The 111,281-nt window shown below is 55.6% G+C and overlaps 6 protein-coding genes across 8 annotated transcripts in view; 3 read left to right on the top strand and 3 right to left on the bottom strand.

The window, feature by feature from the left end:
* Positions 1 to 987: 987 nt before the first annotated feature.
* On the bottom strand, positions 988 to 5,477 carry PGLS (6-phosphogluconolactonase). The gene is made up of 5 exons (XM_069881512.1): positions 5,206 to 5,477; positions 3,595 to 3,702; positions 2,768 to 2,869; positions 1,522 to 1,662; positions 988 to 1,389 (listed from the first exon to the last, which is right to left on the bottom strand). Exons 1-5 carry the CDS (start codon positions 5,467 to 5,469, stop codon positions 1,252 to 1,254), a joined length of 753 nt encoding a protein of 250 aa, XP_069737613.1. The 5' UTR covers positions 5,470 to 5,477; the 3' UTR covers positions 988 to 1,251.
* Positions 5,478 to 7,496: 2,019 nt separating this feature from the next.
* Positions 7,497 to 25,881, top strand: LOC138733971 (sodium/glucose cotransporter 2-like). Of its 2 annotated transcripts, none has more exons than XM_069881494.1 (15): positions 7,497 to 7,605; positions 10,074 to 10,145; positions 11,614 to 11,718; positions 12,834 to 12,893; positions 13,369 to 13,473; positions 14,716 to 14,821; positions 16,148 to 16,228; positions 17,090 to 17,289; positions 18,309 to 18,444; positions 18,915 to 19,022; positions 20,144 to 20,294; positions 22,315 to 22,483; positions 23,467 to 23,682; positions 24,652 to 24,742; positions 25,673 to 25,881. In XM_069881494.1, the coding sequence occupies exons 1-15, from the start codon at positions 7,522 to 7,524 to the stop codon at positions 25,837 to 25,839; spliced, it is 1,851 nt and encodes a 616-aa protein (XP_069737595.1). In that variant the 5' UTR covers positions 7,497 to 7,521; the 3' UTR covers positions 25,840 to 25,881. The 2 variants fall into 2 exon arrangements, with proteins under 2 accessions (XP_069737595.1, XP_069737596.1); XM_069881495.1 differs by having other exon boundaries at positions 24,652 to 24,747; positions 25,696 to 25,881.
* A 1,145-nt stretch (positions 25,882 to 27,026) lies between these two features.
* LOC138734004 (maltase-glucoamylase-like) lies at positions 27,027 to 70,689 on the top strand. The gene is made up of 48 exons (XM_069881537.1): positions 27,027 to 27,041; positions 27,898 to 28,021; positions 28,529 to 28,608; positions 30,118 to 30,238; positions 31,815 to 31,924; positions 33,108 to 33,259; positions 34,174 to 34,345; positions 34,871 to 34,970; positions 35,340 to 35,452; positions 36,915 to 37,040; positions 37,262 to 37,393; positions 38,552 to 38,671; positions 39,094 to 39,207; positions 40,537 to 40,621; positions 41,845 to 41,962; positions 43,172 to 43,343; positions 43,697 to 43,813; positions 44,464 to 44,618; positions 45,788 to 45,872; positions 46,441 to 46,497; positions 47,026 to 47,150; positions 47,853 to 47,941; positions 48,682 to 48,731; positions 49,044 to 49,214; positions 49,459 to 49,608; positions 50,641 to 50,853; positions 51,607 to 51,761; positions 52,961 to 53,129; positions 54,143 to 54,239; positions 54,346 to 54,458; positions 55,124 to 55,249; positions 56,807 to 56,935; positions 57,041 to 57,148; positions 57,755 to 57,817; positions 58,770 to 58,904; positions 60,188 to 60,272; positions 61,608 to 61,746; positions 62,848 to 62,981; positions 63,394 to 63,428; positions 63,767 to 63,883; positions 64,929 to 65,077; positions 65,574 to 65,658; positions 65,796 to 65,852; positions 66,768 to 66,892; positions 67,598 to 67,686; positions 68,862 to 68,911; positions 69,365 to 69,535; positions 70,612 to 70,689. Exons 1-48 carry the CDS (start codon positions 27,027 to 27,029, stop codon positions 70,672 to 70,674), a joined length of 5,460 nt encoding a protein of 1,819 aa, XP_069737638.1. The 3' UTR covers positions 70,675 to 70,689.
* Positions 70,690 to 72,552: 1,863 nt separating this feature from the next.
* NXNL1 (nucleoredoxin like 1) lies at positions 72,553 to 74,155 on the bottom strand. The gene is made up of 2 exons (XM_069881514.1): positions 73,833 to 74,155; positions 72,553 to 72,876 (listed from the first exon to the last, which is right to left on the bottom strand). Exons 1-2 carry the CDS (start codon positions 74,153 to 74,155, stop codon positions 72,579 to 72,581), a joined length of 621 nt encoding a protein of 206 aa, XP_069737615.1. The 3' UTR covers positions 72,553 to 72,578.
* Positions 74,156 to 76,653: 2,498 nt separating this feature from the next.
* On the top strand, positions 76,654 to 89,131 carry SLC27A1 (solute carrier family 27 member 1). Of its 2 annotated transcripts, none has more exons than XM_069881491.1 (12): positions 76,654 to 76,874; positions 81,640 to 82,034; positions 82,134 to 82,295; positions 83,183 to 83,252; positions 83,336 to 83,427; positions 84,247 to 84,356; positions 86,310 to 86,519; positions 86,818 to 86,881; positions 87,311 to 87,448; positions 87,765 to 87,929; positions 88,016 to 88,162; positions 88,546 to 89,131. In XM_069881491.1, exons 1-12 carry the CDS (start codon positions 76,708 to 76,710, stop codon positions 88,701 to 88,703), a joined length of 1,878 nt encoding a protein of 625 aa, XP_069737592.1. In that variant the 5' UTR covers positions 76,654 to 76,707; the 3' UTR covers positions 88,704 to 89,131. The 2 variants fall into 2 exon arrangements, with proteins under 2 accessions (XP_069737592.1, XP_069737591.1); XM_069881490.1 differs by having other exon boundaries at positions 86,755 to 86,881.
* A 1,472-nt stretch (positions 89,132 to 90,603) lies between these two features.
* The window catches only part of DNMT1 (DNA methyltransferase 1), a 24,763-nt gene continuing 4,085 nt past the window's right edge, over positions 90,604 to 111,281 (bottom strand). Inside the window, exons 3-35 of the mRNA XM_069881536.1 lie at positions 110,814 to 110,856; positions 109,878 to 109,985; positions 109,506 to 109,776; positions 108,486 to 108,558; positions 108,204 to 108,294; positions 108,069 to 108,109; positions 107,920 to 107,971; positions 107,378 to 107,461; positions 107,180 to 107,289; positions 106,572 to 106,690; positions 106,305 to 106,397; positions 105,436 to 105,587; positions 105,164 to 105,351; positions 103,645 to 103,834; positions 103,394 to 103,491; positions 103,151 to 103,298; positions 102,937 to 103,052; positions 101,867 to 102,068; positions 101,648 to 101,781; positions 101,338 to 101,511; positions 99,822 to 100,043; positions 98,587 to 98,779; positions 97,433 to 97,523; positions 96,624 to 96,758; positions 96,168 to 96,450; positions 95,931 to 96,072; positions 94,531 to 94,697; positions 94,278 to 94,455; positions 93,851 to 94,046; positions 92,825 to 92,988; positions 91,454 to 91,570; positions 91,188 to 91,278; positions 90,604 to 91,102 (exon numbers count right to left, since the gene is read on the bottom strand). Of these exons, the coding sequence (XP_069737637.1) occupies positions 91,020 to 91,102; positions 91,188 to 91,278; positions 91,454 to 91,570; positions 92,825 to 92,988; positions 93,851 to 94,046; positions 94,278 to 94,455; positions 94,531 to 94,697; positions 95,931 to 96,072; positions 96,168 to 96,450; positions 96,624 to 96,758; positions 97,433 to 97,523; positions 98,587 to 98,779; positions 99,822 to 100,043; positions 101,338 to 101,511; positions 101,648 to 101,781; positions 101,867 to 102,068; positions 102,937 to 103,052; positions 103,151 to 103,298; positions 103,394 to 103,491; positions 103,645 to 103,834; positions 105,164 to 105,351; positions 105,436 to 105,587; positions 106,305 to 106,397; positions 106,572 to 106,690; positions 107,180 to 107,289; positions 107,378 to 107,461; positions 107,920 to 107,971; positions 108,069 to 108,109; positions 108,204 to 108,294; positions 108,486 to 108,558; positions 109,506 to 109,776; positions 109,878 to 109,985; positions 110,814 to 110,856 (4,549 nt within the window). The 3' untranslated portion in view covers positions 90,604 to 91,019. The remainder of the gene's footprint in view (positions 91,103 to 91,187; positions 91,279 to 91,453; positions 91,571 to 92,824; positions 92,989 to 93,850; positions 94,047 to 94,277; positions 94,456 to 94,530; positions 94,698 to 95,930; positions 96,073 to 96,167; positions 96,451 to 96,623; positions 96,759 to 97,432; positions 97,524 to 98,586; positions 98,780 to 99,821; positions 100,044 to 101,337; positions 101,512 to 101,647; positions 101,782 to 101,866; positions 102,069 to 102,936; positions 103,053 to 103,150; positions 103,299 to 103,393; positions 103,492 to 103,644; positions 103,835 to 105,163; positions 105,352 to 105,435; positions 105,588 to 106,304; positions 106,398 to 106,571; positions 106,691 to 107,179; positions 107,290 to 107,377; positions 107,462 to 107,919; positions 107,972 to 108,068; positions 108,110 to 108,203; positions 108,295 to 108,485; positions 108,559 to 109,505; positions 109,777 to 109,877; positions 109,986 to 110,813; positions 110,857 to 111,281) is intronic.

Genomic DNA, 111,281 nt, shown 5'->3' with positions numbered 1-111,281 from the left:
ACTATGGGCACAAGCTGCTGGAGGCCACGCCCACAAAGAGGCCACGCCCTCTCATTGGCTGCTATGGGCACAGGCCGCTTGAGGCCACGCCCACAAAGAGGCCACGCCCCCTCAAAGGCCGCTATGGGCACAGCAGGGACTGAGGCCACGCCCCCTCATAGGCCGCTATGGGCACAGGCCCCTTGAGGCCACGCCCCCTCGTAGGCCGCTATGGGCACAGCAGGGACTGAGGCCACGCCCCCTCGTAGGCCACGCCCCCTCATAGGCCGCTATGGGCACAGGTCACGTGAGGCCACGCCCCCAAAGAGGCCACGCCCCCTCATAGGCCCCTATGGGCACAGCAGGGACTGAGGCCACGCCCCTTCCAAGCATTTTTACCTCTCAATTCCACTTCCAAGCACCTTTTTATCCAAAATTCCACACTTCCAAGCCTTTTTACCTCCAAATTCCACACTTCCCAGCATTTTTACCTCCAAATTCCACACTTCCCAGCATTTTTACCTCCAAATTCCACACTTCCCAGCATTTTTACCTCCACATTCCACACTTCCCAGCATTTTTTTATCCAAAATTCCACACTCTCCAGATTTTTTACTTCAAAATTCCATTTCCAACCATTTTTATATCCAAATTTCCACACTCCCAAGCTCAGAACATCGTGTTCTCGGCCCAGAACATCGGATTGGTGGAGCTCTTGGTCTGCAATGCCGGCTTCATGGTGTCCTCGGCTCAGAACATCGTGTTCTCGGCCTAGAACATCGGATTGGGGGAGCTCTTGGTCTGGAATGGCGGCTTCATGGTGTCCTCGGCTGAGAACATCGTGTTCTGGGCCCAGAACATCGGAGTGGAGGAGCTCTTGGTCTGCAATGCCGGCTTCCTGGTGTCCTCGGCTGAGAACATCATGTTCTCGGCCCAGAACATCGGAGTGGTGGAGTTCTTGGTCTGGAATGCCGGCTTCATGGTGTCCTCGGCTGAGAACATCGTGTTCTTGGCCTAGAACATCAGAGTGGTGGCGTTCTCGGCCTGGAACATCAGCTTCATGATGTTCTCGGCCCAGAACGTTGGGTCGGTGATGGTGGTTTTGGTCTGGAATGCCGGCTTCGTGGTGTCCTCGGCTCAGAACATCGTGTTCTCAGCCCAGAACATCGGATTGGTGGAGTTCTTGGTCTGGAATGCCGGCTTCGTGGTGCCCTTGGTCCAGAACGTTGAGCCGGCGGTTGTTCCTCACAGCGTTCTCCTCCAGGAACGTCTCTACAAACCGGAATGTCTCTCCACCGGGATGGTCAACTCCTTGGCTGCCGCCTCGTCCAGGAACCAGAGGAGCTCGCCGGCGGCTGGACGGACGCGGGCGGCCGGAAGGGGGTTCTCCTCGTTCCCTTCCAAAATTCGCTGTTGGGAGAGAAGGAGAACGGAGTCCAGCGAGGACAAGGACCCGGAATCGGCACCCAGGGGCCCTTCGGCAACTGGGAAACCCGGACGCCACAGCTTTTCCCGCCCAGAGATGAAGGATTCAAGTCCGACCTTGACAACGGGAGCTTTCTCCTCGCCCGTGACGGCGAAAACCACGGTTCGTGCCGCGTTCAGCACCGGCAGCGTCAGCGTGACCCGCTCCGGAGGCGGCTTCGGGGAGTCGGTGAGGGCGGCGACGATCTCCTCCGTTTCCTAAGGGAAAGGGGGAGAAGGAAATGGGAAAAGTGGGAAAATAGAGGTCTACAGAGGGATTGGAGAGGTTGGATCCATGGTTGAAGGGTCTACAGAGGGATTGGAGAGGTTGGATCCATGGTTGAAGGGTCTACAGAGGGATTGGAGAGGTCGGATCCATGGTTGAAGGGTCTACAGAGGGATTGGAGAGGTCGGATCCATGGTTGAAGGGTCTACAGAGGGATTGGAGAGGTCGGATCCATGGTTGAAGGGTCTACAGAGGGATTGGAGAGGTTGGATCCATGGTTGAAGGGTCTACAGAGGGATTGGAGAGGTTGGATCCATGGTTGAAGGGTCTACAGAGGGATTGGAGAGGTCGGATCCATGGTTGAAGGGTCTACAGAGGGATTGGAGAGGTTGGATCCATGGTTGAAGGGTCTACAGAGGGATTGGAGAGGTTGGATCCATGGTTGAAAGGTCTACAGAGGGATTGGAGAGGTTGGATCCATGGTTGAAAGGTCTACAGAGGGATTGGAGAGGTCGGATCCATGGTTGAAGGGTCTACAGAGGGATTGGAGAGGTTGGATCCATGGTTGAAGGGTCTACAGAGGGATTGGAGAGGTTGGATCCATGGTTGAAGGGTCTACAGAGGGATTGGAGAGGTTGGATCCATGGTTGAAAGGTCTACAGAGGGATTGGAGAGGTTGGATCCATGGGTTGGAGGGCAGGAAGGATCTAAAGAGGGATCGGGAGAGGCTGGATCCATGGTTGGAAGGGTCTGCGGAAGGGTTGGAACAGGTTGGATCCATGGATTGGAGAGCAGGAAGGGTCTAGAGAGGGATTGGACAGGTTGGATCCATGCGCCAAGGTCAACGGGATGAGGTTCAACCAGGTCAAGTGCCGCATCCTGCACCACGGTCCCTCCAACCCCATGAAACTCCAGGCTTAGGGAGGAGGAGCTGGAAATCTGCCCCGTGGAGAACCTGCCACCTGGAATCCTGGGCTCAGGGTTAGGCCCCTCGCTCCGAGAGGGACATGGAGGGGCTGGAGAACATCTGGAGAAGGAGGGGAACGGGGCTGGGAAGGGGCTGGAGGGCCAGGTGGGGCCAGGTGGCCTGTGTCTCACCTGCAGCAGGGGGTGTCCGGGGAAGAGCGAGGCCGTGTGTCCGTCCGGGCCGAGTCCCAGCACCAGGAGGTCGAATTCCGGAACGGCCGCGCCCGGGAAGGCCTGTGGGAAGCCGGGGGGAAGGTGGACTGGGACCAGTAATGGCACTGGGACCAGTACCGGCACTGGGAACGGCAGCAGGGGGGCACTGGGACCAGTAATGGCACTGGGAACAGCAGTGGGAATGGGACCAGTAACAGGGACTGGGGACCAGTAACAGGGATGGGACCAGTAATGGGGATGGGACTGGGGACCAGTAACGGGGACTGGGACCAGTAAAGGTGACTGGAAATGGGACCAGTAACGGGCACTGGGGACCAGTAACAGGGACTGCAGACCAGTTACGGGGATGGGACTGGGACCAGTAATGGGCACCGGAGACCAGTAACAGGGACTGGGGACCAGTAACGGGGATGGGAGTGGGACCAGTAATGGGGACGGGACTGGGGACCAGTAAAGGTGACTGGAAATGGGACCAGTAACGGGCACTGGGGACCAGTAACGGGGATGGGAGTGAGACCAGTAATGAGGATGGGACTGGGACCAGTAAAGGTGACTGGAAATGGGACCAGTAACAGGGACTGGGGACCAGTAACGGGGACTGGGGACCAGTAACGGGGATGGGACTGGGACCAGTAAAGGTGACTGGAAATGGGACCAGTAACAGGGACTGGGGACCAGTAACGGGGATGGGACCAGTAAAGGTGACTGGAGATGGGACCAGTAATGGGGATGGGAGTGGGGCCCAGTAACAGGCACTGGTCCCAGTTGGGGGGGGGCACTGGTACCTGCCGCAGCCGCTGCCCGTAGTCCCGCGCGGCGTCCTCGGGGCCCAGCTCGGCCTTCGGCACCAGCAGCGTCGGCGCCGGCTCCGGCAGCCGCGGCAGCAGCCGCTCCTGCCCCAGTGCCAACCAGTAAGAACCAGTAGGGACCAGTTTGGGCCAGTATGGCCCCAGTGTAACCCAGTATGGGCCAGTATGACCCTGTGTGGGCCCAGTATGCCCCAGTATAACCCTGTATGACCCAGTATGGGCCCAGTATAACCCAGTATGGGCCAGTATGACCCTGTGTGGGCCCAGTATGCCCCAGTATAACCCTGTATGACCCAGTATGGGCCCAGTATTGTGCCAGTATGGCCCAGTATGCCTCAGTTTGAGCCAGTATGGCCCCAGTGTAACCCAGTATGGCCCACTATAACCTAGTATGGGCCCAGTATTGCCCCAGTGTAACCCAGTTTGCCCCAGTTTGGGCCAGTATGACCCTGTGTGGGCCCAGTATGCCCCAGTTTGGGCCAGTCTGGCCCCAGTGTAACCCAGTATGGGCCAGTATAACCCCATATGACCCAGTACGGGCCCAGTATTGCGCCAGTACGACCCAGTATGGGCCCAGTATAACCTATTATGCCCCAGTTTGGGCCAGTATGGCCCCAGTGTAACCCAGTATGGGCCAGTATGCCCCTGTGTGGGCCCAGTGTGCCCCAGTATAACCCTGTGTGGGCCCAGTATGCCCCAGTATGACCCTGTGTGGGCCCAGTATGCCCCAGTATAACCCTGTGTGGGCCCAGTGTGCCCCAGTATAACCCTGTGTGGGCCCAGTATGCCCCAGTATGACCCTGTGTGGGCCCAGTATGCCCCAGTATGACCCTGTGTGGGCCCAGTATGCCCCAGTATAACCCTGTGTGGGCCCAGTATGCCCCAGTATAACCCTGTGTGGGCCCAGTATGCCCCAGTATGACCCTGTGTGGGCCCAGTATGCCCCAGTATGACCCTGTGTGGGCCCAGTATGCCCCAGTATAACCCTGTGCAGGCCCAGTATGCCCCCGTGTGGGCCCAGTATGCCCCAGTATAACCCTGTGCGGGCCCAGTATGCCCCTGTGTGGGCCCAGTATGCCCCAGTATGACCCTGTTTGGGCCCAGTATGCCCCAGTATAACCCTGTGTGGGCCCAGTATGCCCCAGTATGACCCTGTGTGGGCCCAGTATGCCCCAGTATGACCCTGTGTGGGCCCAGTATGCCCCAGTATAACCCTGTGTGGGCCCAGTATGCCCCAGTATGACCCTGTGTGGGCCCAGTATGCCCCAGTATAACCCTGTGTGGGCCCAGTATGCCCCAGTATGACCCTGTGTGGGCCCAGTATGCCCCAGTATGACCCTGTGTGGGCCCAGTATGCCCCAGTATGACCCTGTGTGGGCCCAGTATGCCCCAGTATGACCCTGTTTGGGACCAGTATGCCCCAGTATGACCCTGTGCGGGACCAGTATGCCCCAGTATAACCCTGTGTGGGCCCAGTATGCCCCAGTATAACCCTGTGTGGGCCCAGTATGCCCCAGTATAACCCTGTGCGGGCCCAGTATGCCCCCGTGTGGGCCCAGTATGCCCCAGTATAACCCAGTGCGGCACCTGGTAGGCTCTGGCGGTGCTGTGCGGGTTGTCCCCGGGCGCCACCCTCTCGTCGCAGAGCGCCAGCAGCCAGGGCTCCCCCGCGGGGCCCCCGGGGCGGCGCAGCGCGGGCGGCAGGTGCCTCGCCAGCAGCTCCACGAGGCTCCCCCCGGACAGCGCCAGCGAGAAGCGGCCCTCGCCGGCCCTCGCCGCCCCTCGAGCCGCCACCAGCGCCGCCAGCGCCGCCCCCAGCTCCGCCGGCGACGGGAACACCGACACCGCCATGGCCGCGCCGGAAGTGGCCGCGGGGGGCGCGCCGGAAGTGACGTAGAAGGGAAGGGCGGGAAGAGAGGAGAGACGGGCGCGCCCCAAGCCACGCCCCCAGCGGTGACCACGCCCCCTGATTGAGGCCACGCCCACTCGGGTCTCAGGCCACGCCCCCGGTTGCCAGGCGACGCCCCCGCTGCTGGTTCATACTGGGCCCAGTATAACCCAGTATGACCCCAGTATGAGCCAGTATGGCCCAGTATGGCCCAGTATGGCCCCAGTATGGCCCAGTATGGCCCAGTATGAACCAGTATGGCCCAGTATGGCCCAGTATGACCCAGTATAACCCAGTATGACCCCAGTATGGCCCCAGTATGGCCCAGTATGGCCCAGTATGGCCCAGTATGGCCCAGTATGACCCCAGTATGAACCAGTATGGCCCAGTATGGCCCAGTATGGCCCAGTATAACCCAGTATGACCCCAGTATGGCCCCAGTATGGCCCAGTATGGCCCAGTATGACCCCAGTATGAACCAGTATGGCCCAGTATGGCCCAGTATGACCCCAGTATGACCCCAGTATGAACCAGTATGGCCCAGTATGGCCCAGTATGACCCCAGTATGAACCAGTATGGCCCCAGTATGGCCCAGTATGACCCAGTATGGCCCAGTATGGCCCAGTATGACCCCAGTATGAACCAGTATGAACCAGTATGGCCCAGTATGACCCCAGTATGAACCAGTATGGCCCCAGTATGACCCAGTATGTCCCCAGTATAACCCAGCTTGGCCCCACTCTAACCCAGTATGCCCCAGTATGGCCCCAGTATAACCCAGTATGACCCCAGTATGAGCCAGTGTGACCCAGTGTGGCCCCAGTATGACCCAGTTGGGCCCCAGTATGACCCAGTATGGCCCAGTAGAACCCAGTATGACCCCAGTATGACCCAGTATGGCCCAGTATGGCCCAGTATGACCCCAGTATGAACCAGTATGAGCCAGTATGGCCCCAGTATGACCCAGTATGGCCCAGTATGGCCCAGTATGACCCCAGTATGAACCAGTATGACCCAGTATGGCCCCAGTATGGCCCAGTATGACCCAGTGTGGCCCCAGTATGACCCAGTATGGCCCAGTAGAACCCAGTATGACCCCAGTATGAACCAGTATGAGCCAGTATGGCCCCAGTATGGCCCAGTATGACCCAGTATGGCCCCAGTATGGCCCAGTATGGCCCAGTATGGCCCCAGTATGAACCAGTATGACCCAGTATGGCCCCAGTATGGCCCAGTATGACCCAGTATGGCCCAGTATGCCCCAGTATGACCCCAGTCTAACCCAGTATGCCCCAGTATGCCCCAGTATGCCCCAGTATGGCCCAGTATGCCCCAGTATGACCCCAGTCTAACCCAGTATGGCCCAGTATGGCCCCAGTATGACCCCAGTCTAACCCAGTATGCCCCAGTATGGCCCAGTATGCCCCAGTATGGCCCAGTATGCCCCAGTATGCCCCCTGTCTAACCCAGTAGGCCCCAGTATGACCCCAGTATGCCCCAGTATGGCCCAAGTATGCCCCCAGTATGGCCCAGTATGGCCCCAGTCTAACCCAGTATGGCCCCAGTATGCCCCAGTATGGCCCAGTATGCCCCAGTATGGCCCCAGTATGGCCCCAGTATGGCCCAGTATGCCCCAGTATGGCCCCAGTATGCCCCAGTATGGCCCAGTATGCCCCAGTATGGCCCCAGTATGGCCCCAGTATGGCCCAGTATGCCCCAGTATGGCCCCAGTATGCCCCAGTATGCCCCCAGTATGCCCCCAGTCTAACCCAGTATGCCCCAGTATGAGCCAGTATGCCCCAGTATGCCCCAGTATGCCCCCAGTCTAACCCAGTATGGCCCAGTATGCCCCAGTATGCCCCCAGTCTAACCCAGTATGCCCCCAGTATGCCCCCAGTATGCCCCAGTAGGCCCCAGTGTGCTCGGGGGGGGCTGGCGGGGGGCAGCCGAGCGTGCTGGGGGCGGGGCCTCCCCTGGCCCCGGGGGGCACTTGTGGGGCGGCCGTGGGGCAGCGATGGAGCCGGCGCCGGGAGCCTCCGCCTGGGACTTGGGGGTCACGGCCGCCTACTTCGGCCTCGTCATCGCCGTGGGGCTCTGGGTAAGACCCATACGTGACCCCCCCTGCCCCACAAGTGACTCCGCAGCCCCATAAGTGACTCCTCTGCCCCATAAGTAACTCACCAGCCCCATAAGTAACTCCCCAGCCCTATAAGTGACGCCTCCTGCCCCATAAGTGACTCTTCCAGCCCCATAAGTAACTCCTCCTGCCCCATAAGTGACCTTCCCTGCCCCATAAGTGACCCCTCCTGCCCCATAAGTGAGTCCCCAGCCCCGTAAGTAACTCCTCCTGCCCCATAAGTGACTCTTCCAGACCCATAAGTGAGTCCCCAGCCCCATAAGTAACTCCTCCTGCCCCATAAGTGACCCTCCCTGCCCCATAAGTGACTCCTCAGCCCCATAAGTGACTCCTCCTGCCCCATAAGTGGCTCCCCAGCCCCATAAGTGGCTCCTCCTGCCCCATAAGTGACACTTCCAGCCCCATAAGTGCCCCCTCTGCCCCATAAGTAACTCACCAGCCCCATAAGTGACTCCTCCTGCCCCATAAGTGACTCCCCTGCCCCATAAGTGACTCCCCAGCCCCATAAGTTCTCCATCACTGCCCCATAAGTAACTCCTCCTGCCCCATAAGTGACTCCCCAGCCCCATAAGTGACTCCCCAGCCCCATAAGTGACTCCTCCTGCCCCATAAGTGACTCCCCAGCCCTATAAGTGACTCCTCTGCCCCATAAGTGAGTCCCCAGCCCCACAAGTGCCCCCTCCCTGCCCCATAAGTGCCCCCCCTTGTTTCCTGACCCCCCCGCCCCCCATTTTACCCACAATGCCCCGGGGGGGGGTGTCAATGGGGCCCAAAGGGGTCGGGGTCGTCATGGCCGCTGCCCGCAGGGTTAATGAGTGACTGGGAGCACTGGGAGCACTGGGGGACCCCGGCTGGGGGCACTGGGGTCCAGACTGGGAGCTCTGGGGCCCATACTGGGAGCACTGGGGCCATACTGGGAGCTCTGGGGCCATACTGGGAGCTCTGGGGCCCATACTGGGAGCTCTGGGGCCATACTGGGAGCTCTGGGGCCATACTGGGAGCTCTGGGGCCCATACTGGGAGCACTGGGGCCATACTGGGAGCTCTGGGGCCATACTGGGAGCTCTGGGGCCATACTGGGAGCACTGGGAGCACTGGGGGACCCCGGCTGGGGGCACTGGGGTCCAGACTGGGAGCACTGGGCCCATACTGGGAGCTCTGGGGCCATACTGGGAGCACTGGAGGCCATACTGGGAACACTGGGAGCACTGGGGGACCCTGCCTGGGGGAACTGGGACCCATACTGGGAGCACTGGGGCCATACTGGGAGCACTGGGCCCATACTGGGAGCTCTGGGGCCATACTGGGAGCACTGGGGCCATACTGGGAGCACTGGGGCCCATACTGGGAGCTCTGGGGCCATACTGGGAGCTCTGGGGCCATACTGGGAGCACTGGGGCCCATACTGGGAGCTCTGGGGCCCATACTGGGAGCTCTGGGGTCCAGACTGGGAGCACTGGGGCCCATACTGGGAGCACTGGGGCCATACTGGGAGCTCTGGGGCCCATACTGGGAGCTCTGGGGCCCATACTGGGAGCTCTGGGGTCCAGACTGGGAGCACTGGGGCCCATACTGGGAGCACTGGGGCCATACTGGGAGCACTGAGGCCATACTGGGAGCACTGGGGCCATACTGGGAGCTCTGGGGCCATACTGGGAGCACTGGGGCCATACTGGGAGCTCTGGGGCCCATACTGGGAGCTCTGGGGCCCATACTGGGAGCACTGGGGCCATACTGGGAGCACTGGGGCCATACTGGGAGCTCTGGGGTCCAGACTGGGAGCTCTGGGGCCCATACTGGGAGCACTGGGGCCATACTGGGAGCTCTGGGGCCATACTGGGAGAACTGGGGCCCAGACTGGGAGCACTGGGGCCCAGACTGGGAGCACTGGGGCCATACTGGGAGCACTGGGAGCACTGGGGGACCCCGGCTGGGGGAACTGGGGTCCATACTGGGATTACTGGGGCCATACTGGGAGCACTGAGGCCATACTGGGAGCGCTGGGGGCCAGACTGGGAGCTCTGGGGTCCACACTGCTGGTCTTTGTCCCCATACTGGTACCAAACTGGTTCAAACTGGTCCTTACTGGTCCCATACTGGTACGCACTGGTCTGTACTGCACTGGTCTGTTCCATATACTGGTTTGTACTGGTTTGTCCTGGCCTATTCTGTTCCATACTGGTCTATACTGATCCATACGGGTCTATACTGATCCATACTGGTTTATACTGGTCCATACTGGTTTATAGTGCTCTGGTTTATACTGCTCCCACACTGGTCTTTACTGGTCTGTACTGGTCTCTAATGGCCTATTCTGTTCCATACTGGCCTGGTACTGGTTGGTCCTGGCCTGTACTGGTCCGTACTGGTCCGTACTGGCCTGTACTGGTCTGTACTGGTCCGTACTGGTCCGTACTGGTCTCCCTGCAGTCCCTGCGCCGCGGCACCCGCCGTACGATCAGCGGGTACTTCTTGGCCGGGCAGAGCATGGGGTGGGGCCCGGTGAGTGGGGCGCTATGGGGCACTATGGGTCTCTATGGGTCTCTATGGGTCACTATGGGCTCTATAGGGTCTCTGTGGGGTCTCTATGGGCTCTATGGGGTCTCTATGGGGTCCCTATGGGGTCTATGGGGTCCCTATGGGGTGTCTATGGGGTCTCTATGGGGTCTCTATGGGGTCTATGGGGTCTCTATGGGGTCTCTATGGGGTCTCTATTGGCTCTATGGGGTCTCTATGGGGTCTCTATGGGGTCTCTATGGGGTCTATGGGGTCTCTATGGGGTCTCTATGGGGTCTATGGGGTCTCTATGGGGTCTCTATGGGGTCTCTATGGGGTCTATGGGGTCTCTATGGGGTCTCTATGGGGTCTCTATGGGGTCTATGGGGTCTCTATGGGGTCTCTATGGGTCTCTATGGGGTCTATGGTTCTCTATGTGTCTCTATGGGGTCTATGGGGTCTCTAGGTCTCTATGGGGTCTCTATGGGGTCTATGGGTCTCTATGTGTCTCTGTGGGTCTCTATGGGGTCTCTAGGTCTCTATGGGTCTCTATGGGGCTCTATGGGGTCTCTATGGGTCCCTGTGGGTCTCTGTGGGGTCTGTGGGGTCTCTATGTGTCTCTATGGGTCCCTATGGGGTCTATATGGGGTCTCTGGGGTCTCTATCGGTCTCTGTGGGGTCTCTATGGGGTCTATATGGGGTCTCTATGGGCTCTATAGGGTCTCTATGGGGTCTCTATGTGTCTCTATGGGGTCTATGGGTCTCTATGGGTCTCTATGGGATCTTGATGGGTCTCTATGGGGTCTCTATAGGGTCTATGGGTCTCTACGGATCTCTACGGATCTCTATGGGGTCTCTATGGGTCTCTATGGGATCTTGATGGGTCTCTATGGGTCTCTATGGGGTCTGTATAGGGTCTCCATGGGTCCCTATGGGTCTCTATGGGGTCTCCATGGTCCCTATAGGTCCCTATGGGTCTCTATGGGCTCTATGGGGTCTCTATGGGGTCTATGGGGTCTCTATGGGGTCTATGGGTCCCTATGGGTCTCCGTGGGTCACTATGACCTCTGTGGCGTCTCTATGGGGTCTATGGGTCTCTATGGGGTCTCTATGGGGTCTCTATGGGGCTTTATGGGGTCTATGGGGTCTCTATGGGCTCTATGGGTCCCTATGGGTCTCCGTGGGTCACTATGACCTCTGTGGGGTCTCTGTGGGTCTCTGTGGGGTCTCTATGGGGTCTATGGGTCTCTATGGGTCTCTATGGGGTCTCCATGGTCCCTATGGGTCTCTATGGGGTCGCCATGGTCTCTATGGGTCTCTATGGGCTCTATGGGGTCTCTGGGGGGTCTCTATGGGTCCCTATGGGGTCCCCGTGGGGTCTCTGGGGTCTCTGTGGGGTCTCTATGGGGTCTGTGGGGTGTGTGTGTGTCCCCGCGGGGGGCGGCGGCTGACGCCGTGGGTCGCCGTGGGGCAGGTGGGGGCTTCGCTCTTCGCCAGCAACATCGGGTCGGGGCACTTTGTGGGGCTGGCGGGGACGGGGGCGGCCGGCGGGCTCGCCGTGGGGGGCTTCGAGTGGAGCGTGAGTGACCCACGGCCCGACCCACACATCCCACCCCGCGGCCTGACCCACGGCGCCTGACCCCGAGACCCTGACCCCATAGATCCTGCCCCATGGATCCTGCCCCCTAGATCCAGCCCCCTAGATCCTGCCCCCTAGATCCTGCCCCATAGATCCTGCCCCATGGATCCTGCCCCATGGATCCTGCCCCCTAGATCCTGCCCCCTAGATCCTGCCCCATAGATCCTGCCCCATAGATCCTGCCCCATGGATCCTGCCCCCTGCCCCACAGATCCAGCCCCCTTGATCCATGGATCCTGCCCCATAGATCCTGCCCCCTACCCCATAGATCCAGCCCCATGGATCCTGACCCACGGATCTTGCCCCTCTGCCCCACAGATCCAGCCCCTCAGCCCCATGGATCCTGCTCCACAGATCCTGCCCCACGGATCCTGCCCCCCTGCCCCATGGATCCAGCCCCCCTGTCCCACAGATCCTGCCCCCTGCCCCATGGATCCTGCCCCCCTGCCCCATAGATCCAGCCCCATGGATCCTGCCCCACGGATCCAGCCCCCCTGTCCCACAGATCCAGCCCCCTGCCCCATGGATCCTGCCCCACACATCCTGCCCCACACATCCTGCCCCATAGATCCTGCCCCCCAGCCCCATGGATCCAGCCCCATGGATCCTGCCCCACGGATCCTGCCCCACGGATCCTGCCCCACGGATCCTGCCCCCCTGCCCCACAGATCCAGCCCCCCTGCCCCACGGATCCAGCCCCCCTGTCCCACAGATCCTGCCCCCTGCCCCATGGATCCTGCCCCCCTGCCCCACAGATCCAGCCCCTCAGCCCCATGGATCCTGCCCCATGGATCCTGCCACCCAGTCCCATAGATCCAGCCCCATAGATCCTGCCCCATGGATCCAGCCCCCCTGCCCCATAGATCCAGCCCCCTTGCCCCATGGATCCTGCCCCCCTGCCCCATAGATCCAGCCCCACAGATCCAGCCCCACACATTCTGCCCCATGGATCCTGCCCCATGGATCCTGCCCCATGGATCCTGCCCCCCTGCCCCACGGATCCTGCCCCCTGCCCCACAGCTCCAGCCCCCCAGCCCTGTCCCCCCCTCCCCCAGGCCATGTTCATCGTCCTGCTGCTCGGTTGGGTTTTTGTCCCCATTTATCGGCTCGCGGGGGTGAGTGGGAACCAACCCCCCCCTTCACCCTCCCAGTGCCCCCAGCCCCCCTCCCAGTCCCCCCCAGTGCCCCCAACCCCCATCCCAGTCCCTCCCAGTCCCTCCCAGTCCTTCCCAGTGCCCCCAGCCACTATCCCAGTGCCTCCCACTCTCTCCCAGTGCCCTCAAACCCCCTCCCAGTCCCTCTCCATGCCCCCAACCCACATCCCAGTCCCCCCCAGTACCCCCCAACCCCAATCCCAGTCTCTCCCAGTCCCCACCAACCTCCATCCCAGTCCCTCCCAGTCCCCTCTAACCCCCATCCCAGTCCCTCCCAGCTCCCAGTCCCACAACCCCCATCCCAGTCCTCCCCAGTCCCCCCCAACCCCCCTCCCAGTTCCTCCCAGAGCCCCCAGCTCCCATCCCAGTTCCCTCAGCCCCCTCCCAGTCCCTCCCAGTCCCTCCCAGTCCCTCCCAGTCCAGCCCAGTCCCGCAGGTGTCCACGATGCCCCAGTACCTGTCCCTGCGGTTCGGGCGGACGCGGATCCGGCTCTGCCTGGCGGGACTCTCGCTCGTCCTCTACATCAGCACCAAGATCTCCGTATGGATCTATAGGGATCGATAGGGGATCGATAGGGGATCCAGGGGGGGATCGATACAGGATCGATAGGGAATCGATAGGGGATCAATAAGGAATCAATAGAGGATACCTGGGGGATTGATGTGGGATCAATAGGAGATCGATAGAGGACCGAGAAGAGATCAATAGGGCATCCATAGGGTGTTGATAGGGAATCCGTAGGGGATCCATAGGGGATCAATAAGCGATCGATAAGGGATCGATAAGGAATCAATAGAGGATACGTGCGGGATTGACAGGGGATCAATAGGAGATCGATAGAGGACCGAGAAGAGATCAATAGGGCATCCATAGGGTGTTGATAGGGAATCCATAGGGGATCCATAGGGGATCAATAAGCGATCGATAAGGGATCAATAGGAGACCAATAGGGTGCCCATAGGGGATCCTCAGGGGAGCGATAGGGGATCCATAGCAGAACAATACGGGGTTGATAGGAGATCGATAAGGGGTCCATAGGGGATCCATGGCTGATTGATAGAGGATCGAAAGGGGATCCATAGCGGATCAAAAGCAGATCGATAGGAGATCGATAGGGGATTGATAGGAGATCGATAGGGCATCCATAGGGGATCGACAAGAGATCAATAGGGCATCCATAGGGGATTGATGGGGGATCATAGTGGATCAATAGGGGATCCATAGAGGATTGATAAGGGATCCAGAGGGGATTTGTAGGGGATCCAGAGGGGATCAATAGGGGATCAATGGGGTTTGGGGGTTCTCTATGGGTGCTGGGGGCCCCTATGGAGTTGGGGGGTTCCTATAGGGTCCCTATGGAGTTGTGGGGGTCCCTATGGGGTCCCTATGGGGTTTGGAGGTCCCTATGGAGTTGGGGGGTTCCTATGGGGTCCCTATGGGGTTGGGGGGTCCCCATGGGTTTGGGGGTTTCCTATGGGGTTGGGAGGTTCCTATGGGGTCCCTATGGGGTTTGGGGGTCCCTAAGGAGTTGGGGGGTTCCTAAGAGGTCCCTATGGGGTTGGTGGGTCCCTATGGGGTTTGGGGGTCCCTATGGGGTTGGTGGGTCCCTATGGGGTTTGGGGGTCCCTATGGGGTTGGTGGGTCCCTATGGGGTTGGGGGGTCCCTATGGAGTTTGGGGGTTCCTATGGGGTCCCTATGGGGTGTGGGGGTCCCTATGGGGTGTGGGGGTGCCCCTGGGGTGGCCGTGGGGTGCCCACGGGGCGTGCGTGGCCGTGGGGCAGGTGGACATGTACTCGGGCGCCATCTTCATCCGCGAGGCGCTGGGCTGGGACCTGTACGCGTCCGTGGGGGCCCTGCTGGGCGTCACCGCTGTCTACACCGTCACTGGTGAGACTGGGAGCACTGGGAGCCGCGGGGCTGGGGGCGCCGGGAGGGGCTGGGAGGGCGCTGGGATGGGGGTTCGGGGGGACTGGGAGGGACTGGGAGGGATTGGGATGGGGTTTGGGGGCGCTGGGAGGGACTGGGGGGGCACTGGGATGGGGTTTGGGGACACTGGGAGGGACTGGGAGGGACTGGAAGGAACTGGGATGGACAGGGAGGGCACTGGGATGGGGTTTGGGGACACTGGGAGGGGACTGGGAGGCACTGGGAGGGGACTGGGAGGCACTGGGAGGGCACTGGGAGGGGGCGTGGCCAAGGGGCTGCACCGGAAGGGGGCGTGGCTAGAGAGGGGGCGTGGTCAGTCGATGGGGGCGTGGCCTAAGGGGGTGTGGCCTAATGAGGGGGTGTGGCTTAACGAATGGACATGGCCTAATGAGGGACATGGCCTAATGAGGGGGTGTGGCCTAATGAGGGGGTGTGGCCTAATGAGGGGGTGTGGCCTAATGAGGGGCGTAGCCTAATGAGGGTTCGTTGCCTAATGAGGGAGTGTGGCCTAATGAGGGAGTGTGGCCTAATGAGGTGTGGCCTAATGGAGGGGCGTGGCCTAATGAGGGGTCATCACCTAATGAGGGGTCGTAGCCTAATGAGGGGGTGTGGCCTAATGAGGGGTCATGGCCTAATGAGGGGTTGTGGCCTAATGAGGGGTCGTGGCCTAATGAGGGTGCATGGCCTAACGAGCGGGTGTGGCCTAATGAGGGGGCATGGCCTAATGAGGGGTTGTGGCCTAATGAGGGGTCGTGGCCTAATGAGGGGTCGTGGCCTAACGAGGGAGTGTGGCCTATTCAGAGGCGGGGCCTAACGAGGGTGCATGGTCTAACGAGGGTGCATGGCCTAACGAGGGGGTGTGAGCTAATGAGGGGCGTGGTCTACTGAGGGGGCGTGGCTCTGTGGGTCTTGTCAAATGGATTGGGGTGGCCACCGGGGGCGTGGCCTAATGAGAGGGGTGTAGCCTAATTAAGGGGGCGTGGCTCTGTAGGTCTCGTTATATTGATGGGTGTCAAGGGGGGCGTGGCTTCTGGAAGGGGGCGTGGCTTCTGGAAGGGGGCGTGGCTTCTGGAAGGGGGCGTGGCTTCTGAAGGGGGCGTGGCTTCTGGAAGGGGCGTGGCTTCTGGAAGGGGGCGTGGCTTCTGGAAGGGGGCGTGGCTATATGTGTCTCATCCACTGGATTGGAGGGTGTTTGGAGGGGGGCGTGTCCATTAGGAAGGGGGCGTGTCCTGGGGAGGGGGCGTGTCCAGGGGAGGGGGCGTGTCCATGTCTGAGGCCCCTGTGCAGGGGGGCTGGCGGCGCTGATGTACGCGGACCTGGTGCAGAGTCTGATCATCATCGCCGGGGCCTCCGTGCTGGCCGGATACGGTGAGACTGGGAGCACTGGGAGCACTGGGAGCACTGGGAGGGGGCTGGGGGGCGGGGGGAGGGGAGGGGGCGGGGCTGGGAGGGGAGTGGGAGGGACTGGAGTAGGCTGGGAGGGACTGGGAGACGAGTGGGAGGGATTAGGAGGTGAATGGGAAGGACTGGGAGGGACTGGAATATACTGGGAGGGACTGGGAGAGGAGTGGAAGGGACTGGGAGATGAATGGGAGGGACCAGGGGGTACTGGAATATACTGGGAGGGACTGGGAGAGGAGTGGAAGGGATTGGGAGGTCAATGGGAGGTACTGGGAGGGATGGGGATGTGAATGGGAGGGACTGGAATTTACTGGAAAGTGAGTGGGAGAGACTGGGAGGGATTTGGGTTACTGGAAGGGACTGGGAGGGGATTCAAAGGGGGCTTGAGGGCACTGGGATGGACTGGAATGAACTGGGAAGGCAGTGGGGGGGGACACTGGGAGGAGACTGGGAGTACAGTGGAAGGTGCTGGAATGCCATACTGGTTTATACTGGTCCTTACTGGTCCTTATCCATTCTGGACCTTGGGAGGGAGAACTAGGGGGAGGCACTGGGCTATACTGGGAGCACTGGGAGGAGGCAATGGGGGCCTTGGGAAGGCACATGGGGCCTCCTCAATGCCCAGTAGTGGTCTGTACTGGTCTGTACTGGTCTGTACTGGTACTGGACCTCGAAGGGGAGCTCTGAGGGAGGCACGTGGCCCTACTGGGCTATACTGGGAGCACTGGGAGGAGGCAATAGGAGCCCTGGGAAGGCACTCTGAGCCTCCGCAAGGCCCGCTGCCGGCCCGTACTGGTCCGTACTGGTCCTTACTGGTGTGTGGCGCAGCGCTGGGGGCGGTGGGGGGCTACGAGGGGCTGGTGCAGCGCTACCCCCTGGCGCTGCCCCCCAACACCACGGGGCCCTGCGGCCGCCCCCGCCCCGACGCCTTCCACCTCCTGCGAGACCCCAGCGCCGGCGACCTGCCCTGGCCCGGGCTCATACTGGGACTGGGAATCATCTCCGCCTGGTACTGGTGCACGGACCAGGTCAGACTGGGGGCACTGGGAGAGAGCTTGAGGGCACTGGGAGCAACTGGGAGTGGGTTCGGGGGCACTGGGAGCAACTGAGAGGGTGTTAGGGGGCACTGGGAGGGGGCTCGGGGCCACTGGGAGCAACTGGGAGGGTGTTAGGGGGCACTGGGAGGGGGCTCAGGGGCACTGGGAGCAACTGGGAGGGAGTTAGCGGGCACTGGGAGCGACTGGGAGGGGATTTGGGGGCACTGGGAGCACTGGACCCTGACCTGGGCTCATACTGGGACTGGGCATCATCTCCGCGTGGTACTGGTGCACGGACCAGGTCAGACTGGGGGAACTGGGATGGGATTGGGGGTCACTGGTGTAACTGGTGAGGTTGGGAGGGCGGCCGTGATGGGGGAGGGGGGTCACTGGTGGGTCCCTGGTGCTTACTGGTGGTCACTGGTGGATCCCTGGTGGTCACTGGTGGGTCACCAATATTAACTGGTGGATCCTTGGTGCTTACTGGTGATCACTGGGGGGTCCCTGGTGATCCCAGGCAGGTCCCTAGTGCTTACTGGTGGTTACTGGTGGGTCCCTGGTGGTTACTGATGGTCCCTGGTGCTTACTGGTGATCACTGGTGGGTCCCTGATGGGTCACGGGTGGGTCCCTAGTGTTTACTGGTGTTTACTGGGGTCGCTGGTGGTTACTGATGGTCCCTGGTGCTTACTGGTGATCACTGGTGGGTCTCTGATGGGTCACTGGTGGGTCCCTGGTGCTTACTGGTTGTAACTGGTGGGTTCCTTGTGGTTATTGATGGTCCCTGGTGCTTTCTGGTGATCCCTGGTGGGTCCCTGGGGATCACAGGTGGGTCCTTGGTGCTTACTGGTGGGGCCCTAGTGGTTACTGAGGGTCCCTGGTGATCACTGGTGGGTCTCTGATGGGTCACTGGTGGGTCCCTGGTGCCTACTGGTGAGCACGGGTGGGTCCCTGGTGAGCACGGGTGGGTCCCTGGTGGGTCGCTGGTTCTTACTGGTGTGACTGGTGCCAGGTGATCGTGCAGCGCTGCCTGGCCGGCCGCTCTCTAACCCAGGTGCGCGCGGGCTGCGTGCTCTGCGGGTACCTCAAGGTGCTGCCCATGTTCCTCATGGTGCTGCCCGGCATGGCCGCCCGCGTCCTCTTCCCCGGTCAGTGCCCTCCCAGTGCTCCCAGTACCCCCCCCAGTACACCCGCACTGCCTTGACCTCACCAACATGGCCGCCGAACTAGGCCTCCTAATATGGCCACCACCCCCCCCCCCCGACCTCACCATCATGGCCGCCACACACCAATAGAGCCACTAGTGCCCCCCCACCCCCACCCTGACCTCACCAACATGGCTGCCACCACCCACCCAATATGGCCACCACTGACCCACCCAGCATGGCCTCCCCCTTAGCCCCGCCCCATCCCTTAACCACGCCCCTTTAACACGAGGCCACGCCCATTTCACTAATATATCCTGAGGCCACGCCCCCTTTCCTTGGCCACGCCCCCTCCCCCCTTCCCACTGTCCTAGCCCCTCTCCCTGCTGCCTACCCCTCCCTTTGAGGCCCCGCCCCCTTTCCCCTGGCCACGCCCCCTTTCCCTGAGGCCCCGCCCCCTTCTCCCCCCCCAGGCGTGGTGGGCTGTGCGGACGCCCAGCGCTGCAGCCGGGCCTGCGGCAGCCCCGCCGGCTGCTCCAACGTCGCCTACCCCCGCCTCGTGCTCGCCCTGCTGCCCACCGGTACGGGACGGGTGCAGATTAGGGATTAGCGGGGGGTTGGGGCGGGATTAGGGCCGGTTGGGGCGGGATTAGGGCCGGTTGGGGCGGGATTAGGGCCGGTTGGGGCGGGATTAGGGCCGGTTGGGGCGGGATTAGGGCCTCTTGGGGCGGGATTAGGGCCTCTTGGGGCGGGATTAGGGCCTCTTGGGGCGGGATTAGGGCCTCTTGGGGCGGGATTAGCCATGATTGGGGCTGATTGAGGTGAGATTAAGGTAGATTGGAGCGAGATTAGTGATGATTGAGGCTGGTTGGGGTGGGATTAGGACTGATTGGATTGAGATTAAGGCCGGTTGGGGTGGGATTAGGACTGATTAGATTGAGATTAAGGCCAGTTCGGTTGGGATTAGTGATGATTAGGGCTGATTGAGGCGAGATTAAGGCTGGTTGGGGTGGGATTAGGACTGACTGGAGCGAGATTAAGGCCGGTTGGGTCCGGATTAGTGATGATTGGGGCGAGGTTAGGTCTGACTAGTGGTGACTAATGGGGATTAGGGGCTGTTAGGGTGGGATTAGGGCTATTAATCCTATTAGTGGACTATTAGGGCACTGATAAATGTTATTAGGGGGCTATTAATGCTATTAGTGGGCTATTAGGCACTAATAAAGGTTATTAGGGCACTGATAAAGGTTATTGGGGGCTATTAATGCTATTAGTGGGCTATTAGGGCACTAATAAAGGCTATTAGGGCACTAATAAAGGCTATTAGTGGGCTATTAGTTCTATTAGTGGGCTATTAGGGCACTAATAAAGGCTATTAGTGGGCTATTAGTTCTATTAGTGGGCTATTAGGGCACTAATAAAGGCTATTAGGGCACTGATAAAGGTTATTAGGGGGCTATTAATGCTATTAGTGGGCTATTAGGGCACTAATAAAGGCTATTAGTGGGCTATTAGTTCTATTAGTGGGCTATTAGGGCACTAATAAAGGCTATTGGGGGCTATTAGTTCCATTAGTGGGCTATTAGGGCACTAATAAAGGCTATTAATGGGCTATTAGGTCATTACTAAAGGCTACTAGTGGGGTACCCGAGGGCTGCTGGGTGCCGGGGGGTCCCCGTCCCGACACGCCGTGTCCCCCCAGGGCTGCGGGGGCTGATGCTGGCGGTGGTCCTGGCCGCCCTCATGTCCTCCTTGGCCTCCATCTTCGCCAGCGCCAGCGCCATCTTCACCCTCGACATCTACCAGCGCCTGCGGCCCCACGCCGGGCCCCGGCACCTCCTGCTGGCCGGAAGGTTTGGGGGGGACCCTGGATTTGGGGGGGACCCCGGGACCGGGGATGGGGTCATGCTGGTCTGGGGGGAACCCTGGTGTTTGGGAGCTCAGGTCAACCCAGGCCATAGGGGATTCAGGGTCTGGAGGGAGTGGGACGACACATCCAGGGGTCAAGGTCGAGGGGGACTCAGGATTTTTGGGGGGGACCCAGGAATCTGGGGTTACCCAGGGGTTTGGGGGGGGACTCGGGCGTTCCGGAGCTCAGGTCAACCCAGTCAATGGGGTATCCAGGGTCTTGGGGGGGGACCCAGGGGTCAAAGTCAGAGGGGACCCAGGAATTGGGGGGGAATCCAGGAATTTGGGGGGGACCCAGGCGTTCGGGAGCTCAGGTCAACCCAGCCAGGGTCTGGGGGGGGGACACCCAGGGGTCAAAGTCAAAGGGGACCCAGGAATTGGGGGGGAATCCAGGAATTTGGGGGGGGGACCCAGGCGTTCCGGAGCTCAGGTCTACCCAGGCAATAGGGGTTCCAGGGTCTGAGGGGGACACCCAGGGGTCATAGTCAAAGGGGACCCAGGAATGTGGGGGGAATCCAGGAATGTGGGGGGGACCCAGGTGTTCTGGAGCTCAGGTCTACCCAGGCAATAGGGGTTCCAGGGTCTGGGGGGGACACCCAGGGGTCAAAGTCAAAGGGGACCCAGGAATTGGGGGGGAATCCAGGAATTCTGGGGGGGGGGAATCCAGGAATTTTGGGGGGGGGGACCCAGATGTTCCGGAGCTCAGGTCAACCCAGCCAGGGTCTTGGGGAGACACCCAGGGGTCAAAGTCAAAGGGGACCCAGGAATGTGGGGGGGACCCAGGCGTTCCGGAGCTCAGGTCAACCCAGTCAAGGGGGTATCCAGGGTCTGGGGGGGGACCCAGGGGTCAAAGTCAAAGGGGACCTAGGAATTGGGGGGGAATCCAGGAATGTGGGGGCGACCCAGGCGTTCAGGAGCTCAGGTCAACCCAGCCAGGGTCTGGGTGGGGGACACCCAGGGGTCAAAGTCAAAGGGAATCCAGGAATGTGGGGGGAATCCAGGAATGTGGGGGGGACCCAGACATTCCGGAGCTCAGGTCAACCCAGCTAGGGTCTGGGGGGGGGACACCCAGGGGTCAAAGTCAAAGGGGACCCAGGAATGTGGGGGGGACCCAGGTGTTCCGGAGCTCAGGTCAATCCAGTCAAGGGGGTATCCAGGGTCTAGGGGGGGGACCCAGGGGTCAAAGTCAAAGGGAATCCAGGAACTGGGGGGGAATCCAGGAATGTGGGGGGGACCCAGGCATTCAGGAGCTCAGGTCAACCCGGCCAGGGTCTGCTGGGGGGGACACCCAGGGGTCAAAGTCAAAGGGGACCCAGGAATGTGGGGGGGACCCAGGCGTTCTGGAGCTCAGGTCTACCCAGGCAATAGGGGTTCCAGGGTCTGGGGGGGGACACCCAGGAGTCAAAGTCAAAGGGGACCCAGGAATTGGGGGGGAATCCAGGAATGTGGGGGGGACCCAGGCGTTCAGGAGCTCAGGTCAACCCAGCCAGTGTCTGGGTGGGGGACACCCAGGGGTCAAAGTCAAAGGGAATCCAGGAATGTGGGGGGGACCCAGGCGTTCGGGAGCTCAGGTCAACCCAGCCAGTGTCTGGGTGGGGGACACCCAGGGGTCAAAGTCAAAGGGGACCCAGGAATGTGGGGGGGACCCAGGTGTTCCGGAGCTCAGGTCAATCCAGTCAAGGGGGTATCCAGGGTCTAGGGGGGGGACCCAGGGGTCAAAGTCAAAGGGAATCCAGGAACTGGGGGGGAATCCAGGAATGTGGGGGGGACCCAGGCGTTTTGGAGCTCAGGTCAACCCAGGCATTAGGGGTTCCAGGGTCTGGGGGGGACACCCAGGGGTCAAAGTCAAAGGGAATCCAGGAATTGGGGGGGACCCAGGCGTTCCGGAGCTCAGGTCAACCCAGCCAGTGGGGCAACCGGGGATCTGGGCAAAAGGGGGGGACCCAGAGCCCGTGTTCGGCGCAGGCTGTGGATCCTGCTGATGGTGGGGCTGAGCCTGGCCTGGCTGCCGGTGGTGGAGGCGGCGCAGGGGGGGCAGCTCTTCGACTACATGCAGGCCATCGCCAGCTACCTGGCCCCCCCCGTGGCCGCCGTCTTCTTCCTCGCCATCTTCGTCCCCCGCGTCAACGAGCCCGTGAGTTTGGAAGGGGGTTGGGGGGCCAAGTAACCCCACATCAGCCCCAAACCAGACAAAAATCCCTCAAAATGAGCCCCAAGCGCCCTAAAATCCCTGCAAACCAACCTCAAATGAGGCTAAAATGGAGCCAAATGAGGCTAAAATGGAGCCAAATGACGCTAAAATGGAGCTAAATGACACTAAAACGGCCCCAAATGAGTTCAAACCCCACAAAATGAGTCTGGAATGTCCCCAAATGGTGTCAAGTATCGGTGGATAACTCCAAATTGGCCCCAAATAACATCAAATCCTAAAATAACCCCCAAACCAGCCCCAAATAAGGCATAACTGACCCCAAATGAGTCTAAAATGCCCCCGAATGGTCCCTCAGTTCCCCAAATCACCTCAAAAATGCCCCAAAATTACTCTGAAACCCCTCAAGCGACATCAAAAAGACGACGAATGACCCCAAACTGGCCTAAAAACAGATAAAACACCCCCAAATTCCCTAAAATAACCCCAAATCAACCCAAAATAAGGCACAACTGACCCAAAATGAGGCCTGGGTGCCCCCTCCAGGTGCATTTTAGGGGGGGTCCCAGAGGTTTTGGGGGTTCCTGGTGCCCCCAAGGCCTTCAGGGTGCATTTTAGGGGGGGTCCTAGAGGTTTTGGGGGTTCCTGGTGCCCCCAAGGCCTTCAGGGTGCATTTTAGGGGGGGTCCTAGAGGTTTTGGGGGTTCCTGGTGCCCCCAAGGCCTTCAGGGTGCATTTTAGGGGGGGGTCCCAGAGGTTTTGTGGGTTCCTGGTGACCCCAAGGCCTTCAGGGTGCATTTTAGGGGGGGTCCCAGAGGTTTTGGGGGTTCCTGGTGCCCCCAAGGCCTTCAGGGTGCATTTTAGGGGGGGTCCTAGAGGTTTTGGGGGGTCCTGGGGACCCCAAGGCCTGGGTCCCCAGGCCTTGGGGTCCCCAGGACCCCCCAAAACCTCTGTGTGTGTCCCCCCCAGGGTGCTTTTTGGGGTCTCCTGGGGGGGCTGGCGCTGGGTCTGGCTCGTCTGGTCCCCGAGGTGGCTCTGGGGACGGGGTCGTGTGGGGTTCCGGGGCGCTGTCCCCCCTTGGTTTGCGGCCTCCACTACCTGCACTTCGCCGCCCTCCTCTTCCTCGCCACCGTCCTCATCGTCATCGCCGTCTCCCTCTGCCACCCCCCCATCCCCCGGCAGCACGTCAGTTTTGGGGGGGCCCCAGGAGTTTGGGGGGACCCAGTGGGTTTGGGGAGGACTGGGGGGACCCAGGGGTTTGGGGGTACCCAGGGGATTTGAGGGGACATATGGGACCCAGAGGTTTGGGGGGGCAAAGGGGACTTGGGGGGACCCAGGGGTTTGGGGGGGACCCATTGGGTTTGGGGAGGATTGGGGGGACCCAGGGGTTTGGGGGAGACAAAGGAGTTTGGGGGGAACCCAGTGGGTTTGAGGGGGACCCAGAGGTTTGGGGGGACCTAATGGGTTTGGGGAGGATTGAGGGGACCCAGGGGTTTGGGGGGACCCAGGGGGTTTGGGGAGGATTGGGGGGACCCAGGAGTTTGGGGGAGACAAAGGAGTTTGGGGGCAACCCAGGGGTTTGGGGAGGATTGGGGGGACCCAGGAGTTTGGGGGGACCCAGGGGGTTTGGGGAGGATTGGGGGACCCAGGGGTTTGGGGGAGACCCAGTGGGTTTGGGGAGGATTGAGGGGACCCAGGGGTTTGGAGGGGCAAAGGGGACTTGGGGGGACCCAGGGATTTGGGGAGGTTTGAGGGGGACCCAGTGGGTTTGAGGGGGACCCAGGGGTTTGGGGGGACCCAGGGGGTTTGGAGAGGATTGGGGGGACCCAGGGGGTTTGAGGGGACACATGGGACCCAGAGGTTTGGGGGGGCAAAGGGGACTTGGGGGGACCCAGGGGTTTGGGGGGCACATGGGTTTGGGGAGGATTGAGGGGACCCATTGGTTTTGGGGGGGACCCAGGGGTTTGGGGGGGACCCAGTGGGTTTGGGGAGGACTGGGGGGACCCAGGGGATTGGGGGGACACATGAGACCCAGAGGTTTGGGGGGGCAGAGATGCTTAGGAGGGGACAGGGATTTGGGGTGGCCCAGGGTTTTGGGGGGCGCAGGGTTTTGGGGGGGCCCGGCCGTGGGGTCCCAGCTCTCCCCCCCTGCAGCTGCACCGGCTCGTGTTCAGCCTCCGGCACAGCCAGGAACCCCGAATCGACCTGGACCAGAGCCCCCCCCAACCCGGCGTCCCCCTCCAGGGTGGGGTTCGGGGGTTTGGGGGGACCTGGGGGGATCTAGAAGTTTGGGGGGACCTGGGGGCTTGGGGGGATCCAGGGGGGATCTAGAGGTTTGGGGGGACCTGGGGGCTTGGGGAGACAAAGGGGTTTGGGGGGATCCAGGGGGGGGATCTAGAGGTTTGGGGGGACAAAGGGTTTTGAGGGGACCTGGGGGGGGATCTATAGGTTTGGGGGGACAAAGGGGTTTGGGGGGACCTGGGGGCTTGGGGGGATCCAGGGGGATCTAGAGGTTTGGGGGGACCTGGGGGCTTGGGGGGATCCAAGTGGGATCTAGAGGTTTGGGGGGACAAAGGGGTCTGGGGGGACCTGGGGGGATCTAGATGTTTGGGGGGACAAAGGGGTTTGGGGGGACCTGGGGGCTTGGGGGGATCGAGGGGGGATCTAGAGGTTTGGGGGGACCTGGGGGCTTGGGGGGATCGAGGGGGGATCTAGAGGTTTGGGGAGACAAAGGGGTTTGGGGGGGACCTGGGGGCTTGGGGGGATCTGGGATCTAGGGGGGAGCTAGAGGTTTGGGGGGTACAACAGGGTTTGGGGGGGACCTGGGGGCTTGGGGGGATTTGGGGGGGTGGAATCTAGAGTTTTGGGGGGTGCATGAGGGTTTGCGGGGGGCACACAGCTTTGAGGGGGACCTGGGAGTTTGGGGGACCCAGGGATTTTGGGGGGCTGTGAGATCCAGGGGGGGGCTCTAGGGGTTTGGGGGGGACATAGGGATTTTGGGGGGTCACAGAGGATTGAGGGGGACTCAGGGGTTTGGGGGGGACTCAGGGGTTTGGGGGGGACATAGGGATTTTGGGGTCACAGAGGATTGAGGGGGCGGAACCCAGGGATTTTGGGGGTGCAGAGGTTGGGGGGCGGGATCCTTCATCTCCCCCCCCCCCCCCCTTTCATCCAGATGTGCAGACGGAGCCCCAGCAGCAGGGGGGGGGCCCCCCCGAAGTGGGGGTGGTGTCCAAGCCCCCCTCCCTGCCCCCCGAAGACCCCGTGTGGAGCCGCGTGGTGGACGTCAACGCCCTCATCCTCATGGCCGTCGCCGTCTTCCTCTGGGGGTACTTCGCCTGAACCCCCAAAAGGGGAGGAAACACCCCAAAATCCACCTCAAACCCCCCCCAGAAGCCAAAATGCGATGAAAATGGCTCAAAATCTGCCTTGTGCACCACGAAAAAAACCAAATAAACATCAAAGAACCCAAAACGTGATGGAAATGGCCCCAAATCTGCTTCGTGCACCACAAATAAACACAAAATAAAGATAAAATAACCCAAAAATACGAGGAAAATGGCCCCACGCCTGCCTCGTGCACCCCAAAACCACTCAATAAACACTAAGGAACCCAAAACATGATGAAAATGTCCCCCAAATGTGCTTCGTGCCCCCCAGAGAAACCAAAATAAACACCAAAGACGCCAAACGACAACAAAAACGGCCCCAAATCTGCTTCATGCACCCCCAAAAACCCAAATAAACGCAGAAGAAACGTAAAACGCAATGGAAATGGCCCCAAATCTGCTTCAGGCACCCCAAAAACCTCCAAATGAGAGGAAAATAGCCCCAAATCTGCCACATGCACCCCAAAAAAACCAGAAATAAACACCGAAGAAGCCAGAACGTGATGAAGATGGCCCCAAATCTGCCTCATAGACCCTAAATAAACATAAAATAAACACAAAATAACCCGTAACGAGAGGAAAATGGCCCCAAGTCAGTGTCATGAACACCCAAGACCCCCAAATGAACACAAAAAAACCAAAATAAGAGGAAAATAGCTCCAAGTCTGCCTCGTGGACCCCAAAGGAACCAAAATAAACACCAAAACCTCCTCAAATACGAGGAAAATGGCCCCAAATCTGCTCCGTCCCTGGAGAGGTTGAAGGCCACGTTGGACGGGGCCTGGAGCAACCACATCTAGAGGGAGGTGGGATGGGTTGGGTTGGAAGGGACCTCAAAGTCCATCCAGTTCCAACCTCTTCCATGAGCAGGGGGGCACCTCCCACGGGATCAAGGGCTCCAAGCTCCATCCAACGTGGCCTTGGACACCTCCAGGGCTGGAGGAGACACCGTGTCTCCGGGCAAGCTGGCCAGGGGAAGGTGGAACGAAGCTGTAAAACGAAGCGATAAACCCGTCAAGCCAACGGGGTGGAGACGCGCTTGCGCCGTTGGACTTCGATAGCGGCCTCCGCCCCCGGCTGATAACGAGAGGGAATAAATCATGGATTCCTAGGCGAGAGCAACCACCGAGAAGAAGGAAGATGAAGGGCCCCAAGGTACGTGGCTTCATTTACCGGGTCTGGAGATGGTTGAGTCCGTGCCCAGCAGTCAAAGGGACATTTATGAACCCAGGGAGAAAGGGAATGGCTGGAAATTGGAAGGGGGAAGAGCTAGGCTAGACATTAGGAAGAAATTCTTCATGCTGAGAGTGAAGAGGCCCTGGAACAGGTTGCCCAGAGCAGTGGTGGCTGCTCCATCCATCCCTGGAGGTGTCCAAGGCCACGTTGGATGGGGCTTGGAGCCACCTCATCTAGTGGGAAGTATTAGTATCAATAGTAATAGTTATTTTTCTTCTCCTTCTCCTTCTCCTTCTCCTTCTCCTTCTCCTTCTCCTTCTCCTTCTCTCCTTCTCCTTCTCCCTTTCTCCTTCTCTTTCTCTCCTTCTCCTTCTCCTTCTCCTTCTCCTTCTCCTTCTCCTTTTCTCCTTCTCCTTCTCCTTTTCTCCTTCTCCTTCTCCTTCTCCTTTTCTCCTTCTCCTCCTCCTCCTTCTCCTTCTCCTTCTCCTTCTCCTTCTCCTTCTCCTTCTCCTTTTCTCCTTCTCCTTTTCTCCTTCTCCTTCCTCTTCTCCCTTCCCTCCTCCTTCTCCTTCTCCTTCTCCTTCTCCTTCTCCTTCTCCTTCTCCTTCTCCTTCTCCTTCTCCTTCTCCTTCTCCTCATCATCATGGAATAGGTTGGGTTGGAGGGGACCTCCAAGCCCATCCAGTTCCATCCCACTGGATGTGGTTGCTCCAAGCCCCATCCAACCCAGCCTTGGCCACCTCCAGGGCTGCGTTTCCATGATTTTATGATTTCCGACTGAAAGAATCCTTATTTTTTCCCCCGAAATGGCTCTTTTTGGGTTCCGTTGGCGCAGAGGGCCAAGAAATCCTTCAGCACGTTGGAGCTGGTCTTCATCGGCCTCTTCTGCCTGGTGGTGGTCGTGGCCTGTGTCTTCATCGGGCTTTTAGCAACAAGGGATCCAGGGTCTGGAAGCACCTGTGAGTCGAGTTGTGCTGCTGAAACCCAACCCTGCCTGGAGCTATTCGAGTCGATTTGATCAAATAACGTTTTATATGTGTATAAAAATGCAATAAATTTAATTTTATTTACATTTAATATTGAAACATACGATAAATTACATAGAACGCGCCTTAAACGGGTAATTTAGAATTAATTTATATACAAATAGAGCTTAATTTATATGAAAATTCGAAATGACATGTGAATTTATATAAGATATAAATAAATTAGGGAGAAATAATGGATAATATGGAATAATAATTAATTAACTAATCAGTTTCGAGATAAATATCTCAAATTTTACATGGATTGGATTGGACTTGAAGTTCTTAAAGGTCTTTTCCATCTCACACCAATCTGTGATTCTGTCACAGTTGGAGGTTCCGAGAGGATGAGGAAACACCTTGGGGAAGTCGTTAGAGGGTCATTTAATAAGAATAACAGCAATAATTACTGAAATTATTAAGAACAATCCATTTCTCTAGCTCCAGCGTTTTCCCCGAGCTGCCCGAGCGTGGAGGTAGCCGAGAGGATCGACTGCATCCCGGACCAAGTCGCCACCAAGGTCAGAAAAAGAAGCAAAAATTAAGATTTTAGAGCCTAAAACCTTGAAATAATTTTTTGGGGAGCGCTGGGATCAGGGACAAAATCCACCTCGGGGATGGAAATTGAACTTGAGAACTAAATTAGCTCAAACCCCACGTCATCCCCCACCTTGTATTGAAACCGTGGATTGTCCTGAGGTGTAGGACCTTGCGCTTGGTCTTGTTGAACCTCATGAGGTTCCACCAGGGTTTCAGGCTGATTGCGATTAATTAAAACGACCTCTAAGCTCGTTTAGTTGCTAGAAAGCCTCGTTTTCCTCTCAGAAAGCCAGCAAAGGAGCGTCGGTTATCGAAGTTGCTTGTTTATTACCCCAAATAATTATTTATTACCCCAAATAATTATTTATTACCCCAAATACTTATTTATTACCCCAAACACTTATTTATTAACCACCTGTTGCGTGGAGGAGAGCTGGTGTTCATTAACCACTCATCGCAAACGAGAGCAAAGTCTAACGAGGCAAGAAAACACCTTGAGAAATGACCCCTCACGTGGAGATTTTCCATCCGATTGGTTGAGTTTTATGGGTTTGGGTCAAAAAATGAGGGTTGCGTCCATGGTTGCACCCCAGGGCAGAGTTCAGGAGTGGTGAAACCACTTCCTTATCTTGGAATGAGCTTGGATTTGGTCTCCTGGGCTCTCGTGGTTGCTCTTTGGGAGGGTTCATGGCTAGGATGGCGAGGCGAGCGTTCGTATTTATTTACACAGAGCGATAGCGCTAATAACGTCTCAAGGAGGACTTTGCTTCGTTCTTGGGGCTGGGAAGGACAGATGTCGACTATAAAAAATATCTGCGTGATAAAAAGGGGGTTATAAATTTATATTAAAAGTATTAATGGGCTCTACAGCGAGAGCGGGACAGGTTGGATCCATGGTTGGAGGGTAGGGAGGGTCTACAGAGAGATTGGGACTAGGTGGATCCATGGTTGGAGGGTAGGAAGAGTCTACAGAGGGATTGGAGAGGTTGGATCCATGGGTTGGAGGGTAGGAAGAGTCTACAGAGGGATTGGACAGGTTGGATCCATGGGTTGGAGGGTAGGAAGAATCTACAGAGGGATTGGACAGGTTGGATCCATGGGTTGGAGGGTCTACAGAGGGATTGGACAGGTGGGATCCATAGTTGGAGGGTGGGAAGGATCTAGAGAGGGATTGGACAGGTGGGATCCATAGTTGGAGGGTAGGAAGGGTCTACAGAGGGATTGGAGAGGTTGGATCCATGGTTGGAGGGTAGGAAGGGTCTCCAGAGGGATTGGACAGGTGGGATCCATGGTTGGAATGGTCTACAGAGGGGTCAGGACAGGCTGGATCCATGGGTTGGAGGACAGGAAGGATCTAAAGAAGGATTGGACAGGCTGGATCCATGACTTGGATGAACCACGTCCACTCTGAGGTGGAACTGGATGGGCTTTGAGGTCCCAGCCAGCGCTCTCCATGCTCTCCGTGTCCTGTCCCCGTTGTCGTCCCTCAGAGCCTCTGCGGCCGCCGCGGCTGCTGCTGGAGCCCCCAGAACGACAGGGCCGTCCCCTGGTGCTTCTTCTCCTCCAACCACGGCTACAAGGTGGACGGAGACCTGCGCACGACGCCCGAGGGTGAGGAGGCCCCCGAGCTCCCCCCACTCCCCTTCGCTCGTCTCCTCTCCTTGATTTCACCTCATTTCATCTCCTTTTGTTTCATTTAATTTAATTTTGTTTCATTTCATTTCATTTTGTCTCATTTAATTTCGTTTAGTTTCATTTGATTTCATTTCATCTCGTTTCATTTAACTTAATTTCATTCCATTTCAATTCTTTTTGTTCGGTTTTGTTTTGTTTCATTTCATTTTGTTTCATTTAATTTCATTTCGTTTCATTTCATTTCATTTTGTTTCATTTCATTTTATTTCATTTTGTTTCATTTTATTTCATTTCATTTCATTTCATTTTATTTCATTTCGTTTCATTTTATTTCATTTCGTTTCATTTCGTTTCATTTCGTTTCATTTTATTTCATTTCATTTTATTTCATTTCATTTCATTTCATTTCATTTCGTTTCATTTCATTTCGTTTCGTTTCATTTTATTTCATTTCATTTCATTTCATTTCGTTTCATTTCATTTCGTTTCATTTCGTTTCATTTCGTTTCATTTTATTTCATTTCATTTTATTTCATTTCATTTCATTTCGTTTCATTTCATTTCGTTTAATTTCATTTCGTTTCATTTCATTTCATTTCATTTCATTTCATTTCAGTGCATTTCTTCATTAACTTTCATATAATTTAATTTAATTTAATTTAATCTCATTTTCCTCGATTTTATTTCTTTTAATTCCATTTTGTTTAAATTCATTTTATTTCATTTATTTTCATCTAATTCCATTTGGATTCACTTTGTTGTTATTTCATTTCGTTTCCCTTTTCTTTTATTATTTAATTTCTTTTAGATTAGTTTTGTTTAATAGAAATTCATTTGGCTTCATCGAATTCAATCGAATTTTCCTTTATTTTGTTGAAACAAACTTCATTAAGTTTTGCATAATTTAATTTTATTTTATTTAATCCCATCCCATCTCCATCCCATCCCATCTCCATCCCATCCCATCTCCATCCCATCCTCGTTCTTCCATCCCATCCCATCCATCCCATCCCATCCCATCCCATCCCATCCCATCCCATCCCATCCCATCCCATCCCATCCCATCCCATCCCATCCCATCCTCGTTCTTCCATCCCATCCCATCCCATCCCATCCCATCCCATCCCATCCCATCCCATCCCATCCCATCCTCGTTCTTCCATCCCATCCCATCCCATCCCATCCCATCCCATCCTCGTTCTTCCATCCCATCCCATCTCATCCCATCCCATCCCATCTCCATCCCATCCCATCTCATCCCATCCCATCCCATCCCATCTCCATCCCATCCCATCCCATCCCATCCCATCCCATCCCATCCCATCCCATCCCATCCCATCCTCGTTCTTCCATCCCATCCCATCCATCCCACCCCATCTCCATCCCATCCCACCCCATCCCATCCCATCCATCCCATCCCACCCCATCCCCATCCCCATCCCCATCCCCATCCCCATCCCCATCCCCATCCCATCCCATCCCATCTCCATCCCATCCCATCCCATCCCATCCCCATCCCCATCCCCATCCCTTCCACCCCATCCCACCCCAGGTTTCCAGGCCACGCTGACCCGGCTCCCGTCCCCCTCGCTTTTCGGGGCCGATGTCCACACGGTTCTCCTCACGGCGCAGCACCAGACACCGAATCGTTTCCGCTTCAAGGTGAGCTTCTCCTCATGGTCTCGGTGATATTTTGGACCTCCCAAGGCATGAGGAGACCCCAAGGAGCCAGAAAGCCCACAATCCTGGAATCATTGAGGCTGGAAAAGACCTTTAAGTCATCAAATCCAACTGTAAACCCCACACGGCCAAGGCCACCGCTCAGCGATGTCCTTTGGTGCCATGTCTCCATGTGTTCTGAACCTCTCAAGCGATGGAGACTCCACCACTGCCCTGGGAAGCGTCTTCCAGCGCTTGACGAGCCTTTTCATAGAATCACGGAATCATAGAATCACCAGGTTGGAAGAGACCCACTGGATCATCGAGTCCCACCATTCCCATCAATCACTTCCTTTTGGTGAAGGAACATTCCCTGATGTCCAACCTAAACCTCCCCTGGTGCCACTTGAGGTCGTTTCCTCTCATCCCATCGCTTGGTCCTTGGTTGAAGAGATCAACTTCACCCCAACCTCCTTCCCTGGAGCTGCTCGGAGCCATGAGGTCTCCCCTCAACCTCCACCTCTCCAGACCGAAGGGGCTTTAATTCCCTTTCTCCCCCTGTGATTCCCACCAAAACGCGTCCTTGCTCTTCCAAGGATGTTGAGGAGAGAAAAGGGAAGAAAGGGAAAGAATCTGGGGGGTCTGGTTGATGTCACGTTGACCTTGAGCCAACAGGGTGGTGGCCAAGAGGACAACCACGTCCTCTGGTGTCCAGCCAGGTGAGGGAGGGTATTGACCTGCTCTTAGGTGGTTCCATCTTGAGCACTGGATGCAGTTTTAGGTGCTTCTGGAGGGCGTCCAGAGGAGGACATGGAGTTGGTGAAGGGTTTAGATGGGAAATCATGTGAAGAGCAGCTGAAGTCCCTTGGTCTCTTCAGCCTGGAGAAGAAGAGGCTGAGGGGAGACCTCATCGCGCTCTGCAGCTTCCTCACATGGGGAGGAGGAGGAGGCGCCGAGATCTTCTCTCTGGTGACCAACGATAGGACCTGAGGGAATGATGGAAGATGCCAAGGGAGGGTTAGGTTGGGGCTGGATGGGCTTTGAGGTCCCTTCCAACTCAAATTATTCCACGATTCCATGATTCTTGGGTTTTTTTGCCAAGTCCAACGCCGACGATCGTGCTGGAAAACGTTCAAACGAGGCGTTAATTTCTCTATCACTTACTCGGACTTTGACATGTTCCTAGATCACCGACCCCAACACACAAAGATTTGAAGTCCCCCATGAGCACGTGGGACCCTTCAGCGGGCCAGCGGCCTCCAACGTCAACTATGGCGTTGAGGTCCAGCAAAATCCCTTTGGCCTCAAGGTGACCAGAGCGAGGAACGGCAAAGTTCTGTGAGTACATTTGGGGCTTCTTTTCCATCAAACGGTGATTCCACCTGCTTCCTCTGAAGGTTGATGTTGGTTTGGTTGCCCTCCTGGGTGTTCAAAACCCTTCTTCTCGTCTATAGATGGAGAAGGAGCGTGGAAAGGCTCTTTCCACATAAAACTTGGGAGAGGGGGAGGTCTGTCCCACAGGATTTAGGTTTGCTACGTTGGCTTTGTGGCTTCTTCTCCCCTTAAGCCTGAGCAGAAGAGATGAATCCACCATCCATTCAGCATCCATGAGTCCTTCCCAACATCACCTTCTACCACACCTTTCCCGTCTTACTTTTGATGGACCTGCTGAAGGTCCCGGCCTCCAGAATCGATTGGAGCTTCAGGCGTGTGCACCCCTCGTAATCTGTGGGTGACACGGAGCTGGGAGGAAGGGAGGGAGGCTCTGCAGAGGGACCTGGATCCATGGGCTGAGCCCAAGGGGATGAGGATTGACCAGGACCTTGGGGCACAACGACCCTGGGCAGCTCCAGCCTAGGAGGAGTCTGGCTGGAAAGGGCCTGGAGGAGAAGGACCTGGGGGGGTTGGTGGGACACGAGGATGTGGAGGCTCTGGAGCGAGTGCAGAGAAGAGCAACGAAGCCGGGGAGGGGGCTGGAGAAGAAGAGGAGCTGAGGGACACGGGTCAGTGATTGATGGGGATGGTTGGACTCCATGATCCGTTGGGTCTCTTCCAACCTGGTGATTCCACGATTCTATGACTTCTCCTGTAGACCCTTCACCAACTTCACGAGATGCACAAAGCAGTGGGACTCGAAGCTCAACCTTCCTTAAATTATACATGGTTTTTTTTTTAGGGGGTGGGTTTAGCCATCCTGAAGGATCCAACCTTCAGCCCTCAAACGCTGAGGCCGCATCTCCTTGTCTCGCCAGGTTCGACACCACCATCGGGCCGCTGGTCTTCTCCCAGCAGTTTTTGCAGCTCTCCATCAAACTCCCCAGCAGCAACATCTACGGGGTGGGCGAGCACGTCCACAAGCAATATCGCCACGACGTCAACTGGAAAACCTGGCCCATGTTCAGCAGGGACACGGCCCCATCCGGAGTAAGGACTTCTTATTCACATCTTCCTTCTGGTTACGTTCTGGATCCCCTCCATGGTTCACAGAGTCAGAGATAGAACCCTTCCAGCTCTCTCAGCCGCTCCTCTTCTTCTCCAGCCCCCTCCCCAGCTTCGTTGCTCTTCTCTGCACTCACTCCAGAGCCTCCACATCCTTCTGGTGGGGAAGGGCCACAGGAACCACCCAGGGAAGTGGTGGAGCCACCACCCCTGGAGGTGTTTAAAAGCTGGGAAGATGAGGTGCTCGGGGATGGTTTAGTGGTGGACAAGTAGAGTTGGACTCGATGATCTCAAAGGTCTTTCCCAGCCGGTTCTATGATGATTCGATGGTTTCCTCAAACTTGTGCTTCCAACAGGTTTGAAGCAACTGAAAGTCATTTCCCTTGGGACTTTATTTTCACTTTTGGTTTCTTCTGACGAGTTGAACCCAACGCGTGATCGGTTTTTGAGCCCCCGCAGGGTGTGCAGGGTCGCCAGCTCTTAAAATCGGCTTTTCTGTTTTCCTTCAAGAACATGGAGAACTTATATGGCGTCCAGACTTTCTTCTTGTGCTTGGAAGACAATTCTGGAGCCTCTTTTGGTGTTTTCTTGATGAACAGCAACGCCATGGGTAAGGACCTTCTTCTCCTTCTCTTCTTCTTCTCTCCTTCTCCTTCTCCTTCTCCTTCTCCTTCTCCTTCTCCTTCTCCTTTTCTCCTCCTCCCCTTCTCCTTTTCCTTCTCCTTCTCCTCCTCCTCCTCCTCCTCCTTCTCCTTCTCTTCTCTCCTTCTCCTTCTCCTTCTCCTTCTCCTTTTCTCCTTCTCCTTCTCCTTCTCTTCCAAAGTTCCACCTGCTTTGCAAACTCCAGCAACAGCTTTGGGGTCTCCTTGAACATCTTTGATACTTTCTCCTTAACGATTCTTCTCTTTCATCTTGGCACCACAGTCCTTTGAGATTTTGGTAACCCCTCAAGCTGATTTTGTGCCTTTCTTGCTCGCAGAGTTCTCGGTGCAGCCGGCGCCGGCTGTCACCTACAGGACAATTGGGGGGATTCTTGATTTCTACATCTTCTTGGGAGACACCCCGGAGCAAGTGGTGCAGGAATACGTGCAGGTACGTCGCTCAACCCCAACCCAAGGTGGTGGATCCTCCATCCTTGAACGCACCCACGTGTCCGTCCGTGCAGACACTCAAACCCAGACCTGGGAAACCGCTCTTGCTCATTCTGCTCTGACCAAGAGGGATCTACGAGTAAATAATCTCCAACCTCCATCGACTTGTGGTTTACCACGAGTTGTTATGCTCCAAACAGGTTTCTTCTCTCCTCCTCGATTGGTATTTCTCTTCACTCTTTTATTCATCCAAAATTACAACTCAGGGCTGACGGGGCGAGGCTAACGGCACGGGGTTCAACACAACCAGGTGCCGAGTCCTTCACTTGGGTCACAACAACCTCATTCAACGCTCCCGGGCTGGGGAAGAGCATCTGGGAAGGTGTCTGGTGGAGGAGGACCTGGAGGTGCTGGTTGACAGCAGCTGAACATGAGCCAGTGGTGGCCCAGGTGGCCAAGAAGGCCAAGAGCATCGTGGCTTGGATCAGCCATGGGGTGGCCAGCAGAGCAAGGAAGGGCTTGTTCTGCTGGACTTGGCGCTGGTGAGGTCACACCTTGAATTCTGGGTTCAGTTTTGGGCCCCTCACTCCATGAAGGACATCAAGGCGTGTCCAGAGGAGGAGAACAGAACCAGGGAAGGGTTTGGAGGCCTGGATTCCCAGGTCCTCCTCTGCAAGGCTGTGGAGGATCTCCATAGGTCTTGCTTCCACATTTTCTACCAACACCAGATGGGCTCCTCTGAGCACCAACAGGGCATTTGGGTTCTCTTCATCAGCCAAGCTTGAAAAGTTTCCATCGTGAGTTTCTTCGGTTTCACAAGAACCTGGATGTGAACTCGCTGTTCACTCTTGCACAGAGACATTTTCCAGGTGACTTCAGCTGCTCCTCACACTTCTAAACCCTTCACCAACTCCATTCCCTCCTCTGGACGCTCTCCAGTAGCTTTAGGTCCTTTTTATCCTGTGGTGCTGGAAGTGCACCCAGGTGGGGCCACACTAGAGTGGGACAATCCCCTCCCTCGATCATCTGAGAAGATGAACAGGAGAAGATGGGCAGGAGAAGATGGACAGGAGCCAGCAAAGTGTGATGCACCCCAGGACACGATTGCCTCTTGGCCACCACGTCACTCGCTCCTGATCAACTCGTTGTCAACCAGAACCCCCAGATCCCTTTCTGCAGGGTTGGTCTCACCCCCCAGTCCTTACGGACATCGACGGTGGCCGCGTCCCGGCTGCAAAATCCATCAAACGTGGTTAACCTTCACGTGGTTGGTTCCTGAGCTGTAGGGTTGGCCTCGTTTTTGGGGTTGGAGCTGGTTTAGCAGCTTTGGGCGACCACCTAAAACGCGCGTTATTGTGCTCAAGTCGACCCTCGGATCTGAGAGACAATCAGAGAACTCAGGGCATCCGACCTACAGAGAGAAAATAAACGACCCCGGTGGTTTTTTTGGTTCTAATTTGCAGTTCATCGGGTTGCCGGCGCTGCCGTCCTACTGGACTCTCGGATTCCACCTCAGCCGCTACGACTACGGCTCCCTGGACGAGGTGAAGGCTGTTGTGGAGCGGAACAGAGCCATCGGACTCCCCTACGTGAGTGAAAATGGGATTGGTCTTGGTTGATGAGCAGATACGGTTGGACTTGATGATCTCAAAGGTCTTTTCCAACCAAACGATTCCATGATTCTATAAAAAAATCTACTTTGGATGCCCCCATCCAGCTGCTTTCTTGATGTTTTTCATCAAATTATGTTGCGTTCAGCGTGTTCCCCGCTGCTCCGACCCTTCCCACCTGATGCCTCTTTCTCTTCCAGGACGTCCAGCACACGGATATCGACTACATGGAAGCCAGGAAAGATTTTACTTACGACAAAGTGAACTTCAAAGACCTCCCCAGTTTCCAGAGCTACATGCACGAGCAGGGGCAGAAGTACATCATCATCCTGGTGAGTGCTGGAAGGTTCCGTTTTCCGTGTTTAATAGCATCGTTATCAGGAGACGCGTGAGTTTTAGAAATAGGTATTTAATGTCTATGTTGATAGACAGGAGGGATTTGCAGGTAGTTGCTGGTTTCCATCATTGATGGAGAGAATCAATAATTGGCGGAGAGAACCAATAATTGATGGAGAGGAGCAATTATCATTGGAGAGAACCAATAATTGGTGGAGAGGAGTAATAATTGATGAAGAGAACCAATAACTGGTGGAGAGAACCAATAATTGATGGAGAGGAGCAATTATCATTGGAGAGAACCAATAATTAGTGGAGAGAACCAATAATTGATGGAGAGGAGTAATAATTGATGAAGAGGAACAATAATTGGTGAAGAGAACCAATAATTAGTGGAGAGAACCAATGATTGATAGAGAGGAGCAATAATCATTGGAGAGAACCAATAATTAGTGGAGAGAACCAATGATTGATGGAGAGGAGCAATTATCATTGGAGAGAACCAATAATTAGTGGAGAGAACCAATAATTGATGGAGAGAACCAATAATTGATGGAGAGGAGCAATAATCATTGGAGAGAACCAATAATTAGTGGAGAGAACCAATAATTGATGGAGAGGAGTAATAATTGATGAAGAGAACCAATAATTGGTGGAGAGAACCAATAATTGGTGGAGAGAAGTAGTAATTGATGGAGAGGAGCAATTATCATTGGAGAGAACCAATAATTAGTGGAGAGAACCAATAATTGATGGAGAGGAGCAATTATCATTGGAGAGAACCAATAATTAGTGGAGAGAACCAATAATTGATGGAGAGGAGCAATTATCATTGGAGAGAACCAATAATTGATGGAGAGAAGTAATAATTGATGGAGAGGAGCAATAATTGGTGGAGAGGAGCAATAATCATTGGAGAGAACCAATAATTGGTGGAGAGAACCAATAATTGGTGGAGAGGAATAATAATCATTGGAGAGAACCAATAATTGGTGGAGAGACACAACAATTGATTTAGAGAAGTAACAATTGATGGAGAGAAGGTATTGGTGGAGAGATCAAGTCATCAGGTGAGAGAACCAATAACTGGTGAGGAGAACCATTAATTGGTGGAGAGAGCAGCTGTATGAAATGCCTGTTCTCCACGTTCTTAGGATGCTGCTATCAGCATGGAGCTTCTCACTGATGGGTCCCCCTATCAAGCCTACGAGAGGGGGCAAAGCAAGGGTATCTGGGTTAACGAGAGCGATGGGAGGACACCAATAACTGGAGAGGTAAGAAAGTTGAGTCACCTTTGGGACCCCAAGAATGGGTCCCAATCCCCTGTGTCACCCTGGGGCTCTTCATCAGGGAGTCCAGGAGTAGGACAAGGGGAATGGGTTTGAGCTGCAAGATTGAGATGAGATTTTAGGGAGAAATGTTCTCCTAGGAGGGCGGGGAGGCCCAGGCCCAGGTTGCCTCAAGAATTGGTGGCTGCTCCATCCCTGGAGGTGTTGGAGCCCAGGTTGGATGGATCTCAGAGCCCCTGATCCAGTGGGAAGTGTCCCCACGGCAGGTGTTGGAACTGGATGAGCTTTGAGCTCCCTTCCAACCCCAACCATCCCATGATTCTATGAATTTCCCATCCCTCTGAGGTTTTTCACCTTTCTGCAAGGTCACCAAAACTTTCTTTTCTTTTCCCCGTGGTTTATCGCAGGTGTGGCCGGGAAGAACCGTCTTCCCCGACTTCACCAACCCCACTTGCACCAGCTGGTGGGTGGAGGAATGCAGAACCTTTTATGGCCAAGTGCCCTACGACGGGATCTGGATTGTGAGTAATTCTGAAACGAGCCCCTTTCGGTCAAATCGAAGCGGGTGGCCCATCAAGTTCTGGTCTGTCTGGAGGCTTCCACTGGGTCTCCGCTCAATAAAGTCATTTCTTTTGAGCCAGAACCAATTACCTCATCGCTTTCTACAATAAGTGAAAGGAGGTCGTGGTGAGGTGCATGTTGGTCTCTTCTCCCAAGGAACAAGTGATGGGATGAGAGGAAACGGCCTCAAGTTGAGGTTTAGATTGGATATTGGGAAAGATTCCTTCACCAAAAGGGGTTGCAGGTACTGGAAGAGGCTTCCCATGGACGTGGTGGAGGCACCATCCTTGGAGGGGTTCAAAGAAGGTGTAGATATGGAATCCATGGCATGGTGGGGCTGGGCTGATGGTTGGACTGGAAGAGCTTCGAGGCCTTTTCTCATCTCAGCGATTCGTTGATTCTATGATGAGAGGAAAGAGCCTCCAGTTGCACTGGGGGAGGTTTAGGTTGGATACTGGGAAGAACTTCTTTATGGAGCCGTGAAGCCTTGGAACCGGCCACCCAGGGCAGTGGTGGAGTCACCATCCTTGGGGGGGTTCAAAACACGTGTAGACGTGGCTCTTTGGGACATGGTTCAGTTGAACTGGATGAGCTTAGAGGTCTTCTCCAACCTTCGTGATCCTGTGATTCTACCTTCCCTCCTAACTCAGGATTTGGAAAGAATTAAACTCAGTTTCTCCAGCTTGGGTGCAGTTGCCACCAGTGCCTCTAAAAATACTTTTATATGCAGAAAGTTATGATCTTTTTCTTAGATCCTTTAATTATTTTCAAAATTAACGTGCTGGTGGCTACGCGAGGCGTTCAGCAGCTTGTGAACGTTATTCCTCATAGGTTTCTTCTTCTCAGGAGACCTCAGAGCAGCTTCCAGCAGGGAAAGAGGCTCCAGGAGAGCTGGGGAGGGGGCTCTTGATTAGGGAGTCCAGGAATAGGACAAAGGGACCGGTTTTGAGCTGGAAGAGGGGAGATTGAGATGGGATCTTAGAGAGAAACGTTCTCCTGGGAGGGTGAGGAGGCCCAGGTTGCCCTGAGAAGTGGTGGCTGCTCCATCCCTGGAGGGGTTCAAGGCCAGGTTGGATGGGGCTTGGAGCCCCTGATCCAGTGGGAGGTGTCTCTGGTTGGAACTGGATGGACTTTGAGGTTCCCTTCCAACCCAAACCCTTCCATGATTCTATGACTCTTGTGCCCTCAAGTCAGGAGGCTTTGAGACGATGCATTTGGCGGAAAGCCCGAGAAATATCGTTGTTATGGAAAATAACCACCTTTTCTGATCAAAATTCACTATTTTTCAGGATATGAATGAAGTCGCCAGCTTCGTTCCAGGCTCAAGTCGCGGCTGTGAGACGAATGACCTCAACTACCCTCCTTTCACGCCCCGTAAGTCTGTGGAGCAAACCGAAATGTTTGAGAATTATGGACCTATCAGCTAAAATGTTGAAACTCTTTATCAAGGAATTTGATTGTTGCCAGGACATGGTCAGAACTAACTCGATTTATTCCGAAAGTTGGGGTTTAGTATTTATGTGAGTCCGGGGAGACCCTAGAGGAGCCTTCCAGTTCCTCATGAGGCTCAACAAGGTGAGAGAGTTGGGGTTGTTCAGCCTGGAGAAGAGAAGGCTCCAAGGAGACCTTAGAGCAGCTCCCAGGATGGAAAGAGGCTCCAGGAAAGCTGGGAAGGGGCTTCTTCCAAAGACCTGGAGTGAAAGGACGAGGGGGAACGGCTTTAAATTGCAAGGGGGAAGATCTAGATGAGCTCTTAGGAAGAAATTCTTCATGATGAGAGTGGGGAGGCCCTGATCCAGGTGGGCTTTGAGGTCCCTTCCAACCCAACCCGTTCCACGGGTCCATCCTTGCAGGTGAAATCCATCTCGATGACGACGAGACACAGTCCAGGTTGATTTGAGCTTCCTAGCTTGAAAAATTGAAGCAAAATCTGGCCTCAAAACCTCACCCGGTCACTCAAGCTGCATTCGTGTCCGTTTGCGCAGCGGCTGGGGGATCATTTTGTGTTTTGCACATCAATTAATGTGAATTTTGGGAATTTTGCTGACAGAAAAGTTCTTTGTTGAAGCAAAGACGAGAAGAACCGGACGCCAGTCATGATGTTGTGTGGCCTGGTGACCCCGAGCTGCTTCAGCTCGGGGTTTGTGGTGTTGACGCAAACACCAAACTGAGCCGAGGGCCAATATTTCATGGATGTACATGAAGAATAAGAATAGAAATACTGCTTATCCCGTTAATTAAATGGATTGCATTGAATTAGAATCATAGAATAACCAGGTTGGAAGAGACCCACTGGATCACAGAGTCCAACCATCCCCATTGATCACCAACCCGTGTCCCTCAGCTCCTCTTCTTCTCCAGCCCCCTCCCCAGCTTCGTTGCTCTTCTCTGCACTCGCTCCAGAGCCTCCACATCCTCGTGTCCCACCAACCCCCTCAGGTCCTTCTCCTCCAGGCCCTTTCCAGCCAGACTCCTCCTAGGCTGGAGCTGCCCAGGGTTGTTGTGCCCCAAGGGCAGGACCTGTTCAGATCCCTAATTATTCGCAACATAATTAACTTACTTTAATTTAAATGCCCTTCTGAACGTCTTCCCTGCAGGTGTGGTGGACAGGCTCTTGTTTTCCAAGACGGTCTGTTTGGACGCGCTGCAGAACTGGGGGCGACAATACGATGTTCACAACCTCTACGGATACTCCATGATCCTCTCGACCCAACGGTGAGGAGACCATCTCAATATCTTCACAGCGACCTCATGAACGAGGTCCAAGATATGGGTCAGGGCAATCCGAAGCGCAAACCCAGGCTGGGTGGAGAATGGATTGGAGAGAAGGACTTGGGGGGCTGGAGGAGAAGCTCGACTTGAGCCGACAATGTGAGCTCAAAACCCAGAAACCAACCATGTCCTGGGCTGCATCCAACACCGTGGGACCAGCAGGGAGGGAGAGGATCCTGTCCCTCTGGTCCATTCTGTGAAGACCAAACGTGGAGACCTGGGTCCAGTTCTGGATCCTCAGCCCAGGAAGGACATGGAGCTGGTGGAGCGAGGCCAGAGGAGGCCACGGAGATGATGCAAGGGCTGGAGAACCTCTCGTATGAGGACAGGCTGAGCGAGTTGGGGTTTTTTAGCCTGGAGAAGGCTCTGAGGAGACCTTAGAGCAGCTCCCAGGATGGAAAGGAGCTCCAGGAAAGCTGAGGAGGGGCTTTCTCCAAGGGTCTGGAGTGATAGGACGAGGAGGAATGGCTTAAAATTGGAAGGGGGAAGATTTAGATCACAGAATCACAGAATAACCAGGTTGGAAGAGACCCACCGGATCATCGAGTCCAACCGTTCCCATCAAACACTAGATGGGATATTAGGAAGAAATTCTTCACGCTGTGGTGGCTGCCTCATCCCTGGAGGGGTTCAAGGCCAGGTTGGATGGAGCTTGGAGCCCCTGATCCCGTGGGAGGTGTCTCTGGTTGGAACTGGGTGGGCTTTGAGGTCCCTCCCAACCCAACCCATCCCATGGTTCTATGATCTTTGCAAACAAAAGGGCAGAGATATCGTCTTTCCTTCTAGAAACTGTGATTTCGTGGCCCAGAGAACCTTCTCCGTGGGTTGGAATCAGCCTTCCCAGAATGGGCTGGAGCTGGACATGGAAAAATTGCATTATTTAAGAATTGGGGTAGAATTCTGACTCAAAAACAGAGAGAAGGAGTCTTTAAAGTGCAAAAAGCCCTTCATTTATGACCGATTTGGATAAGAGACATTGGGTTAAACCTCATGGAATTTGTGTCGATAGCCGATTTATCACTGTGAATTAATAAATGATTGGGAACCAAAACTTGAGTTATGCAGAATTACTGATTCCTGCTGATTCCCACCACTTTTTTTTTTTTTTTTCCATTTCTTTGGCCTAATTCCACTCTTCGTTGTGACTTTCAGAGCCATTGAAAGTTTGTTCCCCGGCAAGCGAAGCTTCCTCCTCTCGCGGTCGACGTTCGCGGGCTCGGGGAAGTACGCCGGGCACTGGCTGGGGGATAACACGGCGTCGTGGGATCATATCAAATGGGCCATTCCCGGGATGCTGGAATTTGGACTCTTCGGGATCCCTTACGTAGGAAAAGAGTCGCTTATTGTACCCTTGCCAGTCGCGTATCCATGAAACCGGATCAACTTTGATCTCTAGGAGCCCGTCTGGACTAAACCTGATCGGGTTGATCTCTACGAGCCCATCTGAATTAAATCTAATTAGCTTTGATCTATAGAAGCCCATCTGAATTAATCTTGATCAGGTTTATCTCTATGAGCGCATCTTAATTAAACCAGATCTAAACGCATCTGAATTAAACCAGATCAAGGCTGATCTATACGAGCCCATCAGAATTAAACCTGATCAACTCTAATCGCTACGAGCCCATCTGAATTAAACCAGATCATGGAACGGTGACCTAAACTTTTTATTTTAAGATCGGAGCGGATATTTGTGGCTTCTTCGAAAACGTCACGGAAGAACTTTGCACACGATGGATGCAAGTGGGAGCCTTCTACCCGTTTTCCAGGAATCACAACACTGAAAAGTGCATCGTAAGTGGCGCCTCTTGCTTCGGGAACTTGGTTTGTGGCACAAATTTCTGTTCCAACCATTGAAGCCTTATAATTAGATTTATATCCCTGATCATTAAACAGCCAATTGGTTCAAAGGTGGTAGAACCTCACGCTTTGGGACATCCTCCCTCCAGATGATTGAGCTTCATAGGGGTTAATTGTGAGCACCGGCAAATGCAATGAACGTCATTTCTGGAATCATCTGACATCAAATTTGGTCCTCATTGGTGGTTTCTGCTGCTGTCTGAGGTCCCACCCTGAGTTTTGATGGCACGTCTTGGTCGTATCCATGTTCAACAGCAATAACCACAGAATCCATGGAGTGTTTAGCTTGGAAGGGACCTCCAAGCCCATCCAGTTCCACCCCTACCATGGGGGACACCTCAAACTGGATGTGGTTGCTCCAAGCTCCATCCAACCTGTCCTTCAACACCTCCAGGGATGGAGCAGCCACCACTTCTCCAGGCAACCCATCCCAGGGCCTCCAACATTTCTCGTCAAGATCTCATCTCAATCTCTCCTCTTTCAGCTCAAAACTGTTCCCCTTGTCCTCTCCCTGCCCAAGAGCATCTCCCCACCTTTCCTGGAGGCCCCACGTGCATCTCATGGTTGTTTTTTTTTATTTTCAGCCCCAGGATCCGGCTGTCTTCGGAGCAGATTCGGTTTTGGTTGGGTCCTCGAAGCACTATTTGAACATCCGCTATACGCTGCTGCCCTACCTCTACACGCTCTTCTACAAAGCTCATACCCAAGGGAGCACCGTGGTCCGGCCGCTTCTCCACGAGTAAGTTGACCTTCACCATCCTAGAAGGAGAGAATTCGGGGAGACTCATCTCATCTCTAGTTTCTTTGAACGCTCGAGTAGAACTAGATGAATGTTTTAATTATCTCTAGTTTCTTGAAACAGGTGAGTAGAACTAGATTAATATTTTAATTATCTCACCTCTAGCTTCTTGAAAGACGAGTAGAACTAGATGAACCTTTTAATTATCTCTAGTTTCTTGAAACACGTGAGTAGAACAAGATCAACATGTTAATTGTCTCTAGTTTCTTGAAACACTTGAATAGAACTAGATTAACATTTTAATTATCCTCTAGTTTCTTGAAACACGTGAGTAGAACTAGATGAACATTTTAATTGTCTCTAGTTTCTTGAAACACTGGAGTAGAACTAGATTAACATTTTAATTGTCTCTTTCCTGAAATACTTGAGTAGAACTAGATTAACATTTTAATTCTCATCTCTAGTTTCTTGAAACACGTAAATAGAACTAGATTAACATTTTAATTGTCTCACCTCTAGTTTCTTTTGAGTAGAACTAGATTAAGCCCAGATGCGATTAGAATCACGGCATCACCCAATCTTTAAGGCTGGAGAAGACCTCTAAGATCAAGCCCAACACCACTTTGCCTTCTAAACCGTGTCCCAAAGTCCCATGTCTACGTGTGTTTTGAACCCCTCCAGGCATGGAGGCTCCACCACAAGCCTGGGCAGCATCTTCCAATGCTTCACCACTCCCTCTGTAAAGACCTTTTTCCCCAGTATCCAACCTAAACCTCCCCTGGTGCAGCTTGAGGCCATTTCTTCTTGTCCCATCGCTTCTTCCTTGGGAGAACCCAACACCCACCTCATCACAACCTCCTTTCATGGAGCTGCAGAGAGCGATGAGATCTCCCCTCAGCCTCCTCTTCTCCAAACGTAACAGCCCCTGGTTGCTCAGCCGCTCTTTTGTGCTTATGCCTACCCATAATTAATGCATAAACAATTAATAAGCCGTTAATTAACTTCACCTCCAACTGCTTCCATCAAAAATAGCCTTGAGGCGGCACCATAGGACACTTCACAAGAGTAACTAGACAACTAAGACCGTAAAATATTAGGATTCCTCACATTAATGAGTATGTTATCAATTAACCAGTGCAATTAATACCTCTGCTTTCCCATTTGTTTAGGTTTTATTCCGATGAAGCAACGTGGGGCGTGGATAAGCAGTTCCTGTGGGGTCCTGGGCTCCTCATCACTCCTGTGCTTGACCCCGTAGGTCTCACCTTCTTGCTCCCTTGGGATGAATTCATGAGGGCACCTCAAGCCCTCAGCACCACATTTTTTTTCCCCCAAGGAATTGCAGAAACTCCCCCAAAAAGTTAAACTTCTCGACCTTCTGTTCCCCTCAGTCTTGGCTGGGAATCACCCTTGGATTTTCCGTTTTATTCCGGCTCAGGATGTTGTTACTCACTCAGCGTCCTGGGTTGGAAGAGACCCACAAGGACCATCCAAGTCCAACTCCTTTCCCTGCTACGTTACCTCCGTTTTCTCGGGAATTCGATGATTGTCTTTGGTTTTGGGCATCGTTGTAGAAAACCACGGAAGGAGACAAAGCACCAGAGGGAAATAGGGATAATTTTCATAATTTTCTCATTATGCTTTATAACCATTTTGGAAGTTTGGGCTTATTTTGGTTGTATTTCCTCTCCCCTCTCCAGTCGAGGAGGAGGAGCAAGAGAGGGGTTGGATGGGCACCTGCCCACCAGGCGAGGGCAACCCACCGCGTCGGACTAACGCGGCTTTGAATGGGAAAGTGATTTGTTTTGTTTTCCTCTTCCAGGGGGTGAACGTCACCCAAGCGTATATTCCTGACGCCGTCTGGTACGATTACGATTCGGTAAGTGGGATCGTTGGGTGAAGGTTTCTAAGCGAGGTCGCATCGGGGGAGGTTGAAATCAGGAGTTGTAGAAGCGTGGAATGGTTCAGGTTGGAAGGGACCTCAAAGATCATCCAGTTCCAACCCCTTGTCATGGGCAGAGACACCTCCCACGGGATCAGGGGCTCCAAGCTCCATCCAACCTGGCCTGGAACCCCTCCAGGGATGGGGCCAGGGCCTCCCCACCCTCATCATGAAGAATTTCTTCCTAATGTCTCCAATCTCAACCTCTCCTGATGTGGCCTGAGACCATTCCCTCTCGTCCCATCACCTGTTGCTTGGGAGAAGAGACCAACACCCACCTCTCCACAACCTCCTCTGAGGTAGTTGTAGAGAGGAAGAAGGTCTCCCCTCAGCCTCCTCCTCTCCAGGCGAAGGAGGATTATGGAAACTAAGGAGATGAAAGAATTAAGGAGAAAGGGATAATTAGGAAGAACCGAGGCAGCAGCAATTAATGCAATCTGCTCCTTTTTCATCCTCGTTCGTTAGGGTGCGAGGCTCTGGTTGAGGAAACAATGGACGGACATGTACCTTCCCGCAGACAAAATGGGGCTTCACTTGAGAGGAGGCAACGTCTTCCCCTTCCAAAAACCAGCAACCACGACGGTGGCGAGGTAGATGTCCACAACGAAGGGTTTTCTTCATGAAATTGGGTTGAAATGTGATTTCAAGGACGGGCTCGGGGTCACCAGGTTGCAGAAAGTGGCGTTTAGTATTTGAATCCTCCATCCTCCATCCTCCATCCTCCATCCTCCATCCTCCATCCTCCATCCTCCATCCTCCATCCTCCATCCTCCATCCTCCATCCTCCATCCTCATCCTCCATCCTCATCCTCCATCCTCCATCCTCCATCCTCCATCCTCCATCCTCCATCCTCATCCCTATTTAATTACGATTGTTACATTATTAAATCACAATATTACGTAATTACTGGTTGTAGCTTCAGAGGCGCCTGTGGGAGCTTCAGAGGTGCCTCTAGGAGCTTTATTATTTATTGAATCATAAAATTGATTCGTGTTTATTGAATCAGAAGAGCTTTATTGCTTATCAGAACTCCGAGGTCTTTTCCAACCAAGTGATTCTGTGATAAAATCCTGGAATGGGTTGGGTTGGAAGGGACCTCAAAGCCCACCCAGTTCCAACTTCTGCGAAGAGCAGGGACGCCTCCCACTGGATCAGGGGCTTTGAGCTCCATCCAACACGACCCCCTTGGAGGTCTGAGGACTAGTAGACTCTCTTCTCAAAGGTTTCAAACCTGTTGAACGCTGGGCTCTGAAGTTGACTATTAAAGCCTGTTGTCTTCTTGGTTCCTCAGCCGCAAGAATCCCATGGGACTCATCATCGCTCTGGATGACAACGGAGAAGCAGTAGGGGACTTATTCTGGGATGACGGAGAATCAACAGGTGAGGTTCTATCAGCTGGTGGAGTGAAGGAAGGAGGACAATCCAAGCAGGGCTGCTCATCGACTGGAATCTTTGAACCGGTTGCATCGGAGGAGGAGGAAGAATAACCACCGATCGTTAAAAATGTGCTAATAAATACGTGTATGGAACTGCTGGGACAGATCCAGAGGAGGCCACGGAGATGATGCGAGGGCTGGAGAACCTCTACTATGAGGACAAGCTGGGAGAGTCGGGGTTGTTCAGCCTGGAGAAGGCTCCGAGGAGACCTTAGAGCAGCTTCCAGGATGGAAAGGGGCTTCAGGAAAGCTGGGGAGCGGCTTTCTCCAAGGGTCTGGAGTGATAGGATGAGGAGGAATGGCTTGAAGTTGGAAGGGGGAAGATTTAGATGAGACATTAGGAAGAAATTCTTCATGCTGTGGTGGCTGCCCCGTCCCTGGAGGGGTTCAAGGCCAGGTAGGATGGAGCTTGGAGCCCCTGATCCAGTGGGAGGTGTCCCTGCCCATGGGGTTGGAACTGGATGATCTTTGAGGTCCCTTCCAACCCAACCCATTCCGACACTTCAGACACTAATTGGGATTCGAAACGATGATGCAGGTTCTCCCACGGTTTCTCTATGGGGAAGCTTTTGAGGGCAATTATAGTGATAATATTAATTAGTGATTGTTTCGATCTTCCGACTTGCCTTTTCCAATGCTGCCTCACTCCTCACCACAGCTGCAATTTCTCTCTCCGCCTTTTAGGGACGGTTGACAGCAAATCCTACATTTTCTACGACTTCAAAGTTTCCAACGTAAGTAGATGTATTTTTTTTTAAAGGAGCTAAGTTTTCATGGTTTCGGGACAGGATGGGGGATGATGTGATCGCAAGAGGCTCTTCAGAGGAGGACTTGGGGTGCTGGTGGATGAGAAGCTCCACGTGAGCTGTTGATGCATGATCACAGCCCACAAGTCCAACCAAGGGTTGGCTTTGGGGTCTCTTCATACCCAAACCACCCCATGATTCTACGATTCTACAACATAAAAAATAAAAAAAAAAGTCACTTTTCAATTTAAATCAGGAGAAATTTAGGAAAGTCAATGAAATTCTTCCTTTATTCCTCAGAATGTTCTAGAAATGAATGTCGCAAACAACAACTACGCCGACCCGAACCAACTGAAGTTCGAAGAAGTCAAAATATTGGGGTTGCTCCAGGAGGTGGTGTCGGTCACGGTGCTGCAGAACAACAACGTACAAAATTCATCTCATACTGTCACCTATAACCCCGTGGAAAAGGTAAATAACGAGAGGAAAACCGGAATGAGAAACCTCTGAGGGTTTTCCGCTTCTATTTTAAGGGTTGAAAAGGAACCGGAGCCAGTGGGAGGCGTCCCTCCTCATGGCAGGGGTGGAACTGGATGGGCTTGGAGGTCCCTTCCAACCCACCCTGTTCCGTGATTCGATGATTCTTGGTTTTAAGGATCTGAGAAAAACGTTGGGAGGTGGAATTTCATCACGCTTGGTTCTTCGATGTTTATAGGTGGCTCTCGTACAAGGACTCCAGCTGGATCTTGGGAAATCGTACTCCTTAAGATGGACCTTTGGAACCACCGTCAACGAAAAATACGATTGTTATCCTGGTCTGGACGCTTCCAAGGAGAAATGTGAACAGCTCGGTTGCGTCTGGAGCGTAAGCAAATTTTTTTGGAAACCAACTTGGCAAGAAGCATGTCGAGAACCATCTCATTAATCTTAAAAACATTCGATTTTAAAAAAAAATAGGCGGTTTATTGAAATCAGGGTCGTTCTCAAGCCCTTCCAGTCCTCTTCCAGCTGGTCACCCCATGGCTGATCCAAGCCAAGATGCTCTCAGCCACCTGGGAACTCGCGTGCTGCTCAACCAGCGCCTCCAGGTCCTCTTCCCTTTCCTTTTTTTTCATCTTTTGGTGCTGAAAAAAAATATTCCCTGGGCGTAAAGTGGAGCTGAGCAGGTTGGTTTTATTTTTACAAATAGGCAGGAGGTCTTATCGTAATTCAGAGATGGGAAGAGGCTGCGTAAACCATCACCACAACATCCAACTTGAGAAGAATTTAAGCGTTTTTGTTCAATTACAGAAGAAAAAGAAGGTTCCTTTGACCTCAGGTCCCTGATAGATAAACCGCAATTCCCAGTGGGTCTTTTAAAGACAAGTTATACGAGTAAAGAAAAGTAGAAGGTGATGGAGAGATCTCATCTGACACCGTGAATCGATTTTGCGGGTGGTCAAAGTGGACTCCAAGGTCCTTTGTGTTGGGCTTGAGGTGAAGGTCACAGACAGAGGGAACCTGAAATCCTCATCGTCACTTGATAATGATACAGACTGGACCAAAGAAACCTTGAAGTAATTAATTGTGGCTAAAATAGTATTGAGGTCGTTGGGTTCAACACGGCTTCTTTATTGGTCCAGAGTCCAGTAGGTGGTTCAAACGAGGGAATTCTTGCTGCTGAATCCAAAATGAACTCGGCACCCAAATAATGGGTTGGGTTGGGTTGGAAGGGTCATCAAAGCCCACCCGGTTCCACACCCCCTCGTGGGCAGGGACACCTTCCATCGGATGAGGTTGCTCCAGGCCCCGTCCAACCTGGCCTTGAACCCTTCCAGGGATGGGTTTTCCGTGACTTCTCCGAGCCGCTTGTGCCAGTGCCTCGATTTCCTCACCAGCCCCGTGTCTCCACCCGCAGGAAAATCCCTCTGGGCCAGATATTCCATCCTGCTACTACAAGAGCCCTGAGAACGCGTATTCTGCCGCCGCCGTCGAGTACACGGCGTCGGGCATGGCGGCCAATCTCACCTTCAGCGGCAGCAACCTCAGAGCCTACGAGAAAGCCACGTTGCCCATCGGCACCCTTCGCCTGGAGGTGAAATATCACACCAACCACATGCTGCAGTTCAAGGTCAGCCAGAACTTCTCTGAATCTCCGTTAGTTGAAATATCAGTGGTCAATATTTCTGGGAAGAAGGTTTCTACTCAGTTTTGTGTTTTATTTGTCAGCCAAAGTAGTTTTTCCTCTTAACCAAACGGCTTTTGCCGCTCTTAGTCTTGATTCGGCTCACGCCAAGGAGTCGATACAGAAAACCTGATGAGAAAGCTCTTAAAACCAGCTAAAAAATTCATAGAATGGTTTGGGTTGGACCTCAAAGCCCATCCAGTTCAAACCCCCACCAGATAAGGAGCTCCAAGCCCCATCCAACGTGGCCTTGGACACCTCCAGGGATGGGGCAGCCACGACTCCCCTGGGCAACCTGGGCCGACGTCCCCATCGAAATCCATCCAGAAAAAGGAAAGCCATCCAAAAAGAGGAAATCCATCAAAATCCACTTGGATTAATAGAGTGAAATAATGAAACGAGCCATTGCTGGCCCAAAAGAAGACCTTGAGGTCGTTATTCCTCAACCCAATTATTTTGAATGAGTTTGAGAAAGGAGAAAATGCTTATTTCAGCAGATCTACTCAACCATTCCAAGTAATTCATCTTTCTTAGTGTTTTTACTAACAAACAATTGAACGTTTCCCCGTGTCCAACTTGGAGTCTTCCCGTTGGTCAAGAGGAGGGCAAGAAATTTCTTTCATTGTTTTTTTTGTCCTGAATTCCTGGACTTGTCGCTTGTTGATTGTCCCTGAAAATGAATTAATTTTCCGCTCCTAGATTTACGATTATGCAAACAAACGCTACGAGGTGCCGGTGCCCCTGGACCTCCCCGAGTCCCCGCAGAGCACGGCGGAGAATCGACTCTATGACGTAACGGTTCAGACCAAACCTTTTGGGATCCAGGTTCGACGCAGGAGCACAGGGACGGTGATGTAAGCCGTGCCGATTTAATTTAATCCAATTTCATTGGATTTAATCGCAAGTCGAGTTCCTTCCTGCCAAGCAGGGGAAATTATTTGTTCAGTTTTGGGCCCCTCCACTCCAAGAAGGACATTGAGGGGCTGGAGTGAGTCTGGAGAAGGGAACGGAGCTGGGAAAGGGCTGGAGAACAAGGGTTAGGAGAAGCAGCTGAGGGTTGTTTAGCCTGGAGAAGAAGAGGCTGAGTCTACAACTCTCTGAGAAGAGGTTCTGGTGAGGTGGGTGTTGGTCTCTTCTCCCAAGGAGCAAGAGCTGGGACGAGGGAATGGCCTCAGGTTGCATCAGGGCAGGTTCAGACTGGACATCGGGAAAGATTCCTCCAAGGAAAATGTTCTCAGACCCAGGAACTGCCCAGGGAGGTGGTGGTGTCACCATCCCTGGTGGGACTTGAAAGCTGGGTAGATGAGGTGCTCAAGAATCTCATTAAGGAACAGGGACAGTTGGACCTAATGATCTCAAAGATGTTTTCCAACCGAGCGATTCTATGATTCAACCTCCTCCATCTACGCTATCACGTCATGACTAAGTTTCTAACAGAGAAAAGCTCCTTTACGCCTGATGGTTCAAACCAACCTGCACTAGAACGTCCCAGAAAACTCTAAAACACAAAGAAAAGACCATTAAACTCTATAATAAAATTATTTGAGTTGGAAAACACCTCAAAGATCCCCAGTGGGCAGGGACGCCTTGCAATGGGTCAGGTTGCTCCAAGCTCCATCCAACCTGGCCTTGAAAACCTCTAGAACACGTTTTATCTTAACGTGATGGTGTAAATGATCTTCACGGCGTAGAAACGCGATCGTTGGTCAAGTAGACAACCTTCGCTTTGCTGCTGGAGTCACGTTTTAAGGCAAATGGATGCGGTTTGACCAAACAAATCATGGTTTGGGAGACACGGTGAAGTTGCGTGTCACCAATTAAAGTTAAATGCGATGGATTCACGGAATCCCAGGAATGGGTTGGGTCGGAAGGGACCTCAAACCCATCCAGTCCCACCCCTTGCCATGGGGACGCCTCCCACTGGATGAGGTTGCTCCAAGCCCCGTCCAAAGTGGCCTTGGACACCTCCAGGGATGGGTCGGCCGTGACTTCTTGGGGCAACCAGGGCCGGCACCTGCCTTTGCTGGGATCTCGTTCTCTTTTCCCGTTTCAGCTGGGATTCTCAGCTCCCGACGTTCACCTTCAGCGACATGTTCATTCAGATTTCCACCCGGTTGCCATCCCAATACGTCTACGGCTTCGGCGAGACTGAACACGCCACGTTCCAACATAACATGAGCTGGGTCACCTGGGGGATGTTCGCCAGGGACCAACCTCCTGGGGTGAGTGTGGAGGGGAAAAAATAAAAGCCCCATCCTGCTTCTCCTCCTGGAGCTTCTGCTTGTGCTCCTGCCCCTGGAGTTTCCACTTTATTTTTGCTTCGTAGCAACTGGGGTTGATTGGCCGCCTCTGGGTGGGGAAATGCCTGGTGTCAATAGAAATTGGGGAATGAAGGGGCTGAAAGCAGCTCTGCAGAGAAGAACTTGGGGGTGCTGGTGGATGAGAAGCTCCACGTGAGCTGGCAAGGTGCGTTCCCAGCCCAGAACGCCAACCGTGTCCTGGGCTGCGTCCGAAGCTGTGGGAGCATCAGGGAGGGTGAGGATTCTACTCCTCTGCTCCACTCTGGGGAGACCAAAGCTGGGGTCCTGGATCCAGTTCTGGAGCCCTCAGCTTGGGAGGGACATGGAACAGTTGGAGTGAGTTCAGAGGAGGCCACGGAGATGATGCGAGGGCTGGAGAACCTCCCATCCGAGGACAGGCTGAGAGAGTTGGGGTTGTTCAGCCTGGAGAAGGCTCCGAGGAGAACTTAGCGCAGCTTCCAGGATGGAAAGGATCCCCAGAAAACCTGAGGAGAGACTTTCTCCAGGGGTCTGGAGTGATAGGACGAGGAGGAATGGCTTGAAGTTGGAAGGGGGAAGATTTAGATGAGACATTAGGAAGAAATTCTTCACGCTGTGGTGGCTGCCTCATCCCTGGAGGGGTTCAAGACCAGGTTGGATGGGGCTTGGAGCCCCCAATCCAGCAGGAGGTGTCCCTGCTCATGGACGGGGGTGGAACTAGATGGGGTTTGGTGTCTCTTCCAACCCAACCCATTCCCTGATTTTCTGAAACCTGTGGCTGAAGGCGATTGCTCCTGCTCAACGTCTCCTGTTGAGTGTTCAACCTACAACGTTCCGTGTTGCGTAGCCGACCCTTAATTAACCGTGTTACTTATAATGGATAATTGATGAGCAGATGCAGAGAACCCAATGCCTCCCGTGTCTTCCCAATAAACTTCACCCCATTTCTTCTGCAGAACCTGCTGAATTCATACGGTTTCCAGCCGTTCTACATGGGTCTTGAAGAAGACGGCAGCGCCCACGGGGTCTTCTTGCTGAACAGCAATGCGATGGGTGAGAACCAACGTTCTCTTGATTTTCTCAGCGTGTTTTCCTTCCGTGGTTGGCGTTCGCCTCACCCAGGCGCTCGTTGCCTTCTTGTGTTGCCTCCTTCTTCCAGACGTCACCTTCCAGCCCACGCCTGCCCTCACCTATCGCACCACGGGGGGGATTCTAGACTTCTACGTGGTCTTGGGGCCGACACCGGAGCTTGTCGTTCAGCAATACACGGCGGTACGAGGCTCCTGTTGCAAATGCAAAACATTCGGGGGATTTTGTTGATTCAATTTCCTGTTTTTTTCCCTGAAAAAACACCCCAAAAGGTTCCATTTCCATTTTTTTTCCCCTGAAAAAACACCCCCAAAAGATGTTTTTTGTTGTTGTTGATTCACATCATGACCTGAGTTGGAAGAGACCCACAAAGACCGTCAAGTCCAACTCATGGCCCTGCACTGGACACCCCAACGTTCACACTGCATCTCTGAGGGCTTTGATCAAATGTTTCTTGAGTATCAAGCTTCCCTGGGGGCTGTTCCAGAGCTCCACCACCCTCTGGAGGAAGCACCTTCTCCTGATCATGGAATAGGTTGGGTTGGAAGGGACCTCAAAGCCCATCTAGGCCCAACCTAACCCTCCCCTGGCGCATCTTCCTGCCATTCCCTCAGATCATCATTGGTCACCGGAGAAGAGCTCAGCGTCTCCTCCTCTTCCCCTTGTGAGGAAGCTTCAGATCATGCTGAGGTCTCCCCTCCTTCTCCTCAAGGGTGAAGAAACCAAATGATTTCAGTGGCTCCACGTCCCACTCCCCCTCTGAACCCTTCACTAACTCCATGGTGGCCTCGAGATGCTCTCCAGTAGCTTGATAGTCACCATAATTATTGTTTCTTTTTCATTTTCAGCTGATTGGGCGACCAGTCCTGCCTCCCTACTGGGCCCTGGGCTTCCAGTTGTGCCGCTACGGGTATAAAAACGACTCTGAAGTCGCCAGCTTGGTGGAAGACATGAAGAGAGCCAAGATACCCTACGTACGTTGAAAGCCCTTAGAGCTTGGATTGGAGGAGATCTCCAAGCTCCTCCAGTCCAACACCACCGTGCTGACTAAACCACGTCCCCAAGTGCCACCTCTACAAGATTTTTGAAGGCTTCTAGGGGTGGAGATTCCACCTCCTCCCTTGGACGCCCTCTCCCAGTGCTTGGTGGAAGCCAAATTTCAGACTGGATAGGTTGTGGAGATGTGACAACCTGAGCTTTAAGCTGCAGCAGGTTCCACTTTTACGTCTAAAGTCAGTAGTTTGCTTGATTTTGGATGATGAATGTGTCATAGAATCCCAGAATGCAGGTTGGAAGGGACCTCAGGGATGATCTGGTCCAACATTTTAGGTGATCTATAGCTTAAATGAGACAACCCAACACCCTCTCAAGCCTTTAGAATGTCCAGGGTAGAAGAATCTACCCCTTCCCTGGGAGATCGTTCCAGAGTTTCACTGTTCTCGTGGTGAAAAATATTCTGGAATCCAAGTGGAACCTCCCCAGGAGCAACTTGTACCCGTTACCCCTTGTCTTTTCCATGTGACCTCTCATAAAAAGGGCGTCTCCATCCTCTTGTAGACACCCTTATGTATTGGTACATGGTAATTAGGTCTTCCTTAAGTCTTCTCCTCTCAAGGCAGGAGAACCCGGTTCTCTCAGCTTTGTTTTGGATAGAAGGTTTCCCAGTGCTCAAATTGTTGATGGGGGGTGATCCCATTGCCGATGGGTGATGATCCCATTATCGATGGGGCAATGATCCCATTATCGATGGGTGATGATCCCATTATCGATGGGGCGATGATCCCATTATCGATGGGGCAATGATCCCATTATCGATGGGTGATGATCCCATTATTGATGGGGTGATGATCTCGTTGCTGATGGGCAATGATCCCATTATTGATGGGTCATGATCTTATTGTCGATGGGTGATGATCTCGTTGCCAATGGGTCATGATCCCATTATCAATGGGGTGATGATCCCATTATCGATGGGTGATGATCCCATTATCGATGGGGTCATGATCCCATTATCAATGGGTGATGATCCCATTATCGATGGGTGATGATCCCATTATCGATGGGTCATGATCTTATTGTCGATGGGTGATGATCTCGTTGCCGATGGGTCATGATCCCATTATCAATAGGGTGACGATCCCGTTGCCGATGGGTGATGATCCCATTATCAATGGGGGGTGATCCCATTATCAATGGGGAGTGATTCCATTATCAATGGGGGGTTGATCCCATTATTGATGGGTGATGATCCCATTATCGATGGGTGACGATCCCATTATCGATGGGTCATGATCTTATTGTCGATGGGTGATGATCTCGTTGCCAATGGGTGATGATCCCATTGTCAATGGGGGGGTGATCCCATTATCGATGGGTGATGATCCCATTATCGATGGGTGACGATCCCATTATCGATGGGTCATGATCCCATTCTCGATGGGCGACGATCCCATTGCCGATGGGCGATGTAGATGACGTCACTCAAGAACTGACCAAACAACCCTTTAATTCATTTTCGGCGCGCGCGGCAGGACGTCCAGTACACAGATATTGACTACATGGTGCGACAAATGGACTTCACCCTCAGCCCCAGCTTCTCCGGCTTGCCCGCTCTAATTAATAAAATACAAGAAGAAGGCATGAGGTTCATCCTAATCCTGGTGAGTGTTGAGTTTGGGGTTTACGTTACCACGGAAGGCGTTGAAAACCGTTTCGGCGTTTGTCTTTTGGGCTTAGAAGTAAAATTCTCTCAACTTTGATTTTAGGATGCGGCTATTTCTGCCAACGAGACGGATTACCTGGCCTTCCAAAGAGGCGTGGAGAAGGACGTCTTCATCAAATGGCCCAACACCAACGATATCATATACGCAAAGGTGCTGTCGTTAAAAAGCAGGTTATTTCATCCTATTAAGCCTCACGCCAGGTTAGATATTAGGGAGAAGACGTCTCATATCATGGACATTCCCATATTTAGATGATACTTTGCACGCTACAAAAGGAAAATAGCTTCAAGTTGTGTCGCTGTTGGAACACGTGAAGTGAAGCTTCATCGGTTTGGTCAGCCTGGAGAAGAGAAGGCTGCGGGGAGACCTCAGAGCAGCTTCCAGTGTGGAAAGATGCTCCAGGAAAGCCGAGGAGAGACTCTTAATCATGGGGAGAGGATGAGGGGGAATGGTTTGAGTTGAAAGAGGGGAGATTGAGATGAGATCTTAGGAAGAAATGTTCTCCTGGGAAGGTGAAGAGGCGCTGGCCCGGGTTTCCCAGGGAAGCGGTGGCTGCTCCATCCCTGGAGGGGTTCAAGGCCAGGTCGGATGGGGCTTGGAGCCCCTGATCCAGCGGGAGGTGCCCTTGCTCATAGCAGGAGTTGGAACTGGATGGACTTTGAGGTGGCTTCCAACCCAAACCACTGCACGATTCCATGATGCTCATTTTTAAAATCCAATTAAATCAGTTATTTAACGTTTCCTTTCTCCTACCAGGTGTGGCCGGATCTTCCCAACGTAGAAGTTAACAGCTCGCTGACCTGGGAAGAACAAGTGGAGGTAAAGATTGGTATTTTTTTAGTGTCTGACACAGAGAGGGAGCAGCGTTTTCTTTATAGTTGATACTCCCAGCAGTGACCTGGCTGAGCAAATCGAATCCAAGACTCTGGATGCAAAAAAGTGATGAATTTTTCTACCAGAACATCAGAAACCCCTAAATAACGTCAGAGCGAGTTGTAGAAACTATCCAAAGTGTGAATTTTTAATAAAATTAAACTACTGATGACACCAAGCCAAGGATGGGGTGTCATCCAGAGGGACCCAGACGAGCTGGAGACCTGTGGGAATCTCATGAGGTTCAACAAGGCCAATTACAAGGTCCTACACTTGGGTTGGGACGATCTATGGTTTCAATACAGGATGGGGATGATGTGATTGAGAACAGGAGAAGGACTTGGGGGTGCTGGGAGATGAGAAGCTCAACATGAGCTGGCAACGTGCGCTCACAGCCCAGAAACCAACCGCGTCCTGGGCTGCATCAAAAGAACCGCGGCCAGAAGGTTGAGTGAGGTTGTTCCGTCCCTCTATTCCTCTTGTGTGCGATCTGACCTGGAGTCCTGCGTCCAGTTCTGGAATCCTCAACAGAAGAAGGAGATGGAGCTGTTAGAACGGGTTCAGAGGAGGCTACAAAGATGATCCGAGGGCTGGAGCATCTCCCGTAGGAGAGATTTGGGGTTGTTCAGCCTGGAGAAGAGAAGGCTCTGAGGAGACCTCATAGTGACCTTCCAGTACCTCGAGGAGGCTACAGCGGGGAGGGCCTTTTCTTAAAGACTTGGAGTGATAGGATGAGGGGGAATGACTTTAAGTTGGGGAGGGGGTTGGAATTAGATGATCTTTAAGGTCCCTTCCAACTCAACCCATTCCACGATTCCATCATTCTAAATTCTTTAGGAAGGGGGTGTTTTCAGCCCTGTGTCTGTGCCTCATTCCTTTCTTTCTCCTCCTTTTGCAGCTCTACCGAGCCTACGCTGCCGTCCCTGACTTCTTCCGCAATTCCACAATTGAGTGGTGGGCGAGAGAAATCACCGAAGTCTACAGCAACCCCCGCAACGCGTCCCTCAGCTTGAAGTTTGACGGCCTGTGGATCGTAAGTGCAAAAATTTCTTCTCTTTCTGAGATCTTTTTATGCATCTGCAGATCGGTTCTCAACCCCTTGACCAGGGACCGGTTTAAGAACGCTGGGTTCGAGCTCGGTTTGACCCCTGATCTCCTTGTACGATCTCCTTTATCTGCTTAGCGGATGAGGGAACGGCTGTGGACGTTCTACCTGGACTTTAATGAGGCCTTTGACAGTGTCTCCCACACGAATTCTCCTAGAGAAGGAGGTGGCTCATGGTTTGGATGGGTTTACGCTTCACCAGGTGAAGCACTGGATGGTTGGGCTGAAAGGGTTGTGGTCAACGGAGATAAATCCAGCTGGTGGCCGGTCACAAGTGGTGTCCCCAGAGCCCAGTTCTCTTCAATATCTTTACCAAGGACTTGGAGAAGGGAATCGAGCTCCTCCTCGGTCACTTTGCCAATGAAATTGAGTTGGGTGGGAGCGTTGATCGGCCTGAGGGCCGGGAGGCTCCACAGAGGGACCTGGACAGGCTGGATCCACGGGCCGAGACCGATTATACGAGGGTTTAGAGCACAAATTTACGAGGGAGCTGGGGTTGTTCAGTCTGGAGGAGACTGAAGGGAGACCTCATCGCTCTCTCCACCTCCCTAAAAGGAGGTCGTAGCAAGGTGGGTCTTGGTCTCTTCTCCCTGGTGACAGGACGAGGAGAAATAGCCTCAAGTTGCACCAGGAGAGATTTAGGTTGGATATCAGGAGGAATTTCTTTACAGGAAGGGTTGTCAAGCATCGGAATAGTCAACCCAGCGAGGTGGTGGAGTCCCCATCCCTGGAGGTGTTTAAAAGATGAGTAGATGAGGTGCTTAGGATATGATTTAGTAGTGGGCAGGTATGGTTGGAGTTGATGATCTCCAAGGTCTTTTCCAACCTAGGGATTCTATGATTCTATGAAAATAGCCCCCTACCCTTTCTTTGTGGGCATCCGGCCTCCTTTGAAGTTTCCATTGTAGCTTCAAAATCAGGGTTTTCTTGACCTCCATCATTTTTGGCTCCTGAAGTACTGGCCAGATGTCAGTTTTTGGTCATCTTCAAGTTCTTCTGCCTTTGTTCTGCTACGACTTTGTTTTTATGGCCTGGTTAGTCTTATTCTTCAGCTACCACAGAAGGAGAGGACGTAACCGTTCTCCACTTCCAAAAATTAGACCAGCCCCAACAGCAGCTCCTGTTGGTTTGCTCAGGGGGGGTGACAGAAGGAAGAAAGTGCCCCAATTTCTGAGAAACTTGTTCATCCCGCGTTTTCTTTCTGTTCTCAGGACATGAACGAACCCGCGAGCTTCGTTAACGGCGCCGTGGGTGGCTGTAGAAACCAAGAGCTCAACTTTCCACCATACATGCCGCGTAAGTCGGATCACTCCTGTAATTAATTTATGTCTTTTAGGTCCCTCTGGTTCCTATAGAATTTCTTATATATAAATTGTGGCATAAATGGTTAAAATTAGGTAGCCGAATCCGTAACTGAACCCGTAAGAGAAAGTCAACTGGATTTTGGAGCTGATCAAAGCTCTTAACGTTGGTCTTAGCTGCTGAGAACAGCGATCACGGGGTGCTTTTGAAATTAAGAAGGTTTTTGGTTTTTTTTCTAGATTTTTCTAGATGTTTCTACCTAGGATTTTGCTAGATACGTGGCCGAGGTTATGGATTTCAGGGTTTAGTGTAGTTTTCCCAGATGAAAAATGCAATTCATGACTAAAACTTCGAAAAACACCCTTGGGCCTCCTCTGATTCATCCCGATACGTAAAACTACGACACCGAATTTGAGGAACGGTGTTGAAATAGCATCGAAATAATGTGAGTTGGAAGGGACCTTAAAGCCCATCCAGTTCCAAGCCCATGGGCGGGGACATCCCACTCGTTGAGGCTACCCAAGGCCCATCCAGCCTGACCTTGAGCACCTCCAGGGATGGGGCAACCACCACTTCCCTAGACAACCTGATCCTGCTCGGTGGAAAAGAACCTGGGGGTGTTGGTTGAGGCTGAACATGAGCCAGGAGGCCAAGTTGGCCACCAGCATCCTGGCTTGGATCAGCCATGGGGTGGCCAGCAGGAGCAGGGAAGGGATCGTCCCCCTGGAACGTGTCGATGTGACACTTCAGGACGTGGTTTGGTAGGCAGGGTGGGGTTGGGCTGAGGGTTGGACTGGATGAGCTTCGAGGTCTTCTCCAACCTGCCTCTATCATTTCTTGGGGTGTTCTGAAGCAGATTTGCTCCCCAGGTAGTTTGGGTACCTGGCTGATCTCTTTACTCTTTGATCCTCTTCATCTATAAGCAAGTGACTATTTCTCTCGTAGACCCAGATACTTACTCATCAACTTTAGGAACATCAGAACTTCCCCAGTTTGTGAATTTCAGCATTTCTTAAATATCTGAATTTGAATTTCAGCATTTTCTAAATATCTCAATTTGAATTTTCAGCATTTCTTAAATATCTGAATTTGAATTTCAGCATTTCTTAAATATCTCAATTAGAATTTTCAGCATTTCTTACATTTCTGAAATCCAAGCTCAGAAAACCAAAAGTATCTGCTTTAAAATAAAAAAAAATGACCACGTAAATACAGAAGAAGAACCGAACACCAATCAAGACGACGCGAATTAAAGAAAAAGGGGCTTGTTAAGATTCTTACGGGATGTAAAGTGCGAAAACACGAATCCGTCTGTTCCCTTTCCAACAGGATTGGGATGGAGAACAGAGGGATTGAGCTACAAAACGCTCTGCATGGAAGGGGAGCAGATCCTCCCCGACGGCTCCCCCGTCAGCCACTACGACGTCCACAACCTCTACGGATGGTCACAAACCAAACCCACCTTGGAGTAAGTTGTGTTTTGGTTCGTCCTTTCCAAAACTCGTTGCAAATTCAGCCTGATGAACAATAGCAGCAGCTCATCGAGCAGAAAGAAAGATCCTCATCGTTTTTCCTTCCACCTGAATATCTTCAGCTCTTTGATTCCAAGCGAATAATTGCACCCCAAAACCCTTACAAGACCAAACGCAGAACAATTCTATCCTCTTGAATTAATCTAAAGCACTTAATAATCCCAAAGCAATTAGCCATTCCAAAGCAATTAACCAATGATAGCCTTGAATGAAAGCTTCGAGTCATTCAAGTCCACCAAGATCTTTGCTTCCACCCGTGTCTCTGATGAGACGGTTTATTCAAGGTGTTGATCTCTTGGCCTCGCACCGAGCCTGATAATATTCTAGAAGCATTTGGCCAACGCCCTCAGGCACACAGTGTGAACGTTGGGGTGTCCTGTGCAGGTCTCCACTTCTATTTTCCCTTAAAATGATTAGTTCTGAGTGGAAATCCTCAATTTAGGTTCTCCTTGCTTTTCCAGTTTATAGAATCAGAGAATCACCAGGTTGGAAAGGACCCACCGGATCATGGAGTCCAACCATCCCCATTGATCACCAACCCATGTCCCTCAGCACCTCTTCTCCTCCAGCCCCCTCCCCAGCTTCGTTGCTCTTCTCTGCACTCCCTCCAGAGCCTCCACGTCCTCGTGTCCCACCAACCCCCCCAGGTCCTTCTCCTCCAGGCCCTTTCCAGCCAGACTCCTCCTAGGCTGGAGCTGCCCAGGGTCGTTGTGCCCCAAGGTCCTGCTCCAACCTCATCCCCTTGGTCTCAGCCCATGGGTCCAACCAGCTCAGATCCCTTTGCATAGCCTGGTTTCTAATGATGGGTTGGTGGTCTCTTCATTCTTCGTTTTTGCCCATGAGGGGGTCCTAGTGAATTCCACCCACCCCCCACATCTCGGCTGGGTTTGTGGTGGCTCCTCCTGCCAAGGAGAGCACAGCAGAGCTTTCCTACAGAAAACTGAGACGCCACTTCTGTTTGTGGAGTCGTGCCCAAGACCTTCAGCAGTTCTCTTGGTTCTCACCCGCCTGGTTTCTTCTCCCACGTGCAACCCCAGCGTCTTGCAGAACCTCACGAAGGAGCGAGGAATCGTCGTCACCCGTTCCAACTACCCCGGCAGTGGAAGGTGGTCGGGACACTGGCTGGGAGACAACACCGCGGCCTGGGATCAGCTCGAGAAATCCATCATCGGTACGGAGACACCTTATAACCAATTTATTCCACGTTTCTTCTTGGTTTCCTTCCTAATAATCACATTTTTTTGAGCCAAAACGGGCCACTCAGTTGAGAAATCGGGATTTTTGGCCAACGTCGTCTTCACTTATTTTTTAATTCTTATCACATGATAAATAATTCTCCCTGTTTTCTATAGGAATTGGGTTTAATCACGTTTGAGAACCACATTGTCCTCAAATTCACCCCAATCCCCTTCCCATCTTCCTCTCCCTGTTGCCCCCAAATCTGCTGCTTCGCTTCTTAAACAAAAATCATCTTTCCTGAGGGGATTTCTGAAATTCTTTGCTTTTTCTCATCCCGAGTTGTCTGATCTACACAACCCTCACACCAAACCCAGGTCTTATGGGACCAACTCTCTTCCTTGCAGGTATGATGGAGTTCAGTCTCTTTGGAGTTTCTTACGTAAGCTCCCGGTTTTTTGCTTTATATTATTTGTGAGCAGCAAGAGGGGAGATTGAGATGAGATCTTGAGGAGAAACGTTCTCCTGGGAGGGTGGAGGGGCCCAAGTTGCCTGGAGAAGTGGTGGCTCCTCCATCCCTGGAGGTGTTGAAGGCCACGTTGGATGGAGCTTGGAGCAACCTGCTCCAGCGGGAGGTGTCCCCATGGCACGAGGTTGGAACTGGATGGACCTTGTAGTCTCTTCCAACCCAACCCACTTCAGGATTCCATGATTCTGAGTTATTTTTATTAAACAAAATGGATCGTATTGCTATTGATGGTTTCTTCCCTTCATTTTCAGACGGGAGCCGACATCTGCGGCTTCTTTAGGGACTCGGATTATGAGCTGTGCGCTCGATGGATGGAGCTGGGAGCCTTCTACCCTTACTCCAGGAACCACAACGGCAACGAGGGCAGGGTGGGCACCTTCTGTGCTTTTCTTTGACTGGGGCTTCTTATTTCCCGTGTTTTCCCCATTTCCTGCGTTTTGGTACTCCCCGTACGTGTCTTTTTTAGGTGAACGCCCCCCATGTGCTGAACCAACATCATTCTTCTTAACATGTTCCAGTTCTAATCAAACATCGCCCCTCGACAAGACCAAAACAGCTACTCTTTTTTTTTTCATGTAGACCATTTTCATTTCATTTCAATTTAATTCAAGTCAATTAATTCATTTCTTTCACTTAATTTTCCTTCCTTTCCCCTCGTTTCCTTCCTTTCCTTCCCCCTCGTTTCCTTCCTTTCCTTCCCCCTCGTTTCCTTCCTTTCCTTCCCCCTCGTTTCCTTCCTTTCCTTCCCCCTCTTCTCCTTCCTTTCCTTCCCCCTCTTCTCCTTCCTTTCCTTCCCCCTCGTTTCCTTCCTTTCCTTCCCCCTCGTTTCCTTCCTTTCCTTCCCCCTCGTTTCCTTCCTTTCCTTCCCCCTCTTCTCCTTCCTTTCCTTCCCCCTCGTTTCCTTCCTTTCCTTCCCCCTCGTTTCCTTCCTTTCCTTCCCCCTCTTCTCCTTCCTTTCCTTCCCCCTCGTTTCCTTCCTTTCCTTCCCCCTCTTCTCCTTCCTTTCCTTCCCCCTCGTTTCCTTCCTTTCCTTCCCCCTCATTTCCTTCCTTTCCTTCCCCCTCGTTTCCTTCCTTTCCTTCCCCCTCGTTTCCTTCCTTTCCTTCCCCCTCGTTTCCTTCCTTTCCTTCCCCCTCGTTTCCTTCCTTTCCTTCCCCCTCTTCTCCTTCCTTTCCTCCCCCCTCTTCTCCTTCTTTTCCTCCCCCCCTTCTCCTTCCTTTCCTCCCCCCTCTTCTCCTCCTTTTCCTCCCCCCTCTTTCCTGTCATGTTTGACATTTATGGCTTTTAAATTCTATTAATTTATGGTCAATAAAGATGAAAAAACGATGCTAACCCTGAGAGTTTTTCCCCCTCCATCCCTTCTGCGGGAAATAATCCTCTTCGAGCGCTGAGAGGTTCTTTTCTCTTGTTTAGAGGCAAGATCCCGCTGCCTGGAATTCCACCTTCGAAGACATTTCCCGGAACGTGCTAAACATCCGATACAGCCTCTTACCCTACTTGTACACGTTGATGTACGAAGCCACCGCCCGCGGCAGCACCGTCGTCCGCCCTCTGCTCCACGAGTGAGTCGGCTCCTTCCTTCTCCAGGAATCAAGAATTCCCGCTGATGTCCTCGGGTTTCGGTGGTCGTTAAAGGGTTTTTCCCTCATTTAAAGCCATTTCGCTTTTAAAACTGGGAAGGAATTGAGAATATTCACACTCAGTATCACCTCAAGGTCTCCATTCCCCTCCGTGCCAATGATTTTTATCTCAAAACCCTAGACCTCCAAGCTCATCCGGTCCATCCATTAGCCCAACGCCACCACGCCTGGTCAACCACGTCCCCAGGTGCTGCTGGCTCGTGTTCAACCACCACTCCCAGGTCCTTCTCCTCCAGGCAGCTGGATTGAGCTCCGTTCCCCCATCCAGCGCGATCAACCAGCTCCAACCCCCCTACCACGGCGGGGACACCTTCACGTGTTTAGTGGAGGAAAGGTTAATTCTACTGAGAAGAAGGGCTTCCCCGAGCTTGGAGAAGGTGGACGCTGAGGCCGTGACGTCTCATTTCTTACTCTACAGGTTTGTGGAAGACAAAACGACGTGGGGAATCCACAAACAATTCCTGTGGGGACCAGCCCTGCTCATCAGCCCCGTCCTGCAACAGGTGAAACACCAGAAATAGAAAAGCACCAAAAACTGAGCCAAAAGATGAGGAAATCTTAGAGATTGATGAAAATCTTAGAAGATTTTCAGCTCAACGTTGCCTTTTCTGCCTTTAATAGACTTAAATTTGAATTCCAGGGTGCCGTGGTGGTAAACGCCTACCTCCCAAACGCCCGTTGGTACGACTACCACACCGTGAGTCATTTTAAGCTCTATAGTATCTTCATTTTTAATAGTGGGTTCAATTTTGGGCCCCTTGCTGCGAGAAGGACGTGGAGGGGCTGGAGTTCGTCTGTAGAAGGAGAACGGAGCTGGTTCCATCCATGATCAGAAGTGCTTCCACGTTTGGTTTGTTTAACCCATCGACTATGCGCATAATTTCTTCTCGAAGAATGATGGAATGGAGGAAGACAAAAGTTTTAAACGATTTTATTTGGGTCCATCCCTGTTCAATGTCTTTGTCAACGACCTGGATGGAGGCATCGAGGGCTCCCTGAGAGAGTTTGGGGGTGACACTGAGCTGGGGGGATCTGCTGGAGGGTTTGAGGTTCTCCAGAGGGATCTGAGCTGGTTGGATCCATGGGCTGAGACCAAGGGGAGGAGGTTGGAGCAGGACCTTGGGGCACAACGACCCTGGGCAGCTCCAGCCTAGGAGGAGTCTGGCTGGAAAGGGCCTGGAGGAGAAGGACCTGGGGGGGTTGGTGGGACACGAGGATGTGGAGGCTCTGGAGCGAGTGCAGAGAAGAGCAACGAAGCTGGGGAGGGGGCTGGAGAAGAAGAGGAGCGGCTGAGAGAGCTGGGGGGGTTCAGCCTGGAGAAGAGGAGCCTGAGGGGAGACCTCCTTGCTCTTTCCCTGCAAGGAGCTTGTGGAGAGGAGGGAGCTGGGCTCTTCTCCCCAGGGCCAGGGGCCAGGCCGAGAGGGAACGGCCTCAAGCTCCACCAGGGGAGGCTCCGCATGGACAGCAGGATGGAATCTTTCCTGGAAAGGGGCCCTGGGCCCGGGAACAGGGAGGGGGTTGAGTCCCTCCACCCTTCCTTCCAAAATAAGAAGTTTGAAATCAGTAATTCAACGAGAAGATGATCTTTTATGCTCTTTTCAATCACAAACAGGACGAGTACATTGGCTTCAGGGGGCAATTCAGCAATTTGGCAGCCCCTTTGGAACACATCAACCTCCACGTCCGTGGTGGCTACGTCCTCGCCCAGCAGAGCCCGGCCAACACGACGTTTTACAGGTAGGAGAAGAATTCACTTCGCCGGCTAATTTGCTTTTTAGGGAGCAGCTTTAAATTGGAAGAGGGAAGATTTAGATTGGACGTTAGGAAGGAATTCTTCACGATGAGGGTGGGGATGCCCTGTTGTTCAGGGAAGTCATGGCTCTCCCATCCCTGGAGGTGTCCAAGACCAGGCTGGATGGGGCTTGGAGCCCCTGATCCAGTGGGAGGTGTCCCCATGGCAGGGGTGGAACTGGATGGGCTTCAATGTCCCTTCCAACCCAACCCATTCCATGATTCTACAATTCTATACAGTGAGAGTATTTTTCTGGACTCCTTTTCGGCTTGGGACAAGCAAAATGTGATGATTTAAAGTCCACCATGCTTGGAAGCGTCTCCCATTTTGAATAAACATTAATCAATCCTGAAAAAATCAATGTGTATTGGAGCATTTTTAATTTAAGGCATTTTTTTTTCCTTTATTTTTGGTTTCCTCCCCACGGTCTCCTCGAAATTTAACGCTATGGATTGGGGGAGACCCATAACAGAGAGAATTTGAGCCGTGCGCAATGTCAATAATACAAATTAAAATCATAGAATCATAGAATCACCAGGTTGGAAGAGACCCACGGGATCATCGAGTCCAACCATTCCTATTTATACCTAAATGATACCCCTCGAGAAAGAAACCACCACGATTTTCCAAGACAAATACTCTTTTTCTAGCCGAAAAAACCCGTTGGCGCTGACGGTCGCTTTGGATGACAATCAACTGGCTGAGGGGCGGCTTTATTGGGACGACGGGGTGCGCATCGGTAAGTTCAAGATTTCTCGTTTGCATGATCGATGAGCTAATTTGGAGTCTACGAGGCACGACTATTCCTGTCTGACGTCCCTTCCCACCCAAACCATTTTATGAGTCCATGAATCTGTCCCGTTTCACTTTAACCGCTCACACACGAGGTCACCGGCTTTCTCAAATCATTAATTTTTTAGCTAAATTATAGCTGATCGCCCTAAAATGCGACGCCGGCAGCAAAGCAAAGAGTGACCACTTGACCAACGGCAGCTGTGAAGATAATTTAAGCAGCTTCGTTAAGATAAATCACGTGTTGGAGATGTTCAAGGTCTGGTTGGATGGGGACGTGAAGCAACCAGATCCAGCGGGAGGTGTCCCTGCCCGTGGGGTTGGATCTCGATGGGTTTTGAGGTCCCTTCCAACCCAACTCATCCCATGATTCTCGGATTTATTCCTTTCTTATGCTGCAAAATTGCTATTGGGACAAATTTGTTTAATAATCTGTGATTCTGAGCAGGAGCAGGAGCACAAACTGGGAAAACCAGCAGTGAAATGGTTAAACGCAGCCAATTAGGGTAAAATTACGCTAAAATGGAAAATAATAAAAAGGGTAAAATGTAAAAAAGAGTGAAAAGATGGCACCATAAATAAAAAATGCTGGTACACAGAGACAATATATTTTGATTAAGTGAACTTGTGACCTGGAGAACACATCAAACAGGGGTTTGTTCTCAACTTTAACCACAAATGAAAGTGGAAGCTTGAGCTTCAGCGAATTTCTTTGATATTAATAAATTTGAATTATCTTTGGGGAAGATGAATGTGTTAGAGAAGCCTCTTCACCAGTTACAGCTGCTGTGGGGTGGCCCCGTGAAGTTCTACCTTGAGATTATTGAGGTAGAACTCTATCTACCATGAGATTATCAAGGTCGAGCTCTATCTATCATGAGATTATCAAGGTGGAACTCTTATCTACCATGAGATTATCAAGGGAGGACTCTATCTACCATGAGATTATCAAGGTAGGACTCATCTACCATGAGATTATCATGAGTTACACAACAAATCATGATCCTTTTGACGTATCCAAACATTGCAGGACGTCCACACGGGGCGTGCAGCACAATTCTTGTCTCTAATAACCAAAAATTAAAGATGAAGAGCAACAGATTGTACTTTCCTCTTTAACAGGTGCCTATGAAGATGGTGTCTACCTGCTGAGCTCCTTCACGGCTCGTGGGGTAGGTCATGGTGACGGGTTGGGTTTGAGCACCCAGAGATTTTATCATCGTGAACTTAACCGAGGGAGTTTACTTGGCTTCTCAAAACAAGATGAAGTTCTACGAGGCCAAGTGGAACTTGGGAGGTTGGAACTGGATGATCTTTAAGGTCCCTTCCAACCCAAACCATCCCATGATTCTCCGATTTAAACCTTCCTTACGCTGCAAAATTAACATCAGGACTAATTTGGTTAATATTAATCGCCACGTTGGTAGCGGAGAAACCTTCAAGAGGTCGGAGATGGTGAAGGGATGAGGAAAATTAACGCTTCCAACATCTGGAAAATAAATAACACTATAGATTTTTTTAATTATTATTTTTATATTGAAGAAGGGGACAAAAATGGCAGCTGAAAAAACCCAATTTCTACGTCAGGAGCAGTCGCTGATGTTCTTTTTTCCCTCCTCCTTCAGAATGTTCTAGAGATAAAGGTTCTGCACCGTGGTTACGTTGATCCAAATAATTTGAAGTTCACTCAGATTAAAATTTTGGGGGTGACCCAGAACGTCCGGGAGGTGACGGTGTCCCAGGACGGGGGAACGATCCCTTCTCCTCACGCTGTGCTCTACGACAGCGGAAAACAGGTAAATCCAAGTTTTATGGGGAAAAAACCCATCTTTGCGCTTCCTTACGTGCTCTTCAACACTTCGGGCTTCACTTCTTGGCTGTAGCTTAAATTCTAAACCTAATTTCTTCACGGAGAGCTCAGCAGTCAGAGCTCCGGGCGCTCCCCCAATGGAATTTGTCGTTAGGAAGTAATAAAGCCTCATCACTAATTAGGGTTGAGCTGGAGGTGGAAACCGGTTGATATTTTCCTTTATTTGTCCCTTTTCTATAGGACTCAGCGCTCTCACTGCAAAAGAGAATCTATTAATCAATTAAAAGCATAATTATCCTATAAAGGGAGGGGCAGGAAGAGGGTTAGGTTGGACATTAGATGAAGTTCTTCCTCCAGAGGGTTGGGGAGCACTGGAACATCTCCCAGGGCAGCGGTCACGGCGTCCAAGCTGATAATATTCTTGAGGCGTTTGACCAACACCCTCAGGCTCACGGTGGGAACGTTGGGGTGTCCTGGGCAGGGACAGGAGTTGGATTCGATGGTCCTTGGGGGTCCCTTCCAACTCAGGATATTCCTTGATTCGGTGATAACTCAACATAACTCAACGTAACTCAACATAAAACTCAACGTAACTCAACATAAAACTCAACATAACTCAACATAAAACTCAACATAACTCAACATAAAACTCAACGTAACTCAACATAAAACTCAACATAACTCAACATAAAACTCAACATAACTCAACATAAAACTCAACGTAAAACTCAACGTAAAACTCAACGTAAAACTCAACGTAAAACTCAACATAACTCAACGTAACTCAACGTAACTCAACGTAACTCAACATAAAACTCAACATAAAACTCAACATAAAACTCAACGTAACTCAACGTAACTCAACATATCGATCACCTAGAATTATATATTATAACACACCTATATTTTATACATGATAAATAACCAAAAAGATGAATTAAAAAGGAGTTATCTGAAACAGGAACCTGCAGCTTCTAGGAGCTCCAGAAAACCAAGGAACCTCCAGAGCAGAGTCACTCATGGCTAATTTTGTTTGTTTGTTTGTTTGCTTGTGGTTCAAAGGTCCTGACGATCACGCGCCTTGAGCTGGAGTTGGGCCAGAACTACACCCTGCAGTGGAGCTGAAACACCTGAAAATCCTGCTGGACAAAGAGTTGAGCTTTCTCACCTTCACCAGTTGGTTTTTCCTTCTTCTTCTTCTTCTTCTTCTTCTTCTTCTTCTTCTTCTTCTTCTTCTGTCTCTTCAGTCCCTTTGCTCTCCAACCACGCATGGTCACTTTGTGTTCAGATCCCCTGTCCTCGGAAAGCAAGATTTGTCGTTTTATTAAAGGTTATGGATCTCCAATAGGACTTGGCCCCTCCAACTTCCAACAGGAATGTGAAACGAGGCGATCTCCATAAGCTGGAGCTCCAGCTGACGTCCTGGATTGATTTAAAATGCAAAGTTGCTTCTTTTTTTGATTGATCAAATACGAAGGCACCTGCAAAAAATCCTTTGAAGGTTTTCAGACAACCTCAACCAGGCCCTCGAGTTCTTTTGATTTGAAGTTGCGTAAAATTAAATTGGATGTTTTGAAGTGAACAGAAAACAAAACGGTCTTGAGGGGTTTTTTTATTGTGATTTATTTCACGGAAGGATGTTTTGGTGGAAGTTGGAGTCCCGAAGGGACTGGTGGAAGCGCTCGGCAAGCCCCTTTCCATCATTTCCCAGCACTCCTGGCTGGGGACGTCCAGTCTACAACCCCCAGGACCCCTTGTGACCCCTCTAGTGACCCCCCCCAGGTCCAGTCTAGGACCCCCAGGATCCTGCTAGGGACCTCCAGGACCCCTCTAGAGACCCCTAAGACCCATCTAGGGTCCCCCAAGTCCAGTCTAGGACCCCCAGGATCCTGCTAGGGACCTCCAGGACTTCTCCAGACACCCCTAAGACCCATCTAGAGTCCCCCAGGTCCAGCCTAGGACTCCCGGGTCCTCTCTAGAGACCCCTAAGACCCATCTAGGGTCCCCCAGGTCCAGTCTAGGACCCCCAGGTCCCCTCTAGGGAGCATCAGGACCCCCTGAAACCCCTCTAGGGACCCCTAAGACCCATCTAGGGTCCCCTGAGTCCCCTCTAGGGACCACCAGGACCCTTCTAGAGACCTCTAAGATCCCTCTAGGGTCCTCCAGGTCCAGTCTAGGACCCCTTAGTCCTCTCTGGGGACCTCCAGGACCCCTCTAGAGACCCCTAAGACCCATCTAGGGTCCCCCAGGTCCCCTCTAGGGACCACCAGGACCCTTCTAGAGACCTCTAAGATCCCTCTAGGGTCCTCTAGGTCCAGTCTAGGACCCCTGAGTCCCCTCTAGGGACCACCAGGACCCCCTGAAACCCCTCTAGGGACCCCTAAGACCCATCTAGAGTCCCCCAGGTCCAGTCTAGGACTCCCGGGTCCCCTCTAGGGACCTCCAGGACCCCTCTAGAGACCCCTAAGACCCATCTAGGGTCCCCTGGGTCCCCTCTGGGGACCTCCAGGACCCCTCTAGAGACCCCTAAGACCCATCTAGGGTCCCCCAGGTCCAGTCTAGGAGCCCCAGGTCACCTCTAGGGACCACCAGGACCCCCTGTAACCCTTCTAGAGCCCCCTGGAACCCCTCTAGGAACCCTGAGAACCCCTCTAAGGTCCCCCAGGTCCCCCCTAGGGACCCTGAGGACCCCCTGGAACCCCTCTAAGGTCCCCCCGGTCCCCCCTAGGGACCCTGAGGACCCCCTGGAACCCTTCTAGAGCCCCCTGAAACCCCTCTAGGGAACCGCCAGGACCCTCGCTAGGGACAGAAGAACGGAAGGGATGAGCATCTGCGGCAGGGATGGTCCTGAGCTGCTGTCCCTCAGCTCCCTCCTGTTCCAGGTGGGAACAGACACGAGATCCCGTTTCCCTCAAAACCAATTCACCTCTTGGAAAACTAACGAGATTTTAGTGGATATTTACAGAGCCAACGGACGTTGTTGGTCCGGAGACGTCAGGTAGGGATGTTCCCAACAGGCAGTGGAGCCCCTAAGATAATTCATCGCCTCCCTCTTCCCGTTCCTCGTTCTTCACACCCTTCTTCTTGTCCAGCTTGTACTTGAGGCGGCGGAGGGGGTCGGTGATGCTCCTCCTGGCCCAGTCCTCGGGATCCTCGGCCAAGAGAAAATTCCGGTCTACCAGCTCGGCGGCCTCCTGCCAGTTTTGGAAGCAGGAGGGACCCACGCGCTGGATCTCGTCCACGGCGTTCTCCACGATGACCTCCCCGCTGGGCTTGAGCACAACCACCACGGGCACCTCGGACACGGCGAAGCGCAGCTCCAGCTCCCTGCGAGGCAAAAAGCAGGAGAAACCACCAATCGGGAAGGGTTCAGCGGTTCCCGTTGCTCCTCGTCCTCCAGCTGGAGGCCAGTTCCAAGCGGTGTCCCCAGGGCTCCGTGCTGGGTCCTGGTCAATGTCTTTATCCACGACCTGGATGGAGGCATCGAGGGCTCCCTGAGAGAGTTTGGGGGTGACACTGAGCCGGGTGGATCTGCTGGAGGGTTTGAGGTTCTCCAGAGGGATCTGAGCTGGTTGGATCCTGCCATGGGCAGGGACACCTCCCACTGGATCAGGGGCTCCAAGCTCCATCCAACCTGGCCTTGGACACCTCCAGGGATGGGGCAGCCACCACCACTCTGGGCAACCTGGGCCAGGGCCTCCCCACCCTCCCAGGAGAACATTTCTCCCTAAAATCTCATCTCAATCTCCCCTCTTCCAGCTCAAAACCGTTCCCCTCATCCCACCCCTGCCCTCCCTGACTGAGGGTCCCTCCCCAGCTTCCCTGGAGCCCCTTTCCATGCTGGAAGCTGCTCTAAGGTCTCCATGGAGCCTTCTCTTCTCCAGGCTGAACAACCCCAACTCTCTCAGCCTCTCCTCACACGGGAGGTTCTCCACCCCTCACATCATCTCTGTGGCCTCCTCTGAACTCACTCCACCAGCTCCACGTCCTTCCTGCGTTGAGGACTCCAGAACCGGACCCAGAACTCCAGGTTTGGTTTCCCCAGCGGGGCAGGATGCCCTCCCTCCCTCCCTCCCTCCCTGCTGGTCCCACGGTGTTGGATGCAGCCCAGGATCTTCTCGGCTTTCCAGGCTGGGAGCACGTTTTTAGCAGCTCCCGCGGCTCAGAAACGGCTCCGGTGGGGATGGAATTGGGGATAAAACAGCTGGAAAAGAGGAAATATCCACGCGGAGGAGACGACGGAGGAACCGTTGGGAGCGTGGGATCCCCGGGGCGCGTCGTACCTTTTGAAGGCATCTCCGAACGGCACGGCCAGCCAGCGCTTGGGCATGCTCCGCAGGAAATCCCGCTGCTGCTCCTCCGTCTCGTCCCGGGACACGTAGACCAAGCCCAGCTGGGAGGCTCTCTCCACGTAGAACTCATCGGTCAAGCGTACGAAGAAATCCTTGAGGAGCGGGGAGAAGCTCCGGCAGCGGGGACAGCGCGCGGAGGCGAAGTAGAGCAGGAGGACCTTGTTGTCCAGCGCCCGGCTCAGCTCCCGCTCCGTCTCCACCTCGTCCTCCTCGCGGTTGGCCAACAGGACCTTCCCGGTGAAGAGAGCGGCCATGGAGCCGGGGGGATGGATGGAGGGATGGAGGGATGGAGAACGCTTGGTGTGGAGTCCTGGATCCCCCTCCCCACCCCGAGCTCCTCAGCCCCACGGCCGAGCCTGGCGATTAACGAGGCCGGATTTGCTGGAGAGCCCGGTAATCGGATTAAACGGGAAGGTCGGCGCCCGCGGGGGGGGCCGGACCTGGGGGTGCTGGGCCCAGGGGCCCCCTGGGGGGTTCGGAATCAGGGGTCCCAGTGCCAGGGGGTCCTGGGGGGCACTGGAACCAGGTCTCCTGCAGGGTGCTGGTACTGGGGGTCCCAGTGCCATGGGGGCCTGGGGGGCACTGGTACTGGGGGTTCCAGTGACAGGGGGTCCTGGGGGGCACTGGTACATGGGCTCCCGGGGATGCTGGTACCAGGGCTCCCAGTGCCATGAGGTCCTGGGGGGCACTGGTACTGGAGGTCCCAATGACAGGGGGTCCTGGGGGTGCTGGTACTGGGGGTCCCAGTGCCATGAGGTCCTGGGGGGCACTGGTACTGGGGGTCCCAATGACAGGGGGTCCTGGGGGTGCTGGTACTGGGGGTCCCAGTGCCATGGGGTCCTGGGGGGCACTGGTACCAGGGCTCCCAGTGCCAGGGGGTCCTGGGGGGCACTGGTACTGGGGGTCCCAGTGCCTTGGGGTCCTGGGGGTGCTGGTACTGGGGGTCCCAGTGCCATGGGGGCCTGGGGGGCACTGGTACTGGGGGTCCCAGTGCCATGGGGGCCTGGGGGCACTGGTACAGGGGGTCCCGGTGCCTTGGGGTCCTGGGGGTGCTGGTACTGGGGGTCCCAGTGCCATGGGGGCCTGGGGGGCACTGGTACTGGGGGTCCCAGTGACAGGGGGTCCTGGGGGGCACTGGTACATGGGCTCCCGGGGATGCTGGTACCAGGGCTCCCAGTGCCATGAGGTCCTGGGGGGCACTGGTACTGGGGGTCCCAATGACAGGGGGTCCTGGGGGTGCTGGTACTGGGGGTCCCAGTGCCATGGGGTCCTGGGGGGCACTGGTACTGGGGGTCCCAGTGCCATGGGGTCCTGGGGGGCACTGGTACCAGGGCTCCCAGTGCCAGGGGGTCCTGGGGGGCACTGGTACTGGGGGGTCCCAGTGCCTTGGGGTCCTGGGGGTGCTGGTACTGGGGGTCCCAGTGCCATGGGGGCCTGGGGGGCACTGGTACTGGGGGTCCCAGTGACAGGGGGTCCTGGGGGGCACTGGTACATGGGCTCCCGGGGATGCTGGTACCAGGGCTCCCAGTGTCGTGGGGGCCTGGGGGGCACTGGTACTGGGGGTCCCAATGACAGGGGGTCCTGGGGGTGCTGGTACTGGGGGTCCCGGTGACAGGGGGTCCTGGGGGTGCTGGTACCAGGTCTCCCAGTGCCAGGGGGTCCTGGGGGGCACTGGTACAGGGGGTCCCAGTGTCATGGGGGCCTGGGGGGCACTGGTACTGGGGGGTCCCAGTGGCATGGGGGCCTGGGGGGCACTGGAACCAGGGCTCCCAGTGCCAGGGGGTCCAGGGGGGCACTGGTATTGGGGGTCCCAGTGTCGTGGAGGCCTAGGGGGCACTGGTACAGGGGGTCCCGGTGACAGGGGGTCCTGGGGGTGCTGGTACTGGGGGGTCCCAGTGCCGTGGGGGCCTGGGGGCCACTGGTACCAGGGCTCCCAGTGACAAGGGGTCCTGGGGGTGCTGGTACTGGGGGTCCCAGTCTTGTGGGGTCCTGGGGGGCACTGGTACCAGGGCTCCCGGTGACAGGGGGTCCTGGGGGTGCTGGTACTGGGGGTCCCAGTGCCATGGGGGCCTGGGGGGCACTGGTACTGGGGGTTCCAGTGACAGGGGGTCCTGGGGGGCACTGGTACATGGGCTCCCGGGGATGCTGGTACCAGGGCTCCCAGTGTCGTGGGGGCCTGGGGGGCACTGGTACTGGGGGTCCCAATGACAGGGGGTCCTGGGGGTGCTGGTACTGGGGGTCCCAGTGCCATGAGGTCCTGGGGGGCACTGGTACTGGGGGTCCCGGTGACAGGGGGTCCTGGGGGTGCTGGTACTGGGGGTCCCAGTGCCGTGGGGTCCTGGGGGCACTGGTACCAGGTCTCCCAGTGACAGGGGGTCCTGGGGATGCTGGTATTGGGGGTCCCAGTGCCTCGCCCCGCCCCTTTGCGGTGATTGACAGGCACCTCATCCAATGAGAGGCCTGAGCTGCCTCCCTCAGCCAATGGGCTCCGTGGGGGGCGGGGCCAGAGCCTAAGGGGGCTCACCCCGCCCCTTGTTTGATTGACAGGTATATTATCCAATGAGAGGCGTAAGGAGGCCCCGCCCTCAGCCAATGGGCTCCCTGGGGGGCGAGGCCAGAGCCTAAGGAGCCTCGCCCCGCCCCTTGTCGATGATTGACAGGCACCTCGTCCAATGAGAGGCCCGGTCTCCCGCCCTCAGCCAATGGGCTCCGGGGGGGGCGGGCCCCGGGCGGGGCCCCGGGGCGGCGGAGGCTCTCGGGGCGGCGGGAGCGGCGCGGCCCCCGCGCGGGGCCCGGAGCCCTCAGGATGCACCCGGCGGGGCTGTGCGCCGCCTCCCTGGGCTCCCTGGGGCTGCTGCGCCTCCTCGGGGCTCCCTGGCCCTGGAGCTTGGCCGCCACCGTCGGCGTTTGCCTCGGGGGAGGCGGGTGGCGGCTGCTGCGGCTCCTCTACCGGACGGCGCCCAGGGACCTTTTGTAAGGGGGAAGGGGGGGGGCTGAGGGGGGTCGGGGGAGAATGTGACCGGGAGGGGGTCTGGGGGGTTCTGGAAGGGGTCAGGGGGGGTTCTGGAAGGGGTCAGAGGGGGTTCTGGAAGGGTCAGGGGGTCCTAGAAGGGGTCAGAGAGGGTCAGAGAGGGTTCTGGAAGGGTCAGGAGGGTTCTGGAAGGGTCAGGGGGTCCTAGAAGGGGTCAGAGGGGGTTCTGGAAGGGTCGGGGGGGTCCTAGAAGGGCCAGGGGGTCCTAGAAGGGGTCGGGGGGGGTCTGCAAGGGTCAGGGGGACCTAGAAGGGGTCAGGGAGGGGTCTGGAAGGGTCAGGGGGGTCCTAGAAGGGGTCAGAGGGGGTTCTGGAAGGGTCAGGGGGGGTCCTAGAAGGGTCAGGGGGTCCTGGAAGGGGTCGGGGGGGTTCTGGAAGGGTCAGGGGTGTCCTGGAAGGAGTTAGGGGGGTTCTGGAAGGGTCAGGGGTGTCCTGGAAAGGGTCAGAGGGGGTTCTGGAAGGGGATTAGGGGAGTCTCCAGGCTAGAAGGGGTCAGGGGGTCCTAGAAGGGGTCGGGGGGGTTCTAGAAGGGTCAGGGGGGTCCTAGAAGGGGTCAGAGGGGGTTCTGGAAGGGGATTAGGGGAGACTCCAGGCTAGAAGGGGTCAGGGGGTCCTAGAAGGGGTCGGGGGGGTCCTAGAAGGGTCAGGGGGGTCCTAGAAGGGGTCAGAGGGGGTTCTGGAAGGCTCAGGGGGTTCTGGAAGGGATCAGAGGGGGTTCTAGAAGGTGTCAGAGGGGGTTGTGGAAGGGTCAGGGGGTCCTAGAAGGGGTCAGAGGGGGTTCCAAAAGTGGATCAGGGGAGAGTCTAGGCTGGAAAGGGTCCTGGAAGGGGTCAGGGGGGTTCTGGAAGGGGTCAGGAGAGAATCCAGGCTGGAAAGAGTCCTGGAAGGGGTCAGGGGGGTTCTGGAAGGGGTCAGGAGAGAATCCAGGCTGGAAAGAGTCCTGGAAGGGGTCAGGGGGGTCCTGGAAGGGGTCAGGAGAGAATCCAGGCTGGAAAGAGTCCTGGAAGGGGTCAGGGGGTCCTGGAAGAGGTCAGGAGGCTCTTGGAATGGGTCAGGAGAGAATCCAGGCTGGAAAGGGTCCTGGAAGGGGTCAGGGGTGTCCTGGAAGGGGTCAGGGGGGTCTTGGAAGGGGTCAGGAGAGAATCCAGGCTGGAAAGGGTCCTGGAAGGGGTCAGGGGTGTCCTGGAAGGGGTCAGGAGAGTTCTGGAAGGGGTCGGGAGAGAATCCAGGCTGGAAAGGGTCCTGGAAGGGGTCAGGGGGGTCTTGGAAGGGGTCAGGAGAGAATCCAGGCTGGAAAGGGTCCTGGAAGGGGCCAGGGGTGTCCTGGAAGGGGCCAGGGGTGTCCTGGAAGGGGTCGGGAGAGTTCTGGAAGGGGTCAGGAGAGAATCCAGGCTGGAAAGGGTCCTGGAAGGGGTCAGGGGTGTCCTGGAAGGGGTCAGGGGAGTTCTGGAAGGGGTCAGGAGAGAACCCAGGCTGGAAAGGGTCCTGGAAGGGGCCAAGGGGGTCCTGGAAGGGGTCAGGAGAGTTCTGGAAGGGGTCAGGAGAGAACCCAGGCTGGAAAGGGTCCTGGAAGGGGCCAGGGGTGTCCTGGAAGGGGTCAGGAGAGTTCTGGAAGGGGTCAGGAGAGAATCGAGGCTGGAAAGGGCCCTGGAAGGGGCCAGGGGGCGACTGGGGCTGCTCGCTGGCCGGCCTGCGCTGCGGCCGCAGCCCCTCAGCAGCGTTTTCCCCTCGTTGGGTCGCTGCCATCCCCAGCTCCAGGGTTTTCAGGCCTCCCGCGCGGGTTTATTCCGGAGGCCGGAGCGCTCTGGCACTGCCAGCTCCGCCGGGGCCGTCAGGGCGCTTTGAGGAGCCGTTTCCTCCCCGGGCCCGGGTGACAGAACCCAGCTGGGTGGAATGAAGCCCTGGAAAAGGTTTTAGGAAGCGCCGCTCGGCGCTGAAAAGGCTCCTCTGTTCCGCCTTTGGCACCGCTCGGAGCCCGCCTCGGCCCGGCCGCTGCCAACAACTCGTTTCTGGAGCTCAAAACCCTCCCCGCTCCGCGAGGCTCCGGCCTCTCTGGCACGAGAGCTCCAGGGATTCCGAAACTTTAATAGGAAACGTCCTCTCCAGAGCGCTCGGGGACTCTTCCGACCCCTCGTCGCGCCACATTCGAAGGGTGGAAAAAAAACCCTTGCGTCTTCCCACCTGGCGATCCGATCCCGGGTGGCCTCTCATGGAATTCTCTCGGGATCCGAGGGAGAAGCCGATAGCCAAGGGCAGAGAGCCAGGAGGTCGCTCCCTCCCGGACAACGGGAGCGCGGTAGCTGGAGCTCGGAGCAGCCTTCCCGTGCCAAGGTTTAAATTCCAGCTGCTGCCTTGGAGACTCCGAGCGGGGCCGCATCCAAAGAAGAGCGGCCGGCAGGTCGAGGGAGGGGATTCTGCTCCTCCTCTGGGGAGACCTCAGCTGGAGGATCGGGTCCGGTTGTGGAATCCTCACCAGAAGAAGGAGATGGAGCTGTTGGAACGGGTCCAGACGAGGCTCCGAGGATGTTCCGAGGGCTGGAGAACCTTCTGTACGAGGACAGGCTGAGTTGAGCTTGTTCAGCCTGGAGATAAGAAGGTTCCGAGGAGACCTTAGAGTGAAAACCTAGAACCTGAAAGCAGAACCTGAAAGGGGCTCCAAGAAAGCTGAGGAGAGACTTTCTCCAAAGACTTGGAGCGATAGGACAAGGGGCAATGCGGATAAACTAGAAAGGGTCAGATTTAGGCTTGGGATGAGGAAGAATTTCTTCACCGTGAGGGTGATGAGGCTCTGGAACACATCGCCTGAGGGAAGTTGTGGTTGCCCCATCCCAGGAGGGGTTCAAAGCTCGGTTGGATGGGGCTCGGGTGGCCTCATCTACTGGGAGGTGTCCCTGCCACCAGTAGGAGGGTTGGAAATGGATGATCTTCAAGATCCCTTCCAACCCAAGCTATTCTATGGTTCTAATTAAAGATGTAAATTAGGGAAGACCACAAAAATCCCCGTGAGAGGAGTCTGGTTTGCTCCTTTAAGGAGCAGTTGGTTTTCTTGGGATTAAATATCCACGATAGCTCATGGTCCACTCATCTCCATAGAATCACCAGGTTGGAAGAGACCCACTGGATCATGGAGTCCAAGCATCCCCATCAACCCACGTCCCTCAGCGCCTCGTCCACCTGGCCCTTCAACCCCTCCAGGGCAGGGGACTCAACCCCCTCCCTGTTCCAGTGACCAATGACCCTTTCCATGAAGAAGTTCTTGATGTCCCATGCGGAGCCTCCCCTGGTGGAGCTTGAGGCCGTTCCCTCCCGGCCTGGCCCCTGGCCCTGGGGAGAAGAGCCCAGCTCCCTCCTCTCCACCAGCTCCTTGCAGGGAAAGAGCAAGGAGGTCTCCCCTCAGGCTCCTCTTCTCCAGGCTGAACCCCCCCAGCTCTCTCAGCCGCTCCTCTTCTTCTCCAGCCCCCTCCCCAGCTTCGTTGCTCTTCTCTGCGCTCGCTCCAGAGCCTCCACATCCTTCTGGTGACCCCAGGAGTCGAGGGGCCGAGGCCGGAGGGAGAAGAACCTCCCTGGCCCTGCTGGTGCTGAGCGAAAGGAGAAGCCCTGGGCTTGGTTCCCGTTGGAGCAGAGCCCTGCGTGGTCACCAAGGGGGTTGGAACGGTTTCGGGTCCCCGGGGAGGCACCAAGGTGCTGCGAGATGTCCTGGCAGGAAAGGCGCTTCCCACGCGGAGAACGTTTGCTTCCTGCCCGGGTGCCAGGTCCTTTCTTTAGGAGAGAAGGAGATGGCGTTAAAAGATGGAGTTCAACCAATTGAAGAGGTTTTGGGGGGCTTGTTGGACTCGCTGTCGACGGGAAGAGGGGTTCCCTGAGGATTCTAGCGCGGAACGAGGGCGACGGTCGCTGTGTTCGGTGTTAAAATAGACGCGGTTTGATGTAGAGCTAGAGGGATTCCAAGTTCCAGGGCGTCTCCAGATGTCCCAGGATGGGGAGATGATGGCAGGGAGTGTCCTAGGTGTTCCAACGAGGACGACACGTGTCCTGGGTGTCCCAACAAGGAGAGAACACGTGTCCTGGGTGTCCCAACGAGGAGAACACGTGTTCTAAGTGTCCCAACGAGGAGAAATACATGTTCTAAGTGTCCTAACAAGGAGGACATGTGTCCTGGGTGTCCCAATGAGGAGAACACGTGTCCTGGGTGTCCCAACAAGGAGAAATAATTGTCCTGGGTGTCCCAACAAGGAGAACACGTGTCCTGGGTGTCCCAACAAGGAGAAATAATTGTCCTGGGTGTCCCAACAAGGAGAACATGTGTCCTGGGTGTCCCAACAAGGAGAAATAAGTGTCCTGGGTGTCCCAACAAGGAGAAATACGTGTCCTGGGTGTCCCAATGAGGAGAACACGTGTCCTGGGTGTCCCAACGAGGAGAAATAGGTGTTCTGGGTGTCCCAGCAAGGAGGACACGTGTCCTGGGTGTCCCCACGAGGAGAAATATGTGTTCTGGGTGTCCCAACGAGGAGAACACGTGTCCTGGGTGCCCCAACAAGGAGAAATACGTGTCCTGGGTGTCCCAACGAGGAGAACACATGTCCTGGGTGTCCCAACGAGGAGGACGCATGTCCTGGGTCTCCACAGGGAGGGTCCACATCCTTCCCACATCCCGTCTCCTTTGGAATTGTTCTGGAATTGAAGTTCTCTGCTCTTTTCTCCCCTGCAGCGGCCTCTCGGTCCTCTTACGAGTCAAGTACGAGCTGCGGAGGCATCAGAAAGCCAAGAGCACCATCCCCAAGATGTTCCAGGACATTGTCCAAAGACACCCGGACAAAGCGGCCCTCATTTACGAGGCCACCGGCGAGCAGTGGACCTTCCGGAGGCTGGACGAGTATTCCAACGCCGTGGCTAACTTCTTCTACCAGCAAGGCTTCCGCCTGGGGGACGTCGTCGCCATCTTCATGGAAAGCCGTCCCGAATTCGTTGGCCTCTGGCTGGGGATGGCGAAAATGGGCATCGAGGCGGCTCTCATCAACTTCAACTTGCGCTTGGATTCCTTGGTTTATTGCGTGACGGCTTCGGGCGCCAAGGGCCTCGTCTTCGGAGGGGAGCTCTCCGCAGGTGAGGCGCCAGGTGGGCTTCCACCTCGGCTCGGGGGGGAAACGGCTCAACCCTGACGTTGTTTTCGACGCCGACGGGATTTTCCGCTTTGTCTCGCAGCCGTAGCCGAAGTCAACGGGATGTTGGGGAAGAACATGGTGAAGTTCTGCTCCGGGGACTACGACCCGGCTGCCGTTCCTGCTGAGACCAGGCATCTCGAGCCTCTTCTGAGCGCCGCGTCCACGTTGCCCCCGGCTCACATCCCGGCCAAGGGTTTGGATGGTAATTCCAGCCGTGAATTTTTAGCTCTTGGCGGGGATGGGTGCAAGGTGAGAGCAAAAGGAGGGAACGAAGCAGCTCAGAGGGATTCAATCGGCCCCGTTTGGGCCTCACAGGTAGAAGAAAGGAGGAAAACGAGAGGGGAAAACCTCCCAGATCCTGCTTCCAGGGGGCTCTGGGTTGAGTTTCTTCTTGTTGGAGGCTCCTGAGGTTTATGCGACGAACGGATTTGGCACCCGAAGGAGGGAGATTGGTGCCTTCCCAAAGGCAACGACCGAGTTCCAGGTGAAGAGGCGCTGGAACGTGTGTGGGCCAAGCGGGATTTGGCCCCGCTTGCCCGTCCTGGCTGCTCCACCCGCTCGGTCCGTGGCATTTACGGCCTCCTGGGCCAGGAAAACCTTTCTTTGGAATGTGCTGGTGGAGAGGAGAAGTTCCAGTGGGTTTGGGATTCAGGAAAGGGGACGGACGATGCCAAGTGTGGCCTCCGGTCCATATTTTGGACTGTAGAAGTTAATTAAGCGCCTCTGAAACCCCTGAGGAGGCTCCGTTGGAAGACACTGGGAAGAGGCTTTTCCTTTAGATTCGGTTTTTCCGTGGTGGAGCTCTAGGAACCTGCCCTCCCATCAGGCACGGGTCAAGATCTTCCTTCTCCACGGATTTGGAAGGAATGTTTCATCCGCTCCAAAGACGAGGAAGGTTTCCAGGGTTTTTGGAGCTTGGTGAACATCATTCCTAGTATCCACCGTTCCGGATCCCGTGTGGATTCTCCATCAGGCTGCGACTCCACCATCTGGAAGCCGTTCCTCAGCTGCTAAAGCCCAATCCAAACCCCCCAGGGACATCTCGGAGTTGTCGGGAACCGTCTCTGACGCCTCTTTCCCTTCTTCCAGATCGACTTTTCTATATCTACACCTCTGGAACGACGGGAATGCCCAAAGCTGCCATCGTGGTGCACAGCAGGTGAGGAGCCACGTGGAATTTCTCCTCCTGGTGGCAGGAAACCCCAAACTTCACGCCTTGAGGGTGTGTTCTGGGTCCCGTAGGTATTACCGCATCGCTGCCTTTGGATACTACGCCTACAGGATGCGTCCAGAAGACGTTCTCTACAACTGCCTCCCGCTCTACCATTCCGCAGGTAAGTGTCCTCCTCGGAAGTGGAGTGGAGGTGCTGAGCTCCTTCAGCCAGCCCCGGCAGCGAGATCCTTAAGGGATCAGACCAGGCTGGATCCGTGGGCCGAGACCAAGGGGATGAGGTTGGAGCAGGACCTTGGGGCACAACGACCCCGGGCAGCTCCAGCCTAGGAGGAGTCTGGCTGGAAAGGGCCTGGAGGAGAAGGACCTGGGGGGGTTGGTGGAACAGGAGCCAGCAGGGGCCCAGGGGGCCAAGGAGGCCAAGGGCATCTGGGCTTGGAGCAGAAATGCTGTGGCCAGCAGGAGCAGGGAAGGGATCCCATTGGTGAGGCCGCATCTCAACATCTGGGTTCAGTTTTGGGTTCTTCACTCCAAGAAGGACATTGAGGTCCTGGAGCACGTCTGGAGTTGGGGAAGGGGCTGGAGAACAAGCGTTATGAGATGTGGGTGAGGGACCTGGGGGGGTTCAGCCTGGAGAAGAGGAGCCTGAGGGAAGACCTCCTTGCTCTTTCCCTGCAAGGAGCTGGTGGAGAGGAGGGAGCTGGGCTCTTCTCCCCAGGGCCAGGGGCCAGGCCGAGAGGGAACGGCCTCAAGCTCCACCAGGGGAGGCTCCGCATGGGACATCAAGAAGTTCTTCATGGAAAGGGTCCCTGGGCCCTGGGACAGGGAGGGGGTTGAGTCCCCTGCCCTGGAGGGGTTGAAGGGCCGGGTGGACGAGGTGCTGAGGGATGTGGGTTGGTGATTGATGGGGACGGTTGGACTCAACGATCCGTTGGGTCTCTTCCAACCTGTCGATTCTCTGATTCTCCGACTCGTTCTCCAGGTAACATCATGGGAGTCGGGCAGTGTCTAATCCACGGCCTCACCGTGGTTATCCGTAAGAAGTTCTCCGCCAGCCGCTTCTGGGACGACTGCAGGAAATATCGATGCACGGTGAGGGCTCTGCCAGCTCCTCGTTGCTGCTCTCCAAATGCCCCGCTTGCTGCTTAATGATTCATCCCCAATTAATTCCTCCTCGCGGCACCGTGGCCTCTTCCAAGTGCTGGTGCCAGAGCTTTAGGAAAAACCCTCCGTCCTCTCCTGCTGCCGTGAGTGAAACACGAAGGGATTTGATCTCTTGCTGCTCTGTTGGGATTTAAGTGCCCGGGGATTCTCCGCAAAGGAATCCTCCTGCCCGATAAACATCTACGGGTGGTTGTGTCAACGTCACCTTCTAATTTAAGGAGCTCCTTCTGCTCCACGGTGTTCGCCTGTCCCTGCCCCCACCAGCAGCGTTTATAGCTCGTAACGGGATCTCCAGTCCTCGTAACGGGATCTCTGCTCCTGGGAACAGGATCTCCATTCCTGGTGATGGGATCTCCAGTCCTGGGAACGGGGTCTCCATAGCTGGGAACGGGGTCTTCAGTCCTGGGAACGGGGTCTCCATAGCTGGGAACGGGATCTCCAGGCCTGGGAACGGGATCTCCAGTCCTGGTGATGGGATCTCCAGTCCTGGGAACGGGGTCTCCACTTCTGGGAACAGGATCTCCAGGCCTGGGAACGGGGTCTCCAATCCTGGGAACGGGGTCTCCAGTCCTGGGAACGGGATCTCCGCTTCTGCAAACGGGGTCTCCAGTCCTGGTGATGGGGTCTCCGCTTCTGGGAACGGGATCTCCAGGCCTGGGAACGGGATCTCCAGTCCTGGGAATGGGATCTCCATTCCTGGGAACAGGACCTCCATTCCTGGTGATGGGACCTCCATTCCTGGTGATGGGACCTGCATTCCTGGGAGCGGGGTCTCCAGTCCTGGGAATGGGATCTCCGCTTCTGGGAACGGGATCTCCAGTCCTTGGAACGGGGTCTCCATAGCTGGGAACGGGATCTCCATTCCTGGGAACGAGATCTCCGCTCCAGCTCTAGTTTGCTTGGCCAAGTCCTTGGTTTATGGCTGGTTGCTCATCCCCCTCCTCTTTCTGGAGGTCCCAGGCATCCACGAAAGCCCGAGGGCTGTTCTTGATCTTCATCCACTCTTGGGTTCCTCTCCGTGCTCCTTCCTGACTCTGTTTTACCTTTTTTTTCGTGGCAAGAAATACCAACCTCACAGAATCAGAGAACGGGTTGGGTTGGAAGGGACCTCAGAGCCCATCCAGTTCCACCCCTGCCCTGGGGACACCTCCCGCTGGATCCGGGGCTCCAAGCCCCATCCAGCCTGGCCTTGGACACCTCCAGCGATGGAGCAGCCACCTCTTCTCCGAACAACTTGGGCCAGGGCCTCCCCACCCTCCCAGGAGAACGTTTCTCCCTAAAATCTCATCTCCATCTCCCCTCTTCTAGCTCAAAACTCTTCTCCTCGTTCTGTCCCTGCCCTCCCTGATCAGGAGCTTCTCCCCAGCTTTCCTGGAGCCCCTTTCCACGCTGGAAGCTGCTCTGAGGTGTCCTTGGAGCCTTCTTTTCTCCAGGCCTGGCCTCAGACGGGAGGTTCTCCAGCCCTCACATCATCCCCGTGGCCTCCTGGCCTCAGACGGGAGGTTCTCCAGCCCTCACGTCATCTCCGTGGCCTCCTGGCCTCAGACGGGAGGTTCTCCAGCCCTCACGTCATCTCCGTGGCCTCCTGGCCTCAGACGGGAGGTTCTCCAGCCCTCACGTCATCCCCGTGGCCTCCTGGCCTCAGACGGGAGGTTCTCCAGCCCTCACGTCATCCCCGTGGCCTCCTGGCCTCAGACGGGAGGTTCTCCAGCCCTCACGTCATCCCCGTGGCCTCCTGGCCTCACCCCCCCAGCTCCATCTCCTTGAACTTGGCAGAAGCTGACTCCAACGCCCCGATGCGACGCATCCCACAGCTTCGTAGTCGCCTTTTTCCGGGTTTCTCCTAAAGCCTGAGCCGTGTCTCTGTGTTTGCTGCTTCAGATTATTCAGTATATCGGGGAAATCTGCAGGTACCTCCTCAACCAGCCCGCGCGGGACTCGGAAACCCAGCACTGCGTCCGCCTGGCGGTGGGAAACGGCTTGAGACCCACCATCTGGGAGGACTTCACCAAACGCTTCCGAATTAAGCAGATCGGAGAGTTCTACGGAGCCACGGAATGTAACTGCAGCATCGCCAACCTGGATGGCAAGGTGAGAGGCGCCCAAGGAGGAAAAGCTCTACTGGCTTCCTCCAGCTCCTCGCGGCCGAAAAAAGCGGTGAAGGGGTGGCACACGCCAAAAAAATGGATAAAAAAGCTGAAATTTGGAGTGAATTTGCTGTCCAATGGAAAGGGAGGAAAGCTGGGAACGTTCCCAGGAAGCACCAAGGCAAAACTGGAGCTGGTGCCTTCAACTAGGGGTTTTGGTTTTCTCTCTCTCTCGGAAGGTCGGTGCTTGTGGCTTCAACAGTCGGATCTTGCCCAACGTTTATCCCATTCGTTTGGTGAAGGTGAACGAGGACACGATGGAGCTGATCCGCGATTCCAGGGGGCTCTGCGTGCCCTGCCGCCCCGGTGAGCACCAGCCGGGACCACGAGACGGAGGAGAAGGAGGAGGAAGGAAGAGGAGAAGGACCTGGGGGGGTTGGTGGGACACGAGGATGTGGAGGCTCTGGAGCGAGTGCAGAGAAGAGCAACGAAGCTGGGGAGGGGGCTGGAGAAGAAGAGGAGCTGAGGGACATGGGTTAGTGATCGATGGGGATGGTTGGACTCCATCATCCGTTGGGTCTCTTCCAACCTGGTGATTCTGTGATTCTATGAATCAAGGGCAGCTTCGTGCTCCTCCCAGAAACGTGGGATGAGCTTTGGTTGCTCGAGGGGTTTCCCTCTCGGCTCCTTGGAACTTTAAGGTCCCTTCCAACCCAAACTCTTCTACGATTCCTTCCTCCAAAAATCGGAGCAGCTGACGCGCTCCGGGTTGATGGGACGTCTCCTTCCCTGCAGGAGAAGCGGGATTGCTGGTGGGGCAGATCAATCAGCAGGACCCGCTGCGGCGCTTCGACGGCTACGTCAACGAGAGCGCCACCACCAAGAAGATCGCTTACAATGTGCTCCAGAAAGGGGACCAGGCCTACCTTTCTGGTACGGATTGCGAGGTTCTTCAGACAACGGTGGTCTCCAGAGACCTAAATCTGGGACGGAAAACAAATTCGAGGGACCTTCGGGAAAGCTGAGGAGGAGCTTTGGCTCGGGGAGAGGATGGGAGGAGCAGGTTGTGGTGAGGTGGGTGCTGGGCTCTTCTCCCAAGCAGCAGGCCAAGAGGGAATGGCCTCAGGTTGCAGCGTAGGAGGTTTAGGTTGGATGGTGGGAAAGATTCCTTCATGGAAAGGGCAGTCAACGTGGCCACACGGAGCGCAACCTGGATCTGAAGGGTGGTCTTTGGTGTCTACGCTCCCAGGAGACGTGTTGGTGATGGACGAGCTCGGCTACATGTACTTCAAAGATCGCAGCGGGGACACCTTCCGCTGGCGAGGAGAGAACGTCTCCACCACCGAGGTGGAGGGAACGTTGAGTCACATCCTCAACCAGACGGACGTCGCCGTGTACGGAGTGGAGATTCCGGGTGAGACATTGAGTTGGGAGCTCTCCGAGCTCTGCCTTGGTCCTGGTTGAACTCCATGAGGTTCCTGCTTTGCTTCTCTCTTCCAGGAGTGGAGGGGAAGGCGGGAATGGCGGCAATCGCAGATCCCATGGCCAAGATCAACCCCAACGTTCTCCACCAGGCGCTCCAGAAGGTCTTGCCGCCCTACGCCCGGCCCGTCTTCCTCCGCCTCCTGCCCCAGGTTGACACCACAGGTATCTCCACCTCGAAAGGGACCTGGAAGCGTTTCTGCCTGCTCCGGGGTGGAATCACGTCCCGACAAAGGGGCCACGAGGAGAAACCATGATTGGAGCTCAGGCTTAAGCAAGGAAGTGAGGATCCAGGGCCAGAGGAGAGGGAACCTCCCACTCGTGTTCCCCATCCCTTGCCTTTCCGGGGACTCCGGTCCAAGGCAGCTTCTCTTTGGCCGCTGGTTTCCACTTCCCAGGAATTTTCCTGGGTCCTTTTCCCCACCTGGGCAGGAGATGTGAGAGCTGAGACCTTTAGGAAGCTTCCACCACCCCAAATTCCTAGGGGAAAGCCCAGGATTTGCAGGATTCGCCGTGCCAAGCGCTTTCATTCCCTTTCTCCTTTGAAGGAACCTTCAAGATCCAGAAGACGCGGCTGCAGCGGGAAGGCTTCGACCCCCAGCAGACGTCGGATCGTCTCTTCTTCCTGGATCTCAAGCTGGGAAAATACGTCCCGCTGGACGAGTGCCTCTATGAGAGGATTTGCTCGGGCAAAGCCGCTTTGTGAGCCCCTCGGCTTCGAGGAAACCCACCACTAACGGGCGCGGGGGGAGGCGCTGGAGTCCTTAGGCAGGGATTGGCCTCCCCGGCTGCGCATTAACCCCCCCTCCGGCCACCCCATTAACTCCCCTGGTGCCCGCGGAGCCAGAGGAACCGGCTCGCGAGGCTGGATTTCCCTCCGGAGCACGGGAAACGGCTTCGTTCCGCTCCCTCTCCCCCGTTAACGGCTCTAGGTGATCGTAGGGTTGGCTTGGAAGGGAGCTCAAAGCCCATCCAGGTCCAACCCCCCGGGCAGGGACGCTTCCCACTGGATGAGGTTCTCCAAGCTCCGTCCGACGTGGCCTTCAACCCCTCTCCGGGGACGGGGCGGCCACGGCTTCTCTGGGCAACCTGGGCCAGGGTCTCCTCACCTTAACAGTAAAAAAATTCCTACGATCCCATCTCAATCTCCCCTCTTTCAGCTCAAAACTGTTCCTCTCCTCCTCTCCACGATCAGGAGCCCTTCCCCAGCTTTCCTGGAGCTCCTCTCCGTAGTGGAAGCTGCTCTAAGGTCTCCCCGCTGCCTTCTCCAGGCTGAACGAGCCCAACTCTCCCAGCCTGGGCCTCACACGGGAGGTTCTCCAGCCCTCACACCATCTCCGTGGCCTCCTCTGGATTTGCTCCACCAGCTCCATGTCCTTCCTGAGCTGAGAACTCCAGCCACGGGGCTCCAGGTGCCCTCACCCCCGTGCAGGACCTCACCCTTGGACCTCATGAGGTTCGCGTGGTCCCACCTCTTAGCCTGTCCAGGTCCTTTCTGAACATCATCCCTTCCCTCTGGCTGGTGGCATCATCACTCCCCGGGGTTGCCTTCAATCCCTCTTCCCACATCTCCAATGAGGATGTCAGAGAGCAAACCCCATCGTGATGGAGCCCCCGTACTCACCACGCAGAGGTTGTGGCCGTCAAACCCAACCAGATCTCGTGGGCGTTGGGCTGGTGGAGAGCAGCCTGAGGGCCCGTCTTGGTCTTCCTGCTCCTCCTGGGCCCGCCGAGCGGCATTTACAGCCACCGAGGGCTTCTTGCCGAGCTTCTTGGGCTGGAGCTCGGTGGAGATCCTCACCCAGGACCTCCCTGGCACCGAGGTCCGGCTGGTGCTCCCCAGAGCCTCCTCTTGGCCCTGCTTGGAGAGGGCATCGCAGCTGTTGCTCTCCACTCAACCGGGACCATCTCGGTGGGTAAACGATGGAGAGTTACTTGGCCACCTCCCTCCGGAACGTGGGGTGGATCCTACCTGGCCTTGTGGACTCGGAGAATCAGGGAAGGGCAGGTGAGGTCTCACCAGAGCAGAATCCCCTCCTCCTTCCATCTAGACTCCATCTCATCCTTGAGGAGAATCGTCACCCCTCCGCTCGGTGTCGTCTCCAAACTCACCGAGGCTGCCCTCGATCTCGTTGTCTGTGTCGTTAACGACAATATTAACCAGCACTGGGCCTAGTGAGGGCCACCACTCATCCCCGAGCTCCACCTGGACCCTGGTCCCACCACAGAGCTCCGAGGGACACCCCTCGGAGAATCACCAGGTTGCAAAAGACCTACTGGATCATCGAGTCCGACCATTTCTATCTCACTAGGAGGTCCCAGTAAAGCTTTGGAGCTGGGATCCATCACCGAGCTCCATCTGGACACGGAGACATTGAACCTGCGGCTACGACCATCCAACCCATTCCTCATCCAGCCAACGTTCACCTCATCCAATCTGCGTGTTGATGGGAAGGATGGTGGGAAGAGAACCACTTGAAGGCCTCGGAGAAGTCCAGCTAGACGGGATCCGTGGCTTTTCCCACCTCTACTGTGCTCACCTGCCTTGGGTGAAGCCACCTCAGATCTGGAGCTCCGTGCCCTCCTCCGGCCCCGGGGGTTTATAATTTATAGGAGAGATTTATTTGAAGTATTACAACATATAAAAACTACATAAAGTCTCGATTCCCACTTGTACAACGCAGCTTTAAAAAGAGGGAGCGGGGACCCGAAGCCGGGGCTGGACCTCGAAGGTGCCACCAGGCCCTGGTGGGGCTTGAGAAGGTGCCACCAGGCTGAGCCCCGGGGGCTCCCGAGGCGGAGGGGCAGGTTGGGCCATCACAGACAGCAGCCAGAAGACAGACACGAGCGGGAGGTGGGGAGGAAGGCCCCGAGGTGTCCCTCCTCGGCCACCGCCATGGCTGGGAATGAAAAACAACCCCAAAAAATAATAAAAAAACTCAAGGAGAAGGAAGGAGAAGAAAAAGGGTTGAAAGAAATCAGTGCATGGTTGGAGCCCGCGTGCTGGGGGAGAGGCGGAGCGTCAGCCGGCCGTCTCCATGGCCTCCACCTTCTCCAGAGCTTCCATCTTCTCCACGGGCTCCGTCTTCTCCGGGGCACCGGGCTCTGGGAAGAGCGAGGATGGGGTGAGGGTCCCAAACCAACCTCCCCACACGATGGAGGGACGAAGGGAAGAGGAGACCCCACCTACCCGCCATGTCTTCTTTCAGCTTCGCCAAGACGCAGGATTTGATCTCCAGGCCGATGGCTTTGGCCAGAGGAGGAGGCACCGCGTTCCCCACCTGCAAGACGAGGAGGAGGAGGTGAAGGAGGAGGCAGCAAGGGGCTTGGAGACCATCAGGGATGGGGTTTGCCACCACCGGCAAGAGCGGTTGACGCTGGTGGTGAGGGAATTGGCACCAGCCGGGTCAAACCAGGTGCCGGTGAGGGGTTTGGCCCCGAGAAGCCGGCACTGACCTGTCTGTGCTTGTCGAGGATGTTCCCGAAGAGGCGATAGGTGTCGGGGAAGCCCTGCGAACGGGCACATTCCCTCACGCTCACCACCCGGTGCTGCTCCGGGTGCAGCACCCGACCCTGCGGAGGCAAAGAACCCAACGGTGGCGAAGAGGAACCCAACGGGGCCAAGAGGAACCCAACGGGGCCAAAGAGGAACCCAACGGGGCCAAAGAGGAACCCAACGGGGCCAAAGAGGAACCCAACGGGGCCAAAGAGGAACCCAACGGTGGCGAAGAGGAACCCAACGGTGGCGAAGAGGAACCCAACGGGGCCAAAGAGGAACCCAACGGTGGCGAAGAGGAACCCAACGGGGCCAAAGAGGAACCCAACGGTGGCGAAGAGGAACCCAACGGGGCCAAAGAGGAACCCAACGGTGGCGAAGAGGAACCCAACGGTGGCGAAGAGGAACCCAACGGGGCCAAAGAGGAACCCAACAGTTGGGACCATCTGGCACTGCCTCTTAGAATTATCATGGAATGGCTTGAGTTGGAAGGGACCTCAAAGCCCATCCAGTTCCACCTCTCCTGCCATGGGCAGGGGCACCTCCCACTGGATCAGGGGCTCCAAGCCCCATCCAACCTGGCCTTGAACCCCTCCAGGGATGGAGCAGCCACCACTGCTCTGGGCAACCTGGGCCAGGACCTCCCCACCCTCCCAGGAGAACGTTTCTCCCTAAGATCTCATCTCAATCTTCCCTCTTCCAGCTCAAAACCGTTCCCTTCATCCCATCCCCGCCCTCCCTGATTGAGGGTCCCTCCCCAGCTTCCCTGGAGCCCCTTTCCACTCTGGAAGCTGCTCTAAGGTCTCCCCAAAGGCTTCTCTTCTCCAGGCTGAACAACCCCAACTCTCCCAGCCTCTCTTCATACAGGAGGTTCTCCTCAAACTATCTCCGGGGCCTCCTCTGCTCTCGCTCCACCAGCTCCACGTCCTTCCTGGGTTGAGGACTCCAGAACCGGACCCAGAACTCCAGGTTTGGTCTCCTAAGAGTGGAGTGGAAGAGCAGAATCCCCTCCTTTCCCTGCTGGTCCCACAGCTTTGGATGCAGCCCAGGACACGGTTGGTTTTCCGAGCTGTGAGTGGCTCTGGGGGAGCTTCTCCAGCCCCCCAAGTCCTTCTCCTCAGGGCTGCTCCAGCCTAGATGCGTTTGGGATTGCCCCGACTATCCCTTTGGGTTCCTGGGGCAGGACCTTGGCCTTGTTGAACCTCTCCGGCCTCATCAGGTCCCTCTGGAATCCATCCCTTCCCCTCCAGCGTCTCAACCGCCCCAGAGCTCGGCGTCACGGAGGAACCCGGTGCCCTCGACGCTGCTTCTTCCCAGCAGATGGGACCCACCTGCTTGCCCATGGGCTCGGGGTTGGTGACGGTGGTGCTGAAGAAGCCGTCCCACTCCAAGCGGCCGTAGAGCCCGGCCCAGTGGTTGTGCCGGTTGCCGGTGTGGGGCAGGCACCAAGGGATGAGGGTGTTGAACTGCCGGTCGGCGGGATCGCAGGGTTTCCCTGCGGAGAGAACGAGGAGGTGGCGAGGTGGCTACTGGTGGTTTCATAGACTCAGAGAATCACCAGGTTGGAAAAGACACAACGGATCATGGAGTCCAACCATCCCCATCAACCCACGTCCCTCAGCACCTCGTCCACCCATCCCTCAAACCCCTCCAGGGCAGGGGACTCAACCCCCTCCCTGTCCCAGGGCCCAGGGACCCTTTCCAGGAAAGATTCCATCCTGCTGTCCATGCGGAGCCTCCCCTGGTGGAGCTTGAGGCCGTTCCCTCTCGGCCTGGCCCCTGGCCCTGGGGAGAAGAGCCCAGCTCCCTCCTCTCCACAAGCTCCTTGCAGGGAAAGAGCAAGGAGGTCTCCCCTCAGGCTCCTCTTCTCCAGGCTGAACCCCCCCAGGTCCCTCACCCACATCTCATAACGCTTGTTCTCCAGCCCCTTCCCCAACTCCAGACGCACTCCAGGACCTCAATGTCCTTCTTGGAGTGAAGAACCCAAAACTGAACCCAGATGTTGAGGTGCGGCCTCACCAATGGGATCCCTTCCCTGCTCCTGCTGGCCACAGCATTTCTGCTCCAAGCCCAGATGCCCTTGGCCTCCTTGGCCCCCTGGGCCCCTGCTGGCTCCTGTTCCACCAACCCCCCCAGGTCCTTCTCCTCCAGGCCCTTTCCAGCCAGACTCCTCCTAGGCTGGAGCTGCCCAGGGTCGTTGTGCCCCAAGGTCCTGCTCCAACCTCATCCCCGTTGGTCTCAGCCCATGGATCCAACCAGCTCAGCTCCCTCTGGAGAACCTCAAACCCCTCCAGCAGATCCCCCCCAGCTCGGCGTCGTCCCCAACCTCGTTAAGGCTTTTGGGACGCCGTCCCTACCTTCGGCGCAGGAGCAGACCCCTCGCAGGGCCCCGGTGCTGCTGCGCCCGTTCTTCTTCTCGTGGTGGGTGTAACGCAGCTTGCGGGTGGTCGTCCCGTCCGAAAGCCGCACCTCGATGTTGGGAAGGTCGCGCCAATCGGAGCCGGGAGCCAAGGGGATGTGTCTCATCCGAGCCGCCACCAGGGCACTCATGTCCTGCCAACGACAAGGCCGGTGTCACCACCCAGGGGACGCAGAAGGGCCCCAACCGCCCCGGTCCTCTCGCCGGGGACGGCTGGAGGAGAAGGACAGATCCCAACAGCTCCTCGGATTCGGGAACGTTTACCGGGAAGGGCTTGGAAACGGTCCCTCTCGTCCCATCTCGCATCCAACCTCGGTTGGGTACGAGAGGTCCGAGTCCCCCTTGGAGAACCTCAAGAGCCGCACCTTGCAGATGTGATCCCTGAGGATGGGTTGATACTGGGAGCCCCGGATCTGGCGCTGGAACCAGGATTGGGGTTCCCCGTTGTAGGAGATCTCCAAGGCCGAGGCACCGTTCCTGATCTCCGGCAGATCAGACATGGTATCCCGCACGGTGATGGTGCGGAAGGGACCGGAATAAGTCCTGGGAGGAAGGAGGGAGCCGTGAGCGGCCAAGAGAGTCGCCCTCGTCAGCCCCGGCGCGGCTCCCGAGGCTCACCGGGTGATATTGCTAACGAACTTCTTGTCGTCCACCACCACGCTGAGTTGACAGGCACGAGGAGCGAAGACGTGCAAAGGCTCGGGGAACATGGGGAGCTTCTCGCCGGGAGCTGCGGCCAGGACGATCGCTCTCCGCCGTGTCTGGGCCACGCCGTACTGGCCGGCCTGGGGAGGAGGAGGACACCGGGATCATGGAACGGGTTGGGTTGGGTTGGGTTGACTTGGGTTGGGTTGGCTTGGGTTGACTTGGCTTGGGTTGGGTTGACTTGACTTGGCTTGGGTTGACTTGGCTTGGAAGAAACCTCAAAGCCCCTCCAGCTCCACTTCCCTCCCACCGGCTCAGGTTGCTCTAAGATCCATCCAACCCGGCCTTGAACCTCTCCAACCCTTTCCTGGAAAGGGTCCCTGGGCCCTGGGACAGGGAGGGGGTTGAGTCCCCTGCCCTGGAGGGGTTTGAGGGACGTGTGGACGAGGAGCTGAGGGACGTGGGTTGGTGATTGATGGGGATGGTTGGACTCCATGATCCGATGGGTCTTTCCCAACCTGGTGCTTCTCTGATTCTACGAACCCACGTTTTATCTTAACGAGATGGTTTAAAGGATTTTCGTGGTGGTGGAAACCCTGCGGCTGGTCAAGGGGTCGCCGACTGCTTTGCCTCTGGAGCCTCGTTTTAAGGCAAACGGTTTGAGGAACACGGTGACTTTGCGCGTCACCAGTTAAACGCGACGAGTTCATGGAATCACGGAATGGTTTGGGTTGGAAGGGACCTCAGAGCCCATCCAGTCCCGCCCCCTGCCATGGGGACACCTCCTACTGGATCTGGTTGCTCCGAGCTCCATCCAACGTGGCCTTGGACATCTCCAGGGATGGAGCAGCCACCACTGCTCTGAGCAACCTGTTCCAGGGCCTCCCCAACCCTCCCAGGAGAACGTTTCTCCCCAAGATCTCATCTCAATCTCCCCTCTTCCAGCTCAAAACTGTTCCCCTCATCCCACCCCTGCCCTCCCTGACTGAGGGTCCCTCCCCAGCTTTCCTGGAGCCCCTTTCCACGCTGGAAGCTGCTCTGAGGTCTCCCCGCGGCCTCCTCTTCTCCAGGCTGAACAACCCCAACTCTCCCAGCCTCTCCTCACACAGGAGGTTCTCCAGCCCTCACATCATCTCCGTGGCCTCCTCGGGATCCGCTCCACCAGCTCCACGTCCTTCCTGGGCCGAGGAGCCAGAACTGGCCTCAGGATTCCAGGTTTGGTCTCAGGAGAAGGGAGCAAAGGAGCCGCATCCCCTCCCTGCTGCTCCCCCGGCTTTGGTTGCGGCCCAGGCCTCGGTTTGGCTTCCTGAGCGCACACGTTCTCGGCTCACGTGGAGCTTCTCAGCAGCCCTGAGAGCCACCCACCACTCTACCTGGAGGACCCCAAAGGTGCACTGGTAGCCCATGCGGACGAGGCAGCGCAGCGTGAGCTTCAGCACCATGGAACGCTTGAAGGACACGAAGTTCCTGACGTTCTCCAGGAGGAAGAACCGCGGCCGGTAGTAGTCGCAGTAGCTACGAGGAGGGAGAAGAAGACAGGAGCGAGGCTAAAGCAAGATCTGAGGTGGGCACCCACACCTACGTCCCCCCAGCAGCTCCTCTGCGCTCACCTGAGGAAGGAGACCACCAGGGAGTTCTTGAACTTGGAGTAGGTGCGGGAGTTGAAGCGGTTCATGCCGCTGAAACCCTGGCACGGGGGCCCACCACACAGCATCTCCACGTCCCCCTTCTGCGGCAGCTTCTGCCCCAGCGAGTTGGTCTTCTCGCCCGACATCACCAGCTTGAGCAGGACGTTGCAGTCCTCCGTGAAGACGGTGCTGCCGGGATTGTTCAAGCGGAAGGCTTGGGCGGCCGGCTCCCACATCTCGATGGCCCAAAGCGTCTCCGAAACGCCTGGAGAGACCCAAGTGGAAGAGCTTGAGCTTCGAGGAGAGGAGCAGAGCACCCGCCGGCACCTCCCGAGCCGGCAACGTTCCGAACGCAGCCACCGCAGCTTGGAGGGACCAAGCGGCTCGTCACGATGGTTGGATTCCCATGGGATGGCTCGTCCCCGCTCTGCTGCTCACCTGCCTGGTGGAAGCCCTCGGACAAGCCTCCGCAGCCAGAGAAGACGTCCAGGGTGCGGAGTTTGGGAAGCTTCAGCTTGGCTCGGTCCTGGTCGCTCTGCTCGCAGCTCACGGCCACCTTCCCTTTGCCTTTGCCTGGAGGAGAGCAGAGCCGCAAAGTCCTTCAGGGGATCGGGGAGGGCGGAGAAGGTCTCTCAACTCATCCAGTCCGACCATCCAGCCCACCGAAGCCCGGCCCCAGGTGCCGCATCTCCACGTGGTTTGAACCCCTGCAGGGATGGAGGCTCCACCACAGCTGCTTCCAAGGCTTGACAAGCCTTTCCAAGAAGGAATCCTTCTCCACGTCCAACCTAAACCTCCCCTGGTGCAACCTGAGGCCTTTTCCTCTCATCCCATCGCTTGGTCTTGGGGAGAAGAGCCCAACACACACCTCTCCACAAGCTCCTTGCAGGGAAAGAGCAACGAGGTCTCCCCTCAGCCTCCTCTTCTCCAGGTTAAACACCCCCAGGGCCCTCAGCAGCTCCCACAACCCCTGGTGCTCCAGCTCCTTCTTCTCCAGATGCTCTCCAGCCCCTCAATGTCCGTCTTGGGTCCAAACCCCAGCCCGTGCTGACCCCCCGCAGAACATTCCTTCCTCCCGGGGCCTGGAGAACCGTGCGAAATCCTACGCTACGGAGCCACCAGCCTTTACGAAGAGAAAAGGCTTTGAGATCCCTCAAGGATGAGGTTCGAGGTTCCTTCAGATAAGCTTAGGTGCCTTCAAAAGAGCTGGAGACCATCCTGACCTCTCTCCGCTCAACCAGACTCACCTTTCCCTTTCCCCTTCCCCTTCCCTTTGTTGCCGGAGCTCCGAGCGTGGTTGGGGGGATCTTCGAAGCTCTTCGTTTTGGCGTTGTAGGCCTGGGGGGGGAGAGAAAGGGTTGGGGACACTTCAAGACCAAGAGCTTCTCCAGCTCAGGGACGGCGTTGGCAACACCGCATCCGAGCTGCAAACCCAAAGGGAAGGACACAGAGGGTCCATCTCCTCCCCTCTCCATCCCTTCAGGGAGCCGAGGAGGCCACCCCAGAAGGTCCACGGGGAGCGACTGCCCCCACCAGCTTCTGGTGACCCTCAGATTAAAGCTTCCTTTGTATTTCAGTCAGAGAATCATGGAAGGGGTCGGGTTGGAAGGGACCTCAAAGCCCATCCAACCCCCTGCCACGGGCAGGGACACCTCCCTCTGGATCAGGGGCTCCAAGCCCCATCCAACCTGGCCTTGAACCCCTCCAGGGATGGAGCAGCCACCACTGCTCTGGGCAACCTGGGCCAGTGGGAGCTTCCCTGGAGCCCTTTTCCATGCTGGAAGCTGCTCCGAGGTCTCTGTGGAGCCTTCTCCAGGCTGAACAAGCCCAACTCTCTCAGCTTGGCCTCATACAGGAGGTTCTCCAGCCCTTAGATCATCTCCATGGCCTCCTCTGGATTTGCTCCACCAGCTCCACGTCCTTCCTGGGCTGAGGATCCAGGAATTGGACGTGGGGCTCCAGGTGGGGCCTCCTAGAGCGGAGCAGAGGGGCAGGACCCCCTCCTTCCCTGCTGCTCCCACGGCGTTGGCCGCAGCCTGGGATCCAGTTGGATTTCCAGGCTGAGAGACACGTTTCCAGCTCACGTGGAGCTTCTCCTCCCCCCAGCACTCCAAGTCCTTCTCCTCGGGGCTGCTCCCAGCCTGGATCCATCTGGGATTGACTCAACCAGGCCCTCGGCCTCGTTGAACCTCACGAGTTTGCTCTGGTCCCACCTCTCCAGGTCCCTCAGGATTGCAGGAGACCATCCAGGAGGCTCCACCAAGCTACAACTCCTCCCTCTGCGTGCCAGCTCCTCCACGCCAAACACACTGGGAGAGACACAACATCCAGCTCTTCCATCCCACCACCTCCACGCCCCCGGGGGACACCGTCCAGACGCCTCCGATCCCACCTCGCTCACCTCCAAGAAGTAGAAACGGTCAAGCCCACCAGCCGAGTAGTCCTGGATGCTCTCGGTCAGGTCTTCTCCGTAGACCACGGTGCAACGACCCTGCACGGCGTGGAAGTCGACCGTGGTCTCCTCGTCGCTCCAGTAGAGGAGGTTGATGTCGGCGTGGTAGCTGCCCTTCATGGATTTGTGGGTGTTCTCGGGTCTACAGGGAGCAGAACCACCTGGATCAGAGGAGGAACCACCCCCTGGTCCAACCTCCTCCGAGAGAGGAGGGTTTGTCTCCTCCGGGTGGGCTCAGCACCATCGGGATGATTGAGTTCATCCCAAAGGAAACTTCGGGGGGCTTCTCAGAGGATGGAGGGTCACCCCACGCAGGATCAGGATCCACGTGGGTTTGGATCCCTCCAGAGAAGGAGGTTGAGTTTTCCAGGCGCTTCAGCAGCTCACGTTGAGCTTCTCCTCCCCCAGCAACCCCAAGTCCTTCTTCTCCTCAGGGCTGCTCCCAACCCATCCTCCACCCAACTTGGATTCGGAGTTGGAGGTTGTCCCGAGACGTTGGCCAAGCCTGGGCCCAGGACTGATCCCGGGAACACGGTTGGTCAGAGGCTTCCAGACTCTGCGCCACCAACCCCACCCCTCCGAGCTCTGCCAGCCAGGTCTCCAGCCACCCAGCCTCTTCCCAACCCATCCCCATCGTGGTCCTCAAGGAACCCAGCTCCGCAGGCACCTCCAGCTCCACAAGCCCCCTGGAGCTCCACAAGCCCCATGGAGCTCCACGACCACCTCGAGCTCCACAAGCCCCTCGAGCCCCACGAGCTCGAGCCCCACAAGCCACCTCAAGCCCCACAAGCCACCTTCAGCTCCACAACCACCTCGAGCTCCACAATCACCTTGAGCTCCACAAGCATCTCCAGCCCCACAAGCCACCTCCAGCCCCACAAGCACCTCCAGCCCCACAAGCCACCTCCAGCTCCACAAGCCACCTCCAGCCCCACAACCCCCTCGAGCTCCACAACCCCCTCGAGCTCCACAGGCACCTCGAGCTCCACAGGCACCTCCGGTTCCACAACCACCTCGAGCTCCACAACCACCTCGAGCTCCACAACCACCTCTGGTTCCACAACCCCCTTGAGCCCCACAACCACCTCCAGCTCCACAAGCCCCCTCGAGCCCCACGAGCCCCTCGAGCTAACGGCGCAGAGCTTCTCGCGTGCCCCAAGCCCTGGGGCAGGGCCCCGCCTGACCTGTAGAACTTGCAGATGCGCAGTTTGATGTCGGCCTCGTTGGGTTTCCCGTTGCTGCGGATGTGGCAGAAGATCTCCTTGATGCGACCCACGCGGTACGGATCGGGAGCATCCAAGTTGCTGCCCTTGATGTACTCGGAGTACTTGCGATAGTGCTCGGGGTGCAGGTCTTCGTCCACCGCCTCCTTCTTGGGGCGCTTGGCTGGGCTGGCGGGTTTCATGCTGGCAAGAAGGGAAGGAAGAAGGTTGGGGGCGTCTCAACCGAGACCCTCCTCGTAGCACGTTGCGTCCTTCTCGCTCTGCTCGCAGGCGTGGGCTCCAAACCTCCTGCTCCTCACCCCACAGGCATTTCCCGCCCCGAAACGACGCGGCCAGAAGGATTCGTGGCCTTAAAACAAGGTGTCCCAACCTTCTTCTCAAAGAGATTTGCCCTTTCTCCTCCCCATATCTCCAACCAGGGTCTGGTTTGACCTCTTTCTCTAAGCTAGAGAGAAACCCATGGATGAAAGGACCCCAATTCATCTGGCTTGTCCCATAGAAGTCGTTCTGGTTAACGAAGGGAGGAGAAGTTGGGTTTTAGAAGCACCTTTACTCCTAAACTGAGCTCAAGGAGGGATCGTCCACCTGGCTTGGTGCTGCTGAGGCTGCACCTTGAACCCTGGGGTCAGTTCTGGGCCCCTCGCTCCGAGAAGGACACTGGAGCGTGGCCGGAGAAGGGAACAGAGCTGGGAAGGGGCTGGAGAACCAGGGAAGCATCTGAGGGATCTTAGAGGGGTTTGGTCTGGAGAAGAAGAGGCCGAGGGGAGACCTCAGCTCTCAGAAAGGAGGTTGCGGTGAGGTTGGAGCTGGGCTCTTCTCCCAAGAAAGAAGCGACGGGACGAGAGGAGAAGGCCTCGAGTTGTGCCGGGGGAGGGTCAGGTTGGGTACGGGGAAGGAGTCCTTCATGGAAAGGCTCGTCAAGCCTCGGGAGTGGCCACACAGGGATGTGGTGGAGTCTCCATCCCTGCAGGGGTTCCAACCACGTGGAGATGCGGCACCTGGGGACACGGTTTTGGGGGGGTTGGGCTGGTGGTTGGACCGGATGAGCCGAGAGGTCTTCTCCGACCTCAGTGATTCCATGGAGGCCTGTAAGAAAGCTGGGGAGGGGCTCCTGATCAGGGACAGGACGAGGAGGACAGTTTGGAGCTGCAAGAGGGGACATTGAGATGAGATCTTAGGGAGAAACATTCTCCTGTGAGGGTGAGGAGGCCCTGGAACAGGTTGCCTAGAGAAGCGGTGGCTGCTCCATCCCTGGAGGTGTTGAAGGCCACGTTGGATGGAGCTTGGAGCTCCTGATCCAGCGGGAGGTGTTCCAGGGGTTGGAACCGGATGGACTTGGAGGTCCCTTCCAACTCAAACCATTCTAGGAAATCAGGCTGCTGGATGCTTCATTTCCTGGTCCCCGTGTCCTCTGCTCCCAGAACCCTGACCCAGGAGCATCCTGAGGAACGCTTCCAGCTGCCCCACCAGCACCAACCTGAAGGAGAAGGCTTCTGGGAGGAGGTAGACGCCGTCTCCCACCCTGTACTGCACCCCGTTCTTGGTGGCCACGGCGTAGAACATCTTCCCATCGCCTTCTTCCAGGGGGTCGGCCACCTTGGGGATCTCCTTCTGCCTCACCTCATCGAGCCGCGTGCAGCTCATGCAGAACCTGTGGGGTAGAAGGACAGGAGAACACGGCGAGATGGACCTCGGTGGTGCTGCTGGAAGCCAGGAAGGCTCCTCAACCTCCTCAACCCATTTTGGGAAGAGCGGATCCCGGGAGCTGCTGCCCGGCGCACACTCACTTGTATTTGTTGTCCTCGGTGGGTTGAGTTTTCGGTGGGGACTCGAACCGAGCGTATTCCTGGTCGTACCACATCTGGTAGAAGTACGTTCTCCCATCGTCTTCCACCATCTTGATCTCCATGTCCAGCCCCCCCTGCTAGGAAAGACGGATTGACGGGATCGGCGCCGCCGCCGCCGCCTCGCTCGGACCAGCCAGGACCTGCAAGGCCACCACCCACCTCCATGGCCCAGTTCTCCGAGGGCGGCTTGTAGATGACGTTGACCTTGCCGTGGATGTAGGAGAGCTGCATGTCCTCACACTCGTCCACCAAGAAGAGCTCCAGAGGGTCCGAGGTGGCTCCCAGGACCGTGTCCGAGCCCGGACAGAACCAGTGTGCGTGGAACATCTGCCCACTGCTGTCCTCCCACATGGCCGTCACCCTGAGGAGGGAGGAACCAGGGTCGTGGAGCTCCAGGTTGAGGTGCTCCAAGCAAGAGAATCCTCAGAGAGCCCCAGTTGGGTTCTCCAAAGGGGAGCATCAGCCATTCCCACCCCAGCAGGAGATGAGACCTCATAGAATCAGAGAATCACCAGGTTGGGAAGGACCCACCGGATCGTGGAGTCCAACCGTCCCCATCAATCACCAACCCGTGTCCCTCAGCACCTCGTCCACCCGGCCCTTCAACCCCTCCAGGGCAGGGGACTCAACCCCCTCCCTGTCCCAGGGCCCAGGGACCCTTTCCAGGAAAGATTCCAGGAAAGATTTCCAGGAAAGATGCCCTTGGCCTCCTTGGCCTCCTTGGCCCCTGCTGGCTCCTGTTCCACCAACCCCCCCAGGTCCTTCTCCTCCAGGCCCTTTCCAGCCAGACTCCTCCTAGGCTGGAGCTGCCCAGGGTCGTTGTGCCCCAAGGTCCTGCTCCAACCTCATCCCCTTGGTCTCAGCCCATGGATCCAACCAGCTCAGATCCCTCTGGAGAACCTCAAACCCTCCAGCAGATCCACCCAGCTCAGTGTCACCCCCAAACTCTCTCAGGGAGCCCTCGATGCCTTCATCCAGGTCGTGGATAAAGACATTGACCAGGACCCAGCACGGAGCCCTGGGGACACTGCGTGGAACTGGCCTCCAGCTGGAGTTAACTCCATCTCCCACCACTCTCTGGGCCCTCCACACAACCAGTTTTCCACCCAGGAGAGCGTTGGCCTCTCCAGGCCCGAGGTGACACTTTCCGAAGCAGAAAGCTGGGAGAAACCGTGTCAAAGGCTTTCCTGATGTCCAGGAAGGTCCCGTTTGTCCCCTCCAGCACCAACCTGGCGAGGTAGAGGGGCTTGGTGGGATCATCCGGGCTGACGGAGACACAATCTCCCACCTCCAACGTCTCCGAGTCGATGCAGACCTTCTGGTAATAATCCTTCTTCCCATCACTCTGCGGAGTTCAGGGAACGGTTGGGTTGGACGGGACCTCCAAGCCCACCCAGTCCCACCCTCCCCATGAGCAGGGACACCTCCCACCGGGTCCATCACCTTGATGGGCTCCCCAGCCCAGGAGATGCGGCTCTTATTCTGCTTCTTCTTCTTGCCTTGCAGCATCTTCTTGGGCGACGGCATCTCGGGGATGTTGTCGTCCACCTCCTCGTCCTCGTCAGCTTCCCGCACGGCCAGGTTGGGACACCTAAGGAGCCAAGGGATGAGCGCGGAGACCACGGTCCTTCTCTCCAAAGGAGAAAGGACCTTGGGAGAAGGCGCCGTCCGCTGGAGAAGACTCACCTCCTCTGCAAACAAGCTTGTTTGCTCCGGCCGCTGCCTCCAAACTTCACCATGTTCTGGCACGCTTTGCACTTGCCGCACTCCGGCTGCTGGCAGACCTGGAGCAGGGAAGCACCGGAGATGTTCCAAGCAGGAGAAACCAAGAGGACCCTCAAGAAATCCCTTCAGGGCCCCGAGGAACCAACCCTAGAAGGAGATGGGGTGGATGGAGGTGGATTGGGTCACCCTACCGCGCCGGCCCTCCCCGTTACCTCGCAGACGCCGCAGCGCCGGCGTTTCATGGCGTTCTCCTTGTCGTCTTCCTTCTCGTCTTTCTCGATCTGCTCCGAGAAGAAGGTGTCGAAGATGAGATACACCAGCTTGGTGGTGGTGGCTTTGGTGGGACCCTTGTCCTTGTCGATTTTCGTAGGATGCCGGATGGCCTGACGCCGGACAGCTCGCCTGCGAGCAAGAGGAGAGCGCTGAGAGGGGACTCCAGAGCAGCACCCAACGAGGTTCTTCAGGGACGAAGCAGCCGAGGATCATCCCGAGAGGCTCATGGAAGGTCTCACGGGTGGCACGGGAACCCAAGAGATGCTAGAGGAGGCCAAGGAGCGAAGCCAGGCGCCAGGGACCCCACCCAACACCTCTTCTCCCACAGAGGAGAAGAGGTTTCCTGGTTTGAGGAGGGTTTCTGAGCCCATCTCCCAGTGCTTCCCATGCCACCAAGTCTTAAATCTTGAGGTCTTCCTAAGGGGGAATGAGGAAAAGGCTTTTCCTAGAAGGATTCCCTGCGCAAAGGTGATGGGGAACCGACCTGCCACGTTCCTCCTGGAATGATAGAACCATGGAGGAACCCAAGGAACCGTGGATTCAAGGAACCCAAGGAACCATGGATTTGAGGACTCAAGGAACCCCAGGGACTCCGAGGAACCCCAAGGAACAGATTCAAGGAACCCAAGGAACCCCAAGGAACCATGGATTCCAGGAACCCAAGGAACCATGGATTTGAGGAACCCAAGGAACTGTGGATTCGAGGAACCCAAGGAACCCCAGGGACTCCAAGGAACCCCAAGGAACCATGGAATCAAGGAACCCAAGGAACCATGGATTCGAGGAACCCAAGGAACCCCAGGGACTCCAAGGAACCCCAAGGAACCATGGATTTGAGGAACCCAAGGAACCATGGATTCGAGGAACCCAAGGAACCGTGGATTCGAGGAACCCAAGGAACCCCAGGGACTCCAAGGAACCCCAAGGAACCATGGATTCAAGGAACCCAAGGAACCATGGATTCGAGGAACCCAAGGAACCCCAGGGACTCCAAGGGACTCCAAGGAACCCCAAGGAAACAGAGAATCACGCGATCAAGGAATCATTTAGGTTGGAAAAGACCTCTGAGCTCCTCCAGTCCCACCGCCAGCCCAATACCCCCAGCCCACCAAACCGTGGCCTCAGAGAATCACAGAATCACTAGGTTGGAAAGGACCCACTGGATGATCGAGTCCAACCGTTCCCATCAATCACTAACCCATGTCCCTCAGCTCCTCTTCTTCTCCAGCCCCCTCCCCAGCTTCGTTGCTCTTCTCTGCACTCGCTCCAGAGCCTCCACATCCTTCTGGTGGGGAGGGGCCCACAACCGACCCCAGAATTCAAGGAGGGTCTCACCAGGTGCCACATCTCCACGTGGTTTGAACCCCTCCAAGGACGGAGACCCCACCGCTTTCCCTCGTTGCCCTCTCCCAAAGCCAATTCCCCCCACCCCACAGCCAACGTCCGCACGGGCCTCACCTCTTGCCCAAGGTGACTCCAGCCAACTTGATCAAATCCCTCATGCAGGGTGTGATGAGGACGGGGGGCTCGTCGCTGTCCCCGGCTTCATCGTAGCTCTCCACCTGCTCCACCACGAACTGGGCGTGTCGCAGGAGCGAGTCCTCTGTGAAGCGGTTGAAGTTGAGCCCCGCGGGCGGCACCGTGGTCTACAAGGACGGGTCGGGTTAAGGACAAAGGTGACCGAGCGACCTCCGGAAGCCCCGGATCCCACCGCCGTCGGCTTTTTTCACCTCGATTTTGTTGAGCAGGTCCTCGTAGCTGACGTCGCGGTTGTTCTGGAGGAACTCGACGACGATTTTGCTCATGTAGATCTTCTCTTGCATGAGGGCGAAGATGGGAGCGTACTCCTCGCTGGGTTCCATCAGGATGTAATCAGCAAAGGCTGCCCGGGGCGATAAAGAAAACCAGGAAACTCAACAATTTTTAACGAGGAGCAGAGACGGCAACGAGCGGATCCTTGGGAAGGGGAGGCCCGACCCATCTCCAGCTACGACACCAGGACCTAAACGTGCAGGGAAGTTCTACCAGGAGCCACGGGCACTCCGCTATCACCACCAAAGCCAGGGAGGAGGTGGGGGACGTGAGGTGGGAGGCGCTACGTGCTCGTTAACCTTTCGAGGTTTGCTGTTACCTAATTAGAAAGGAAAGACAATCCCAGGGGTTTGGCTGCCACTACAAACTCCATTGGCTGAGGCACAGGAGACACAAAGTCCATCTCTGGTACCACCAGGTTATTGGGAAGGTTCCTTGCAGAAACGGGGAAGGGAAAAAGCTTTTAAACCCCCCTAAAGTCATAGAGAATCACGGAGTGGGTTGGGTTGGGAGGGACCTCAAAGCTCACCCAGTTCCAACCCCGTGAGCAGGGACACCTCCCACTGGATCAGGGGCTCCATAAGCCCCAGCCAACCTGGCCTCGAACATCTCCAGGGATGGCGCAGCCACCACCGCTCTGGGCAACCTGGGCCTCCCCGCCCTTCCAGGAGAAGGTTTCTCCCCAAGATCTCATCTCAACCTCCCCTCTTTCAGCTTCTCGGCGCGGGTTCCTGGCAGCAGCAAAGACCACGAAGGCAAAGAAAGCTCCTTCACCACCCAACCTCACCTGTGGTGAAGCCGATCAAAGCCTTCTCGCCTCCATCAAACCCCGTGATCCACCAGGCGTTGATGGGACCCAACTTCTTGGCTCTCACCCCACCTGGAAGCAAGAAAACACCCATCTCAGCCCCCCAAAAAAACCCCAAACCCAAGAGTTGTGGGTGAGAAAGCACCACCTGGACCCAACTTCACTCTTTACGTGGTGAGGAGGTGGAATTTCAGGGGATAAAGCAACATCCCGGCATCTCCTGAGGTTCTTCTGGGTGGAACTCACCGTCCAGACAAGGGTTATCGTCGTAGATGGGCTTCACGACGCCGCTGAAGTAAAGCTCGATGTTCCTCTCGATGAGGCCGGTGTCGAAGGGGCACAAGTGACCTCGCTTGTCGTAGACGCTGGGAAGGAACAGGTCGGGTCGTTATCCAGCGGGGTTTGTGGGATTTTCCAGCCTCGTTCCGTAGAATCATGGAATCGGTGAGGTTGGAGAAGGCCTCCAAGCTCGGCCAGCCCAACCATCAGCCCAGTACCACCACATCATGGCCCCAAGTGCCACGGTCAAGATGTTTTGGACCCCTGGAGACTCCACTGGGCAACCTGCCCTCCATCCATGGATCCAGCCTCTCCTGATCCCTCTCTAGATCCTTCCTGCCCTCCATCCATGGATCCAGCCTCTCCCGATCCCTCTCTAGATCCTTCCTGCCCTCCAGCCATGGACCCAGCCTCTCCTGATCCCTCTCTAGATCCTTCCTGCCCTCCAGCCATGGATCCAGCCTCTCCCGATCCCTCTCTAGATCCTTCCTGCCCTCCAGCCATGGATCCAGCCTCTCCTGATCCCTCTCTAGATCCTTCCTGCCCTCCATCCACGGACCCAGCTTCTATCTTACCTAAAGGAGGTGACTCTGTGTTGGGGCAGGTCCTCGTAGCTCTCGAACCCGTCTTCATTAGCATCAAAGAGGGACAATCGCTCGTCCGTCAGCATTTCTGGCTCCTCCAGCTGATCAGGGAAGCGAGAAGATGTTTGAGGACCATTCCCCGCAGCCCAACGCGGCTCCCCAGACCCACCAGAGCAGGAAATCTCTTACGGCATCGTCCGGATCCCCTTGGAAGAACTTGAGGTCGGGGTCATCGAGGTACTGCCTGCAGTCAACACACTTGGGAGGGGTGGTCTACAAGGTAAAGGAGATGCCGTCGTCCCTTCTTTTCCCCGCCATGATCAAGCTCCAAGCTCCTTCCCCGTTCGTTAGCGCAAAACCTCGTTATTAAAGCATCCAAGAACCCAACAGCGGCCGTCGTGCTTGCTTCAAACGCAACCCAAGCTCATCCAGGCTTGCTGGAGGGGTTGAGTTTAGAAGCTGCAAGGGCTGGAATCATGGAACGGTTGGGTTGGAAGGGACCTTGAAGCTCATCCAGTTCCACCTCCCTTTGATAGGGGGGGATCTTCCACTGGATCAGGTTGCTCCAAGCCTCATCCAACCTGGCCTTCAACACCAGAACTGGCCCCGCTAACAAGTCCACGTCCCCAACCAGCTTTATCTTTGCTTTAGGGAAGCCCAACCGCGCTTCGGAAGAGGTCAAAGCACCGAAAAAGCCCTTCAAGATGCCGAGGAGGAGGTGAAGAACTTACTCGAGCGGGCGTGGTGGTTTTAACCTGAGTAATTTCATCTTTCAGCTCCATCCTGGGTGGAAGAAAACACAACGGGATGAGGACGAGGAGCATCGCGGCCTCCACCAGGTCACCCACACCGAGCAGGGAACGTCCTCCGTCCTCCTTACCCGTCTTTGGCTTCAATTTTAATCCTCTTCTCCTCTTGTTCCTTGAAGGAGAAACAAAGAGATGTGAGGAGAGGCTGGAGAGCGGGATGGACGCGGCGCTGGGCCCAGCGAAGCAGCCAAGAGCGCGGCACAAACCTTCTCCTCCAGCTCCTCTTCCTCCTTCTCCACGTTCATCACCTCCTGCTTCACCTCCCCGTTGACCTCCTCTGATTTCCGTTTGTTGGACCTGCAGGTATGGAAGAACAATGGATGAATCCAGGGATCCAACGCCAAGAGTGGTGGACAAGGCCCTTCTTGTTGGGAACCTCAAGTCTTGGGATTGAGCTCATCAGGCCAAGAGAAGAAGAGGAGGAGGAGGAAGGTTCCCGTGGGAGGTGGGAAAGGAGGTGGAGATCCCAAGCCTGGCACCGTACTGACCCTTTGGAGAAGATGGTCAGGATGGACGGCTGCCGGCCGGAGCTTCGGGTGACCCGGGAACTGGCCGGAGACTCTAGTGAGAAGACGGAGAGGGGTTGCGGTAACGGTGAGGAGCCTGGAGCCTTCCCTTCCTTCAAAATCCCCCAGGTCTGGGACCACCACCAAGGCAAGGAGACCCCAGACCCCTTCCCGATGGAATCCCACCAGGAATCACCAAGCTCCCACTTGGAATTTCATGGTCATAAATGATCCCCTTAAGGCACTGGGAAAGAGGATGGAAAATCAAGGTACTCCTTGGATCCCACCATCCCGGATCATCATCCCACCTCCTCTCCCTCCATCCCATCATCTCATATCTTCATCCTGTCTCTTCTCCCTGGCTCCCACCATCCCAGATCATCATCCCACCTCCTCTCCCTCCATCCCATCATCTCGTATCTTCATCCCGTCTCTTCTCCCTGGCTCTCACCATCCCAGATCATCATCCCATTTCCTTTCCCTCCATCCCATCATCTCGTATCTTCATCCCGTCTCTTCTCCCTGGCTCCCCCATCCCGGATCATCATCCCATCTCCTCTCCCTCCATCCCATCATCTTGTATCATCATCCCATCTCCTCTTCCTCCATCCCATCATCTCGTATCTTCATCCTGTCTCTTCTCCCTGGCTCCCACCATCCCGGATCATCATCCCACCTCCTCTCCCTCCACCCCATCATCTCGTATCTTCATCCCATCTCTTCTCCCTGGCTCCCACCATCTCAGATCATCATCCCACCTCCTCTCCCTCCATCCCATCATCTCGTATCTTCATCCTGTCTCTTCTCCCTGGCTCCCACCATCCCGGATCATCATCCCACCTCCTCTTCCTCCATCCCATCATCTCGTATCTTCATCCTGTCTCTTCTCTCTGGCTCCCACCATCCCAGATCATCATCCCATCTCCTCTCCCTCCACCCTAGAGCAAGGCGAGGAGATCCCAAGCCCCTTCCCAAGGGAATCCCACCAGGAGTCGCCGTTACTTTTGTTTTCCCGACTGGACCGGCTCCTCCTGGCCTTGCGCGCCCGCGGCGTTGGGACCAATGGAGACGAGGAGGACGAGGCGGCCGCTTCCTCCATTTCCATGGCACTGTCTTCTTCTCCGTCGGGTCCCGCTCGCTCCGAATCCTCATCGCTTCCGTAGGCGCCGTTCTTGGAGCACCCGTTGGACGCCGGCAGCAGCAGCGCCGCGTTCCCGTTCTCCGCCGAGAGCTCTTGGTGGAGCAGGGCCTTCACCTTGGCCAAGTATCTCTCCTGGCAAGGAAGGACGCGGGATAAACCATCGGAATCCGATGAGGAGCCGTGGTAGGACAACCCACCCCACCCCACCGGCTCACCGAAATCTAGGATCTCACCTCCGACAGCTCCTTACAGCGGAGTTTGGCTTCCAGCTCGCTCAGCTGCTTCTGGACATCGGCTTGGAGGAACCCATGGATGAGGCTCAGCTTCTCCTTGACACATTCCTGAGGGAACAGAGGGAACGGAGCTCGAGGAGGGGGGGGTGACGCTTCCCCGTTGGGTTTGGTGTCTCTTTAGGCTCCAAACCTCACGCCATCGGTCTCAGCCCAGCGCTCCAGGGATCTGAGCCGGTTGGATCCATGGGCTGAGACCAAGGGGAGGAGGTTGGAGCAGGACCTTGGGGCACAACGACCCTGGGCAGCTCCAGCCTAGGAGGAGTCTGGCTGGAAAGGGCCTGGAGGAGAAGGACCTGGGGGGGTTGGTGGGACACGAGGATGTGGAGGCTCTGGAGCGAGTGCAGAGAAGAGCAACGAAGCTGGGGAGGGGGCTGGAGAAGAAGAGGAGCTGAGGGACACAGGTTAGTGATCGATGGGGATGGTTGGGTGGGTTCTTCCCAACCTGGTGACTCTGATTCTACGACACAAACCCAGGTGCTGCTCACCCAGCTCAGGGGAAGCCTCCTGAGATAGGAGGTGAGGCTGGATTTCCATACCAGGCAGTGGAATTACGACCCCACCAGGACCAAGGGACACGGGGAGGTCTCACTTGGCCACCCCACCCCATGCCCAAACCCAGAACGAGGTTGTCTAGAGCTGCCCCAGCCCTGGAGATGCTCAAGGCCAGGTTGGATGGGGCTTGGAGCCCCTGATCCAGCGGGAGGTGTCCCTACCCATGGAGTTGGAAGCCGATGGGCTTTGAGATCCCTTCCAAACCAAACTATCCCATGATGGAAACCAGAAGCTCAGGAACACGGATGCTTCCTTGGCCGCTCCAAGCATCCAGAAGCCGCCTCCACCTCTCTGGGTGGCTCCTGGTGTTCCGCGGACACTCACCTTCTCGCTCAGGTTGTCTTCATCCCTCTCCAAGTCCTGCAGCCTGCGGGGAAAGAGGGAGGAGGATCAGACGGTGCCGCCTGGAGGAGCTGAAGACCCCAAAATCACCCGGTGCCGGTGCCAGACGCAGCCTCAAGGGCTCTTGAAGAAAGGAGCAGGGATCCGGCCCCGAGCGCACGGCTGCACCCCGGGAACGCTTCCGCGTGCCGGGAGACGGGATGGGACGGCTCCGGCGTAGCCGGCACCGCTTCCGGTCGCTCTTTTGGGCTCGGGACCCCCACGCCGCAACCGGCTCCGGCACCAGCTCCGATCACTCCCATCTCTTCCGGTTTCCAGAACCGGATCCCGCAGCAGCTCCAGTCGCTCCCATCTCTTTCCGGCTTCCAGAACCGGCTCCAGCACCGGCTCCAATCATTCCCATCTCCTTTTGGCTTCCAGAACCGGCTCCAGCACCGGCTCTGATAGTTC

The sequence above is a fragment of the Phaenicophaeus curvirostris genome, unplaced genomic scaffold, assembly GCF_032191515.1.
Source record: "Phaenicophaeus curvirostris isolate KB17595 unplaced genomic scaffold, BPBGC_Pcur_1.0 scaffold_51, whole genome shotgun sequence".
NCBI lineage: Eukaryota > Metazoa > Chordata > Aves > Cuculiformes > Cuculidae > Phaenicophaeus > Phaenicophaeus curvirostris.
This window is presented reverse-complemented; position numbering and strand designations above follow the sequence as displayed.

What these genes read in the sequence shown, in the direction of transcription:
- NXNL1 (XM_069881514.1), bottom strand. Translation starts at nt 74,155, where the DNA reads ATGGCCGCTCTCTTCACCGGGAAGGTCCTGTTGGCCAACCGCGAGGAG. An exon ending in TTCGGAGATGCCTTCAAAAG is followed by an intron (nt 72,877 to 73,832) that starts GTACGACGCGCC and finishes TTTGCCTCGCAG; the next exon opens with GGAGCTGGAGCTGCGCTTCG.
- SLC27A1 (XM_069881490.1), top strand. Translation starts at nt 76,708, where the DNA reads ATGCACCCGGCGGGGCTGTGCGCCGCCTCCCTGGGCTCCCTGGGGCTG. An exon ending in ACGGCGCCCAGGGACCTTTT is followed by an intron (nt 76,875 to 81,639) that starts GTAAGGGGGAAG and finishes TCTCCCCTGCAG; the next exon opens with CGGCCTCTCGGTCCTCTTAC. An exon ending in CGGAGGGGAGCTCTCCGCAG is followed by an intron (nt 82,035 to 82,133) that starts GTGAGGCGCCAG and finishes TTTGTCTCGCAG; the next exon opens with CCGTAGCCGAAGTCAACGGG.
- LOC138733971 (XM_069881494.1), top strand. Translation starts at nt 7,522, where the DNA reads ATGGAGCCGGCGCCGGGAGCCTCCGCCTGGGACTTGGGGGTCACGGCC. An exon ending in ACATCAGCACCAAGATCTCC is followed by an intron (nt 13,474 to 14,715) that starts GTATGGATCTAT and finishes GCCGTGGGGCAG; the next exon opens with GTGGACATGTACTCGGGCGC. An exon ending in CGCCCGCGTCCTCTTCCCCG is followed by an intron (nt 18,445 to 18,914) that starts GTCAGTGCCCTC and finishes CTCCCCCCCCAG; the next exon opens with GCGTGGTGGGCTGTGCGGAC.
- LOC138734004 (XM_069881537.1), top strand. An exon ending in GATGAACAGCAACGCCATGG is followed by an intron (nt 34,971 to 35,339) that starts GTAAGGACCTTC and finishes TCTTGCTCGCAG; the next exon opens with AGTTCTCGGTGCAGCCGGCG. An exon ending in TCACTCCTGTGCTTGACCCC is followed by an intron (nt 45,873 to 46,440) that starts GTAGGTCTCACC and finishes TTCCTCTTCCAG; the next exon opens with GGGGTGAACGTCACCCAAGC.
- PGLS (XM_069881512.1), bottom strand. Translation starts at nt 5,469, where the DNA reads ATGGCGGTGTCGGTGTTCCCGTCGCCGGCGGAGCTGGGGGCGGCGCTG. An exon ending in GCACCGCCAGAGCCTACCAG is followed by an intron (nt 3,703 to 5,205) that starts GTGCCGCACTGG and finishes GCACTGGGGCAG; the next exon opens with GAGCGGCTGCTGCCGCGGCT. An exon ending in AGAAAGCTCCCGTTGTCAAG is followed by an intron (nt 1,390 to 1,521) that starts GTCGGACTTGAA and finishes CTCTCCCAACAG; the next exon opens with CGAATTTTGGAAGGGAACGA.